The 111,652-nt window shown below is 28.0% G+C and overlaps 6 protein-coding genes across 15 annotated transcripts in view; 2 read left to right on the forward strand and 4 right to left on the reverse strand.

The window, feature by feature from the left end:
* Positions 1 to 3,815, forward strand: part of LOC134831403 (uncharacterized) — a 7,885-nt gene extending 4,070 nt beyond the window's left edge. For all 4 annotated transcript variants that reach the window (XM_063845125.1, XM_063845127.1, XM_063845124.1 and 1 more), the window contains exons 3-7: positions 1,312 to 1,974; positions 2,029 to 2,106; positions 2,843 to 2,980; positions 3,044 to 3,140; positions 3,214 to 3,815. In XM_063845125.1, the coding sequence (XP_063701195.1) occupies positions 1,312 to 1,974; positions 2,029 to 2,106; positions 2,843 to 2,980; positions 3,044 to 3,140; positions 3,214 to 3,367 (1,130 nt within the window). In that variant the 3' untranslated portion in view covers positions 3,368 to 3,815. The remainder of the gene's footprint in view (positions 1 to 1,311; positions 1,975 to 2,028; positions 2,107 to 2,842; positions 2,981 to 3,043; positions 3,141 to 3,213) is intronic.
* Positions 3,816 to 6,359: 2,544 nt separating this feature from the next.
* LOC134831060 (synaptophysin-like) lies at positions 6,360 to 8,622 on the reverse strand. 2 transcript variants are annotated; one of them, XM_063844701.1, is made up of 3 exons: positions 8,270 to 8,622; positions 7,623 to 7,986; positions 6,360 to 7,120 (listed from the first exon to the last, which is right to left on the reverse strand). In XM_063844701.1, the coding sequence occupies exons 2-3, from the start codon at positions 7,983 to 7,985 to the stop codon at positions 6,839 to 6,841; spliced, it is 645 nt and encodes a 214-aa protein (XP_063700771.1). In that variant the 5' UTR covers position 7,986; positions 8,270 to 8,622; the 3' UTR covers positions 6,360 to 6,838. The 2 variants fall into 2 exon arrangements, with proteins under 2 accessions (XP_063700771.1, XP_063700770.1); XM_063844700.1 differs by having other exon boundaries at positions 8,084 to 8,622.
* Positions 8,623 to 20,585: 11,963 nt separating this feature from the next.
* Positions 20,586 to 44,654, forward strand: LOC134830558 (uncharacterized). 3 transcript variants are annotated; one of them, XM_063844079.1, is made up of 3 exons: positions 20,586 to 20,861; positions 38,399 to 39,829; positions 43,450 to 44,654. In XM_063844079.1, the coding sequence occupies exons 2-3, from the start codon at positions 38,405 to 38,407 to the stop codon at positions 44,113 to 44,115; spliced, it is 2,091 nt and encodes a 696-aa protein (XP_063700149.1). In that variant the 5' UTR covers positions 20,586 to 20,861; positions 38,399 to 38,404; the 3' UTR covers positions 44,116 to 44,654. The 3 variants fall into 3 exon arrangements, with proteins under 3 accessions (XP_063700149.1, XP_063700148.1, XP_063700147.1); XM_063844078.1 differs by lacking the exon at positions 20,586 to 20,861 and adding an exon at positions 35,112 to 35,206; XM_063844077.1 differs by lacking the exon at positions 20,586 to 20,861 and adding an exon at positions 36,924 to 37,205.
* LOC134830840 (uncharacterized) lies at positions 23,467 to 28,732 on the reverse strand. The gene is given in 8 exon segments (XM_063844431.1): positions 23,467 to 23,838; positions 23,893 to 24,046; positions 24,107 to 24,265; positions 24,327 to 24,790; positions 24,847 to 24,933; positions 25,534 to 26,187; positions 26,189 to 26,626; positions 28,512 to 28,732. Coding segments are annotated over 7 exon segments (1,977 nt in total). The 5' UTR covers positions 26,393 to 26,626; positions 28,512 to 28,732; the 3' UTR covers positions 23,467 to 23,583.
* Positions 44,655 to 47,133: 2,479 nt separating the features above from the next.
* LOC134829316 (protein qui-1) lies at positions 47,134 to 84,751 on the reverse strand. Of its 4 annotated transcripts, none has more exons than XM_063842349.1 (17): positions 84,647 to 84,751; positions 84,039 to 84,587; positions 79,829 to 80,006; positions 78,217 to 78,376; positions 74,805 to 75,720; positions 73,539 to 73,990; positions 70,295 to 70,441; positions 64,762 to 65,059; positions 59,005 to 59,128; positions 57,043 to 57,154; positions 56,468 to 56,650; positions 55,654 to 55,749; positions 55,401 to 55,527; positions 55,098 to 55,343; positions 52,790 to 54,069; positions 51,633 to 51,711; positions 47,134 to 47,223 (listed from the first exon to the last, which is right to left on the reverse strand). In XM_063842349.1, the coding sequence occupies exons 1-17, from the start codon at positions 84,747 to 84,749 to the stop codon at positions 47,207 to 47,209; spliced, it is 5,067 nt and encodes a 1,688-aa protein (XP_063698419.1). In that variant the 5' UTR covers positions 84,750 to 84,751; the 3' UTR covers positions 47,134 to 47,206. The 4 variants fall into 4 exon arrangements, with proteins under 4 accessions (XP_063698419.1, XP_063698418.1, XP_063698417.1 ...); XM_063842348.1 differs by lacking the exon at positions 47,134 to 47,223 and adding an exon at positions 49,413 to 49,651; XM_063842347.1 differs by lacking the exon at positions 47,134 to 47,223 and having other exon boundaries at positions 51,012 to 51,711; positions 73,539 to 73,708; positions 73,787 to 73,990.
* Positions 84,752 to 100,138: 15,387 nt separating this feature from the next.
* On the reverse strand, positions 100,139 to 101,192 carry LOC134828809 (uncharacterized). Its single transcript, XM_063841796.1, has 2 exons — positions 100,917 to 101,192; positions 100,139 to 100,849 (listed from the first exon to the last, which is right to left on the reverse strand). Exons 1-2 carry the CDS (start codon positions 101,190 to 101,192, stop codon positions 100,139 to 100,141), a joined length of 987 nt encoding a protein of 328 aa, XP_063697866.1.
* Between the last annotated feature and the right edge of the window lie 10,460 nt (positions 101,193 to 111,652).

The raw sequence follows: 111,652 nt of genomic DNA on the forward strand, positions 1-111,652 counted from the left end.
TTTACGGACAGACAGGTATTTTTCATCGTTCTTAATCCGTAAATGCGCTTCAAAACACATGACAATAAAAATCTTTTTAAATCTTTTTATGATGCCAAAAATACACCGTAAGAAATTTCTCATGTAATTTCATTTTGTCGAAATCGAGTAGAAGAAATTATCCAAGCGGCAGAAATGAACAACAAGAGACAAATAAATTTGATACCAAAATTAATAGATATTGCTGCCGCATTGCCTTAAAGCAGTCATTTTCTTGTCGCTCATCTTGTCGTTTTCTTGATTAAAGATTCCAAAACCGATTTGACAAAAAATGGGTATTTGATTTTTATAAATAGCTAAACAAACTAACTTTTCTTTAAATACCAACCCGTTTAATTTATAAAACGAAATTTTTAGTTTGGGTTCGGAAAATTTTTAAATTTTTTTATTCAGAAAATAAATTTAAAAAAAAAAAATAAAATTTAATTAATTTTTAAGAAATTACATTTTGAAAATTATTTTTATCCTAAATAATTTATTAAAAAATTATTTTAGTCCAGATTTTAATTGAAAATAATTATTTTTGATATTTTTCTTATTTCTTTCATTAAACTTTAAACAGGAAAATTTGAGTGAAAAATTCTTTTGAACATTTTTATAATTTTTAAAAAATTCCAAAAGTTTAATTAAATTTGATTAAATATTCCTGAGTAAGAAACTTGTTTTAAAATAAATTCTTAATACGATACAAAAAAAATCTAAGGTACTTCAAAAAAATTTTTTTTTAAATTTTTTCTCATCAAAAATGCACAAATTAAAATTTTAAAATTAAAAAAAATCGAAAAATTAAACAAAAAATTTAAAAAATTATCTGCTGATAACAGAATTATTTTTTTTTAAATTAAAAGAAAATTTTCTTCCGGTACCAGAAAAAAATTTTTTACAAATTATTTAACCGAAAACCATTTGCAAAAATCGTCGGTACCTTCATTCTCGGCACAAAAAAAATAAAAGCTGTGTGACGGAATGTGAGATGGAAATTAATATAAATGATTATTATTGGGATCCTTGAAAGTTTTCTCCTTCTCGTATTTGCTGATACGCCTAAACTTTGTTATAATTTATGCTTATCTTTAGCGCTCTCAGATCAAAATTAATACTTGTTCGCAAAGTATTGCAGAAGACGAAAAGTTTATCTTCTTAAGAGGTTACGGCTAAAGTGGTTCTCAAAAGTGTTAAATGACAAAATGATTTGTGTGCTTTTGATTTAATCCGGGCTTGTCGTTAATGAGGATGAAAAATCGCTAATAATATTTTTTTTCTTGTTTGCAGGAATTTTCATCCCACAAACGCGTCGATTTTTCCTGTCGTCGCACTCGGGCATCTGGAAAGTTTGTCGTTACGCCATGACGCCGGTGGCCCTCAACGCGTCTGCCGTCGCCCGCAATTTTACGCATGTCTCTGCCACAAATGCCGCCCGCATCGAGGCACTCAAACAGAACGTCAGCCAATCGGCGTACATTCAGGAGTTTATACAAATGGACACGGAGGAATTGCAAAACTCAACGGAGATTAATGAGACACTTCGCAAAGTACTTTTTGCCACTTGGGTGACAAATGACGATGATTTTGTCAAGTACCGCGAAACGTTCGAGGAACAAAGTGCCGATTTGCCGGAGATAACGCGCGACGACGAAATCTTCGTTAATCCCACCGACCTGAAAGCCGTCGACGACATTCCCGGCAGCACATTAGTCACCATTGTTCTCAATAGCACAAATGTGCACATCTTGTTGCCGGATAAACTAAATAACGCATTGTTCGAGGGATGGATGGAAAAACCGAATCTCATTTATTTGCTCGGCCCGTATGCCAAAGCTCTTGGCATTAGTGCGCGAATTGTGAATTCTCAAGGTCAAGAAATCCTCATTCAGCCACCGAGACCGCCGAAAAAGAGCAAATGTGTCGCCAACGGTTACGAATATCGGCCATTTAGTAAGCTTTTATCGCGTAATGCCGGAAAGAAATTTTGATTTTTAATTTTTTTAGAGCGTTGCAAATGGTGCCAGATGTTCCCGACAGACCAAGAAATCGACGCTGACCCATCTATCGATGATGTAATTATAGGTAAGCATGCCGCATTTATTTTTTCTGAGATAAAAATAAGTCTCGCTGAAAAAAAGCGTTAATAAATGTCAAAGATACGACACTTAATTTTGAGAAATGATATATGTTTGAGTGATAATTTCGAACATAGGTCTGTGGTGGGTTGAAAAGTTGTTTTTTTTTTCAAAAACTGACCAAACATTAATGAAAAGTATCTTTAGAATGAATTTTTATTTAATTTTAGCTTTGAAATCCATCAAAAGTTTGTTGAAACTTGACTTGAGAAATCTCATGACCGTTTTTCTTTTTTTTTCGAAAAAACGGTCATGAAAATTTTTTTTTTTATTTCTTCAAAAATCAAGGAAATTTTGATGGAAATCATCTTTAGAATGAATATTTATTCAATTTTTGCTTCGAAATCCATTAAAAGTTGATTAAAACTTGACTTGAAAAATCTCATGACCGTTTTTCTTCTTTTTCGAAAAAACGGTCTTGAAAAAAAATTTTTTTTATTTCTTCAAAAATCAAGGAAATTTTGATGGAAATCATCTTTAGAATGAATTTTTATTCAATTTGAGTTTTGAAATAATTCGAAAATTGATTTGAAAAATTTATCACCATTCGTGGGTCAAAACGGTGATAAACTTATTTCATAAAAAATCGATCAGATATCAATTAATATTATCATAAAAAATTCTTGAAATTCGACAAAAAAAAATATAAATTCAAAATACTCACAATTTTTTTCTCATCACAGATTACAACCGATCTGAGGCATCTTTCGCCATCATCACCGTCATGGTCATGATAATGGGCTTCTTCTTCTCCATTTACACGTTCCGCAACCCGAGATACATGTTCAAGCGACTCGCCGGAGGAATTCACTTCATTTCAGGTGAGAAAGTTTTTAAAATAAATATTTCCATCAAATTCTAATCCATCATCACCTCTTTTGCAGCGGCAACGGGTTTCGTAGTGGTTACAGTCATGGCAGCTGCCGTAGAGTACGAGGAAGAATATTTATCATTCAATTTTCCCGAAGGATCAAATAACAGGTAATGTTTTGTGATAATTTCCTCTTTCAATTACCCAAAAAATATTTTGATGAATTTTGTGATTTTGCTTTAGTTTTGGATACGGATATTACCTTGCTTACTTGGTTGTCATCACAAACTTTACGTCGTTCATTCTCTTTATGTGGTACTCGAAGAAGAAAAAGGGCGACAAAGCTGCCACCGAGGAACTTGGCATGGCTGACGAGGCAGTTAACATTGGAAGATAAGAAAGCGGAGCATATCAGACGGAACTAAAACCTGATATTGTGATAAAGTTTTCTTAGATACCGAAAAGAATTTTTATGAACTCTTTCTCTCTGTTTCACACATTTTTAGATAGATAAATTTATTCTTCTCTTTAAATATTTTATATTTGTTCACCCCAAGATAGAAAAAAAAACTAAAAATATCGAAAGAAGTGTTTTAACACACAACCCTCCAACAATTTTTATTTGATATCCATTTGCATTTATATTACCTTTGAATCTTTTCTTCCATCGATATAGGAAAAAGAAATAAATATCCTCACTATCGCTTTAAAGTAAATTAAGTTTAAATATGAAAATGATTGATTGTCCTCGAGAAAATAGAAAAAACGCTCAAAATTCGTTCAAGACATTTATCGCTCAAAAATTATAATTTTTCTTACATCTACAGAAATATTAAAATTACAATCAAAATGAACCAAAAAAGATAGTTGTAATAATTAAACATTTTAGTTTTTACCAAAAATAACGAATTAATATTAAGATTTTATTAATATTTAAAAATAATAATGAAAAATTATCCTTTATTATTTTTATTCTTACTTTGGCAATATTTAATTATTTATTATATTAATCTAAGCGTTGTTACAATGATTTTGTTATTTAATTCCATATACTTACTTTATAAAAACATATTTGACGAAGATAATGAATAAAGACATAAGTTTTGCTTTTTGTTTTGAAAAAAAAAAATATTTGTTTTATTTCAAAAACTTTTTAACTTCCAAAATAATTAATTCAAAAAAAAAAAAGTTTCGATAAAATCTGTTTTTCAATTATTTAAAAAAATTAAAAAAAAATACCAAAAAAAAAAAATAATTTTTCTAAAAAAATGTATTTTAATTTAAAAAATATTTTAATAATTTTTACGAGGGGGGGGGGGAAATAAAAAAAAAAATATTTTTGAATTTTTTGTTTGTAATTTTTTAATTTAAAAATTTTTTTACAATTTTAGTTTATAATTTTATTTAAACTGAAAAGTAAAGAAAAATCAACAAAATCTCCCAAAAATAAAAATTTTTGAAAAAAAAAAAATTTTGGTCACGTGACTTTCAAAAAAATGTTTTTCAAAAAATGGATATATTAAATTTATTCGCCTTAATTATTTAAAAAATTCTTTTTTAATAAGATTAAAAAATTTAATTAAAATGACGAGATTTTTTAGAATTTTTTGAAAAAAAAAAATTCACTTTGCTTTTGTTTCTAATTTTTTAATTTAATATATTTCAATTAATAAAATTTAAAATATTTTTAATTTATAGATGATAATTTTTTTTATTTTCAAATTTTTTTTAGCGGAAATGAAAAAAAAATTAATTTTAAATAATTTTAATTTTAATTTAAACTTAATTTTCTAGTCAAATATTTTGGACAAAAATTATTTTTTACTTAAGGTAAGTTCAAATAAAACACTTTTTTTAAGATGTTTTAATTTTATTTATTGGCTTATTAATTATAATATAATTTTCTTACATTTTTTTATAATTATTATTATTGTTTCAATATTAAAACAATTAAAAACTGATACAAAATAAACACTATTTTAAACAAAACTTTAACAAAATATAATTAACATCAAATAAATGGACGAAAAAATGCATCAAGTTATTAAATTACAATTATATAATATTCATTATTTTAAACTAAATAAACAAACATTTATTTGAATGATTAGATTGTTTTTATCAATTTTTTATACTATTAACACATTTTTTTTTATAAACAAGAATAAAGTGACTAAAAAATGACAAGAAACGTTTAATTTTTTTTGCTTGAAAATTCAGATGTTTTCAAAATTATTAATAATAAGGTGACAAAAAATTTATTTTATTTATAAATTTGGAAATACACGAGAAAATATTTGTTTGAGCACGCTTAAATTTTTTATGAAGAAACAAATTATCGAATACTTTTTTTTTTGAAACTTTTTAATGATCAATTAAATCGTGTTTAATATTAATTTTGAATACTTTTCTTGTTCCATTTTAATTATTATTTCTTTTCGTAAATATATAATTGCTATTTTGTTCTTGTTAGACACATTCAATATTTTTTTTTATTTTGGTTCTATACATCACTAAATATATCTTTCATATAACTTTATTTAATATTTTTTTTTATAATTTTTGTTTTGAAGGTACAGAGACAATTAATTTGTATATTTTTTTTAGTACGATAAGACAGATGTAGACATTAAATTTTTCTTCTTGTTTATTTAACATTTTTTTTCTCTAGATTTTTAAATATTAATCACGTTTTACACAAACATTAATATTTTTTTTTGTTGTAGCGATATTTTCGTGTTTCGTGTAATGTTTAAATGTGTCAAGTGTTTTGGCGGCGTTGTGATATGAGTTTCTAAAATCTATTGTTTACACAGAAAAATATGTTCGTTTGTTTATTCTTGTGGTTTGATCTCGATCTCTGATTGAAGTACGATTTGTCAGAGACGGGAAAATTGTATTTTTATAATTGATTGTTTTCGACATTATGTGGTGGTTGTTATTACTTTAATATATTTTATCCATAAGATATATTTTTTTAATAATTTTTATTAACAATATGGTCTTTTCTATATTTTGAGGCGATTAAATTTAATTATTTTAAATTTTTGTTACATTAGGATTTTGATGAAAAAAAATATTGGAAAATAAATAAATTAAAAATTATTTAATTAATTAAAATTTAAAAATTATTTTTCAATTGAAGTTTCTTGCATTTTTGAACGTTAAACTGCAATTTTTGAATTATTATATTAATATTATTTCTTTATATTTTTAATTTTTTTATTTTTAAATTTCTGACATTTTTAAATTAAGAAATAATAAAAAAAAATTAAATTTAATCGCCAAACTTTCTATTATTTTATTTATTTTAAATATAATTTTATGTTTTATTCCTTTTTGTGTCAATATATAAGCATGTATGCAGTTTTTGTTATGTGTAGGTAGTAATAGAATATATTTTATTTTTTAAATTTATTAATTATATTATTTTATTATTATTTGTAAGATTTTTCAATTTAATTCCCTAAACGAATTCTTGTAGATCACGAAGTTGAGTATGAATTTGAGAATTTGTAAAAATAATAATAACAAAAAATAATAAAGTTGCTCAGGTATAAAGAGGTACAACCGTTAAAAAGAGATTTAAAAAATGAGTTTCATCGATTCGTTTCACATGTAAACAGTGTTCGGTGGATTAGATTAGAGAAAGGTGAGAAATTTGTGCAATATTCAAATTATTGGTCGAACATATATTGGCACAGACTTAAGAGAAACAGAGTCTTGAGAGTATTTTCAAAGCTTGGTAAGTACAAACAGGTTAGCCAATTAATCAACAAAAGCTGATGTTCAAATTTTGTGCTTTTTCAAAAGTGCTTTGCGCGTAATTAACGAATTTTCGAGCTTTGTAGGAAATGAGGGAGGAAATTTAGGAAATTGGAGTTTGAGAAGGACCTTGACGCGTTTGGAACCAATAGGTCTCCTTGTAGACGAACCACAGATCAGATGCCCACAGGAAAAAGTTGAGAAAGCCGATGAGGAGGGACGAGTGTAACCCGTTAAAGCCGGAATTGGAGACCACTGGGCAATGTCGGCACATTTCGCGTGCATATTCGGGATCGAGGACATTTTTGAGGGCGGTGGTGCTGTTAGCCATGGCAGCGCTGCTCGACAACCAGAGAACGGCGAAAATTGTCGTCAACATGAAATCCTAGAAGAAAAAAGATTTTTATTAAAAAATTATTTTTAAAGAAATTACAAAAAATTGTCGTAAAATGTGAATTTTTTTTTTGCAAGAAATTTTAAAAATAATTTTTTTTTACCAAATAAATTAGGTATTTTTCAAAAATTATTGATTGAAAAAATTGATGAAAATTTAATGAACTAATTTAAAAATATCATTTACAGAATTAAATTATTTTTTTTATCAGCTTAGAGCTTACAAAAATTTTTCATGAAATTTATGATTTTTTGTTTATTTTTTTAATAAATTTCAACGTAAAAAAAAATTAAATTATTTTATAAAATTTAAATTAATAATTTTATTTAAATAAAAATTTGCAAGAAATCTTAGAAAACTATTTTTCTTCGATTTTATTATAAAATAATGAAAACGAAAAAAATATATTAAATTGGCTGAATTGCTGCTGGTACTCAATTATTTCTTAATAATTTCATAAATCAATTTTAATTTAATAATTTTTTTCACTCACCGCTAATGGAATCTCATTCTTGGACTTGTACAACTCATCCAAGAAAGCGTAGACGAAAATGATGAAAAGCCCGTAGAGCATCGAAAGAACTCCGGTTGCTACGTAGAACTGGGCGTCCGTGGAGACGTCAGCTGTGATGGCGAGACTTTCATTGTTGGACATGCGACGACAAACGTTCTCGTAGAACCTAAACGGATAGTCGATCGTGTACACTTTCGCCTTTTGTGGCACAAAATCCTGACAGTCGATCGTGTAATCGACCGAAAAATTGGCCACTGTCGTGAATGCACAGACTGCAAACACCAGTTGCAGCACTCGCATCACGCCGCGTGGCTCTTGGAACGGAGTCAAGTTGAGGTTCATTCTGAAAAAAAGAAAAAAAAATTATTAAAATTTGCGTAAATTTGAATTTTTTTTAAAGAATTAAAAAAAAATGTAAAAAAATAAAAAAAAAAACTTACTTAAGATCCATCGTAACAAAACAAAACTTAATAAATCAATAAAAAACTGAAATAATGACTTAATACTTTTCAAGCGCAACAGCTCTTGTGTACAAGAGATAAACACAACAATAACAAAATTTATATGTATAACAAAAAAAAATTGAAATGAAAAAACTCTTATTTGATTTTTCAAGTAAATCTCACTTCAGAACCCCAACATGTTCCAAAATTGCTCCTACAACGCTTGCCAGTTTGATAGCTTTCGACCCGTCTCTCGAAAAGTAACAAAAATTCAAGGCTTATCAATTAGCTTGTTTGGCCTGGGCGTGTTAAAATATTATATCACTACACTCCAGCAAGAAGAAGTTTGTTGTTGTCAAAATTTTTTTTCTCTTCTTCACTTGAAAATTATTGAATTTTTCCTAAATTACGATGATTTTAAATGCTTTTCCAGTAAATTTAAATGCTTTTGAGGTTTTTATCTAATTTTTCAGCAATTTAGTGCGAAATTTTGAATGTTTTGCGGTAAGAACTTGATTTTTTAGTGATTTCACTTTCAATTTTTACCCAGAATTGTCAAAATTATCAGTTTTGAAAGATATACAAAATTACCCTAAGAAAATATTTTTGTGCGGATTTGTATATGAAATGTCATGTAGTGTATAGAAAGAAGCAGTTGAAGCGGGAATTCAATAAGATTTAAAATTCTAAAAAAAATTAACGTTGTCATTAATGATAAAATTTTTTAAAATAATTGTTTTTTGAGTTAATTATGAATTTAAAAGATTTTTTTGAATTTTATTTAATAAAAATCAGTGAACGACGTAATATTTCTTCATATACACTTTTATTTTTATGTATCGTAATTTTTGTTACGGTACCTCTTCATATATCCAACACACATACATTTATAAAATGCCAGTGGCGTAGTGTATGATTTATGATAAAAAGGGGTCAATTTTGAATTTTTCATGAAATTTTAATTAAAAATTAAAGTTAAAAAAATGAATAAATAAAACAAAAAATTATTTTTTTACTTTTAACCTAAAATCCCCCAAAAATCTCCGTCCCTGGCCCCACAATTTGACATTTGTCAGATCGCGGTACGGCAATCTTATAAGAATTACTGTGTAGTAGAAAATAAAAATAAATCAATGAAAGGTTTTTCAAATGCGAAAATTGTGTGTAGATAAAGAAAAGTTTTGCCCAAAAATATTCGCAAAATATCAATAAAGTGGTAAGTGACAAAAATCCGCTAAAAATCCAGTGTTTCGTGCAAAATCTGTGTCTAAAATCGTGAAAAACGTAAATTTTTCGCTTGCAAAAAGTGTTTCACACAGAAAAAAAATACATTTTACACACATAAGATATTAAAAGTGCATAAATTTGTACACATACGCGAATACCTTGTGAACAACGCAGCGCGAGATGCATTTTTCAAACGGGGAAAGTTGTCAAAGAAGAGTCTCCAGTGTCGTTGATTCATAGAAAAAAGTGCAAACTTAATTGGAAATCTGATTTTTTTTCTGTGCAAGTGAGAAAAAAAATTGCACACATTCCTGACCATACTTCGATGAAAAAAACTTGTATACGCCGCTTTCGGTACGATACGGGACGACCGTATATTATGTAATAAAATTAAGACTATTCTCATCGCCGAAAATTAAAAACTCATGCTAAGCACGTCGATACGATGCCCAAAAAAAATGCGAATATTACATAAAAGGCACACAAATTTCTGTCAAGCATTTACCGGGGATCGAGTTATTGTTTACGTGTTTTTTCTACATGGGCGTGAAATGTATGTGGTTGCGAAAAGAATGAAAAAGGAATCGAAGAAATGCGCATTAATAATAAAAAAAAGTTATAAATAAAACAAAGTTACGTGTGTATGTGTGCGAATTATTTAAAAGGAATATCCCGCCTACGTTTATTATAAACAACAAAAAAAAATTGAATGGATCAAAGTGACTGTTTCTTGTTTATTATTGTAAGACAACAAAAAATTTTTTCGTGTTGTTTATTTTATTTTTTTCGTTGTGAGATTTGTCACGTAGTCGATCTTGATTGCAACCGGCTTAAAAGTTTTTGTTTCTTTTTATTTTTTACACTGAACGAGAAATATTCATCGATCGTGAATGGAACGTTCTGTAAGAACAAAAAAATACTAATAAACATTTACCGGAAGAATTTTTGCAAATAAAATCGTTTCGCAAGTCATCACATTTTCTGTAGGTACAGAATTTCATGAAATTCGCAAATATTTTGTCGTTAATGTAAATAAATAAAGTAATTATTATTGTGTTAAATGGAGAGTGTTCGTTGCATACACGTGACGACAATCTATAGAACGTTTTGTTATTTAATTAATTTTTAGTATCGGACGATTTTTTTGCTGTTGTTGAATTTTGTACAATCAGCAGAAATTAAATGAAGAAAAATGTTTTTTTTAAGAAACATTGGGTCTGTCCGTTTAGAATTATTTTTTTCACATTAAATTAAAGGTAATTTTTTTTTTCAAAAAACCATAAAAAATAAAAACATGAAAATTTATAAAAAAAATATTTTAAGTTAAATTTTTTTTTCAAATTAATTTTGGTGATTAAAAATTTTAATTAATTTTTTAAGGATAACATATTTTTGTTCATGATTTTCTTAAAGTATCTACCTATTTTTTTTTTTTAATAAAAATAAAAAAAAAATATTTAAGGAATAAAAAAAATATTGAAAAAAATAAAATAAATTAAAAGATTACAGAATAAAAATCCTTTTTTCATTAAAAAAAAATCAAAAATTCTGAGAAAATTGATTTGTTAAATTTTTAAAAGTGCATCCAGAAAATAAAAGCAAAAATTCTTTAAATTTGTATGAAATGGCTTCTAAAACCTATAAATAACTAAAAAAAAAATAAAAACGTAAATTATAGAGAAAATTTAACATTTTTTTTTATTGAAATTAAAATCTGTCAAAAGTTTCCAATAAATTTAATTTCCAACGAAAAAAATAATTAATTTTTTTTTAAATTTTTCGAAAAAATGGACCAAGAATTTAAAAAGTGAAAAATTATATTTTTTATTATTTTACAAAGTTTTTTTTTTAATTTTTAATCTGTACCTATCCGGAAGTCTGATTTAAAAAAAAACTTCAGAGACAAAATGTGATATCGTGCTTTGTCAAGTTAACGAGCTCTGTCTACATATCTAAATAAATTGAAGTTTTTTATTATATCTTTTGTTTGTTATTAATATAAAATTCTTTTGTCTTTATGTTTGTGTATGAATCGACACTCTATATCGTTTTAATTAAATAAATTAAACAATGGAATGTTGAAGATTTATAAGTCATGGCAGGTCAAGTATCGGACTAAATTAAATCACATTAGCGCACGTTTTTGTGACAATCGTTAAAATTACAAAAAAAAAACTGTTTGTTCGATACAGAACTTTTCACTTTTAAGTCATGGAAATTTTTCAAGGTTGTTGCATCATCATAACATTCCTGTGATGCAAACGATTTCTCAGAACTTAACTTTCATTCATTATTGCTGTAAGTGTACTGTTAATTACTCCCCTTCGCTTTAATATGCATTCACATTATTTTGCATTTTGTAAAAGCAGCAGTAAAACTGTTTTTACGATTACGCCATATTGCACTTTTCACTTCAGCATATCGCCACAATGCAGTGCGATGATAAAAAAAAACGTGTTTATACAAGAATATTGTGATAGTTTGTATGCATAAAATGTTCAAACAAATGCAGAAAAGCAAACAGACTAACATTGTGAAATACCGTTCTTTCTTTCTAATTGTGATGCAACGAACGCGAAAGGGGAACGTTTTGCTATTTTTGACCTTCAATGGTTTTCCAGTGATATTTTATTTTTAATGTGATGACAGCGAGTCGTCGTAAAATATTTTGGAAAGTTACTCTACGGACGAAAAACGGGTGAGATTGATCCCCTAAAGGAGTCAAACGACCCCTAAAGGATTCAAATGACCCCTAAAGGATTCAAATGACCCCTAAAGGATTCAAATGACCCCTAAAGGATTCAAATGACCCCTAAAGGACTCAAATGACCCCTTAAGGACTCAAATGACCCCTAAAGACAACCTCAGGACAATTCTCAGTGTGACGATCTAACCTTCTTTAAAGGCCTTGGGGCTTTAAAAATAAGGTCCTCCGATTTTTCTAAGAAAACTTAGAGGGCCTTATTTTCAAGACCCCAAGGCCTTAAAAAAGGTCGCATCGTTTCACTGGATTAAGAGACTACATAACTCTTTAAATTGTGAGAAATAAATCTGATCTAAGGAACTTAAGGGATCAACTTAATTCCCTTTGGAGTTGGTCATTTAACCCCAAAAAATTTGACCCCTTAAGATTAATTCTTTGGGTCTGCGGATGACAAACTTCAAAGAGGATTAAGTTGATCTCTTAAGATGAGGGATCAGATTTATTTCCCTACATTTGAGGAGGTTTAAAGCTTTTTAACCCAGTAAAACGATGTGACCTTTTTAAGGCCTTGGGGTCTTAAAAATAAGGCCCTCTAAATTTTTTTGAAAAACTAGAGGACCTTATTTTTAAGACTTCGAGGCCTTAAAAAAGGTCAGATCGTAACACTGAGAAAAAATCATTAGGGGTCATAAGACTCAATTTGACTCTTAAGGGGTCAATCTGACTTCTTAATTCGCCAATCTCATCCGTTTTTCATCCTTAGGGTAAATAGACATAATATTTTCGCGTAATGGCGAATTTCTAGCATTTTGTGAAATGTTTTTCAAACAAGTCATTAAAAGTTATTTCCTCATACAACAAAATAGTGAAAAGCAGAAAAACAAATTCAATAAAAAGTATTTATAGATCCACTTTAATTACAGAACAAAAAAGACGTCTGAAAATAGAAAATTGTAAGACGTCACAAAATTCAACTATTTACGGTACAAAGAAAATTAGAGAGGCAAAAGTTGATTTACGCACGAAAGCCAAGCCATTCATAATTGATTAAATCAAGTCTTCCAAAGGTACAATTAGGCGCGCTAAATATTTCACGGTTATTTCATTATGCTATTCTCGGAAAGAAAAAGTGGTGTCCAAACATTTCACTCGAACATAAACAAACGTGCTGCATGGCTGACGTTATTCTTTCGCATCAAATTGGTGGTGTCAAAAACACGAAACAGGTGCCGGTAACAAAAATAACACTATTAGCTGAATTATTTCTTGGAGGTGGACATGCATGCTAAAAATACATAAAACTTTGTGAAAAATTTAAAAAGTTTTTTTTCTTGGAAAATTGAAAAAATCGTGCAATGAATATCAACATCAAATTGAAAATTGTAATGAAAATTGTTTTAGTTTTCCCAAAAAGGTGGTTTTTACAGTCGATTTGCCGCTTTTGATATTTTCTTTTCCATGAAGGCTCTTGAGGATTCGTTTGAAATTTCAATGAACTCTGACATAGTTAAATGTTAAAATTTGCTTTGTTTGCAGAAATTCTTTACAAAATATTTTGTGCAAAGCAGACTTTTTGGAAGAGGTTATTGAACTTAAAAGTTATTCATGCCTTTAGCTAGATGATTCCAAGAATTTTTAAAGTTTTGTGCGATATAAATTTTCATTTCTTTAACTAATTATTTGAAAAGATGAGCCAAAGTACAACTGGGAAAATAATATTTTTATTTCTTAGCTGAAAAACGTATTCAACAAGTTTGCCCATAATTTTTTAAATATAAATTTTGATGTAATATAAATAAAAGTTTTATGTAATTTTGAAAAGGAAATTAAGCCAAATTTCAACTCGAATTTTGATAAAAGTTGAATAAATTTTGTTTGATATAAATGTTTATTGCATATTTAATTTTAATTTAATTATTTAGTAATTTAAATTCAAATAATTAATATAATTTTTGTGAAAAATTTTAAATAAAAAAATTATTAAATAATTTTTCTTGAAAAATTGCTTTCTAATGAAACTAAGTTTAACAATAATTAAAAATATTTATTAAAAGATCATCAAAAAAAAAGTAATAATAAATAAATATATTAAAACATCATTAAAAAAATTAAAAATATTTATTTAATTTAAATAAAAAAATAAAAAAAAATAATTTTTGGCCGTATATTAACCTTTTTAATGTTTAACATTGATTTAATATTTTAAAAAATAAATATTATTTTTTAATTTTTTTTTAAATTAAATTATTTTTTTTAAATGTCAATGACAAAATTAAAAAAAAAATAATTTTATAAAAAATTTTGATTTTGATAAAAAAAAATATAGCAAACATACATTAACGGTAATTTTCCAGAAATTAAAAAAAAAATCTTTAATTTTGTTCCATCAATTTTTAATTAGACCAAGAGACAAATAAAAAAAAATAAAAAGACTTTAGGTACCTAACTTGAAAAATACTAATAAAAAACGTGTCAATAAATTTTTAATAAAAATTCAAAGAAAAAAAATATTGATTTATAATTTTAAATTTGTTTGTCATTTATCATTAATGATTAATTATTGTTTTTTTTCGTATCCATGGCTCCATGTTTTTCAAAATTAACATAATTTTTGACAGAATTGGCGAAATTCCAACACGAGGACCACCAAAACTAATTCAAAATGACGTCAAAAAATTGCACTTCAAATCAAATTCTAAGTCAAATCACGTCAAAACCACTCGCAAAAACTTTCTCTTCTAAGACATAATCGCACGAAAGGTCAAGGTAACCGAAGTGATAAATTCAACATGTAACATTCACACAACAAATCCCAAACTAAAATTAATAAAACATTGTTCAGCGACGAATGAGTGTTGCATGCGTTCATTAAATCTATAATAAAATTGCATCAAATCAATGTCATGTCAGGAACATTGTTGTGGTGATGTTATTATCGGTGATATCAACCTCTCTCTACTACCCCTCGAGACAGATTGCGAATGTGTAATTCTGACGACGCAAATAATTGATGCTATCCACTTGAGCAAATTTCGTAATAAAAAAAAATTCTTCTGGGTTTATTTTCTTTACTTCGTCGGTCGTTGCAAAAATATCGTGCTTTTGTTTATTTTTCGCACACACACACACCGAGTTCTTTTCCCTTTTTCTGCCATTCATCGTCGGAACCGTTTTTTTCGTCGTCGTCGTCGGTTTGTATGGGAAAAATTGGGAAACGAAGCGCATGCCTTTCGATATTGATTTTTTTCCGCATATGCAACTTCGTGCCATGTTGTGCCGTCTTGTGTATCGGCAGACCTAGCCGACATGTGTTTATACGGCGCGCGCGAAGGAATATCAACAACACAACATGTTCTCGCCTCAATGAAAGTGTTCTTCGTCTCGCGCGCGTTCGAGTCCCGAGAATGTTACGTTTCGGCTTTCTATTGTTGTTGTGGACTGTTTATTACTGAATCTTCTCCCGCAAAGTAAAGTTCTGTGTCGGATGGCATTCGTGTAAATATTACACTTTTTTTCTGGTGTGTCTTGGAACAAGTGTGTCGTAGGTCGTCGGTAGTGCGGTGTGTGCGATAAAATACACAAAAAAAAAATTAAAACAACAGAGGAAAAAACTCACATCACTGATGTTGTAAGTGGCTCGTACCGTAAATCACTTTCGCTTCTTCTTGTACTGTCTGCGTTCTAAAAGGTGCGTAATTTTTTTTCTTACTTTGTGTAATAACAGGAAAAATGCTTTTAAGCGTAAAATAAATAAAATTATACCGACCTTGAATAATATTAATAATAAATTGAACAAAAAAAAAGTGACATCAACAAACATCTAGGAAGAGAGGAAAAAAAAATAATGCGCATAAAAGTGTTTAAAAGAACGTTAAAAGAACATTACCATAAAAATGTGCGATGAATTATTTTATAGACAAGCCATTTTTACCACAAAATGAGGCGCAAAACATTTGTTGTTCAAAAAAAACTATCATCCAGTCAACGGCCTTGAACGTTACATTCACATCTCCTCCCTAGCTGTGTCCTTGATCCCGTTTTTTTCTGTAGCTACTAAATTTTTGGGGAAAAACTCGTAAATGGAGTTTGTTTCTCCATTCAAATTGCGAGCTTAAATCCGTTCTTTGTTCAAGGAGATGCGGAAAAATTCGATTTTTTTACGTTGAAATATCAGAAAGTTTTTTTTATATAAATTTTTAAAAGCTTTTGATAAATTTTAATATTTAATAGATATTTAATAAAAAAATTAAATTAACAAGCTATTAAGGGACAAATTAGTTTTTAAATACCAAAAAATTAAAATTAGTAAAAATTATTTTTTTTACAACTTTGGATCCACTCAAAATAATTTTTTATGAATAAGAAGCACAGGAAAAATATTTGGAAAAAATTTAAAAAAAATTAGGTAAAAAACAAAATTTAAAAAAATTCCCAACCTTAAAATATTTTTGAGCATTTTTGGTGCATTTTAATAAATTAAAAAATTAATAAATTAAAAATTTTTCAAATTTTAAAAAAAAATTTATTAAAAAAATGTTTGATGATGTGAATTAAAATAAATAATTTTAATAAATTATTTCGTCTGGTTTTCATAATTTTAGAAAATCTAAAAATCGTAAATTAATTATGAATAATTATCAGAAAATTTCTCAAAAGTTTTTGTTATTTTTCAATGTTTTTTTTTTTGAAAAATATATTTTTAATGGATTAAAATTGGATGGATAAAAATTTAATGATGAATTTAAATTTAAAATGGATAAAAATTTTTATTAAAATTTAAATAATTTATTAAAGTTTTTATTAAAATTTTATAAAAAATTTTTAATTTATTAATTTATTAAAATTTTATTTATTTAAGCTTTAATATTTTGACGTGGTTGGGGATTTTATATTTTTTTTGTACAAATATTTTTTTTTTTCAAATATTTTTTTTTTAATTTTTTTTAAATATTTTTTTATGGTTCTTAAAATGTTCTAATTTTTTTTCAATTTAAAAAATTTTATAAAAATAAATATTTTTCAATTGATTGTTTTTATTATTAAATTTTTTATAATATTTATGATGTTGAATTAAAAAATCTTTTTTTTAATTTATTTTTTTATTTATTTTTTCTTTTTTTTATATAATTCAAAATCTAATAAAATTCATAAAAAAACATTTTTGAAATTTCAACAAAAATCAAATTTTCCCGCATTTTTCAATACTCGCAATCATCATCGCATAAATTTTCATTTATTTACACAAAAAAATGTAAAAATTTTCCTCTTTATTTACACTTCCACTCTGTTTGGTGGCAATATAATTCCATCACATAACACTGCTGGCAGCAGCGATTAAAGCAGCAGCTTCATTCATTATTTTTTCAACACTTTACCGTACCTCGTGTTCACGTATTCACATATCAGTTTCACATGAAATCAATAACCCATTTTTGGGTCAGGGTTTTCTTCAGTAAAAAGAGGAAAAATAAATAGAAAGAGAAAAATTGAAAACACTTGAGGAACAACAATTTCCTCAATGTTGCTTTTTTTAGAGTGAAAGACTTGAAAAAATAACTCGGTCGTCGTCGACGTATTGATCGCCCCGTCGCCATAAAAAAAAATCACATAAAAATATGTAAAATATTGCAACTTACAAGTCTACGACGCATTTTACTCGTATGTAACTGCAATATTTTTAGTTTATATTTTCAAAGTTCATTCACACCAGAAAAAATTGGACTGTCGAGTTACTTGTGTTACGGAATGCTGTTGTGAGTGTCGTCGTCGTTGTCGATTCATTGTAGTTACATTATTTGTAAGAAAAAGTGAATGATAGGTGAGTTATGTTTGGATAAATAAATAGAGGTTATGTAAACATTTAACGTGAAGCTGTTTTGTGTCGAACTGTTACAAGTCGATTTTTATTGAGTTAGGAACGACGATGAAGATTTTTTTTTGATGTGAGGAGGAAGGAAAGAAATTTCTGCGTAGTTAAGAGATAGCAAAAATATCTTCGAAATGTTGTCATAGAGAAGTTTTTTAGAATGAGACATTTCTTTTGAAGCGCCTGAAGATTTTATTTTTTTCAAAACAATTCTAGAAGAAATTTCTAAGACAAAAAAATAAATTCTAAGAAAGTAGTTCGCTTACTTTTTCTTGCCAAAGGATGTTGTTGACTTGATAAATGATACTTTTTATATTGTCTTGATGAATTTGTTTGTCAGTCAAACAGAAAATGATATTTGAATGTTGACAAAATGATTTTTTTAATATAAAAATTTTGAGAAAAAATATATTTTTCAATGTTTCTTTGGAATTGAAACGCTAAAAAATTTCCAGAATTCAAGTAAACGTTTCTTTCATAATTTTTTTCTATGAAATATTTTTGACAAAAAAATTATTTTGAATATTTTTTCATGTAAAAAATTTTTGAATGGGACAAAATAAGCTAATTTTAGGTGAAAAAGTACAAAAAATAAAAAAAAATAATATTTATTTAATATTTAATTAAATTTAATATTTAATAAAATAAATTTAATTTTACAAAATAATTTAATTAAATATTTAATATTTTATTATTAGCGATTGTCAAAATTTATTAAAAAATTTAAGATAACTTTATTTTTTTTTAAATTCAAGCAAGGGTAATTTTTAAAAATGTTTAAAATTTTAATCTATTTTTTTAGATTTTTTTTTACATTTTTTTTAAATCACTTGGGAATAAATTAAATAATAAAAGTTAATTAAATTAAAAAATGTTTAACTTTAACATTAATTAAATTGATGATTTATAAAATTAAAAATTAATTTAAAATCAGAATATTTAAAATAAAAATTAAATTTTTCTAATGAAAAAAAATTCAAAAAGCGACTAAAAATAAGCTTAAGATTTATTCATCTTTGTTAAAAAAAAAATTGACCAATTTTGACAAGAAAATTATAAATTTTTTATCGTCTAGAAAACGTTTAGAAATTTCTCAAATTTTTTTCTAAGATTTTATTTAGCTAATTTTTGGGATTTTTTTTTTGTTTTTATTTAAAAATTTACAGATTAAAAAAATTATAAATAAATGAAATCTTAATATTTTTGCATTACAAACTTTCTGAAAATTTTATTTGTTTAATTTAAAAATACTCAAAAAATTTAAAACGTGAAATTAAAAAAAAAATCATGAATTTTTTCATTTCATGAAATTTAAAAAAATTCACCAAGTCCAGTCAAAACATCGAAAAAAAAAACAAATTAAACACGAATTTACGAGACAAATATTGATCTCAAACAACACTTTTTTCGTTCTTTCTCTTACATTTTTTTTTGTATCGTTGCAAAGACAAAGAACCAATTCAACTCTGCCAAATTACATCATCATCCGCGATGCAAAAGCAGACAAAAACAAAATTCTCAGCTCATCAAGTCAAGTCGTGTCTCGAATTGAAAACAAACCTTACAAGAACATATAATTCATTTGTCTTCAATAACAAACTGCGGATGAAAACAAACGGAAGCCTTATTCCAATCACCAAGCAGCGCATTTCTCTGACGAAGACGAATAATTCAATTAGAAAAAAACGGCGATTTTCTACCACTTCGCTAATTAAATTAGTATCTTGTTTATTAATTTTATTTATCGTCACACATACTTTCGCGGCGATTAAATTCTCTAAGTCTCATCGAGTGTGTGACCTTGAAATTGTATCGTGTTTACATTCAATTTCGCACAACGACGACGACTTTTCAATCTCGCGCGCTGCAAAAATTAATTTTAATTGTTCTTTTGTCTAATTTCTCTTCTTTTTCTCTTTTTTTTCTGTAATAGGTGACGAATCAACATACCGCATATACAGCACTTGTCATCGCAAATTATTCCGATAAACACATGCAGTTGTAATTTTTGCTCGCGCGCGCCGCTCTCCACAACAGAGCGCGTCGTAATTTTATTTATAAATCAAAAAATCAAGCACAACAACAACAAAGACTCGACATATACAGCCAAGTACGGGCTGTTAGTGTGTCAGTTGTTCTATTCTCAGTCGCTTTGCGCAAATTTATCGGCAACGTTCAATACAGTCACAGAGCATCATCGAGTGTGACGCGTCGTCGTTGCTCGTCGCCCCACACGAAAAAAAATTATTAAACAAGTAAATAGAAACTACTTTCAACTAGTTTCTGCCTGTCAGAGTCGAAAAAATTAGCAAGTAAATTTTTGTTCGTCGCCGTGGTCGAAAAAATTCGCTAAACACAAAAAAGCAGGAAGTTCACATGCTAAATTACCGACTTGTGTCAACGCATTTCTTGAAACAGCCGTAAATTAGTTGCCCGACGAGCGTCAAGATGTGCAGAGATCGAGATATGTCGAAATAAAAAAAAACGCGCGTAAACATCCCCCGTGTAATTTTTCTGTGAAGAGACTTTAAAGCTCCCCCCACAACACTCGAGAGACTCACAAAGAGAGCAAAAAGGTGTAAATTGAAGAAAAAAAAAATAAATTTCACACAAAAAAGTGTTACTCTAGCAGATTTTTATAAAAAAAAATTATAAATAAAAAGATCTTTGCTACTGAAACCATTTCTCGAAATTGACTCGGTTTTGGTAGTTGTGTCGTGCAAAAAAAGTCATTAAAGCTGGCTTGGAAAGTTAATATTGGTGGATCAAGTAAACACCACAAACCTCAACAAGAGCAGCAGCAGCAGCAAGTAGCTGTCACTCAAACCTCGGAAATTCTCATACTAGACGCGGATTCGTCGTCAGCCGTCAAGGAGAAGCTTGAAGAAAAGGAACGTCAACAGCAGCAACAGCTACGGTCCCCGCCAAAGTTACAAGTTTACGCGAGAAACGTTTGGGAGTCGTTCAAAGCTTGTGTGGTAAGTGACTGATTTTTTTTACATGGGGCAAGTGTGGTTTTGAAAAATGTTTCACATTATGTAATTTTTTTTTACAAAAAATTCAAAAAAGTTTTTTTTATTCAAGGGTTTTTTATTCAAAAATTAGTCAAAAATGTTTTTTAAAAAAATTAATTTTTTATTTTTCAGAATTTTTTTGATAAAATTTTACTCAAAAATTAAAAAAAAACTTTAAATTTTATAAAAATCATTAGAATTTTATGAGAAAAGCCTTTTAGGCAATTTATTTAATTTTTAAAAATAAGTCAAAAAACAGTTTAAAATTCTAAAATTGTCTAAATTTATTTTTTAAAAAATATATTTTAAATATTTGTACTAATTTTTACTCAAAAAGTTAAAAAAATCTTTAAATTAAAAAAAAAAAAAAAAAATACAAAAAAAAAATGTTGGAAGTTTTTTTTTAATATTCTTTTAAATCTTTCGGGGTTTTTAATTTTGTGAATATAGCTTTAAAAAAATTGAAGTTGATTTAAAATTTAATTTTTTTTAGCATTTTTAACAAAATCTGAATTATAAAATAAATAAATCAATAAAAAAAAATAACTAAAATAAAAAATTGTTGAAAGATTAGGAAATAACTTTTTTTATTGTTAAAAACTGCCTTAAAGTTCGACCAAAAATTTGAAAATTTATTTCAATTACTATAAGACCATTAAATTAAATTAAAATTAATTAATAAAAGCAAGAAAAATTGATAAAAATTTCTTCAAAATTATTCATGAAGAGGAATGGAGAGTTTTAATATTTAAAACAATGTGAAACATTTTTCCAAATTACACTTACCTAAAACATTTTTCTACTATTAAACATTTTCGATTTCGTGATTTACAAATATTAGGACCGAAATTTGTTAGATCGATAATTATGATTTTTTTGTAGCAAGAAACAATCGAGTTCTGTACTTATTTTTACATAAAAAATATTTAAGTGTCGCGATGACAATTTTCGTCGTGATTTAATTTTTTTTCCAAAAAAGATCCTTGAAAAGACCTTTGGAATTAAAAAGCAAATCAAGAATACTTTATCAAGGATTCAACCAAAATTGAAGTGTTTCAATTTTTCATTTTCATGGAGAGTTGAAAGGTCACGTTCTTTGATTTTTTTCTTGTTTTTGTTTTAAATAATAAATTTTCAATGGATCCCGTGTGTTATAAAAACATGACGTGACATAAGCAATCAGACGAGTGTACGTAAAAATATTTTTTATTACAAATATTTTTTTTTTGCTCTTTTTTGGCACAAAGAACGATATTTACACTCATAAAATATGCTTGTGAGTATTTTTGTGTTTGTGCAAAAATTATTTTTCTTTAAATTTATGGAATTAGGCCAAGTGTAGGGTATTAAAAAAAAAGTGAAATGAAGAGCCTTATAGTGGGAAGGCATGTGATGTGAGTGTATTTTTTGACAACAGGATTCTTGACGAAAATTTCTAGTATTTTATCTATATTTAAAACAAAATATAAAAAAAATATTAAAAATTTAAGTCTAAGAGACGAATTATTAATTTTTTAAAAGATTTAAAATTTCATGTACAGAAAAAGGTTTTTTTTAATTTTTATTATTATTTTTAGCTGAATATTGATTATGAGCGAATATATTTTTTTGCATTATCCGACAATTTTTTTTATAAAAATAATAAATTGCCATGAAACGAAAAAAATATTTGCATTGAAGTAAAAATTTTAAAAAATAAAAAATAACATTTTTTGAAAAACACCTGAAGTGACAGTGTGTTCAAAGTATGTCAAGATTGAAACCAACGCACGTGCCTAAATTTTTCTATGTAATCGGCTTAATATTTTTAAAATAAAAAATAAAGTTTATTCAATAGAAATTATTCTATTAAAAAAAAATAGGTTTAAAGACTTTAGTAAAAAAATATTTTTTGCACCTGCCAATATTTTTTTATTATCTAAAATTGGATTAATTTTCCAGCTTTACGAAAATTCTATTTTGACTCAATTTTACCGTTTTTTATAAAAATTGTAAAATAATAAAATAAAAAAAAAACTATTTTAAATTTAAAAAAAAATAAAAAAAATTATAAGAATAAAATCCGATTTTTAACGGAATTTTCAAAATTTTTGTTGTATGTTGTAATTTTTCGCAAATTATTTAAAAATATTTAAATTTATAATTACGTCTCTTTTAATGTTAATTTTTAAATAAATTAATTTTTGACTTAAAAATATTTTTAAAAAAAAAATTAACAAAAAATAAATATTTCACAGAATGACTTTTTTGAAAAACCACTCAAAAGCGACTTTCGTTTTCCACAACGCCAAAAATTTCTATAAATGGAAAATTACAATTTCTTCAGTTATTTATTATTACGTAGATATTTAAATACAAAGTAGTATCTTTCATCATTTTCGTTCGGAATGTAAAAAGGATTCATTTTAGTGGCATTAAATTTTTCGCTGAGGTGCCAACTAATTTTCAGAAATTCTCAGAAAAAACAACAAAGAAAAAGCTTTCTTGATATCTTATGAATATTTTATTATCATTCCTTCCTTCCTTTCATCGGAACTTGTTTATTCTTTCTTTCCTTTTTTTGCTCATTTTTTTTTTGATTATCTTTTATTTATTATCTAATGTCTCATTACTAGTAAAATTTTTTTAAAGAAGTTTATTTAGTATTTTTTTAGCATTTTTCTACAATTTTTTTTATGTTTTTAATTCAAGTTGCTCTGCTATTTTTCACCATCTCCTGGATTGACGTTCCGTTATTACTAGTAGTACGTATTTTTAATACTTTCTTTCTTGGCGGTTGTGGTTTCGTTGGCGGTGGCGGAATATCCGGCAAATTACACTTATCTTTGAGATAATCATAAACGGTGCCAATGCTGTCGATGGCGCGTTTGGCGTACTTGTGTGCGGTTCGGTCGAGCACGGAAGGTGATTTTATGCAGTCATCGCCTCCGAATTCGCAGACCTACGAGTTTAAAAATTAGAAATTATCGCAAAATGACGAAATGGGTTAACGTACTCTGTAATGATGTAAGATAGCAGCATCCGCAGGAACATTCAAAGAACCCTTGCCAGGACAAAACTCCCATACAAAATGATTTCCGGCCTCGACAACGGCTTCCGGCTTGCAAATGTATTTTGAGCGTTGCTTCTGTGGATGAAGTTTGGCGCGTCTATGAAGAAAAAAATTATTTTAGATAAGATTTTAGGCAATTTCCGGGTTAAAAACGCACCTCCTAGTTTTCCGTTGTGTGATCAAAGCCGCTCTCAAAGACGGACTCGATGACTTTTCCTCGTACATTAGACTATCATCGGCAAATTGTAGATAAAAAAAGGCATTTTGAAAGGAGTAGGCCCCTGTATTGCGATTATTGACTCGTTTAGAGAGCCAGCTGTAAAGGAAAAAAAATAGTTAGATGATAATTTTGATGTGAAACACGTGCATTTGCTCACCTAATTAGCTCAGTTAGCGTATCGTTGTGATGCGGAATAATAAACTCATCTAAATCAACAAGTGCAACGTGTGAATATCGATACATGCTGCGGTACAAGCAATCATTTAGCGACGCGAACAATCCCTCGGTCCGGATTTCCTTCTGCGATCGCATCCGTAAATTCCATGGCAGAAGGTCTATCGTCACTTTAGGCCTTAAACTACTCTTATTATGTATAAAGTTATTATTAATATTATTATCACTGTTAGGATTAGTAGTTCCATTACTGCCACTACCACCACCACCGCTAGACGACGAAGAGGAAAAAGAAGCGTTGTTGATTAAATTTGTTATTGTTGCACTATCATTCATGTAATGTTCTAGAATACAAGCAGCTTTTGGTCCTAATGTATGATTATAGAGTGTAAAATGTGAGACGCCCAGGATGGCGTTTAGTTCGATGAACTCTAACAAATGCAGAGCCTACGAAAAAAATCTCGTTAAATTTTATTTAAAAGAAAAAATTGGGAAAATCTCACCTGATCATAGTCAAAATGTAAAGGTTTCACACAAATTCCTATTTTATTTGGGATCTCGTGGGCGGTTCTATTGGCAAAGTCCGGATCCTAGAAAGAAAAAAATTAAAAAAATATTAATTTTTTTGTTGCAAAAAAAAAAATAAATAAAGGGAATAAATTTTTTTGTCAACAGATTTTGCAAAAAATATTCAAAAATAAATTAAAATTTATTTAAAATTAAATTAAATTAATAAAAAAATTAAAAATAAAATAATTTTTAATTTTTAAACCTAAAAAAATTAATTTAAAAAATTATTTTTTATTCAAATTTTTAAAAAATCTTTAATTTTAAAAATAAATTTATTAAAATTTAAATTAAATTAAAAAAATAAATTATTTTGATTGAATTTTAATTAATTAAATCAATTTTTTAATTAAATTAATTTTATTTTATTTTGAATTGGAAAAATTTAATTTATTAATTTAAGTTAATTATATTTAAAATTAAATTCATTTTTAAAATTTAAAAAAAAATTAAAAATAAAATAAATTAATTTATTTTTTAAATTTTAAAAATAAAATATTAATTTAAAAAAAAAATTTAAATTAAATTTAACGTTCAAAATCGTAGAAAATATCTTCAAAAAATTAAATAAAGTTGACGAAAAATGGAAAATATTAAAATTTAGTCTCCCAAAAGCAACTTACCCAATCGGTGTTCCGCACTAGCAGTACATTGCCCGGCGGCGACCTCAATTTGCTAACAATACTAACAGCATATGGCACTTCTAGATAAGCAATTCGCAGCGGGCACAACACAAAAACTGCGCTATACTTCAAATTCCAGTTCTCCCGTATCACCTTGACGCGCGCCATAATTGTGGCTGACGTAAATTTCGTGTGATTCGCATCCATGGGGTACCACAAGCGACACCACACCTTTTCCGGCCCGCGTGTCTTCGTGGCGCCAATTACGCGCACCATGCGTCCATCGCGCCCATCATAAAACGCCGAAAATACAAAAAACTTATATCTAGTTCCGTTGACGAACTGCCACGAGCCATCTGTGGGTCGCGTATCCGGAAATCCCGGCAGACTTTTTTCGATTTTCGTTGGAAGCATTTGTCCCCACGGAATCATCGCCATATTCACACCGCCACTGCCGCCGCCGGCAGCTGAATTTTGCTGATCGTTTCCCGCTGGCACGTTGTTCGTGTGGATGATGTTGTTGCGATGTTGCTGGTCTTTGGCATCTTTGAGAAGGTCTTTGACGCCGATTTTGTTGCCTTCGCGCACAAAAATGCCCGTTTCGTCGAAATAATCGTCCTTGATCTCCTCGTAGTCGGGCACGGATTCGGCGAAAGCGATTGTTGACGTTGATGTGACGCACATTGGCAGCCGGATTGCGACTCCGTTCGTCCATCATGAGCACCTCCGTCAGGATGATGAGCCCGAAAACGGCGAAAAAGGCAATGACAATGAGGAAACTCATGCCGGCACGCTCGCGGGCACCCCATTGACTCTTTTTGCCCTTTTTGGAACGGATGTACGAGCCACCACGCACCATTTTGCTGAACACACTAGACGTCGCCGTCGTTGCTTCGGGTAGATTATCAAGCCGCAAGACACCTCCGCATGCTGGTTGCGTTGTTTTGTCGTTTAAATCTGCAGATCCACTAAAAATATCGATTTTTTTGTGCTTCCTACAATGCGAAATCCGGATTATTTTGCATAATTTTCCACATCGGCTCGAACAACGACACGAATTTCATGCAAAATTGATGATGCTAGTCTTGTCAACCTGCAAATTAATAAACAGGGAGTGAATTTAGTGGTGCAAAATATTTATTGTAGTGGTAGGAAAGCGGCACACAGGTGAATGCCTCCTTCACACACAAAAACACTCACACACACGATAATAATAAAGTTTTTAATAATGATGAGTGATATCGATTACATTTCGGATGTCGGTCTGACTTGGCACGACATGAGTGGGAGGCATATGTGGAAAACTATGATTAATGAGAATTTTTTTGAACGAGCACCGTTCGAGACGTGATGTTGGATTGCTGGATGGAATTGAACGGATTGACACTAATTGCGATAACATTTCGTGCTAATGAACAATTTCTCGTCAGACTGAACGGGATGATCCATTTATAATTTTGACCAAGTCTGAAAATTTTTTAAGTTTGAAGTCAAAAATAATTTTAAAAAATTAAATTAAATTTTAAAAATCTTTTAAGTGAAAAACTAGTCAGAAATTAAGAATTTTTTTTATTTTTTAAAAATAAAAAAAAAATTATTTTAATTTTTTTTAATAAACTCAAATTAAATTTCAAACTTAAGTTTAGGTAAAACAAAATCATTTTAAAATCATTATAAAAAATATTTTTTATAATTAAAAAAATTGACTTAAATTAGACCGCCAAAAATTTTTGTCTTAAACCACTAAAAAAATTTTTTGAAAAATTCATTGAAATTTTTTTAAAATATTTTTTTTCCAAAAATTGCTTCAAAAGCAAAAACATATTATTTTTTTTTTAAATAAAAATTATATTTTTAACAAAATTTGTTCGAAAAGTCAAAATCTAATAAATTTTTTACTAAATTTAAAGCAAGAGTTGCAGAATTTATAGTGTTCGGCACATGCTGCATGTTGCATGCATTTGTCGACATGCAATGCATTACTAATAGTCCAAATTTCAAAAAATCTACAATAAATTAAAAATTAATAATTTTCAAATTAAAAAAAACTTACCGATTTTCAAAAAAAATTTAAAAAAAATTTTTTACCATTATGTAGCTTAACCAATGTGAAAAATATCTATTTTCGTTTTCATTTTTTTAAAATTTGAAAAAATTTTAAAAAATAAAATCTCAAAATTTTCAAAAATATGAAAAATCTTAAAAAAATGTTTTTAAAAATTTAACCCAAAACAAAATATTTTTAAGTCAAAAACTAACGAATATTTGACTTATTTCATGTATATAGGGAGAACACTAAGAAAAAAAAAATTATTAAAAAAAATTTTAAAATTTAACTAAAAACTTCTACAAAAATAATTTTCAAAATTTTAAAAATTCATAAAAAAAAGTCAAAAACCAACGAATATTTGACTTATTTCGAAAAAAAAAATTATTCAAAATATTTTAGATTAGTTTTTCGATTTAAATTTAAGTTTCTTAAAATCATAAAATTATGTTTTAATTAGTCCCAATTTTTAACAAATTTCACGGAAAATCTCAAATTTCACGCAATTTCATGAATATTTGTGTCACCTTGAAGCAATAAATTCTTCAGAAACAACTGAAAACGACACAGCGACACAATTCGCGAACACACATTACAAACACAACAAAAGCTTGTTGCACATTATTTTACAAGAAAAATCAATCCTTTTGTTCACTTTCATTGTTCCTTTCTCCCCGTTTTCCTCTTTTGTTGGAATAATAATAATTAAGGCAAGTGACATGCACAGAAGAGCAAAGATGTCCCCAGATAGCTCGTGCGGTGTGGTGTGGTATGAGACCGAGTGTGTGTGTGTGCTAACAACAACATTAAAAGTGAAGTCACAGCTCACTAATCGATCATTACTGATGAACTCTCGGCGATATGATGAGTTAAACACCACAAAAATAATAATTACATAATACGGAAAACGAAAAACCTCACATTTAATTACCTTTGTGCTGCGATGCGAACGGGGCCTGGCTGGAGTTTTCGTTGAAATGTGTACTAAAAAAATTTTTTAAGCGTTTTTCACAACTTTTTGTAACATGTTATTGCACTCGTTTCTACTTTCTTGCGGGATTTCTAACTAAATGTGGCGCTTTAGAATTTTTCGCACATTGATTTTGTGCTATTTTTGAGTGTTGAGCGAATGAAAAACACTTTTTTTCCTTTATTTTGTTTGGAAAAAGACTTTTAATCGGCACCACTTTATGCAACTTCTTTCTCGCTGACAGCCATTTTCACAATGAAAATTTTTTCCAAAGCGCCAGTACAGCTTGTTTGCTCTCCTCGCACACACAATGATACGCGGCTGTCGTGTTTTTATGACAGAAATCCGTATGAGGAGGAAAAAGGATCAAGGATATTGCTCATAAATGTGACGCAGGCGCACCGGCACTCGGCTCGTGTTCGGCTTTGTCGTCGGTCCCCCCTTCGAAATGAAATGAAAATCGAAAACAAGTCTGGATGTGTGCGCTTTGTTGTTGTTGTTGTCAATTATTTATTGCACAACACGCACGTTTGTGTTGCATTGTTGTCGTTTCGGCAGCAGCACCGGGAGTGTAACACGACGAGAGAATGCAACGTCGTTCGGCACAAAATGAAAATGAGATAATAATAAAAATGAAATTTTATTTTTCTCCCGTTTGCGAAAATTTTCCAGCATTTTTTTTTTTGTTGTGTGTGGGGAACTATTGTTGCTTCATGCTTTTGAATAGTGAATGAACAAGAATACAAATGAGATGAAATGAGTTTTCTCCACAAAGGAAGACGCGGATGCTTTCGCATGGTATAATGGACTATTTATGAGTGCTAATAAATGTTGCAGGAGATAAAGAGGCGTTGAAGTAGTTTTGGAGCATTTGAGGATTTTTATTACCGCTAAAGCGGTACTTGACATTAAAATGTTGGAAATTATTAACTAGAGGATGAAAGTTAGGATTTTTAAATTTTTTTTCAATCTTCCAATAATTTTTTTCAGAATTATTTTGTTTTTTGCTGTTAATAAAATTATTTTTTTTTTATTTTTTTTTATTAAAAAAAAAAAATCGTGTCACAATTTTTTAATGTTTGACGATTTTGAAGTAAATTTTTCATGTTTTTAAAAAAAATAAATATGTTAATTAAATTTAATTGTTTTATTTAATTTAATAAAAAAAAATAATTTAAAAAATAAATTCAACATTATTTATTCCTATATAGTATTTAATTTTTTTTTCTATGTTTTTATCAATTTTTTACTATTTTTTCACAATTTGGAAGAATTTATAGAAAAAGATTCAAAAATTAAAAAAAAAATGTTTTACAAATTTTAGAAAAATAAGCAAACAAAATTTTATTTTAAAAGTCTATCTGAAAAGTTCTATTTTTTTTTTCAAGTTAAATTTCGAAAATATTATAAGTAAGAATTAATTTAAAAAAAATTGATTAAATTAATAAAAAAAAAAAAAAAATAATTATCTCTTCTATTAAAATTAAAATATGACAAATCGAATCAATTTTGTTAAATAAAATTTAATTATTTTTTCAAAAACTTAAAATTTCTACAAGTTCAATTTGTGTAATAATTTGTGATAATTTATAGAAAAAAAATTCACAAATTTTCGAAAAAAACATCAAAATTTTAAATATTTATCTCAAAATTTAATGAGTTTCAATTTGACAAAAAAAAAAAAAAATAATAATAAAATTAATTAATCTTTTAAAAAATCTAATTATTGAGGCGCCTTTTTTTCTGGTGAAGATGTTCGTGAGGGGGATATAAAAAAAATTTTTTTTTTTCATTTTTAAAAATTAACGAGGAATTTTCTTTTAAAAATTTCTTTCAAAATAAAAAAAAATTATTTTGAAATTTCAATTTTTTTTTAAATGACCATGATTTTCAAACAATTATCCAAATTTGGACATAAAATGAAAATATTAAATTTATTTACATAAGTCCCACAAAAAAAACAACAAGTCCCTAAATGGCTAAAATCTATTAAAATAAAATAAAATTTTCAATATTTATAGGATTGTTGCATTTTTTCCATTATGAAAATATAAATGCAACCATGACCTTCCACCTTTAAACCTATATTGTGAAACATTTGCGAACGACCGAATCGATCTCGAGAGAATTGAACGTGCAAATTGTAATTTTCCTTTGTTACACCAACGCGATGACTCAAATCCCATGCAAAATGCCAGTAGTAAATGCATACTCACCGCCGCCGGAACATTCCGCACCCGAACAAACGAACGAAATAGGTCAAGGACGTCACACATTACATTATCATTGAAACACAAACAGTAACGTCGACCGGCCATCAACTCATCAGGTGACGATGTAACCGAGCAGATGATTTCACTTGAATTGATTCTCCGAATATCTTAATTGCCTCTTGTTAAAATATTATCTCACAAATTATTTTATAGCTGGGATGATTTTCGAGAATTACAAATCCGTCAAAATTTTCCAGAGAAAATTTCTGTTTACGCAATTTAGTTGCTGTTGTCAATGATGGAACAAAGAAATTCAAAACGCTGAGGTGAAAATTCTTCGCACTGGGCGCCAAAGTGCCGCATCGCACAACGAAACGAACAATTAAACTGCGATTTCGATGAAACTTACAAATATTGATAAAGAAGAGCTAAAAATAATTTTGTTTCGTGTTCGCTCTCGCAGTGTAATGCAATAAATATAGCGAAATATTTACTTTGTTGATGATTTTATGAACATTTTTCATGTTCATTGGTAATGAAATGTAGGCGAAAATCAACAGATGCTTATTTTTGTTATTACAATTAGAGGCAAGGACGATCGACAAACGTTTTTCGACGTTTCTCAAGAAATAATTGAGTAATGCGATTGAGAATTTTGAGAGTAAATATTTATAAAATGAACGGAGATAGGAAATAAGTATCAATGGAAATTTTTTTGATTATTTTATTTTATTATTTGATTCCGACATTTAATGTCGGTCGGTTTCTAGAAATGTTTTTGCAAATTATCGCTGTATGAGGCAAATTGTCAGAATTAAGTAATAAACGTCTCTACAGGGTAGTAAATGACACCATAACTTTTTGATTTTCTTTTTTTCTGCTATTTTATTTCAGTAAGTAAGAAAATTTTTCCTTTTTGGAAAAAAAATTTGTTCTTTTCAAAAAAAAATTTAACTTTAACAAATTATTATTTATTTTTTTTCTTGATTTATAAAAAAAATATGTATTAATTAATTTTCGTGTATTAAAAAACACAAGTTTTTAACAATTCTTATCAATTCTAATAAAAATTTAATTTTTAACAAATAATTTTTTAACAACATTTTCTCTTAATTATATTACAAAACGTAAAATATTTATTTTTTTCTAAAAAAAATTTCAGATTTAAACCAGAATTTTTAAAATTTAAAAAATATAATTTTAAAATTCGAAGCCAAGAAAATTCAGTTCAATTGTTTTTAAAATTATTTTATTATTTGTAAAAAAAAAATATAGAAGAAAAAAATTAGAAAAAAAAATATTTTTTTTTTATTCTAGATATTTTAAATAAAAATTATTTTTTTTTTTTTTAAACTTTCAAAAATCTATATTACGAAAAATAATTAAACATTAAAATTTCTATAAATATTAAATAGTCATCGAAAATTTTTTGAAATAATTTAAAATTTATTTAATTTTTTTTTAAATAATTGAAGTCGAAATTAAATAAAACATCTCAATATTTTTCCTCAAAGAAAATGGTTAAAAAATTTGTTTTTTCAAAGAAAAGTAAAAATTATTAATTTTAATTATTCATTTTGAAATGATTTATTTTTTTTAATTTTATCTGAACAAAAAATTTTAAAAAATAAAAATTAATTTAAATCTTTAGTTTATTTTTTTTAATTATCTAATTAAAAAACAATTTTTTTTATTTTGAATTCTAATTTGGTATGAAACTTTAGACGATTTTAATTTTTTTTTTATTGAAAATAATTAAAAATTTACTCAAAATATTAATTGACTAAAATTACATATAAAAGTAAAGATTTCAACTAAAAATATGACCAACTTCCACTAAAATTCAACAAAACTTTCTTAACAAAAATTTAATAAAAGGAAAAATATCATAAGCCATAATTCATTGAAAACGAATTAATCCTCATAACGACACTTAATCAAAAAATCACCGTCTTGATTCGAAGCCATTGAACGCAATTACTGCTTCAGAAAAACGTCGAAATCCACTTCAAATCCACTCTCAACCCGTAATTGCCTTGAAATCTCGCAAATTCCTTTCCTTTGTTCGCCGGAAATTACTTGGATTTACTTTCAAAGTCTCCTTAAATCGATAATCTCAATTTTTTATCTTCAAGTATCGTCATCATAAAAAAGCAGTAGTCATCCAGCAAATAAATATCAATCAGAGTTTTATCGTCATTCTGCGGAATAAAATAAGCTTATTATCGATTATCTATTTTTAACCACCTTGAAAAATATCAAGAAGATATGATAATGGTGATAACGATAACAATTCATTGACTTATGCATGTCCGGTCCGAATTGGATCCGAACGAAAACCGACTGAATGACGTACGAATTTTGTGTGGCGACACCACGAGACACGTGAAACACGTGCCCTAAAGTGAGATGAGGAAAAAAAACAATTTAGCGAGTAAATTGTTTTTTTTTCTTTTGACGAAGAACAATGCGTTCGTTTAGTCGAACGGAACAAAAACCGTTAATTTTTATGACAATCTTTTTTATTATTATCTCTTCTAAAGTAAATATTTTGCACATTAGGCAAGTGCAATTTTGTAAAATTTTTCACATTATTTTTTAACGCAAAGGAATCAAAAATGTGAATTAATTTTTGAGTAAATTTTTGAAAGATTTTACGTCATTTTCTATATTTTTAAAGTTCTAAAAATTATTATTTAAAAAAAAAACATTTCTGTAAATTATATTTTTTTAATAAAAAAAATTAAATTAAAACATATTTACTTTTTCACCAACTTTAAAAAAAAAATAATTTATGTCGTTTATGTTTCTTAATGATTTTTTTAAAATTTCAATGAAATATATTTATTTAAAATTTTTATGCTAATAAAATAATTTGAAAACAAACAATTCGATATAATAAAAAAAATATAAATGGGCAGCTTTTTTGAATAAATTCCATCGAAAATTTTTTTTTATTTTATGATGGATTCTTGTTGGGAATAAAATTCTGAGCAAAATGATATACATCATGTTGGGCTCATGACTCATTTTGGCCCAGTTAGGGCGCAAAAACGCATTTTAGGCTCTAAATGGGCTCAAAACTTATAAATAGCTTTATCTCTGTAACGTTTTAACCGATTTTGATGATTGAGGTGTCGTTGGGAAGGTATTGATTTAGTTAGAGATTTTAGTATTGTTAGGGGAAAAATAGCGAAAATCAGTCGTTACTCTTTTGCTTATAGCTCAAAAACCTTTGGAGTGCAGAAATTTTATTTTTAATATGTTATTCCTTGAAGGATTACCTTTAATTTGAATGTACTCCGAGCCCAATTAAAAGTGCGCTGTAGAAATGCAGCAGGCTCAAAGATGGGCTCTTTTTCGCGGTTTTTCCTTAATAACTTTTCAATTTTTCAAGTTAGCTAATTTTTTAGACAATTTTGTTCGTCTTTTCAATACCTTTCCAACGACACCTCAATCATCAAAATCGGTTAAAACGTTACAGAGATAAAGCTATTTATAGGTTTTGAGCCCGTTTAGAGCCTAAAACGCGTTTTTGCGCCCTAACTGGGTCAAAATGAGTCATGAGCCCAACAAGATGTATATCATTTTGCTCAGAATTTTATCCCCGATAAGAATCCATCATAAAATTAAAAAAATTTTTTCGATGGAATTTTTTCAAAAAAGCTACCCAAATAATTTAATAAAAATTTCTTATTTTAATTAATACCTAATAAAAAAAAAATAATTTTAAAATTTCTCTTACGTCTAAAACGTAAAAATTTAATTAAAGACGTAAAAATTATTTATTTAATATTTTTTATTTTAAATATTAATTTTTGTTAAAAAAAAATTAATCCAGTTTTAAATATTTTAACTTAATTTCTTTCAATTATTGATCAAAAACTAAAAAACAATCTTAATTGCTAAAATATTTTTAAAAGTTGAATTTGCCTTATCATCGTTTACTAGGTATCGTAGATACCGTAAGTACACCTGCGAGGCAGCGAATTTATCAAAAGTAGTAATTTTCCAAATGTCTTGTATACGTGCACGATCGGCACATGCGATAAAAGTTCGCCATCTAATCTATGAAGAAGTTTTCTCATTTTTTATTTTATATTTTCAATAGATTACGAAAACAATTGATTCGCAGCGTCGTTTGTGGTCGGATTGATTTTTTCTTACAACGCCGAGAAATTAATTAATTTTGTAAAAGTTGCCAACAACAAAAAAAAGCATTTTATTACCGGTGTCTGCATATTTTCCGTCGTATTTTTCGTGTCACTTGATGGCCAATGCCAAGGACACAAAAAAAGATTTTCGAGCATGTGTATGAAAAAAACATATTTCATCATTTTGGCAACGACAGACGAAAGCGGAAGTCGCGTGTGAAGTGCATGAACTCTTTTTCTATTACACGGTTTCTTAATGGGATGTAATCAATCAACAATGTGCCGAAAAGTAAGAAAAAAATTTTAATTGAAAAAAAATGTTGTGTTTTCAAGCAGAAATACCTTTGCGATGCGGCATCGGAAAAAATGTGAAAAATATTGAAACAAGTGCAGAGCAAGGCGCGACTTTTTGTTTAAACAGCAAAAAGATGTTCTATAAATAAAGAAAAAAACAAGTGTAAACAAAAAATGTTTGTTAAAGTATTAAAAAGCAAAATAGGGAAAATATGAGAGAATTTTACAAAAAAAAATCTCAGTTGTGCAAAAAAAGCAAATTATATCATTTTGACGTATAAAATAGTGCAAATGTGAGTCACGGACTCTTAAAAAAGACGAAAAAGAGAGGCAGACATCACAGACGCCAGTCGCGATAAGTAGAATGAAAAATTGCAGATAAAGTACGGTGTAGGATGAAAATGCGAGTTTTTCGATATTTTTAAAGAAATTAAAGTGATTTTTTGATCTCTTCGTTATTTATTGACCTTGACAAGTAGTAATTTTTTGGATTTTCATGTGATTAAAATTAATTTTCTTTGTTAACACTCCATAAATTTTCTTTGGTTAAATTATTTCTGTAAGAATTTGGACTTAAATGTAAATTTTATTTAAAAATTTTAAAAGTGATATAAAAATTTAGTATAAAATTCAAAATTTTTCTGAAAATAAAAATTATTATAATTTTTATTTAAAACCAGAATTGTAATCAAGAAATTTTAAATAAAAAATTAAAATAGAGCAAAAATAAATTCAAAAACTGCAAAATTTGACCAAAACGATCAAAAACTTATTACTTTTTTCATAAAAAATCATTGAAAAATATAAAAAATAAAAATTTGCAATTAAAAGAAAATTTAAAAAATTAAAAGTAGGTACCTAAATAAAAAAATTATTTTTTAAAGTTAAAAAAATTTGGAAAAATGTATAAATTTTATTTTTAAAATTTATTTTATGTATTTTGATATTTTTATTTTTTAAAGAAAATTTTAAATTAAATTTTAAAAATTTATTATTTCCATTTTTAGTAAGAATCAACGTTAAAAAATTAATTAATTAAAAAAATATTTAGATTTTTATTTCGCCCTTGTTGGGACAAAAAAAAAATGAAAATTAAATTTATTTATTAAATAAATTAATTTTTAAATTTTATTTAAAAAAAAAAAGTAATTTAATTAATAAAAAAATTAATTCAATATTTTTTTAATTTTTTCTATGCTTCAGAAATCATTTGAAGTCGCTTGAAATAATCCACTAAAAATCCTTGTATTGGTCACTTGTCATTTTTTTTACAAACAAAATACTATGCGAAATTAACTACCCACACTTAAAATCTTTTATTTGCATCTTGTTCCGCTCTTTTTATGCTCGTTTTTTTTGGCTCAAAATAACTTTTTTTGATAATTTTTTTTATTATCGTCTCAATGTTTATTTTTTATGTCTTTTTTGTAAATAAAAATAAAAAAAGCTGATACTGAGTGCTCGCGAGAGAGAAAAATGGAGAGCGAAAAATTAATCTGCTGCGCATTTATGTGTTGACGGCGTGATTAATTTCTGTTTGTTTTTGTCGTAAAAATTTGTCGTGTGTATATTTATGTTTTAAAATAGCATTTCGATCGCTTTCGTCACGTATTTAGGTGAAAACCGGTCGTCTCCACACACGTGATCTTCGCCCTGCGGCCCACCAGGAAGCGCCTGCAAGTTTGTAAATTTTCATCTAAAATCGGTTTGATTTAGTTTTCTTATCATCGACACGAATTTACTTAAAACTTACTAGAGTAGCGAAAGATTGCGCACGTCGTCGATGTCTTAGTAGCTAGTAGATAAGAAAAAGTTGTAAACACTAGAGAGCCGCGTTATATAAGGACCTGAAGCTGAAGCAGCATGTCAGTTTATCGTAAAACGTTGACGCGATGCCACTCGTTTTATCAGTCGTTTACGGTGCGATGCTTCATCGGCCGAAAGAACGGGCTTGCCAGAGCAAAAAACGACGATTTTCCATGTTGAACTGGAAAGTAAGAGAGAAAAAAATATAAAAATTAGTTGAGCGAAATTGGCACCCTTCTGTGGGAATAAAATATCTGCGGGAACGTGCAATTCTATTAAATTCCTTCTATTTTTGTAGCGTTTTATTGGGTTTTTATTAATACAAACATATGATAATTTCATTCGATTAGAGACGACGCTCTTCTGTGTGTGGTGATTCGCGTTTATGTAACACACGATTGACGCTCTTCTCTTCTTATAATCTGATGGACAGGGACTGAAAAAATATTTGCTTAAAAAAGTTTTTAAAATATTAGTTAATTTATGAAATATTTAATAAATTTAAATTATTTTTTCAACATTAAATATTTAAAAGATTTAAAATTTAAATAAATTTTTTCGTTTAAAAAAAATTTTTTTTCATGAAAATAAATCGACTTAATTTATACAGCTTTTCACAGTTAATCAATATTTTTTGTGGATTTAAGTTCATTCATATTAATATTTTTTTTAAAACGTTTCAAAAAATAAAAAAAAGTTAAAATTAATAATTTTCCGAAAATATTTTAATATTTAGAAAAAAATAATTTAGAGAAGAATTTCATGTTAAAAAAAAAAATAATTTTTGACAAAAATATTTAAAAAAATTTAATTTATCAAGAAAATTTAATTTATTTCTTTTATTTTTGAAAAAGTAATAAAATTTGTTCTCATTTTTAAAAAAATTAATACTTTTTTAAAAAATCAAAATTTACTTGGTTAAAAAATTTTTTAAAAAAAAAAAAAACAAATTTTGTTATAAAACTTTAATCCAATTTTAAATTTTTATCAAAAATTTGAAAAATTTTAAATTTTGACAATTTTTGAGAGATAAAATTTAAAATCTTTTAAAAATGTCTAAGATTTGCCAAAAATTATTAATTTTATTTTAAAATTATTTTAAAAATATTTATTTTCGACTCAAATATTTACTTATAAAGTCAATATTTGACTCAAAAAAATTCCATATCTGTAAAAAAAAATTATTTAAATATTTTTTGCACCCTGGTGATGATGATGAGTATATTGCGAGACAGTCGACGGCGTGAGTTAGTTCATGAAATGCCGTTGATAAGTACGGAACTCGATCATTTTCTTGCCAAAAAATTAAAAAAAAAATTATCGCGCGCTACAAAAAAAAATAAATAAAAAAATTAATAAAATGATTGTGGTTTCTTTTCAGTGCGGCATGCGTCGCCCTTCCCTGGGATACACAGGAGACGACTTGAGTCGTCTTACAAATAATTCCTCATCCGGAGCCGACTCCACAAACAATTCCCTCAAAGTGACCACGCAACAAACGTTCACGCAAACGACAAATGGCCAAAAAATCTCGTCGTATCTCACGAACATCATAAGCAGCAGTGCCGCCGCCGCCGCCGGTGCAGCCACAGCCAGCGAAACAACGTGCAATGGTCGCAAACGCAAGGAACGTCAAGACAGCACGTCGTCCACGGTGCAAGACCGCAAACTGGTGCGTTCGAACAGCGAAGAACAGTTGCCAAATTTAAGCGAGACCACGGATAATTTTCGTCGTGTTTCGTCGCACGAGGACTTCAACAAGCATAAACCGCCGCCACTGCACTTGCACAACAATGAGACCACAATTTGCGAGGAAACGATCCAGAACAAAGTGAACGAGGTCAAAAATGAGCTGAACAAGGAAAATGGCGTCATTCTAATTCCGTCGCCAAAGACAAAGACCGAAGCGTTTCGTTTGTCGCCGCATCGCGACACAAAAGCGCACGCCAAGCGTCACGATCATCACGACGAAGAGGAACACGAACGACGTCGCAGCAACGAGCGTTTTTGTCGCGCTCGCGTTTCCGGCACCCGCAAATCTTCCAGTCCGCGAAAATCCGCCAAAAGCTACAGTCCCGTCATGCCGACGCGTTACACTCACAACAACACCCAAAACGACTTGCAACAGAAAATGTTGTTCGGCGGACGCGGATTTGGCGAAGACGACGACAAAATTATCGAGAAAAAGTGCAGCGGCGAGAAATCCGTCGACGACGGGGTTCAACGTGATCCCTCCTCCACACCAATGGACGAAAATCCGACAACGCCACGCACGCCACTCGATTTAAATTTGCCGCCAAAACCGTGGCAATCCAGCGAAGATGACACCGATATGCCGGTAGTGTGCCAACGTTTTGCCAACAACACTTTTGCGCACGTCAACAACGACTCGATGAAGACTTTTGTCAAATTTCATCAGGCGGCGCCCGTTAGCGACATGGATTTGGGTCTTAGTGTCGCGACAAAATACAAAAATGCCAAGGAACTCGAGCCAGAAGTGATGCCAAATATTTTCCTCACGCCCGACGAGCGCATCAAGCAGATCAACAAGCGACTCGTGTCACTCAAGAAGAAAATTACGTCGTTCGAGGAGAACTTTGAGCGCGAAAATGGGTACAGACCGTCGCAGGGCGACAAGCAAAATGATCGGATTGTCAAGCATGCAACGGCGGAAATTACAAAGTTGCGAAAGGAAAAGGCGCAAATCAAGTCGGATCCGATGGCGGCCATGGGATACCGGACCACCTCGGATGCCGGAGTGTCGCGTGAAAAGTTGGAAAAGATGAAGGAAACTCTCAAGGAAATTCAAAAGGTAAGAAATTTATTTTATTGTATTTTTTAAAGGACCCGTTTTCTTCGTTCTACCCATGGAATGATTTGTTGCTCCCATAAAGTATGCAATGAATTTTACACACCATATTTGAGAAGTTTTCTTAAATTCTCCACAAATATATTTTTTTAATGTTTTCTCTAAAATTTTCTTTTATCTGAGCTTGTAGAACAAAATTAAAAATTTAGAAATCAAATATAGATCAGATTCTTTTAATTTTGATGCTCAATATCTCTAAAGATTTTATTAAAAGATCCATTTAAAAAAATCTAGATTATCAAAAAATTAAAAATTTTAAAATACAAAAAAATTAAAAATTTTAAAATATAAAAAATTTAAAATTTAAAAAAAAACAAAAAATTAAAAATTTTAAAATATAAAAAAATAAAAATTTAAAAAAAACAAAAAATTAAAAATTTTAAAATATAAAAAATTCAAAATTTTAAAATATAAAAATTTTAAAATTTTAAAATATAAAAAAAAATAAAATTTAAATTTAAAAATAAATAAATTTTTAAAAATCAAAAATTTTTTAACGTTGATTTCTTAAACTTTTTTTATTTAGAATTAAATCAGGTAAAAAATAAAAAAAATATTAAATTCTAAAGATTTTATTAAAAGATCCATTTAAAAAAATCTAGATTATCAAAAAATTAAAAATTTTAAAATACAAAAAAAATAAAAATTTTAAAATTTAAAAAAAAAAAACAAAAAATTAAAAATTTTAAAATATAAATAAAAAATTAAAAATTTAAAAAAAACAAAAAATTAAAAATTTTAAAATATAAAAAATTCAAAATTTTAAAATATAAAAATTTTAAAATATAAAAAAAATTAAAATATAAATTTAAAAAACAATAAATTTTTAAAAACCAAAAATTTTTAACTCAAAAAATTTTTTAACGTTGATTTCTTAAACTAAAATTAAAGAATTAAATCAGGTAAAAAATAAAAAAAAATATTAAATTCTAAGAAATTTTGGGTAAAAATCTCAATTTTTTGAAATTTATTTTGATAAATTTTTATACAAGTTCAAAATTAAAATTTTTTATTGATTATCATCGTCAAATTAAATTGATTAAAATTAAAATTTAATATTACTTTGATAAAAAATCAATGATTTTTCATTCAAAATTTTCTTTTCTGATTTGTGATTCTGATCTAAATTTAAAAAAATCAAATATAGGGACAAAAATCTATTTTTCTATGTTTTGAAATACAAAAAAAAAACTTTCAACGGATAGAACGAAATCTACGGGTCCACTATTATTATTTAATTTCGCGTTAGTCACTGAACTCGTTAAGAATATTCAATACTGGGCACCTCCACACCAGAACTCATGTTTATTTTTTTGTGAATTTTATCACTGAACAAACAGCAGATTATTACAGAACAAACAAATTCTGCTCTCACAGACTCGCAGTCCCCGATTTTTTGTTGGTTTAAACCAGTTATCATTAATCAAAATGAAATCTGCTACAATCCGGAGATAAGGAGAACGAAAAACATTCTAAAATCTTGATAAGTTGACGTTTCATGCTTGCGTCGAGTGAAACGAGATGAAAATGATAATAAAAGTTTAGAAAAAATGCTTTTAAATTGGATGTAAATCATTTTCAAGGACAAAGAATATTTATTCAAAACGTATTATTCCATTATGCGAGGTGTAATGTGACACAATACGTCAAGCGGGTAGACATGAAGTCTCTCTCACTCTCTTTTTTCGTAGATATTGTTATAATTTTAAATTAAAGATAATTTTCCATGATCATCATCATAACAATGATGTTTAATAACACCATAACGGAGGATTTATGAAGGTCAAAGATTTTTTTTTGCACACGATGCCGGCCGGTCTACGTAATGCTCTTGTTTAATATACGACCACTAACCGGTTTTTGGCAGTCTTTTGAAGCCAAATTGATTTTTTATCGTCATGCAATTTAGATTATTGAACTCGTTTTTATGGGCTATTGTTTTAATTTGACGCGCTTTTCGAGAAGTTTCGTGCTCGAATAGCAGAACTTTCGCTAGAATATTTTCCCTTTTACGTTTATTTACTTTGCTGTTCGTCAAATATTTGACGTTGCAATAAACAGACATGACTAGAGCAGCAAAAGTGAGTCACGAGACGCAACAAGTTCATTCAGAAAGTAACGAGTTGTAGCAAAAAATAAACAATTTTGATTGAATTTTTTTCTCTACGTACTGCAAATATTTGAAGCCGGTGGCGTAAACTTGAAAAATGTACGCGGTATAGTACAACTCATTTGCTTAGTATTACTAGTAAATAAATAGAAAACAAAAACAAACAAAGTTGAATGTCCATGTTCGTCCCTGGCATACTTTGCGCGCGTCTCACATCTGTCTATCTATTTTGCTATGCAGTCAATGTCTTCTTTCTAAATAAGTGATTTTTTTTTCTAATGAAAAAATAATGAAATTTTTAATTAATTTTTGAATAATTTGGGAAATTTAATGAAATAATCACTATAATTTTGATATTTGGTGATGAATTTAAAATTAGAAAATTAACTTTTTAAAAAAGTGTATTCTCTAAAGATTATTTTTTTTTAATTTAAAAATTTTATGACTTAAATAATAATATTAATTTTAAGAAACTTCAAAAAAATCTTATAAATGGAGGAAAATTAATTTTTTCACGAAATTGTAAAAAATTCATAGAATATATTTTGTCCGTTATTGTCGCCTATAATTCAAATAAGTCGCCAATCAAGGCATCTGGTGGCGAACACTCGCACTAAATTATCACTTTCATTCGTCTCAATGCAATTTCGTTTTTGAATTAACATAACGGCGATTTTCATGGAGGTGGCGACTGGTAGTTTTTAAATATTTGAATTATTTTTTTATTTAAATTAAATTTTTCGTAATTTTATTAATTTTTGATCACAAGAATATCGAAAAAGGCTTGAATTTTACATTTTTAGTATTTTCAATAAATTTTATTTAATTTTTATTAATTAGTTAAATTATAATAATCAAATCATTATCATCAAGCATCAGTATGCCACTTCAGAGATGGGAAAAGTTTATTTATTTTTTTAATTTTTAGGTATTTATTTCATAAAATTAGTTCAATAAATTTTCTGATCAAAAAATTTTAAAATACCTAATATTTTTTTTTCTATTTTAAATTTAAATTATGGAAATAAGAATTTTACAATTTTTTCAAATGTTCAAAATATTTTCATGAATTTCTGAAATTTATTTTTTCGAGAACGAGATTCTCATAAGAATAGGTTGAACAAAATTTTTTAAAAAGTTCCGAATAATGTTTAATAATCTTAGGTTTCAATTTGCAAAATAACTACAAATCATCAATTTTCCAATAATATTTAAAATAGACTTCAAATTTGAATGTAAAAAAATGGATAAGAAAAATTAAAAATTAATTCAAACTAATTAATTAATTCAGTGAAAATTCACACTAAAAAAATATTTCTATAAAATATTTTCTGAAATTAAAAAAAAAATATTTCATGATAATTTTTAAAAACTAGATAACAAAATTAAATTAAATTTTTAAATAAAAATTTAACTTAAATTTAATTCTAATTTTTACTTTTTTTACTTTCAGCGCCTCCACGAAAAACGTTGCGAGGAAAATCGCGAAGAAAACATCGATAAACTCTCGTTGCCGCAACTTATCGAAGAAAAAACGGTCATTCAACGTGGCTTACTGTACTTGGAATCGCTATATGGTCGCCCCATTTTGCCCGAAGAACGTGACGCCGCACGTCCCTTGTACGATCGCTACCGTGCCATAAAACGTCTCGTAAATCGTTGCTCCCTCGCAGGCGGTGGTGCCGGTGAACTTCCCACCATTCTGGAGAACGAGGCACTTGCACTTACGACAGGCATCTTGTCGCCCTCCAACGAAGACGACTCGCCGCCAACCGATATGCAAAGTCCGCCATCCGAGTCTTCCACGAGCATGTCGGGTCCCGATTTGTCCGAACCGAATTCGAATGACACGAACGAAGATGCCATCGGGACAATTAACGAGACCATCAAACTCATGTCGATCGACAAGTTGCGGATCCAGTTGGACATTGTGCGCGAGGAGAAGAAACAGTTGCGACGCAGCCTCAAGGAGTTCGAGTACAAGTTCGAGGAAACGAATGGCCGGAAAATGCTCAAATCCGATCGGAAAGCAATGGAAGACACGTACACGTTGTACAAGCAGAAGAAGGCAAAACTCAGATTGCTCGATGCGCTTGTCAAGAAACAACAAAATAATTGATGATCGTGCAGCGGCATCATTAATTCAAGTATTTTCAGTAAATTTAGTGCATGCAAATCTTATTATTATACATATATTTATTACCTTTATTTCCTTCGAACATGATTGTTGTTACGTGAAAAAAAAAACATATTTGTGACAAAAAAATAACGGAAAATATTTTATATTATGATACAAAAGTAAAAAATTTACTTTCTGATGAAAAACTGTGATAATTTCGTGAATTCGATGATTTTTTAAAAATCTCGTTCAGAAATTTGATTTAATTTTTATAAAATAAATTAAAAAAGAAAAAAGTTATTATTACATAAATAAAGTGAACCTAAGAACTTCCTATTCGTCACTCCGTTTCCTTATCATTAATTATCATTGGCAATCAATTAAATCCTAGATTTAATTCAAAACACTCCTCCTCCCTCTCCTCCCTTCTATACAGATCTAAATATTCTAAATAAAAAAAAAACAAAATAAATGTTGAACGAACAAATTATTTAAGAATACAAAAAATATATAATAAACTTACATTTTTATTGATAATAATATTAATAATAACAAAAAAATAATAAATGTAATGAATAAATCTTAAACGTTATAAAAGCAGAGTTATAATAATGAAAAAAATACATGAAAAAACAATAAAATTACAATAGAACATAATAATATACACAATATATTATGCTTTTTATTATATAATTATATATCATTAAAAATTACGTTTTGTCATAAATGTCGTATAAATTTTAATTATACAAGTAGCGTAAGTTACACAATGTAACGTTAAATGAAATAAAATTACAAAAAAGGTAAAAATTACATTTTAATAATTATTAATAATAAAAATATTATTGTTATTATAAATGATTTAAGTAATAATAATTAATAAATAATAAAATAAAAAAAGTCAGATAAAGGTTTTACAAATTTTTATAAAAAGTTTCCACGTTCATCGAATCGATTTTAAACACAAATTGAGAGATTCACGGGAATAAATAATTATATTGATTAACTTGGATTTGTTTACTTATTAATTATTATTATAATTATTCAATTTAAATAAACATCAAAAGAGTTTAAAACATATATGAAATATGTAGAAAAATAATTAAAATTATGATTTTTAAGTAAATGTGTTAAATGAAAAGCAGAAAAAATAAAATATAATTTTAAAAATTGTTTCAACATTTAGTTTGTATAAATAAATATATATAATAATATAATAAAAAAAGAAAGTTTAAAAAATAAGAATTACTGATAAATAAAAAGGAAAAATAAATGATGTTAATATTGTAAAAGTTTTTTTTTTGTTTAATATATTATAAGAATAAAGAGGTAAGTTAAACACAAACAAATTTAGAGACTAAAACATTTATTTTTTATTTCATCTTAAATTTTAAACCCATTCATATATATTTTTTTGTGTTTTATAAATATTATTACTTTTAATATAAATTAATTTTAATATATTTTAATAAAAATATTAAAATTTAAATAAATTGACATTTTATTTTAATTTTTAAAAGTTACTAAAGATTAAGGTTTAAATTTAAAAATCGTTTTTTTTTATAAAATTGATTCATCATTATTTAAAACTTGTTGCATAATAGTATAATAAAAGTTGAGGTTGTGATACAAGGACACTGTAGGAATTTTTCATAGATTATTTTTAACATTTATAACAATCGGGATCTATTTCTACACATCGGTTTCTTATTTTTATTAATGATTATCATGTATTATTATTATTTTTTTATGGTTATAATTATTATTTAGAATCTGAAGTATGTTAACAGTAATAAAAATTTTAATCGTAAGAAAAGAAAATTTAATTTTTTAAAAATAAATCACAGTTGATGGAGTTGGTGGTGGAAATGCAACTTATTATTTTATTGATTAAAACATTTTTTTTATCAATGATTATCATGTTATTTTTTTAATAAATATTTTTTTTAGAATAATCTTATTTTTTATGTTTATAATATACATTTAAAACATCTATAACAATTTCTTACCCGCTTTCTAGTTTCTAATTTTTGAAAATTTTCCGTTCCGAATTTAAATATTTAAAATTAAAAAAAAAATAAAATTTTCAAAATAAATTATTTTTTTTAAATGAGTTCCTATCTTGCCTATTTCGGCTAAAAATTTTAAAATAATAATTTTTCTTTAATATTAATTGATGAATGATTATTAATTTTCTTAATATCTATATTTTTTAAGTACGATAAAACTTGTGACTAAAAACATTCCTATAGAGATAAACAACAGACACATTAATATTACTTTTTTGGATATTAATTGTTGAACTCTTGATTTATCTGTCTTTTTCTTTTGTTTTAATGTCTACTACTAGAAAACACTACGTACACTGTGTGATTGTCATGAATAAAATTTTTCATAGAAAGGTGTAGGTAGGTTGAAAGTGTTCTCTATTAATTATAATTGTTATCTTTCTAATAATCTTTTCTCGTAAAATTAATGAACATTAATAATAATTATATTTTATGATTATAATTTTAATTTTTTTTTCGCAAACAGGGAATTATTTCTTTCATCATCATGAAAAAGGTAAGAAAATTCTATCACGATCCTACATAAAATGTTTAAATATTTGCTGTGAGGTGTGTTGGGTTTTTTATTTAGTCAGTCATCAATTCCGTCATCATCATTATTATTACAGGGTACAATATTTGTTTTACTGCTTATTTATTTATTCCTCATTTTCAACTACGGAATGTATATATTGAGAGCTAATAATAAAAGAGGGAGGTTTTTACATTTATACATAACAATATTTAGCTGCTTAATGAGTTGAATCCCTCTAATCTAATTCCTAGTGTGTTATTTTTAAAATTTCATTATATATTTATTTATTTTCCAACCATCGACACCAAACAAATTACTTCATGAATAAATAATTAATTTCAATCAGCGTTTTTTGTTTGTGTCGCGGTTACATGCAAAAAACCGAGGCAGAGCCACTACGGTATGAGAGAAAATATTTTCTATTTTTCAATTATTCGGGATTGTTATATATTTATTTTTTAGAATAGCAGAAAAACCTTTGTTGTGGCTGGCTTGTATTGATGCTTGCTTACTCCGCATAGACGTCTGGTATGGTAAGGAAATAGAATAGAAAAAAATGTAGAAAATTTTTCATCATGATTAAATTTGCTTTATACATTTTAATTTTTAATAGTATAATTTTGTACAGAATTTTATCACAAAAAATACAAGAGGGAGAAAAATAGAGAGATTGAGAAAACATATAATTTTTAGGGAAGTAATTACAAGAGAAAATTTATTTTAATTACTTTTTTCGCATGCTTTAATGGTCTACTACAGTTTTGTTATAGAAAATACGGAAAATTAAAATACCTGTTGCTTGTGATTTTTTTTATGAACATTTTTTTTCTTTTTTTTTTATACGAAACCGAGACATGAAACACTCATCATGCACATTTATTAAAGTATACACATTAATGGTGGTGTTAATTTTGTTTTTTTTTTTTGTAAGTAAAGAGATTGTCCAAAAGGGTGTGGATGTGAATGAAGGCACAGATTTATTTATAACATTTAATTGAATTATCGATAGCTGCCTGCTGGAAAAAGAGATTTTTTGTTTAATATTTTACACAGAATTTTTTTTTTTGAAATTCAATCCAAAACATGCAACTAATTTTAATTTTAAAACATTTTGCATTTCAAAGCAGAACTACATTCATCAGAGTATATTAAAATACAGGCGGAAATAAATTACAGTGCAAATTATAATTAGACTAGAATTAAAAATTAAGTAGGGTTAAAATTAAAAAGCAACAGTATATAGTAGTACAGGGTGTTCTATTTTTTAGATATATAGTTTGTGTGATGTAACTTATTGATTGATATCTGTCAATATCGGTTAGTTTCTAATCATTTATTGTTATCTCCAAAAGAACATTTTGATTTGTTCAAGAGCGACGACAATTGGGAGAGGAGGCCCACTTCAGTGTCTAAGACTTTGAAGAAGAACCCGTCCCCTTGGTTAAAGAATTGACAAAAAAGAAAGTAAAAGTAATGTGTAAAAAAAATCAATCAAGGTAACTTAGATTAAAATATTTAAGTTTGTGGAGAGTGTAAGAGAATTAAAGTGACGCGGTGACCAGCCCGTCTGCATCTGTAGTAGATACGAGGTCTTCGTTCCGTTTAAGATAATGGATGATGACTGGGAGCTTGGTGTCCGGTTTCGATGCGAAGGCATCTAAATCTTTAGACTTCGTCACGCAAATTCGATGTCGCCAATTTCTATTTAGTATTAGTATTTCTCTTGCGTTTGTCTAAATCACCAGCAGTAGCAGCTGGACTAGCCTGAATTGGTCCGCCTCCAAAAACTACAAGACCGCGTTGAAGCTCAATTTAAAATTTTTTGTTTCAAACGTGGTTTTAAATTAAATTTGTGGTTGTGGTAAACGGTATGTGCGGGAATTTAATTTCTGAAATTTTCGATCCTCCTTAAGCTTCTAAATGCAATTGAATAACAAACTTCCTGAAGCTTCTACATCACATATACCCAGTATCTCATCAATGTATTAGCAAAAATTTATCTCGCTCATAATATATTCGTTACCTCTGTTTATTTACATTCACTTATTGAACAATACCACATTGGTCATTGGATTTTGGCAGAAATAAATGCATTTGACGATTTAGTTTGGTTCGCCAAATTCAGTACTTGTGAATATGTGAAAACGTTAATGCTAGAACGTTTTCTTGATCAGCAGACCTCGAAAAATATAATATTAAAGTTTTGGTCAGAATTTTTGTTTTCAATATTCTTGAACATTCTTTAAATCAAATTAATTAAGGTATATTTACTAATAAAAATTTGATTTACATTAAATTATATTGTTGCAATTTAATAGAACGCCCTGTACAATGGGGTTTTTACTGTATTAAAAAATACACATACAATACAATACAAAATTAAAAGATAAAACTATGAGGCTTTTCTTCCGTGGTTTTTCGTTACATTTCCTGTCTTCTTCTTTTTTTGTTTTAAGATGTAACACAGTCACAATGCATGAAAATGAAAATGGTGATAGGAAATGATGAATTTATATACAGCGGAACTCACCTTTCCTTTTACATTTTTGCAAAAAGGCAAATATTTACAAGAAGGGTGTTGCGAACGAACAATGAAACATTTTTACGGCCAAAAATTCTGACGCGATCCCATAAAATTTTATTAATTTTCAGTTTTTATGATTTTTTTTTCACTTTTAAATTTTACTGAAGTAAAACATAAATTTTGTACCGGTTAACAATTAACATAAAATTTAATTTAATTTTACTTTATACTTTTTTTTCCATGATGAAACACAAAAAGAACCAATTATAAGAAATAAATGTTTGCTAACTTAAAGTAAATGCTGAGTTGAAGCTGAACGCCAACGCATCGAGTTTCGCTTGTTGCGAATATGATCGGCAACCTCACGACATATAAACCTAAGACTCTCAGTGGAACAGGAGAAATTTTGCACGGCCTCTTGATCTAATTCTAAATTATGTTTAAAATTAATCAAAAATCAAATAAATTACACAAATATTTTAAAATTAAGTGCTTCCAACTACATTGAATTATTTACAAAAATAATAATAATTAAAATTTGACCAGTGTGTAATTTAATCTTATTAGAAAGAACCTGTTATTCAATATTAAAAAAAACAATCTAATTGGATTTTTTTTATCCTTCTTAACTCTGTGTTCCTCATACGTTGTTTATATTTGGATTTTGGATAACAAAAGGCACTCTTTGTTCAAACACTTGACTTTGTGGTTTTCTTTGTATTTCTTAATAGTCCAGCTATTGTTGTATTTTTCAAAAATATTTACATTTAAATTTTAAAAATAGAAGAATTCCTTAAGATTTTGTTATCCTGGTACTAAATTGCACCATAATTGCTGACTGTTCTCACGATATTTTTGGGACTCTTGCAGGTAAAGATTTTTTTCTTCATTTTTTATGGATTTCTTTTTTGTTGTGATTCTGTTTTTCTTTAATTTCATAAAAAACACAAAGATTTTTTGTGTTTTTTTAGTTCATTTTCTTAGAAAGGATAAAAAGGAATGTAATTTATCATGAGATTTATCATTATCTTGTCTTATGATATAGGATGCACCTTTAAATTCTTTTCTTCGATCATATGACTTAAAGTCAATAAACTCTGTGATTGTAAAAAAAAAAGAAAATTAAGTTTACCAGATTTATATTAAAAATTAATTGTACTAAAATGTATAAAAAATTAATTTTATGAATGACCAATATTTTTTTTATTTAACAAAATTTAATTATTTAAATAAAAAAATTAAAATTTAATTTAAAAAAAAAATTAATTTAAAAAAAATATATATAAAAAAAAAAATTATAAAATATAAATAATTATTTTAAAATTTTATAAAAAATTAAATAATAAAATTTTAATTTAAAAATAATTTATTTATAAATTAAATTAATAAATTAAAAATTATTTATTTAAATAAATTAAAAATCGTATTTTTTTATTAAAATTTAAAAAAAAATAATTTATAAATAAATATTAAATTAAATTAAATTAAATTAAATTATGATCCGGAAATTTTGGTTTCTCAATAACTTTTAGTAGATTTTAATGGCATCCTCGAAGTTTAAAACTGGACAGTGGATTTTACATTATTTTCCATTAATATTTATTGTTGTGTTAGTTTTATGTGCGATAAACAACAATAAATGTTACGGCCATATCGTTTGTTTACGCTTGCGAAATGGTACAACGATGCAAATAAAATAAAACAAAGGCTCTAATAAATGGTAGAGATGTGAAATGTGTGCGCATATGAATATATTTTTCTCTAAAATAAATACTAAAACTAAGCTACATGTGTATTTCTACTCAATAAATATTCTAATAAATGGAAAATATAATAAAATAAAATATGTTGGTTGCTATCTAGAAACTCTGATGACTACTTTACTATTTTTTTTATTGCATCTAGAAAAGTGCACTACTTAAACTTGAACGTGTGCGGAGCAAGAAAAGTGCAGGAAGAGTAAGTGCGGTGTAATAAATATAAAATATAATAAGACGTAGAGCAGAGAATGGTAATAAAAAAAAGTAAAATATCTATGAGAAAAAAATCTCTATTTACTATTGTGCCACACAAGATTTACTTAATCGATCCCGTTCTCGTCTCTTATTGCTCTTCGATTTATTTACATGACATTTCAAGAGGGTGCCCAAGCCAGTACTGCGTCTTCCCTCGTTTACCGCAGACAATGTACCGACCGACGACGTCGATAGTCGTCGATTTTTATTATTTGCGTCACAGCACGTCGGAGTACCGGTCCGTTCGTTGTTCAGACTGCAGCTACTGGGAAACAACGACGACGACGTCGGGTGTGCCGCGTCAATGAGAGACGAGAAATGGGATTGACAGGTGGAAAGTTGCGGTAGTTGAAGGTAGTCGTGTGTTGGTAGGTGACACGCATGAAACCACGTACCTTGGCGTTCCTCCATGTATTCGTCTTCGTCGGATGAGTCGATGCGGTCTTCGGCAACGGATCCTTGGCGGGATAAATTCTGTTGGAAAAGAATTTGGTAAGAAAATTTTTACGAAAATGAATTTTCCTTAGATGTTTTTTTTTGCTTCAGAAAAAAAAATTGATTCACTAAAACATCATTTTGAGGATTTTGTTTTTTGAGGAAAAAAACTAAATTTCTTAAATTTATTTTAAAGGTTAACTTTTTTTGTCAAAATAAAAAAAAAATAAAACATTCATTTTCGAAGAATAGAAACAAAAGCTTTTAAATTACAAATTAGCTTTATAAAATTTTTTAATTAACTTTTAAAAAAAAATTTAATGTCTCGGAAAAATATTTACATATTTTATAAAGAAATTTTTCAGCTCAATATTTTTTTTTAAATTTAATTTTTAATTTTACATTGAAAATTTTGTTTAATTTTGAAAAGAATGAAAAATGGTATTATTTAAAATACTTTTTTGAATAAAAATCCTCAAAAGTATGTTCCAAAATTATGTTCTTATTTTATCAAAAAGTTTTTAAAGTTTTAAACTTTTTTTAAACGATTTTTCGTTTAAATTCGGAATAATTTTTCTTGACTAAAGAATGCACTCAGATTTTATAAATTTTACGAATTTCGAAAATTTACAGAAATGATTATATTTTTTTTTAAAGGTGAATATTTTTACTTAAATATAAAAATTGAGAAAATTTTTCAAAAATTCAAAACCTGATTTGAACACAAATTTTATGTTTTAATTGAAAAAATTTCTCCTGAAATATTTAACGAAAAAAAACATCCATTAAATGTAAAGATTTTTTCAAAAAAAAAAAGAAAAAATATTTTTCACCATCAGAATTTTCATTCAAAAAAAAAAAAATATTTTGCTAATTTTTACAAAAAAAATATTTTTTTTTCTTAAAATTTATCAAAAAAATCTTTAAAACAATGATGAAAAATTATTTTTTAAAATTTTGAACAAAAAAAAAATCTGCAGAAATTTCATAATAATATGGTAAAAATTACCAAAACATTTGAGAAAAAGGGAAAGAAATATTTTTATTAAATTTTCTTAAAAAAATTCTTGAGAAATTTCATAAAAATTAAGTGAAATTTTTTTTGAAAAAAACTTACTGGGTTAACTCGTCTTCTTGGCGGCGATCGTTTATTCCACAGCGCCTCCAGCTGGTCAAAGTGCTGCGATTGCGCGAGTGCCGCTTGTTCCGGTCCCACAGTTTGTTGCGACTCGATCGTCTTCATTTCCGCAATTTTGGAAATCTCCTCCATACTAGCCGACACAGAAAATCTTCGTTTCAGTCTCTCGTCCACTTGCGCCATCATGACGGACGACGTCAAATGAGCGTATTTCTTCTGCCACGTATACGTGTCGAGCGACACTTCCTTCTTCAGGAGTCGCCGATTCGGGCGTTTTGGACCCGTTGGACGCAAATCCTCGACATCGCGAGCCGGAGCCGAATAGGTGGGTAATTTGATGAAATTGGCGGGCGTATTGAGTAAACAAATCACGGGCAAACTCAAGCTATCGACAAGTTGCACGATAATCCGGGATGCCTCCAAACTAATATCGAAAGTGGTAAATGGCACGTGAAGTTGCAACGAAGTTAATGCAAGTCCGCGTTTCAATTCCCACACAATTAGGGTTTTATCGTCACTGCCACTGACAGCGGTGGTGCCATCTGCGGAGACTTTGACGCAAGAAACGGGTCCCAAGTGCCCGGCAAGTGTGTGGATCTCCTCTCCGGTATGCAAATCCCACAGAATTAAATTGTAATCTTTGGATCCCGAAAGAACTTGGGACTTTTGTGTGATGGAAACGGCAACGCATGTCACGGCATCCGTATGGCCAACGAGAACTTGCGTCAATTTGCCGCCCGTTGCTTGCCACACTTTCAACGACATGTCTTTGGAGCCGGTAATGACGTACAAGGAATCCGCTGTGATGACAAAACACGTGATTTCGTCCGAATGCGAAACGATATATTTCTCGTCTTCGCGTGTGAGAGACCAAATCTTCGCTTGATTGTCTCCGTTTGAGCAAACGACGTATTTCATGTTATTTGTAACGGCGAGATGTTTCGACAAACTTTGCACCGTTTGAAGAATTGTGCCGGTGTCGGCCATCCAAACGTGCGAAATGCCTTCACGGTCGCACGAAACGATGCGACGCGAATCCATCATTGTTACGGCGCACACGACACCGGTGAAGTGACCCTTGAACAGCAACTGCATGACACCCATCTGCACATTCCACACCGCCGCCGATTTATCTTCCGACCCAGATACGATGAACTCCGAGTTGGGGGAGAAATTGATGCACGTAATTATGCCGGTGTGTCCCTCCAGTGTGGATGTGATTTGCGGTGAATTTATTTGCCACAATTGAATTGTTTTACCTGTGGATGAATAAACATGCATGATGGGGGTAATTTATTGACAGCAATTGTATCGATATATTTTAAAACGTTTTCCTTGTCACATAAATAATAATATTTTACGCATTCGTGTTCGGAAACAGGGATGACATTTTCAGATTTTACATTTTCAAGTAAGGATGCTCAAAAATTTCAATAGAAAAAAAATTAATATAAAAAAAATAAATTTAAATTAAATAAATTAATTAACTTAAATAAAAATTATTATTTTATTTTAATTTAATTTAAATTTTAATTAATTTATTTAAATTAAATTAAATTTAAAAGATTTTTTTATTTGATTTTATTGATTTTGAATTAAAATTAATTTTTTCATTAATTTTTTTTTTATTTTGGTCAAATACAATTTTTCATTCTAATTTTTAAAAATAATTTTTCCATGCAAAATATTAATCGAATTAATTTATTTAATTTTTTTTGTTTTACTAAAATCGAACTATTATTCAAATAGGTTTTGAAATACTTTATCTGAATTTTAATATTTTTTTAACATTCATTCAAATTTAAATTTTTTGTTTTTTTTAAATTTATTTCTATTATTCCAAATTAAAAAAATCTGATTTTTCAAAAAGAATAACTTAAAATATTGGTTAAATTTTAAATGAAATTTCTTTAATATGTAATTTTTAACCATATTTTTTACTTTAAAAATTTTTGCTTTCCATTATAATTTCAAAAACTTTGACAATTATTAAATTTATTCTGAGTTGCCTGGATTTTAAACAAAAAAAATAATAATAAAAATAAATAAAATTCAAAACCTAGTCGAAAAAATTAAATTAATTATTTAAAAAAGTTTTAAATTAAATTAATATTTAAAAGAATTTTTTTTTTTTTTGAAAAACTATGAAATTCTTTCCCAATTATTTCAACATTTTAAATATTCAAGAGATAAAAAGTTTCGACAATCTAAATTTCCTTTCAAGCTTGAGAAGCGTAGTAAATCAAGAGCTTGCCATTCCTGTTTCAAACGCAAAAATAAAAATTACCTGCAGCAACGGCAACCATTTGAGCGCATCGTGATATGTCAAAACAAGCCACTGGACTCGTATTAAAATTCTGCGTTGCCTTGGCCAGCGCTGTACTGTGAACATTATGCGATGACTTAATTGATTTACGTTTCTTCGGGTAGAAATTCGTGATGGCATCCTCATTGCGGAACGAGTAAAATGTGATTTTGTTGCCGCCAGCCGTTATCAGGTAATCGTCCTTTTCCATTACATAAACGGCCGTCACTAAATCGAATGTAATTTTTATTTCAACGAGAAAAAAAAACGAAATAATTGACAGACCTGGTCCTGGATTCGGTGGCAGCGATCGAATCAATTTTCCGGAATGCATGTCAAAGATCAACGCACGAGTGTCGTCACAACCGGCAATTGCCCTTTGTCCGTCCATGGCAAGGCAGAGGGCACGCACCTATAAATAACACGTTGATGGTCAGTGAGATAAGAGAAGACAATAAATGACACGAACAATGGAAAAATACACAACAAAATCTAATCTCGAGATTGAAAAGTGAAACACAAAGGAAATACAGCGTACCTTTGACTTGTGCCCTTTCAATGCATGTAGCTCTGTGCCAGTCGTTAATGCCCTCAAATACAATCCATTATCCTCACACAGCACGAGCAGAAAGACCTGCAAGCGATTTGTTGATGTAAAATGTGTCAATAGTTAAAATAAACGTAAATTTAATTAAAATCACTTTTAGGCCATTTCAAAAGAAATTTAATATTTTGCCTAAAACTTGCAATTAAAATTAAAATTAAAATTAAAATTAAAATTAAAATTAAAATTAAAATTAAAATTAAAATTAAAATTAAAATTAAAATTAAAATTAAAATTAAAATTAAAATTAAAATTAAAATTAAAATTAAAATTAAAATTAAAATTAAAATTAAAATTAAAATTAAAATTAAAATTAAAATTAAAATTAAAATTAAAATTAAAATTAAAATTAAAATTAAAATTAAAATTAAAATTAAAATTAAAATTAAAATTAAAAATTAAAATTAAAATTAAAATTAAAATTAAAATTAAAATTAAAATTAAAATTAAAATTAAAATTAAAATTAAAATTAAAATTAAAATTAAAATTAAAATTAAAATTAAAATTAAAATTAAAATTAAAATTAAAATTAAAATTAAAATTAAAATTAAAATTAAAATTAAAATTAAAATTAAAATTAAAATTAAAATTAAAATTAAAATTAAAATTAAAATTAAAATTAAAATTAAAATTAAAATTAAAATTAAAATTAAAATTAAAATTAAAATTAAAATTTTCTGGGGGCATCGGACAAAAATATCAAATTTCATCCGGAACGGCCTTATAGCTCTTAAATCTAACACATACCGAATCAATGGAAATTTGTATGTCAATAACTGGACTAACAAGCTGAATTAAATTCAATAATGTGAAATTTTCCAACGACCACAGACATACGGTGGCATCGTGACTCGCCGATACCAGGACATCGCTAGGCTGGCTCACTTTGACTTGCACCACTGGACCTCTGTGGTGATCGATTTTGTGAATCTGAAAAAAAAACAACGACACTCCATCAACTTTATAATTAATTCGTGCAGGCAGCATTGTTTGCCGATAATTTTATGTAGTATGCACGCCTTGCATCAAATAACGTTGTTAATTATTTTAAATGCTGTTTTTAATATATTAATAATTGTAATTGGGTTCATTGTGAGTCTGACAAACAGCGACAGAGGCGTTTAAGCTGATTTAATTATAGATAATTTGGAGTTGTTTGGCAGTCCATTAGCAGATTATTTCGGAATCACGACGAGATTTTACAAAAAAAGCAAAGTAAAGGATTGCAAAGTGGAATCCAATCAAGTTTTGAGAATGATAAATCGGTCAAATGCTCTCTCGTGTCAAGCACAGACTTTTAAGAGGGCTGGCAGGATACTTACACATTTTGTTGCCTCAACTGATGATATAATGATACTTGAATCGTCACTGCCACTTATAATGTATGAATTATTCATGCCGTATGTGACACAACTAACGGAGGCAATGTGATCCCTGTAATGAAACGTTGCGTCAGATTAGAGATATTTTAGTTGTTGGAGTTAATTTGTGAGAAAAATTTACATATTTCATGAAAAATCATGAAACTTTGGTTTCTGAATCGAAAGTTGGTCGAATTTTTTATAAAAATTTTAATTTTAATTATAAAAAGAAGGGATTTTGTTATAAAAATTGTAAAATTTAAAAAAATCATTTAATTTTTTATTTTATTGAAAATGTTTTTTAAGACTATTTACTGATTTTTGACATTAAAAGTTACATTTTTTTTTTATTGAAATAAAATTTCGCAAAATAAAAATTTAAGAAAAAATAATAAATTTAGTCACGTGACTCAAAAATTTTTTTCATTTAAATTTCGATAGAAAATATGTTATTTAAACAAAATAAGTTCATGTTTAATATATTTTTAATGTAAATTTGCAATTTTTATCGTTTTTTCTTAATCAAAAAATACCAAAAAATGTAAAAAGTTTCCTTTTTTTCTAATTATTTTTATTTTTTCGAGAACATTGAAAGGGGGTTGACATAAAGTAAAATAATTAAATTTAATGGCCTAAGCTTTAAAAAGATTTTAAATAATATGGAAATTTTACAGTTTTTTTTTCTTTTTGAGATAATTTATATTATATTTGGTTTTAAAGTTTTGAAAATTTTTCTATGAAATTTAAGAGGGATCTATTTTTTATTTTAAGCTTTACAAAAGGACTAAAAATAGTTATCCGTATAAAAAAATCTTTTTTGTGTCATCTTAAGCTTTTTGAAAATTAAAATAGTTAAATTTATTTTTTTCGACTTTCTCCCTCTTTTTTTAAGAAATATTCCAATATTGAGCAAAAACAAAATTAAAATGTGCAATTTTTTTTGGATCTTTCACGAAAATTCAGTTTTAAATTTAATATATTCAAAAAATTTTTAATTTAAATTTAGGCCGTTCCAAATTTTTTCCGATGTTTTTGTCCCAAAACATTTTTTTCAAAATGGGGGGGAGGGCAAAATAAAAAAAAAAAATTCGAAAATTTATAATCCGAATGTACGTTGCGTATATTTAAGAGATATAATACAGTAAATTGAAATACTATTTCATACAAAATGACAAAATTTTAACAAATTTGGGCCCTTTATGAATATTTTAGAAGTTTTTGTTGTATTTACGTTGAGATTTGATGATCTAAAATTGATTTGAAAGTATTTTTAACAAAAATTTCAAAAAAAAAAAATTTTAACAAAAAAATTTCATAAAAATAACCGTCAAAAATTTTTGAAAAATAATTTTTAGGAAATATTTTTATAGAAGAAAATTCATGTAAAATTTCGATTTTCAACACAAAAAATTTTAAAAATTAACAATATTTTAAAAAAATTTTTGAAAATTCCTTGAAAAAGTAAGGAAAATGACCAAAAAATTGTCAATTTTGATGAAATTTTTAACTTTTTTTTCTATTTTGTCCCATTGGATTTTCGGCTTTTGAAATGGGGCAGGGGACAAAAACATAGAAAAATATTTGGGGCGGCCTTATCAATTTAAAAAATAATAAATATTAATAATTTTCAAAATTATTATTCAAAAACATGTAAATTTATTTTAAAATTCTTAAGAAAATTGTACTTTTTCATTCATATAAATCTCATATTAATTTTTAGATTTTTGAAAAAACAAAATATTTAAAAATCGGTAAATTTTCTCACAAAATCACAGTAAGAACTACAGAGCTATGATGAATTGTGGTTAAAACAAAAAGGGAAGAAACCAAAATTTTTCGGTTTCCATCACATCTGCTTCATTAATCTCTATTCAAAAGCAAGACATTTCAAACACACACACAAATAATAAATATTTTACTTACCAAATTCGGTGTTTCATCTGCAACTTTTTCAAATCCCAAATAATTACGGATGTGTCTTCCGATCCCGTCAGCAAATACGGCGTTCCTTTTATCACGGTCATGCAAGTGATGGGTGCACTGTGACCTGAAAACGATTTTTATAGAAAAAAATTTTGTCGTCAGTAATTAAATAATAAAAAGCACATTTCATATTGATTGCTCTTTAAGCCATCAACCATAAAATTTTTAACACGCAAAAGTCATGTTTCAATTTTTTTTCTTTTTATTTATTTTTTTATATTTATTTTTTTTTTATTTCATAAAGTTACGGCCGGCTTTCGCATACAAAAATAATTGAATTATGGAAACGTGTTGAGTGGCAATAAATAATAATCGTAGACGATTATCAGCGTAAAATTATGTTCAGCTAGGTGGAGACGAGTTGCTCGGGGATGAAAATTTATATTTTTCTCAAGGAAAAGTTGTTGTCATTTTTTAATCTGAGCGCATTTGAAGCGATTCTAAACCAATAAAAACTGTGGTTAAAGTAGCAATTTTCACCTGCACCAAAAACGTGTTCAAATAAAACAAAAAAAAAAACAGCAAACAAATGATTTATCTCTGTCTCTAAGTTTTATCGGAACGTCAATTAGTGCTAATTGAATTCAATATTTATTGGCGCTTGTGTTCTTATCCTGTCTCACCAATATTAATTATTAAAGTGTCTCCACCATAACGAGCTTAAACCGTGTTACTATAGCAATTTCTTAGCGTAGAACAAGCAAAAAATGAGTGAAAAAGGTATTACAAGTCCAATCTACTTAAAACTTTTTTTTTTCTTAAATATTCAATTTCCTTCTTCGAAGTAAAAAAATATGCTTTACATTCCACTTCAAGAATAAAAAAAAACTTGAACAATGTAGCACCACGTTTTAAAGTGAGAGAGAAGAGTGGAGACAGAAAAATGAAGCTCAATTACATCGGTCACGTCCCAAGCCATTAAATAAAAAATAACATTTTTCGAGGAAATTTCCTTCATCTTCATCTCGTAGTAGTGTCTGGTAAGCTATGAGGATCATTACACTTTTCTTAAAATGTCTAGTAAATGTGATATTTTAGTGTAGTTTATATTGGGACATTATTAATATTAAAGTGACAGTGGCTTAAGTTTTTTTTTCGGGGAATCACAGGGCCAGTTATTTTCTGAAATTTTAAATTTAAAAAAAGTTTGAATGTCTTTGAAGGATTTTTTCTATTAATTATTATTTTTTATTTAATATTTTTTTTTAATATTTTTTTTTTCAAATATTTTTTACGAATTTAAATACAACAATTTTCTTTAACTTTTGAAAAATTCTAATTTACTTTAGGTATGTATTATAAATATTTAACTATTTTATATTGAAAAAGAATTTTTTAAAAAATAAAAAAATTAATTAAATAAAAAAATTAAAATTTTTAAGCGATTAAATTTTATATTTCCATTTTTGTCGCTCCCCTCCGATTTTGTCGAAAAAAATCAGGGGAAAAAATAAAAATAATTAAAAATTGGAATATTTTTGACATTTTTGGGAATTTTTTGAATAAAAAATCTTATAATGTAATTGAATATACCAAAGAATAGGTAAATTTGCTTAAACAAGACGTTTTCTATAAAATAGATTTGAAAAAAAATTTTAAAGTCACGTGACCCAAAAATATCGTAACCATCCAAAAAGGTTAAAAAATTAAAAACAAAAAATGAACAAATTAAATTTATTCGCATTGAAAAATATTTTTTACAAATAAATTTTATTGTTGCTAATTTTATTTTATTTATACTTTTTTTAATTTCATTACCATTCCCGAACTTTTTTGAGAATTTTTTTTAATCATTAAATTTTTTTTTGCTCTATCAAACCTTGTTTTTTTATGATTTTTATTAATTTTTAAATTTTTTTTTCTAATTTTTTTTTCTGAACTAAATTAATTTATGATTTTTTCAATTTGTACTTGAAATTAACTAAAATCAATTTAAAAATAAAAAAAATAACGTAAAAAATTGTATAAAATTTTGTCATTTTATGTGAATAAGATTTCATCACAAAACTTTTTTTTTTCATTTCCATATTTTTTTAATTATTTATTTTTTTTTTTAGTTTTCGAAAAAAAAATCGAAACAATAATTTGGAATTTCGCAGAAATCTGTGAGCTTTGATTAATTTTAACATATTTTTTTGAAATACAAAACGATTACAAATGAAAAGGATTCTCAATGCTCAAAACTAAGTCTTTAGGAAAATTCCATAAAATTTCGATTCGAAATAATCGATTCTCAAAATTTCTTGATGTTAAAATTTTCCACGAATTGAATGAATTTTATTTCATTGTCTCCTTTATTTACCTAATTAGCAGTATTTTAAGGAATTTTATATTATTTTTCTTTATAAAGAAAATAAAAGGCTTAATTTTCCGTATTTCACAAAAATTACAACAAAGTTAAATTTAAATTGGAAATCAATATCTTTACATAATTTAAATGCTATAAATTTGGTTCACCATCAAAGCTCATGAGAGAATGTAAAACAAACATTCGTGGTTTGATATTATATCAAATGATCAAACAAAATGTTACAAAATGATGAAAATTACTTTTTGGTTATGTCAAATTTGACATGAAAATTCTCAATTTTCACCACAAAAAAACCAAACTGTCCATCACTGCAAATTACCAAGAAATACTTCATAAAAGTCAATATGGAACTGTTTATATTGAGAAAAGTCCGTGTCTACGAGGGATACTTTGATGGGCATCATAATGTCATAAAATGAATTTAAAAAGAATAAAAACACAAACAATTGTCACTAACGGCAAGAGACGAAGAATAAGAGAAAAAAAAAGTTTGAACGTGCAGAAAGACGATGGCGAGAGTCCAAGTGGAATTTTGATATAAAATAGAAAATATTTATCTTCTTTTTTTGTTGTTGTTTGTCGTATCTTGAGGAAAAAAAACTCGTACTTTGTTACAAGGAGAGAGTAAGTAAGTGACAAAACGATAAGGAGAAGAAGATAAAATTAAATTCAGAGCACGAAGATTTCTCGAGTAGACACTTATATCATCAACGTTTCGCCTCGCTGCTAGCTTGCCAGCTTCGCACTTGCCTTCGAAGACATGGAAGAAAAGATTATGCAAATTAAAAGTATTTACGATGATGAAACGGATCATTTTAACGCAGAAAAGACAAAAAAAAGCTGAAAGTTGTTTGTGTTGGAAAACATGAGACTCATCGACGAAAATTACGATCAAACTTTGTCAAATAAATGAAATAACCTTCGTTCGTTTCGCGGAAAAATGTTAACTCTCTTTTCGCTCGTTGACTCAAGGCTAGAATCTTAATTGAAGCAATCATGAAACGACACGCATTTTATTTTGAATGAGAGACGGAAAAAAGGTTAGAAAAGTTTTTATTTTAATTTTGAGGAAAAAAAATTCGCAGGAACACTTTATTTTGTACGCGAATAATGAGAAGATTTATTGTTTTTTCGCTTGTTTTCATTTAATTTAATATCCTAAAAGATTTTTTTTTCGCTTGTCTTTTTAAAAACTTCCGTTTTTTGATGGTTTTTTTTTTTAAATATAAAAGAAACTGGAAATTGAAGCATTTTAGACATCCTTCGGTGAAAAATATTTTCTTAGTTTATACTGTGCAATAATTTTTTATTTTACAAATTTTTAAAAATATATTTCAACCACGTGGTCGAATTTTATAATTTAATTTATTTGATGTTTTTATTTAAAAATAAAAATTTAAAATTAAATTTAATTATAATTTTAATTTATCAAAAGCTTTATTTAAATATTTTTCAGTTTTTAAATTTTATTTTTTTAAATTAATTTTTAATCAATAAGACGAAAAAATATTTTAAATTATTTTTTTTTTTCATTAAAATTTTAAAGAGACATTTTGCCATTAAAAAGACAATTTATTTAAAAAAAAATAATTTTTTTATTTAATTTTTTTTTTGTCTTCATAAATAATAAATTTTATAAAAGAATCATAATAAAATAAATTAAAATTGATTTTTTTCAAAAAGTTATCAAAATAAAAATTAAATTTTTTCGAAGCCGTAAAAATTTTATTATTAGAATAAAAATATTTTTTTAAATTTGTTTTATTTTAAATCTGAAATGATCCGACTCCATTAATCATCTGTAATTCATTAAAAATTTTAAAAAATTCAATCATCTTTAAAAGGAAAGCACTCTCGTAAATCCTCTTGATGAGTTTAATTTTTTTCACGTTTTGTGCGTGTTTATAAGGCAAACACGGAAAACTTTGAAGCTGGCTTTTGTTCGTCACTTTATGGAAAAAGGTAGCAAGCGTACCGTGTTTTTTTAGAACAAAAAAGTCCTTTGAATTTTTCTCTTTTTATTTTTTGGCATGCGATGAAAAGATCCGTGCTCCTCAATCAAAGAAAATTGTGTTTTCACTAACAAAAGCGGCACGTAAATTAAAATAATCATTTTTGTAGTTGTTTTTTCGTCTTTTAGAACGCACGAGAGAATCAGGGGGAAACAAGAGTGCCATAAATGGTAAATTTCTACAGATAAACAACAAATCTTGTAGTCTTTCCATCATCTTGTCAAACATGACGAACATTTCTTGTTCATGAGAAATGATTAGGATGCTGCAAAGTTTAGCAAGAAGCTACGATGGGGGATGACAAAGTTAAATCACAGTTTGAAACTAATAATTAACACATGTAGCATAGGAGGAAAGGAGTTTCATGTCTATGTTCATGGCAGGTAACACACGGTAAGACTTTCCATGATAAATATTGTTACAGGTTTTATCTTGTCACCACTCACTGAATATCAATTAGAGCATGTGAAACAAGATTTTTGGTGAAAATAATGACATTTAGGAAAAGATTGATGATAATTTGAAGAAAATAACCGAAAAGTTATTTTTAGACCAGAAAAGTGCGGAAAATCAAAGGAAAGTAATTTATTTTTTAAAAGAAAAAATATATTTTGATTTTTTTTTTAATTGATGAAAAATTTTAAACCACAATAAAAAAATATAAAAAAATAAAACATTAAATTGAAAAAAAAAACATTCTAAAATATTCAGAATATTTGCAATATTTTTTAAATTTAAACATTTTTTTTAAATCAAAAAAGTTTTCAAAAAATTTAAAAAGTTTTTCCAAATTTCTAAAAATTCAAAATATTATTTTTTTAATTTAATTTTTAATATAAAAATAAATTTGAAAAATCATTTAATTTTATTTCACATTTTCCGCACTTTCTAAGACGTTCATTGATTTTTTTGGTCATTTCATAACTTTTGATAGTTCAAAAGTTGTGACAAGACAAAAACTTCTGGACCACAAAAAGTAAAATACAAAAAGTTAATTGAAAATTTGGTCTAAAAAAAAAGTCGAATAACCGGAATTACTTTCTCCCTTCTGTGAATTCAAAGAATTTTGAAAGTTTTCCATCTTTTCTCCTCTTTATTTACCGAACAAAAGTGTTTGAAACAAACAATATGAGAATTTCTCGTGAACTTATAAATATTTTATTTTTCATTTTGTGTTTATTTACCGACAACAAACGTCATAAGTCAGTCGGGTTAAGCAAGAAAACAAGAAAATCGTCTTTCGCTTATTTATTTTTCACTGTTCCAAATGCGAAATTTATTATTTTTATTACGTCTTTTTTTATTTCCTTCCAGGTATTCATCAATATATTTGACTTTTAAACAAAGAAATTTAAAAATTCCAAGTTCACTCACCTTTGAACGTGTACACCAGACTGTTCTTCATGATGTTCCACAATTGCGGATCTCCGATTTTTGGCGCCACTATCAAGTGTTGCTTATCGAACGACACTTCCAAGCTGCTAATGACACCGGTTCCCGTTACCGTCATACAACGAATTTGCGATGGAAGAGGCACGGGAAGCCATCCCGTGAGCGGAACCAGCAAAGGGACCGTGTAGCCGTCACAACAAGCAATGGCCGATTTTACGGTGCAGCCAAGTAACGAATTTTCTCCTTCGTGATCCGAAACGGTGCGTAACCACAAAATAATCTGAAACAAAAAAAAATATTAAAATACGCAAGAAATAGTATTTGTGGTTAGTTGCTCATTAAAGCAGAAACGGGAAATCTGTTTGATTATTTGTTTTGTTTATTTCGATGTCAGGAACACCCACACGGCGCACAAACCGCAAGACGAAAAAAAAAAAACAAGAATCACCACTGCCGCAACAACAACGGAGAAAACTAATTGTGGTGACTGCGAGAAAATTTCATATTGCGTCGTGTGTCGGAGGATGTTGTGCTAAATTAATGGAAAAATTAATGAAAAACGATTTCTATTTATGAGCGAGAGACGAAGATGATGCAGGAAAAAGTGATACAACCAGAAAAACCATTATCATTTTTATGGTTGGCAAGGATTGTTTTCGTTTTTCTGCCATGACACGTCCAGACTGAAACATATTGTTATTATTGATAATGGTTTGATTAGACGAGGGAAAGGCGATGATCCTGGTCGACGTTGTTTATTTATTTATTTTTTGAAAAATATTCTGTTAAAAATTATTTTGGGTGAAAATCCATAAAATCCAAAATTGCAAATGAAATTGAATAAAATCATTTAAAGAGTGGTGCAAACAAAAAAATGTTTACTAAATTGTTAAAATTAAATTAAGAAAATTTAATATTTAAAACCAATTTTAAAAAAATTAATTATATTAAGAAAATTTAATATTTAAAACCAATTAAAAAAAAATAAATTAAAAATTAATGGATTAATAAACAAAATAAATTAAATAATTTTAAAACTTTGTTATTTCAATTTTTTATATGAATTTTGCTAATTGAGCAAGAAAAAAATTAACGAAAAAATAATTTTATTTTTTTTATTAAAATCAAGATTAAAAATTAATAAAAATGTTATTTTTGCTCCTTTTTTTAATTTTATAAAATTTTTCAAGTTGAATTAAATTTATTTTAACTTTAGATCCTAATATAAATTTTTAAATAATATTTAATAACTATTATAGAGTCCCAATTATTCCATTTTCTTTAACTTCTTTGGCGATAATTTATCAAATTTCTAGCCATTTATTTTGTTTAAAAATTAAAAAAAAATATTTATGTTTTTGTCAATTTAATATTTTTTGTGTAAAATAGGAAATTAGGAAACATAGTCAGGAAAAAATATTTCACAATTGTCATCAATCATTTTTTTTTCTACTCCTACTTAAAATTTTTAAATTATTTTGTAACGCAAAAAATAACTTGTTGCTTTTTAGTTTAAAAAATAAAAATTTTCCCTATTTTCTAATTTAAACATCAATTCAGCTTTCGATTAAAATCTTCCACCACCCAATTATCACTAAATACCATAATTGACCTACAACCTTAACCGTCCACCAATATTCGATTCATTATTATCCGATACTTTTTTCACGCTTTTCCACCCCGTGAAGGACAAAGGAGAGAGAAGAAAAAAGACAATAATAATTATTACTTCATCATTACTTATTAATCTACACGTTCGCACCATTTTCCATTAGCCTTATCTAATTTTTTCCCAACTTTTATTTTTTTTTTGCTATCTGTTCACCGTAATCGATTGATATCGTGTCATTTTGTCGATTATTATCGTCATCATCATCATCATCGTTGATAACAATGCGATTGATAACAAACTTGATGAAAAATTTTTCTAATATAAAAAAATTTTGAAAGAAAAACTTCGTCTTTTGTTGTCATTTTCATCACAAATTTTTCTTTCCCTCTCCTCTCAATTATCTTTTGTTTCGTCGCAGCAAATAGGTAGCTCGACAAGAAATCTCGCTCCAAACAAACTCATAACTTGCAATGTCAATTTTTTTTTGCCGTTACAGTCTGAAAGATCCACAGGCGGTGACACATTTCATTTATATTTATTTTTATATAATAATAATAGACAGACATGGAACAGATAAAAAATTGTCGTAGCGCGGTGGTTATTCTTTTCTCGTTCGAACAAGGCTCGAAAAAATGATGCCAAACATAAATTGTAAGTTTTTTTTGGTGAAATATGACATCTTTTATTGTTTTGTGATGATAATAATTTTTTTTTTGGGTCGCAATGATGAAAAAGTGATCAATGTTTTGACTGGAAGAGTTGTTTTTTGACCTAAATCTTTATAATTATTTTCTTTAGCATAATACAAAAATTCCACAGTATTATTTTTTTAAAATTGGAACGAACATAACATTTTTTCAATAAATTAATTTTATTTTTCGTTTTTTGTCTTATTTATTAAAAAAAATTAATTCGTTTAAATTTTTTTTAAAAATAATAATTTTAAAATATTTTTTTACAATTTTAAAAAAATTATTTTTTTTTTAAAGAGAAGCAAAAATTACACTTTTATTAATTTAATAAAAATATTCACTTTAAATTTATTTTTTTTTTTGATAATTGTTTATTTTCCATCATTTTTTTTATAGTTTTGTCCGATACCCCATTTTAATTCGAAAATCCAATGGGGCAAAATAAAAAAAAAGTTAAAAATTTCATCAAAAATTACCAATTTTTGGTGTATTTTCATAATTTTTCAAGAAATTTTAATGACAATTTTTCATTTTTTAGGAGTTTTTTTATTCAAAATCATATTTCGACATAAAATTTTCCTTAAAAAATAATTTTCATGAAAATTATTGAATTTTTTTTTTCAAAAAAAATTTTGACGGTTATTTTTATAATATTAATTTTTTTCAATTTTAATTAAAATATTTTTAAATCAATTTTTAATACACAAATATCAATGTAAAGAACTCAAAACAACAAAAATATTGATAAAAGATCAAAATTTTTTAAAAAATTTGGTATTTTGTATGAAAAAACTTTTATTTTTTTTGCCCCCATCCCCCATTTTTATTTCAAAAATTTTGGACAAAACTATTGAGTTTCATTTGGAGCGGCCTTAAATAAATTTAAAAAATACCATTTTTACAAAAACAAAATATGTTTGGCAAATAAAGGTTGCTTATGGGCATACAACAAAAAACAAGAGAAAGTTGTAAATTATGGAAAAACATATTAAAAAAAAAAAAAATGAAAAATTCTTTAATTAAAATGAGAAAAATATATGTTCAAAAATGTTTTATTACCTTATTTATTATTTTTTTTGATACAAAAATTAAAAAAATAAAATTATAAAAAAATAATTGGTAAATTTAATAAAAGTCACAAAAAGTAACATTTTTTATTATATGAATTTTTTCATCTCAAATTACATGAAAAACCCTCAAATTACCATTTGTAACATGTTACATTTTTCCAATTAATTTTATGAACATAACAATCCGACACCACAATTGATTTATTTCGCACATCTATCTTCATTAAAACATTAATCGACGTCAAAAACTGAAAGCGCAACGAAACAACATTTAATTAATGCACCTAAATTATGCATTGGACAGCCTGCATCACTTCACAATCTCTCTACTTTGCATTTCATTTCATCTCTCTCGTTTGCAACACAAACAAAAGTTCACTAATTAACAATAGTAAACATTTTCCACAAACTCAACACTTTTTTTTGCTCCTCTTCTCAGTCATAAACTGCAAGTGCATTTCAGCTCGTCAAACAAACAAACGAAAAAAAACATCCCACTTGAATACCGAAAATCCCATAAAACTGTTTTAATTGCAAAAATAAACAACATTTTTTCTCCATCATGCACTAACGAGACAATTAGGCAAATTGAGTGAACAACAAATAGAAGGCCATATTTTTGTGTGACACCATCATTTTTCACTAAAAAATTTTAAATTTACTCGAATGTCAAAATGTTGAATGGTTCACTCGTCTCTCGCTCTCTCTCTGTGGCACATAAATCGCTTAAGCTTAGCACTTTTTGCATGAAAAATTTTATTCATTACTGTAACGAAAAAAAAAAAATATTTTCCATGTCAGTCTCGTCTCGTAATCAGCTCAGCTGGCTTTGTTGGTGCGGCTGTAGCGTCAAACTTCCAAAACACCAACGAAAAATAAATAAAAAGTAGAAAAACAAACAGAAAAGCCACATTTACACACACACACATCACTTTTCCTGCATAATTTATGGTGATTGTCTCTCTGTTTGCTGCGTCATGGTCTATAACTAGGCGAAAGCACGGCAAAGTTTCGTCTTCTTTGAATATTTCATACGGCGAGAGTCGTAAGCTCTTTCTTTTTACACTTTACAGTCTTTTACACTTTGTTTGTGGCCAGAACGGCAACATGCCGTCATACTTTTTGACATGAATATAAATTTTCACGTGCTTCATCATTTTTCGCAGAATATGTGCTTCGCAAGATAAAATGAATAGCGCAGGACGACGTTTGCTAGTAGCTCGTAAGTGTCAAACAAAGGAAATTGCAATGTAATCTTAAGCTTGCACTTTTTTTTCCTTTTATTTTTATGTTCCCTTAATACTTTATATCTTTTTTTATTGTTCTTGTTCTTGCATGTACGTAACACGGTGCAACAAATTTCTCGTGTTGCGTCAAAAATTCTGAAATTTTTTTAAAAAAATTATAAAGGACTAAAAAATATTTCAAACGTATTTTTTTGACAAATTTTTAATTTTAAAATATTTTTTATTAATTTTTTTTTTGTTAGTTTAAAATTAATTTTGATTTTAAATTGTAAAGACGTTTCCATAAAAAAAATAAATTTAAATAATTATTTATGAATTTAATTTTTTCAAATAATTATAAATTTAATTTAAATTATTATTTTATTATCAAAAGTAATTGTTTTACTAAAAAAATAAGTAAAATTAATTTCAAAAAATTAAATTAGGCTGCACTAATTTTGTCTTTTTTTAATTTTTATCAAAAGTCTTTTAACTTAAAAATTTTTAAAAAATTAAAGAATACTCTTTTTCATTTTTCTCCTTTTTTCAACCTTTTTTTAAATTTTTCAAAAAAAATTTATTTTTTTTGAACAATTTTTTAAATTAAATAGGTACATATTTTTTTCAATTTTTTTTTCTTTTTTTCATTTGAAAAATTTTTCTCAATTTTTTATAATTTATCAAAAAAATCAGATATTTCAAACCTAAAAAATGTCGAATATTTTTAATTTTTTTTCATTTCCATTGGATCAAAAAAAAATTTTAAAGCAAATCAGAAAATTTGTTGCACCGTGTTATCTTTCCTGCTACAAGTACATATCCTCAACAACAAAAAAAAAACATCAAGGAAACTCGAGAAAAATATGGTAAACATAAATTTTTGGAATAAATTGTTATTTTTTTTTCTTTGCTTACCTGCGCTCCAAGTTGCATCGGGTCCCGCGTCAAGACATCGCTGGATTTTCTGATGGTGTAGTAAACGAGCTCGATATCACGATCGAGAATGTAGCAGCGGACGTGCTCAATCAAGCATCTCAGATAACTAATTGAAACGGTTTGCACCTGCCAGTGTGTGTGTGTGTGAGCGAGTGGAAGAAAAAAAAATAATGAAAAGGAAACTTTTAGTGAGAAAGTTTTATTTATAGATAATCCTGGCAGAGTTTTGCTTGATTGAATTTGTTTGATTGATTGAATTGTGTAAAAAACGAAAAGGTAGCGCGAGATGGAGGAGGGATGTTCATGAACTTGGTAGGTAGTTTTGCGTGCGTTCGAAGAAAATTTGCAACATGTAAAAGTTTCTGCCGCAATGTAAATATATTCAAATCAGAGGTATTTCTTGATGAGAAGTTGTTTTCATTTTAGTTAAATTATTCTTCACTGCGCCTAAATTGCAAAAATAAATTGAAAAAGTGCTAAGTTTTTAATATTTTCTTTATCAAAATTGAAAAAAAAAGTTAATTAAAAAAATCAAAAATTAAAAAAAAAATATTTAAAAATTTTAATCAATTAATTTTTTACCAGTATTTTTTGAATTTTATTTTTTTTTTAATTTTTTGAAATTTTTTTTTTTTTTTAATTTTGTGAATTTTTTTTTTGATTTTTTAAAAAAATAAAAAAAAAATTATAGAACTTTTAAATAAATACATAATATTATTTCAAATTTTTATTTTTTTTTATATTTTAAGAAGTATTGTAATTTAATTATTTTTTTTTAAAAATTTCGTACTTTTGTAGAATTAATTATTAAACAAGTTATTATTATTATTAAAAAAAATTAAATTAATCAATTTAATAAAATAATTTTTTTTTTATAATTTTTAATATTTTTGTTAGAAATATTTAATTTAATTTTCTATGATTTTTATTTAGCGATTAAAAATATTTCACTACCTAAATTTATTTTTTATTTTTTTTTTTATTTTATTTATTTAAAGCTTTTTTGAAAATCTTTAAAAAAGTCCAATAAAGCAATTTTTAAGTTCACTGCACCGATCATATAAATATTGATTTATCTCATATTTAACAAAGATCATTAACCTCGTGCGTCGTTTCCACCCCGAAAAAAAAATCAAATTGTATTAAAAAAGTAGTACGAACATTTTATTGCACTAAATTCCATCTGTTTCATTAAACTTTGCTTTTTTCTGTTTTCCATTATTTCGCAAGTACCGTAAATGACTAAGTAAATCGATGAATTGGCATTTTGCGAAAGTCATTTAAGTTTTTTTTAGCAAAGAAAATAAAATTTATTAAGCCTCGACCGACGGTAATAAATTGTTCGAAACTCATAAAAAAAATGCTTTGACGTACGTCATCATAACTGTCGATGGGAACATTAAAACACCCTGAAAATAATTTTTTTTTCAAATCACATTTAAAAGGGTATCAATTATGTAGGACAGGGAGTTTATAGAATTGAAAAAAAATACTTGAGAAAATATTTACTTTTTATGAAAGTTCTGAATGAAACTCTTGCTAGAGCGATTGTCACCGAGTGTTTGTTGAGGAGAATGATGAGCAAGTATATCGCCTCTTGCATGGTTTGCATACAAATTTCTGCTAAAATATTCAAGTACAGGAGTGGCAGTGTTACTGTGGGATTGTTCATAAAAAATTGAAAGACTCGTAAATGGCGACAGAGGACGTGCCTTTGTATTTATCTTAACGCTGCCAGTAGACCTAACTCAATCGTTTTATATTTGCTCAAGCTATTTGCTCGGCGAAAATTATGTTAAGCGGCTGTGCTGAATGCGTTAGACAGCTGTCATCGCAAGAGGAGGAGAAGAAGAGACAACAGATTTTTCTCGTTCCACTGAGCAAATGGAGGAAGGGAGCTTCTGTTGTTTGCTGTGGTTTTTCTTGAACAAAAGACGTCTAATGATTGCAATAATGCCGCTCCGATACGTTCATTAAAGGCAATCAAAAAGCATTTAACGATGCAATAATCCTTCGGCTTGGTATGCAATCGATCGATATGACATTCTTCATCAACATCATCTCTGCTCTAGTACTTATTATTGTTATTATTATCGTTGCCGTACAAAATGAAGAATGGAAATTTGTTTTTCTTTAGTCTTATTGTTCGAAAAGTTTTTCTATTCATCTGGAAATTAAACAAAAGGCGGTTCTTCATTGATCGAACCAGAACAGTGGAGTTGCGTAATTGGAATTTTTTTCAGAAACAAAAAAAAATTGAGCCCTTGGTAAAAAATTACATGTGCAAATTTTTCGAATAAATTTTTAGAAGAAAAATCTAAAGTAATTTATAACTAATATTTTTATTACAAAAAATGATATATTTGAAAATTTATTTTTATATTAATTTAAGTTTTCCAGGTTTTTCAAAAAAAATAAAATAAAATAAAATAAAATAAAAAAAAAATTAAAAAATTTTTATTATTAAAATAAAAATTTTGATAGACAATTCAAGATTTTTTTTTTTCTAAAGTTTTTCAAATGATATTCTAACAAAAATAACGTTAATTATACCTTATTATATCATATTTTAATTTTTCATATTAATTTTTTTTTCAGTTAATAAATTAATTGATAGAATAAATAAATTGAGAAAAGTAATTTTTATGTGCCAAAATTTTCTATGTACTAAATTAATTTTTCATTAAAGATTTTTGATTTTTTTTTTGATTTTCTTAAATTATTTTAACCTTTCTTTTATTTTAGTTAAAAATTTTTTTCCGATGTCAATTTTTATATGTTTAAATCCTTTCATATTTTTTTTCAGTGAAATTTATTTTTGTAACAGAAATTTCATTTGAAAACATTATTTCTATTGAAAAACTTCAAAGTTCGTTTAAAAAATATTTATAAAATTTAATAAACACTTTTTTGCCATTTTCAGGAGAAAAATTTTTAAAAATAAATTTGGCGCACTACCTCATCACGCATTCCTGAAACTAAAATTTACGGATGAGTTGATCCAGACATCGCTCGGTTGGCGATGAATGCACGCAAAACCCATTTTGCTAATCAAATGCGAGAAAGAATTCATGAACTTCCGCCGGAAATTTATTTTGTAAAAGGAAAAGTTTCCTCTTTGATTATCCCAAACAATGAAAATTCCTCCTTTTCGTAATTTTTGTCACACACACAAAAAAACAAATATCAAGACGTTCAAACTTTTCTATAGTTTTATACTTACAGCAGCGAGCAGAAAATCAAAGTTGCATACAGCAATTTCCTTTAATTTTTGTGTGTCATCCGACTGTATTAAATGATGCCATGCTTCCTCGACGTGCCGGATATTGTAAGAGATATCCATCCCGAATGACGTTTGTTGTGCCGTATTCGTCGAAACGCCATCGTGTTGTGCTGAAATATTTTTTTTTGTGCGACATTTAATTGACAGGAAACAAAAATAATGCATTTTTTGTTTGGAAAATAAATTACCAGATTTATCACTTTTCTCCTCCGTACGACTTTCGTCACTCTCTTCGCTTTCCTCCTGTGGAAAAAATAAATTTACAATTTCCTTGTGCGCTTGCCGGGCCATCTCCTGATCCATGTATCGTTTGCGCGTCGTTTCGGCACACAAACTGTGACGCCATTGAATAAACAACTTGCCCGACATCAATTTCTCTCGGATCAAGGGTCCTTTTTTGTTTGATTGTCATTGAATGTAGCGAACAAAAAGAATGAAAAAAGAATTGGAAAAGTGTCATTGAGTGAACTGTTTTGTTTAAAAACAAATATATTTAAAAAAATATTTTAAAAATATGCTTTTTTTGTGGGCCCTACAAAGATAAAAGTAAATAAAAAATCTAAAAAAAATTAACAAATGAAAAAAGCCCAGAATATTAGTTACCCAATGCACATTTTTAAAATGTCGCCCCAATGCTCATTTTAAAAAATTTCCCAATAAACATTCTAAAATTTCTTCCCAATGCATATTTTAAAACTTTGCCCCAATGCATATTTATTTTTAAACTTCACCCCAATGAAAATTCTGAGCCCAATGAGCTCCAATGAAAATTATAAAAAAGATGCCCCAATGCACATTTTCAAATTTTGTTTAATTTTAAAAGTATCTCCAATACTCCAAATTCACAGTTTGGAATTTCTTGACTAATGCACATTTAGAAATTTTGCCCCATTGCACAATTTGAAAAATTTTTCCAATAAACATTTTAAAATATTGCATCAATGCATATTTTGAAATTTTTCCCAAAAAAATTCAAAAATTTTGTCCCAATACACATTCTAAAAATTTGCCTCAATGCAGTTTCGTACTTAAGCTTCACCCCGATGCAAATTCGTACCCTAATAAGCCCCAATGAACATTATGAAATTTTTCTCCAATGCAAAATCATAAATTTTTGTCCAATGCACATTTAAGCGGACATGACAGACAGACAATATTGCAATTTCAATAAAAAAGCATACAAAAAATTGTTAAAAAAGGACTTACTCATGCGATTCCTCAGTGTACGGAAGGTGGAAAAGTTAAAATCTCCCGCACGCGTGTCCAGGAACGCGTCACTATTGTTGATTGGCATCAAGAGTTCCAAGAATTCCGTCTCACTCAACCCGTATTCGGCACACGTGAGGTACGTCGTAAAACGCGAAAATCCCACTTTGCCAAACTCCACTTCCATCGCGTCAAAAAATCGATTGACAAATTGCTCAAACGTTTCATTCTCTTGAGCTTTTCGTACAACGGTCTTGCATGCGGTATCGTCCGTTGTCGCCGAAAGGTCGAACAAGTAGTCCGGTGCCTTGAAGCGTTCCTTTTGCATTGGCGTGAGTTTGAGCGTATCAATGGGACTGCCCGTCGAACAGATAATATGCACGTTATATGGCAAACTAATTGGAAGCCATGACAATGCCGCAACAACATCGCAATCTAGCGGATTGATTTTGTGCAAGTCATCGATAAATATGAAGATAATCTCATTGTTGTGCGTATCTTCGCACCGCTTGATGATATTCTGGAACCAGGTGTTGATGTAGAGCGGATCGAAGGACGCGTCTTTCGGCAAATAGCCCTCGGGAATGTTTAGAATGATGGACATTTGTTGGCAGATCACACGCAGCAGCTCGAGGTTGTAGGCGCTACGTGGTGTTGCCGAGGCAAATCGTATGATGCGATGGACTTTTACGTGATCGAACCACGACGTGACCTGCGAGTAGATGTGCGATATGATGGAACTTTTGCCACTACCGTGACCGCCATAAATCAAATACGGCGAATGTTTGGCGTTTGCACGGAAATTTTGCGTTACATGGAGCTTGAGTTTCTCCGGAATTGATGAATAAATTAAGTCCTTGGATGCGAGATGCTCGTTCAGGAACAAGAGATGTGTGGAATGTTCATTAAAAATTTCCTGTACGAAATACACAAAATTTAATTGCACGGTAAAAACTTTTACCTTTACTCAGGTCGGAATCAATTTATGCTTTCTCTCTCTCTTTCTGTTTTTTTAGGTCGTGAATATGTGTGGGTGAAGTGGTATGTGCGCTGAAAAATATTTTAATAACTAAGAAACACGGTAGATTGCCCAAATTTATAATCAATTTTCATTTTATTTCAATTAACGCCGCACAAAACTTTTCTCATGATAATCGAGATTCTTGGTCTTACTAGTTTTCACAATTATGACATTTTTGTCATTAATTCCTCGATTATCTCAAATAACCGTTAATTAACGTCAACAATTATCCCTAACCATCGAAAAAAATGAAACTCTTGAGAATTCTCGGTAATAATTATTGGAATAATTACGGCTCGGATTACAATTCTCTTTAATTCCCGTATAAATAAGACTCTTAACGGTAAATAAAGCAAAAAAAAAATCGCACGCGTCTTAAAGGGAAAAAAGGCAACTTTTTGTTATTATTCCAGTCAGTAAGCAACCTGTAAACACCCACTTTCCCAAGAGTCGACAACTGTCGAAAATAAATAACCCCCATTGAAAAAAAGGATGAAACTGTTTTTTTTTCGCTTATGTATCAGAAAATAAAAGAGAAGAAAAAAAATGATACATACAGGAAGAAGATTGTGATAAGAAGATGGAGAAAATAACACGCACAAAAACAAACAAAGTATAACCCTCGAAAAATTTCATCTATCTTGTAAATATATCGATTTATCCTCCTTCCAGTCAGGCAGGCAGCAAGGCACAGACAAACATCAGAGGTTACACAAGTAACGCTAAAAGTCCATTAAATTAATAAATAAATACAGGTTTCCATGCAGTGTAAGAAAACCCACACACACTTGTACACGTCCGATACGCGGCGATTATTATTACATTATTTATCCAAACAAACAAACAAATTCTTATAATCGAAAGTTTCGTCGAGAACGAGAAAATAGAGAAAGAGGAAAAATATAATAATTAACATTTTATATTCATTTTCATATTATAATAATAGAAGCAAAAATTAAAAGATTTGTCGTGATGTGAAACACTTGAGCGCATTTTATTATAAACAACCAAAAATTATTATAAACGTCAATATTTAAAGAAAGGATGAAAAATTAAAATGTGAAACAAATTGTTTTATTTTATTAATGAAAAAGCAAAATAATTAAAAATCTACAAGTTGCAAAAAGATTTATAAGAATTTAGATTTCTTTTGTTTTTTAATTTGCGTCCGCATTTGAGTGCTACTACCTTAATTCGTTTTGTACAGTAAATCACTCATTAAAGTTATTAAAGTTATTTAAAGAGATAAATTTTCTTTGGATTTAATTGATAGACAACTTTTGACGACGTCCTCATATTATTATTAATAAGAAAATAAATTCTAGCATCCTTTTGGCATTTTTTATGGAGCTTCAGGGATTTCTGGTTCTTGAATGTCTTTGAGTTGGTTTCGTAAATCTTTCTTTCATGTGCCTCACGGCCATGGATTCTTAAGCGACTCAAGGTAGTCGGTAACAAAATCACAAAATTGACATTAAATGTCAAAACTGTCTTTAGAATAGAATGGGACAAAAGTACCTAGTTTTTAACAAGACGAATGCCTGGAATTTTTATATATAATAAATTAAAACATTATCGTCTATAATAGTTCTAATGTTAATGCTAATAAATAGTTCTAATTCAGTATCACTATCGGATTCACTTTCACTTTGTACGTCCTGATTTATTTTAATTGTTTTGTTTAAAATTGAAACAAAAGCATCCATAAAAATGTGCTTTTTTTATTTCACGTGTAACGCTCTTCAATAGGTGCACGCGTTTGTTTTTTTTGGTTCGATATTCGTCGCCAGATGTTCCAATTAAAGAAAACTGTCTTTTTTATTAGGATTCAACCTGACTCAAGTCTTATGATGCTTTTTTTGAACTGGTTTTAATATCGTTTGTGTTAATAAGATATTACGCGATATCTTTCGAGACTTCATAACTCATTTTCTTATGACTTTATATTTAGTGTTGACTCATTGATGTTGTAAGCAGTGATATTAACGACTTTCTATCATCTTTTCATATGTAATTTTTGTTATAAAAATCCATTCCATGAAACGGACAGACGTCAATAAATGATATCATTTTTTTCTCCGAAATGTGTAAAAAACTGTCTGGCTCAGAAACGCCAAGCAGTCCGCCTCGTATATTTTCATACGAATAATGAGACAAGTAAAGCGGGACCAACAAAATCTCTCAAATATTCATTCAACCAACAACAACGAGGTGACTTCGATTTTTTTTTCGTCGGTTATACATTTTTGATGCCGCAATATAATTACAATATTGATTTTCTGGTTAAGTTTCCGCATCCGTCGCCACAGACAAAGCACGACAAAAACGGAGAAAGAGAGAAAGAGATAAATTTCGGGTCACTGATATTTTTGTGGTTTTTTATTAACTTACCTGAACCGTTTTCTTGCGTTGTTTACCGCCATCCGGGTCACTGGACAACGATGAATCAATTGCATTTTGAAGCATTACAAAAACCGTTCGTCTAAACTCGTTCAAATACTGCTCATGTTTTTCGTTATCGACATCGATACCATTTTCATTCCACTCCACTCTGTAAAAATTTTTGTTGCAAAATTAAATTTATGAAATACGGATCAATCAAAATATCATTTTCATCCGAAATTACACCGCAAATTGCAGATGGCAATCATAAAATACTAAATCATCGTTTTCGGGAAAATTTTAAGGCACATCGTTTATTTTGTTGCATAGGCAACAAAAATTGAATTAAATTGAACTCCGAGTTAAACGAGGAGGAGATAGTAAAACAGCAAATTATCGCCAAATCGTATCACGTTTCTAGTAGACTTTTTTTGTGCCGCTTAGTGTTTTTCGATAGGTTGAAACTACACCAAAAATAAGTGTGTGTTGTTGTAAATATTAGGCATTATTTATTTATTCGTTCGAACGGAATAAACATACGAGCTGTATAACCAAATTAGGGAAATAAATAACTAGCAGTTGTTGAAGTAGTTGTTTACAGGTGTAGAAATGGCAAAAAGCGAGGATGATGATGATGATGACGTTGTAATTTATGCTTGGCGGTGAGTGTGGCAGGAGGAAATAGTGTGTCGAGATTAATCAGTAGGTGGATAAGATTAGCGGAAAGTGTGGAAATTATGGTGAATTTTTCATTAAATTTTGTTTTTAGGTGAAATATTATATTTTAGATTCAATTTTCTTAGATTTTTTTTAATGACAAAAGGATTTTTTTTTAATTTTTTTCAATGACATATTTCACTAAAAAAATTATTAAGAAATTTTTGAAAAAAAAATTATCTAGTTGTCATTTTTGAACTGAAAAAAGTAGAAATAAAATCAAAGGTCAATAGGAAAAATCTTAAACATGCATTCAGTTAAATATAAAAAAGTACCTATAAAATTTTGAAATTTTTATTTTTCTCTTAGTTACATATTTACATATTTATTTTCGGATTAAATTCTACAAGATGTTAAAAAAATTGTTCAAAAATGTATCTTTGTTGAATTTTGGGTACTAGAAAAATATTTTAAAAAATTTTTTAATAGGAATAATTATTTTTTTTCGTTTTTAGGATATAGAAAATCAAGAATAAAGAATCAAAATCCAAGAATTCCAAGTGCCAAATTTTTTCCTCTAAGCCCTTCAAATATTCACATCTCCCGGGACAATAATTTACTTTTTTTTTTTACATAACTTTTAGCCTACGCACATCGATTTCCCGGTTCGACATGAAAAAAAGACAACGCTTCAAGACACGATTTTAGTCCCAAAAATGTTTTTTCCCAAGCGTTTTGTGTCTTCATCATCACCATCCTCAATGCAAAAAAATTTATCTATCATAAATTTCTGCGAAAAATGTTCCACTAAACGTTATACGGCAATATTTTCCCGTATTTTATTTATTTATTATATGCCGAGTCATAGGTCGCGTCGTTATTTTATTACGTGCACTTGTACGACATTTTGCGGTGTGTAATAAAATAAAAGAAAATGCCGTTTTTTTATAAACATCATACTTACGAGAGTGTGGTATGATTGCTCGCTGGCAGCTTTTTACACAATATTGACTTTAGATGTGCTATTTTTGTCTCGTCACGCATATTTTGCTGTTTGTGAGTCGGCAAAATGTCATTATTATCACCATCATTGCCATTTGTCCATTCACGGAATATTGCTACGATGTCTTCCGCTGATAGTTCTGATGTTTTTTTTGGTTGATGTCGTTTGCGTGTTTTGATGTTGTTAATTATTTCACAACACATTCCGAGAGACGGAGAGATAACATAATTAACGAAAGAAAGATTTTATTAGTCATGATTTTAATAGGTTTCGTTCTTTTTGATGGTTCGAAACAACAAATGGAGTTGTCTGGTACTTTGTAGATTTCATAAATGACACGACAAAAACGGAAAACGGAGCGATATCTTCTTTACAAAAGCAAAAGCGATAAGGGACCGTTTAATTTGATCACGTGTTAAAAAAAGGTATACGTGAATGACATTGATTAGACAAGAGACTGATCTTTTTTCTACGCTTTCGCAAAATGAGCAAAACGGCAATAAAAAGCACAACTTGACTGATTATTCAGCATGAAATGGTACAAAAAACGTGAAATAATTCAATTCGTGACATGCATCATCATGAAAAGCAATAATAATTCAGAGAAAAAAACGCAATCTAACTTTAATTTTCCACAAAATAAAACGTGTTCAAACAATAAAATTATTATTATAGAAATTGAAAACTCGTTTCATACTTTCTGCATTTCCCTGAATGTTTGCCAAAACAAACATGAAACAAATCAAAACATCATTTTAGCATAAAATATAACTTTGTTTCCATCGACGACGAATAACAACAAGAAAAAAAATCGAAGAAAACGAAGATTTGTGTTTTCTTTATAAACTAGAAGAAGAAGAAGATACCGTAGTATTAATAGAAAATTGAAAAATTGCATTCCGTTGGGCATAATAGAATCAGAATGTTTATGAATTGAATAATATCGAATATTATACCGATGTGCCCGTATAATATTGAATGTTTATCTCTGGCGAATTGCTACAGTCTTGGCTAGTTACGATGTTGTGCCAAGGCATTGGCGGGGATATATTGGAAAATAGTAATATTGCTGTAAATGGAATTTTGACATGAATACATGATATCTTGCTATTGCAATGTCAGATGGGAGGCTTGGAGGTAAATATTTGTTGAATTACTTAAATTAAAGTTGCTGATTTGATTGGTTTTTCAATTTTGTAAAATAACGAGTGGACCTGTAGTCTTCGTTCTACCGATTTCACCATTTCATCGAAAAAAAATTTCATGAGATGTTTTAATGGATTCGTGTTAGTTAGGCTAAAAGAAGTCAAAAAAGCCTAGATTTAAAATTTTAGAATAAGCTTTATTGTTTTTAGCCAATTTTAGTGTGGTTGGGTATGCCAAAAAGGTATGTAAATACCCTCAAATCCACTAAAAATGTCTAAAATCTCAAAAGTTCGTTCTAGAGTTTTCAATTAAGGTTTTTCGACTTCTTTACCCTATAGGCAATCTGACCCCTCAGGAGCCAAATTGATCCCTTAAGGGAAGTTTTTCATCCCATAAGGGATCAATTTGTTCCATTAAGAGGTCAATGTGATCCCTAAAAGGATCAACCTGATCCTCTTTCGTGTTGCTCATTCGTAGACTCAAAAATTGAACTCTTCAAGAGATCATTTTGATCCCTTGAGTGGTCAATTTGATCCCTTGAGAGGTCAATTTCATCTCTTCAATAGGTCAACTAAACCTCTCCAATCTCTTAAGGGATCATATTGACCTTTTTGAGGATCAAAATGACCTCTTGAAAGATTTAATTTTTTGGGTCTACGGATGACCAACTCGAAAGGGGATCAAAAAATTCCCTTAAGAGATCAATTTGAATCATTCTTAACTAATACAAAACCATCAAAAAATCTCATGCCATTTATTTTTCGATGAAATGCTGAAATCGGGTCATGTTTAGTGAGTTCACTAGCAAATAAAATTTGTTTAAAAAAATTTTGTAAAATTTGATAAAAATAAAAAACTAGAAAAAAATAAATTTTAGATTTAAATTTTTTTTTTGTTATTTTTTTAAAATATTGAACTTCGCCCTATTTTATTTTATTTTAACAAGAGAGAAAAAAGTTTAAATTTAATAAAAAAAACGAGGAAACGTTTAAAATAATTTGATCAATTGATTGCACAAACGACTGAATGAATATAAAAGATCAAAATCACTTTTGCAAATAAATAATTGAATCAAAACTGTCAAATGCCGGTCCTGGAAAAAGTGCGGGAACCTGGGAACCTCGTTCCCGGGAAATTTACAAAAATCTTAAAGAAATATTGAATTTTTAAGAGTAAAATGGGAAAATTTTTTAATTTGAAAATTAAAATGTGTAGAATTACTTAAAAAATGTATAAAATTGACTAAATTTATGATTTTTTTCAATATCTTGGGGTAAATATAATTTTGGGAAATGAGTTTGGTTCCCGGGAAAAAATAAACTTTTTTCATGTCTGTCAAATGCCAAATCCATTAAAAAAATAGAGCAGAAAAAGAAACAATAAACTACACCACTGCCTCGTAAAATTCGTAATGTAATCATTGAAAAATCCATCATTTTTTCCCCATTCATGCAATATATTTTTTTTTTGTTTCTCTTTTCATTCAATTTTGTTCTTTTCCATTCTTTACGAATTTATTTTTCGTAAACATAACGAGCAAAAAAGAAAAAACAGCATCATAAAACCCATTGAATAATTTTCCTGTCTACACAGATTTTTGCCATCGTGACGATGAAAAGTAAGCAAAAACTAAAATAAAAATGGATCTAACACACAAACATATACCTCGAATATTGGATGAATCTTGTTTAAAAATTGAAAAATATTGGAAAAATATTTTGTGTGCGAAAAATTCTAACCACCCTTTGACGTGTGCACGAACATCGTATCTCTTTCTCGCAATTTCGTGTCTGTTTCCATTAGCAGTCCCATTATTGAATTTAATGCATTTCAAAGTGGAGCATTTTAAAATTGAATTTTTTATGTGAGTGTGTGCATCACATCGTTGTCGAAAGAGACGAGAAAGTGGCAGTCACAAGAGAGTAAAAAGAAAGTTTTTCTTGATAATTTTTTGATTGAAGTACTAAAATTAGAAAGTAAATGTGTGTGATCATGATGTTCTTAGTAGTTTTTTTTTTGTTGAACAAATTTAAGGCACAAAAAAAGGAAAAAGAGAGAAAAGTAAATGTTTGAATATTTTCCTAGTTGTTGCTCGTGTACCATTCAACAGAACTGACAATAAAGTATTATTTTTCGAACCATCAAAATGGAAACCTTTGAAATTCAATTGTAATAAATTAATTTTGCGTTTCTCTTTGCCTTAAAAAGTGATGTCTTTGATGTTTGAAAAGCTTTTACCTTTTTTTTATTGTCTTTAAAACAACTTTCAAGGCATCAAAATGCGTAATAAGGCAAAGAAAATATTTGTCTTATGTCAAAAATAGGGCTGCAAAAACTTTTCAGTCAAAAAACATTTTTTTTTTACATTTAAGCCTAACTACAACTTCGTATTAAGTAAAATAAACTTAAGTTAAAATAAAAAAAAAACTTAATTTATGCAAAGTTCTTAATCCCTTTTTGTTCACAACATCATAAAAAAAAAAATGGAGAAAAATAACAAAAAATTACAATTTTTGATAATTTCAAGAAATTTGAGAAAAAAATTACTTTAAACTGTTTTTACTAAAGAAATATTTTTCTTCAAATTGGTTTTGAATTTTTTTTTAATTTTTTTTTGTAAATATTTTTTAATGGATTAAAAAATAAAAAAAGACATTTTTAAATATTTGTTTCTAAATTTTTTATCTCTAAGAACTTTTCTAATCATATTAGAAATTTAAATTATATTATAATTATAATAATAAATTATATTATTATATAAAAATAAATTAAAATAAGTAAAAAATATGTATCCAAGTTAATTTTTTTTTATTTAAATTTAAGAAATTTAAATAAATTTTAAATTTAATTTGATTTATTTTTAATTATTTTATTTAATTTTAATTTAATTTATTTTTATTTTTTTAAATTAATTTTAATGTAAATTTATTTCAAAATTAATTAATTTATTTTTATTTTAATATAATTTTACTTAAAAATTTTTGCAGCCCTGTTAAAAAATATTCGTAAAAATCTTAATACTCACCTAGAGCTTTGTTAATTTCATGCTCCAATGCTTTAACTTGAAATTGCTTAATTTTATCACATATTTGTTCATTAACGTGCGCATCTTGATTCGCGATAATTTCCTGGAATTTACTTTCCAACAACTTTTGCAGTTTTCCACACTCAACCGAGATTTCTTTAAAATCTCTTGTACTGTACTTTTCGGTTACTAAACTATAACTTCCATTGGAGCACTTGTACCACGAATTGAGCTTTTCTATTTCCTCCGGACTCGACACTTTTGTAAGTATTCCAAAGACATCGCCATCAATGTGCATCGGAACATTAAAATTACCCAAATTTTGTCCGAGTAACGCGATAAAAAACACACTTTTCGAATCTCGTTTACAAATTTCGATTTCACTCAGGTGATCTTCCAAATATTGTGGATTGAGTTCGGCAAGAGCACCATTCAGACCGGTACCAAAATGCATATCGACAAATTCAATTTCGATCTGGCGATCATCGTAGAGTCGTTGGAGTTCGGGTCCCACTACTTCGAGTAACATGCGACGTTCCTCCTTGAAGTCTGTATGGATTTTAAGGATTAAAGGTAAATTGTATACAAAAAAAAATGAAAATTCTTACCGTGCTTATGACTTGCAATGTAAGTTTTAACAATACGTGGCACCGGAAGCTTACAATTTTCCGTTAAATTCCCCCGTAGTGCATTCACCGCTTCCTCTGCCATGATGATGAATTTTTGCTTTATAACTTACAACAATATTTTTTTCGTTCTTTTTTTATTTTATTTTTTTTTACTGACTGTTGCTTTTCCTTTCACATGGATCTGATATGGAATTTTTACAAGTTACTTTATACGGACAAACATTGCTGCTGCTGCTCGTGTTGCTACTACTGCAGATGATGATGATGATAATAAATTGCTGAAAAAAGAGAAAGAAAAATAATAAATTGCAGTGACTGTACATTTACGAAGGACGTAACGGTAGTGTTAACTTTTTTTCTTCTCGAGAAATAATCTAAAAGCTTCGAAGAAGAAACGTTCATCCGATGACACAACCGGCTTCATTTATCAAATTCAATTTAAGTTTTCTTTTCTGCGATGATTTAAGGAACAAAAGCCGTCGTCGTCGTCTCTTATTTCAACCAGAGGTGAAAAAAGTTTTTTTTCCCGGGATCCAAACTCATTTCCCAAGACTTACAATTTTTTACCCCAAAATAATGAAAAAAATTCTAAATTAATTCAATTTCATACATTTTTTTAAGAAATTTAATTTTCAAGTTTTCCCAATTTTTTTTTCTTAAAAATTTGAAATTTTTCTTTGATTTTTTTAAATTTTCTGGGAACGAGATCTCCAGGTTGCCGCACTTTTTCCACGACCAATTTCAACTGTATCCAATATAATATATAATTGAAAACATGCTCTTTCTCTCGCTCTTGTACTGACATTTAAATGAATAAACCTTTTACCTTGTTTCGACTTTTTTTTTTTGAAAAGACTCAAAAGCAAATAAATTTAAAAACTTTATTCCGTAGTAAAAGCTGGTTATGCAGCACACAAACAAACGACACGCCGCCAGACTCGACGAAGAATATTCGAAAGTAAGAGCATTAATTAAAATATTTTTCGACGCAAATGTGTATGAAGTGGTGTTTTTTGTTTTATTTACTTCGCTTTGTTGGTAAAATGGTTGAAATTTGTTCAGTGGAAATATTTATGTACCAACTTGGATAATTGAGATCCCTTTTGCAATAAATTTTGCTGGAAAATGGCATTTTAACTTTTCTGTTCTTAATTATTTTTCGGGAAAGCGTTGGACGTGCGAAATAAAACGACGACGTTTCGACAACTGGATTATTGGGAAATTGTAGAGAACTTTTGTGACATCACAAATTTATGGGATAGTCCAAAGTTCAAGTTTTGTTTTTTAAAGTAAGGTAAGTACAATTTTATTAATTTTTTTCTTTTTTTGTTCCTTTTTTTAATAAATTACTTTGAAATACTTGATTAAGTAAGGTTCTATTTTTTTTATTTAGTCAAAAAATGGACAAAGTTCAACCAAAAAATTGAAATATCTATAATTTGAATTTTTCCAAAAATATCAAAATTAAAGAAAATAAAAATGATTCTTTTTCGTTTTTTATATTATACAAAAAAAATATAAAAAATAGTAATTATTTTTTTTTTAAATTTATTATGGCAAGTTTTGAAACAAAAAACATTTATTTAAAAAAATGAATAAAAAAATATTTTTTAATGTAGGTAAATTTGAAAAATTTTGTTTTCCTTTTAATTTCATAATTTATATATTTTTTTATACTTTTTTTTTTGTAAAAAAAAGTGAGTAAAATCTTTTAAAAAAAGTCTGTTAAATATTTATCCAGATATTTATGTTTAAAAAAAAAAAATACTCATTTTGAAATCAAAAATATTGTGAAACATTTTTTTAAATTGAATTTACCTTATCAATAAAAAGCGAATTTGACGAAAAATATTTTACAAATTCCTTAGAAACTTTTCATGAATTTTAATTATGTTGTCAAAAAAAAAAGATTTATAAAAATATTTTATTTATTTTTTCAGTCACCATACCAACAAATTCCCCATAAAATTCTTTAAAAAGTGGCCATCAAGTATTTTACCTCAAAAAAATGACTACTCAAGATATTCAAATCCGATTAATGCAAAAAGTATTATCGTAATCGTTCGTGGAATAAAATTTATCATCTTCCTTTATCGTACCTTTATTTAAGACGAATAGACAACTTTAGATAATCGATAAGCCAAACAAAAACAAAAAACTTTGGTAAAATTCGATATTAATCTTTTCCCACAGGGCATTACGATCTATTTATCTTCGTATCAATTTTCTTTTACCTACTTTTTATTTCAGAAAATAATTTTCTTCTTCTATTTAATTTTCTATGGTTTTTCACGAAAAAATTGAAGTGAATCGAATATTGCCGATATTGAGTGGCCAATTGAAATTTTTCTCGAGTGTATTTCAAGTGACTAACGCATAAAATTAAGTTTTGCGGTATATGGCGCGCCAAGGAACGGAACAACGACCGGAAATCTATATTTAGTGGTCCATTATCAGCTAAAAGCAATATCTTGTTGTAATATCCTGTGTGCTTCATACAGAAATTGTTTGATTGACGACACGATGACTTGGTTGGATTTTTTTCCATGAATTTAAATTGTTTACTTTTGTATTCATTGGGAACTTAATGTGTCGTTGGTCTTGGCATTGTCACATCTTCCATGTTGTAGACTCACTTGACATCACCAGGACTGACATGAAAACTTATTTGCACAGTCAATTTGCACACAAATAACTTTCTCGATCATTCTCGATGTTTTCGTCAACATATAATAATAAATAGGCAGCACGAACACCACTTTAACAAAACTAACAAATTGTGTATTTTGCTATTATATTTTCCATTGAATTATTTTTATTTTTTTTTTGCTCTCTCATCGTTTGAAAAGTTCTGCAATTCATTCGAGTGATATCGCGTGAATAACACCCGGAGTTGATGATATTTTTTACCACATTTCGAGAAAAAAATTGCGATATTATCCTCGAACTGGCGGTACTTAGTGATGTGTCAGGTCACGTGGTTTGAAATTTTTTCAGGTCACGTGGTTCACAAATATTTTAAGTCACGGACTTGAAAACTTCTCAGATCACGTGGTTTAAAAAAAATCTCAGGCCACGTGGTTTGAAAACTTTTTCAGGTCACGTGGTTTATAAATTTCTCAGGTCACGTGGTTTAAAAAATTTTCAGGTCACGTGGTTTGAAAATTTCTCAAGTCACTTGGCTTGAATATTTATTAGGTCAGAGTTTTAAAAATTAATCATTTTTTTAAACCACGTGGTTAACATGATCAAATAGTTAACCAATTCAAAATGCGATTTCATTGTTGGTTGTTTTCTGAGCAAAAACTTTATATATTTTTTTGTGTATAAGAGAAGAGAAAGAGTGAAGTACCTAAGCGGATTTATCAAATAAAATAATTTCCTGCAATTGTGTACATTTATATCAATACACTTTTTCACATCATTCAAGTATCAAAAGATATTTCGATATTTTATTTATTTTGTTATTGTTGTACAAAAAGGTGATACCAGTTGTTCAGCCATGAAAAATAAAAAAAAGATGGATCGAGATGTTTACACTTCATATCACATATTATTATCTTCATTGTTATAATTGAAACATAAATAAACTTTTTCGAGAAGTGAAACTACTGGGAAAATATATCTATGAAATTTTATGTGAAATAAATCCAGATCAAATGTTTATACAATTGCATAACAAGTCAAATATAAAAGTAAATACAAAAAGTTTCAATGGATTCCAAACATAAGTTTTAATATTTTATCTCTCGACTTTCGAAACACAATAGAAGAAAATAAAAAGTATAACGATCCTGTTGTAACAATGTTGCGCTGCTGCTTATTCTCTCACGTATGTGATAAAAATAGAATAAACTGAATTGGAACAGTAATTTAAGGAATTTTCCAGTAGAAGGAAAATAATAGACAAAAAATATCGTGGGGAAATATTTTCTTCAAAAAGCTGATAAATTTATAAAAGTCGAGCAAAGTATTGGAATTCACATTTTTGGTGCACGGTTTTCTGGAAAGTGTATTGATAAAAAAAAATTTTTTTATCAATTTATAATGAACAAAACATTCCAGACAAAATTCCAAAATTGACACTCATTTCTCAGCAGTAAATTGGAATTCTATACTAGATGGTTTCATTTTACCAAAAAAAGGATTTCGGTTTTACTAAAAGATCTCATTAAAAACTGTTTTAATCCTGGTTTTAATGAAAAATATATTAATGATTTTTATTTTCTTTTTAAATTCATAGCTGACGTCGACAACCTGCCATATTTTCGTCATCGTATATTCTTTGCCAGTAGGTAAGTTTTCCTTCTTCACCATACACTAATTTTCATTTGCAGCAATTTGAGATGAAATGACTCTAACTGACGAAGATTTAGAAAATAATATATATTTACTGAATTTACGTGCTCTGAAGGAAAGCAATTTGAAGCGATGTCAAGTGTTTTGAATAACCGGAAATTACATAAGATTATTCACAAAGTCGTGAATCATACTAAATTACATACTTTTTTTCGAATTTCACAAAAAACTATATAAGTGAAAGCCTACAAAAGCGAGCTAGCCCGTGTTAAATCCATTTAAAAACAATTCTTAATTTTTTGCCTACGAAATTTGGGTTGACAAGGATATACTCTACCACGCTACCAACATCGACTGAACTTGTTAAAAATGCACATAATCCGTGACAGACAAGAGCCAGCAAACAACTTCTGCACATTTGTGCATGACGTAATCAACGGCAAGATTGATTCCCCATAAATAAAAAGGCAATTCATCCCTTCATCAAGTGAATATCAACTACGTCACCCAAGAGTCTTCCAAGCACAAAAAATTAAAATTAACGACATCGACGAACTATAAAAGACTTTTTCTATAATTTCATCAATTTCTCCTTTAATTTATATTGATAGACTTTTAATCTTTAAAACTCACCAAAAATAATTTCTATTGATTGACTTGAATTCAGGGAACAAAACGTCCTACTGTTGTCCCTTGAAACCAATTCGCATTTTTACAATTCCAATCAACCGTGCGCAATACATCATTATTTCCATAAACGAACAACGAAATCTTTTCGTTTCGACATAAATCTACTAGTCGAAAAAATATTTTTTTTTACATTGTCTTCGTTATCTACGTCATTTTATCGTTCTTTTTTTATTTTTGCAAATACAATACATGACAAAACACAGCAAAAAAAAGTACAATAAAGAAAAAAAGCCTAAATATAACAAATCAATATTAATGTCTTGTCTCCACACCAGCAGCACGCGCAGATACTAACAAATGCGACACGCGGGAAAGCTACAGGTGTGTGCGGTCTTATATTTTTTTTGTGTATTTTATTTAACGTTTTACTGCTTTCTGTGAGGCATATCCATAAAGTACATAATGGACGAGGACTTTATTTTTGTTTCGTATCGCAAGGTTGATAGTACACCAAAATTGATATTACGACCATCATGACGACGAAATCGACGACGATGTGGGAATATTTTTCTTTCCGTTAATTTTTTTTTGTGTATGTGTTATTCTCCATCCGCTTTCCAAAGCGAGTAACATGCGAGTGAAAACGTAACGTGTAACAGGGACTCAATATGCGTGCCTAGAATTTTTCCAGCTCCACGCAAATGTAAAAGCTAAATAATAAATATAGAGAGCAATTTTTCTTTCTTTTTTTTTTGCTTGTTACTACTGTGGAAATACATTCTAAACACATTAAACGTGACCTTTTTTCGTCGTGGGAGCACACGGTTGTTTTTTATGGATTCGCGGAAGATTGGCAAAATGATATTTAATAACTTGTGTATATTTATATTTTTTTTCTGCGTTACATAAAAACGTAATTAGTGGAGAGGAAGGTCGCCTTTCTCATTTGGGGGATGAAAATGTATTTTGTAAATCCCATTATGAGCTTGTGTAAGCTGATTTGTTAAATCCATAGGAGAAATTGTTTATTTTGGTGGTCTGCAATATCAATTTGCAAATACTTCCGATATTATTAGTTCACCTTTTCCGTTTCTCACAAACATTTACCTGTATGTGGAGAAATTCAAATTTTATGATAATTAAATACTACTAGGAAGGGTTTCCGTTTATTTGCTCTCGTTCTGTCTTTGAATCATAATAGAGGAAATGGTACAAAGATGAATACAAGTAGAGTGTAAGGTTGGTGAATTGGAATAACGTTAATTGGGGAGACTTTATAAATGTTTTTCATTTTTGAAAAATGTTTACGATAAATTTTTAATTTTATAAACGTAGATTTATTAATTAAACTGTATGAAATGTTTTTTAAATTTTTATTTTTTTTTACTTTAGACAGCCAAGTGAAAAAATCCAAAAAGTCTTTTCTATGGATTTTAGTGTAAAGAGCTTTAAAAAGTTTTTTGAAAATTTTGGACCAAATTTTCACAAAAATGTACAATTTTAATAAATTGATTTTTTTAATACAAAAACTTTTGAATTGAAAATTTCAAGAATTGGCTGCATAATAAGCATAATAAGAGGAAATTTCAAATAATTCAAGAACTTTGCGATAAGTCAACTATAAAACCTGAGATTCTCCGAGCTTTAATGCCATTTGAAAAAGTTTCAAGTGTCTCCAAAATTCCAACAAGAAAGAAAAGAGGGAAAAATTATACATATGATCGATTTGGAATCGGCTTCCCGATTTTTTCTCGTAAAGGATCAACTAACAAGGATCAAACGATAAGAAAAGGTCAAGTTTCTGCAAATTAGAAACGAATTACTAAACTGAGTGGGGGTGAAGAAGTAGGCTATGCATTAGCTATATATCACAAATATAGAATGATTCATAATCTTTAAATATAATGAACTTTAAGTTATCTGTAATCTTATAAACATCAGTAATACAACTACAACACCAACATTACGAATTTTTCAATTTTTCAAAAATAGTCACCATTTCACCCCACTTCACTGTTCACCTTGCCTTACATTTTGCCATCTGTAGTTACTAATGAATATGAAGCACAATTACTGCAAAACGGGACTTTTTTGTTTTGCATAACAAAACGAATGAATAAATACAATTCGCTCCGTTTGGGTACACTGCGATATGCATAAATATTTATACAAGTCCCTTATGTTCGCATAAGCGCACACACACTTTCATGCAACATTTTATAAACTATAATCTGGTGGATGTTGCGTGGCTTTATTTTAATATTCTTCCCGATATCGTGTGCACATACACACCTGCATCGAAAAATGCATAACAAAGTGTTGCGCTTCTGTATATTCCCATTGCACTAATAACTTACACGTTTTACGCTAGATATATTTTCATTTTTTGTATTTTCTCGTTTTTCTTTCGCGTTCGTTTTTTAAGTGTATTAAAAATGGGAATCATTCGCGAGCGAGTTCATTCGTGAATAAAAACATTTTAATTTTTTTCGTATTCGAACAAAGAAATTTAATGAGATACCTTTCAACAAGATCGTTTCGTTCTCTCGTTTTTTCAACGGGTAACGTTAATTACATTTTTTTACTTTGATTTTGGCAGAATCATCCACTTAACCTCTGAACTTTATCACTTATGAGAAGCGGTTCTATATTGATTTTTTTCTCTGTTGTTATTATTTTTGCGAATGTTATTTTCCACTTCATTCCTTTGTTGTTTACATTTATTCACATTTTTCACACTTTTTCCCATCCATCGGTCGTTAGTCAGTCACTTCACTACATTAACATCGTCAGTTACGTGTATAATCTTAAATTTTTATACACACAGTTTTCCTTCCTCCGACTGATTGTCTGTTTTTTTTTATTCTGTGCTACTTATCTGTACCGATTTTCTGTGTATGAGAAGATTAAAGGTACGGCAGATTTTTTTTCCTCTTTGAGGCACCGAAAATGTACAATCGTCTCAACAGCTCGGTTAGAACTGAACACAAACGGTAGCAATTTTGGGCTGTAGAACGGTGGAAATGATAAGAAAATGTACATACGAGAGTAAAACTTGACGAAACTTTTCCATTCCAGTAAATTCTCTCTCTCTGTTTCTCTCTCTCGTGCCTCTCATTTCTCGTCGTTGAACAAGTTTACTTTATTGTTAATTCTATTATGAATAATATATCAGACAAAACCAGGATACGGGTCACAAATATGTTGAACATCGTCTCACACAAACACACAGAGAGACATGTAAAAGACACAAAAGAGACACAAACACACACACATAATTTATCATCAGTTCAGTCAGTGATAAATAAGTTCCAAGAGGATTCAATTTATCTTTAAAAATCAACTGAGTGTATCTTTATTTAATCGTACCGAACATACGTCTCGGCGTGTATACATGTTAAGATTATGTTGGCTTACGTGAATGTCTAAAAAAAGTAACAAAAAAGCAGATTTGTTATTGTTATATCCTGTCGTGTCATACAGTAGCTAAAAGCATCTTTTCTTGTACTCGTATTGACAGCTGGTCTTTTTATCGCATATCCGGCTCGTTGATAAGTTTCTTTCTTTCTTCGTCAAACACTTTTAACGTTATGTATGATGTGTTATTATTTTTCGTTTACTTTTATTTCGGGTTAGGTTAAATATCGACAGTTCGAGTAGTTTTTTTTTTCAATAAAAAATGGGATTTAAAAAGCGTTTGTTGAAACGAATAGATTAGCTGTATTTCAATGAATTCTGTTTACGTGATTTTTTAAAAATTATTTTGTATTTTTTTTCATTTAATCAATTAACGTTTTTGCGTTTTTCCGATTTTCATCGAATTTTCCGGATTTCCGTTGAATTTTCCATTGATAGGGGGACAGAGTATGGACAAATATTTTCAAATTTTAAATTTTTTCAATTTTTAACGACTTTGTCCCAAATTTTCCAAATTTTTTTAATTTTTTGCGAAATTTGAAAATAATGAAAATTTTAAAATTTTTCAGCTGTTCAAAAAAATTTTTGGGCCTACAGCACAATGTAAACTTTTCGGTATCAATTTTAAAACGCACAAAAAAATTAAATACAAAAGCGGTAAAAAGTTAATTTTCCCGTCTGGTGTTTCATGTTATGTATTTTCATTCAAACACAAAAAGTACCGATAAAAAGTTTAAAAATAATTTTTTTTTCGTGACCATTTTAAATTATTTGATTAAAAATCGATATTCATTGTGGTTTGAGGTTTGACAGGAAATTAAATTAAATGTTTTTTTCGGCGAAAAAAAACTGTTTTGCATTGAATGACAGTAAATGTCGATAAGCTGGAAATTTACACTTGACAAAGCACATTGGACACGAAGTTTGTCTTGTTTTGTTTTTGCATAATCTTTTTGTTTTCCATCAAAATTCGTTTTCTTTTATAACTCGCTAGTGTCATGGAAATAACACGAAAAATGTGTGCAAAACTAAGTCTAATGAATAAATTTAAGTAACATGTCATGTAAATCTCGTCACAAGGACATGCAACAAAACTTGAGAGCTACAAAAAAAAAGAAGACCCAAAAAAATGTGTGCGTTAGAAACAAAACCCTTTTTTTCACTAAGCAACAGCAGAAGCATAATCAAATGTAAATTGATATTGAAATGTAACTCGCATATACCATTTTCTCTCGTTTTTTTTTATTTCGTTGTCCTGATTGCTCGGCTTTGTCGTGAACAAGAACAGAGCATGTTTCCCTAAATGAAAATAGATTTCACTAAAAATTTATAGAAGGATCGACACAAATTTACATGTCATATTTGGAAATGACAAAAAAAAATGATGAAACTCGACTTTCGAGTGTAAGTAAAGGATGAGAGCGTATTTTTATAGTTATAGTTTGTATTTGAGCAGTCATTGCTTTGTTACTTCACAAATTATCCGTAAGTCAAGTACTTATTTTATGTATAAAAAAGTGAAAAAATAAAAATTTGGTAAGTTTTTTTTTTAATTTTAGAAACTTTTAAATTATTTCCAAAAATATTTGTTAATCTCTTTAAAGCTTGATCCAGTCGCTGGTTTACTTTTAAATTTCTTTTATTACTATCTGTATAATTTTTCACTTGTTCTGACTTTTTTTTTTTGTCGAGCCTGCGGTCAAAATTGTTCATCTGTTGCTCCATTCCTTCCCACGGAACAAATATGCTTTTGTAAAATAATTTTGTTTGTTTTTTTTAGGATCTTCAGAGGGAAAGCGGTATCTTTGCTGATTTCTTTAACTTCTTTTTTAGATTATTTTACGTGTAAATATTTGAAATCGATTGTTAAGATAACTTCAAGACAAAAACCACATTCCACAAAGACAATACAAACTCTTAAGCAACAATGAAAGCGCAGAAGACAAAGCAAGTTTGATAATCGAGGATAGACAAATTAAGTGTTTTTAAAAAGTTAACTTTAAATCAACAATAGTTTTAGAAAGATACAAAATCAACAGTCTCTATGATCAAAGGTGTTACTGCAAAAATCACAAACTATTCCTCCTAATAATTACAAACTCATAAGGTGGAAGATGTTTCAAGTGTCTCCACAATTCCAACAAGAAAGAAAAGTAGGACAAATTATACATATATGATCGATTTGGAAACAGCTTCCCATTTTTTTTCTCGTGAAGGATCGACTGGCAAGGATCAAACGATTGGAAAATGTCAAGTTTCTACAATTCAGAAACGAATTACTAAATTGAGTGGGGATGAAGTAGGCTATATCTCACAAAGATCAAATGATCCTTGTTTCATAAATGCATTCAACTTTATATTTTATCTTGTCTAATAAACTTTAAATATCCTTATTAAATGATAGATTTAAGTAGAATTTACAGACACTGAAGTTTTAAAGAAATTTTCCTAAAACGTGAAAATTAGAACTTTTTCTGAAACATTAAAATTAAATGAAATTTGTTGCACTTTATACAACTCCTTATCAAACGGACAGACACGTCTAATCCACCTAATCGCGCTTTTCAATTTATAAAACATCCGAATCCTTCATTCATCCAAACATCTTCCCAAAAATTTATTTTACTCTTCCTTAACTACCAACAACATTTTCATTTCCCAAATAAAGAAAAAAAGAGGTACCTACTTTACGTCAGCCGAATACAAAAGAAAATTTTCTTTTTCAACTGAAAGGCTAAAGGAAAAAAGAAGAAAAGAAATATTGGTCCGGATGACATCAAAGAATCATAAAATGAAAATGTTATCAGTCGCTTTCTCGTTATGCGATCAAAATTGATTCATGCATAGAGAAAAAACGACGAAGAAAAAAAAACGGAAGAAAATATTATGTGGATAGAATTTTATTTTCTTTCAATCAAATCAAGAAAACACTCGAATTCAAATGTTTGTCTTATACCCAAGTTCAAGTGAAGCAGGAGGACGATGACACGTGAAATTTATTAGAGTTCATTACTGGGAATTTTGTAAAGTTTATTTGCAAATCGCTCTTTGATGTTTGTCCTTAACGTTGATTGAGCAGAAAAAAATGCTCCAAAGTTTAGAGACGACCTCTTAAAAGATTAACTAGAAAAAAATTTGCCCGAAGGACAAAAATTGAGAAATAGTCTAGCAACATAATGATCAAATGTAATAATGTCATCCCTAAAGACGCACGTTTTTCATAAGAAAAATGTCGTAATTTTTTTAGAAAGGGACATTTTCTTATAGGAAAGCCATAAATATCATCAAAAATGTTTACAAACCGACGAAGAAGAGTTTTATGGAACTCAAAGGAGACATTTATTAGTGAGAGTTTATTAAGATGTTTATATTTATATTTTTTCTATATTTTTATGATGGCAATAGGTACCTTGTGCTCCTTTCCTTTTGAGCCAAACTTTTTTTTACAAACATAGAAAAACTTTTAACGCAAAAAACATTCAGTTGACATTTTATTGCGAGAAACTTTTCTAAAATTTTCATCATAAATCATCAACTCTAAGCAGCATAAAGTAACAAGTAAACAATAATTTTATTTTTAAATCTGTCTTTTTTTTTCTATAACGACATCACCCACACCACACCTCATAATTGAATTAGACAAAATTGATATTGCAAACGAAAATTTCCTCAAAGCTCTTTGTTTATTCATCGTTTTTGTTGCGTTGTCGCGTGGCATCGACACTAAGCTCTCATAATAAAAAAATAACACGAAATTTGATGGAAACGCACAACTACAGAACAAGGAAATTTATTCGCCGTATATTCAAATGAGATGCAAAATAAATTTGTAAGATTTTTTCCGTGATACTTTTTTGAGGACGCTCGACGACGATGGAGCGGAAAAGGATCCGTAACGAGTTGTTTTTCGATGTTTATGTAATTTGTATTCAAAATATATACAAAAAAGAAACAAAACAATTTACTACAGATCTGAATAAATTTCCTGTTAGCCGGTGTTTACAAGGTTATTCCATTATTTTAAGGGTTTTATCGTTATTAGTGCTGTTAAATTGATTATTTTTTTTATGGGTGGAAGATATAAAAAAACATGTCCAATTATTATTTTTTTGTTCATCGCTTGCAATGGATGATAACGTTATTGATTTGTTCGGGTTTTTACTGAAAAATGTTGACTATGGATAAATATTTGGAATAGCTTACATTTTTAAAGCAGCTAGCTGAATAGTAGATATTTTTTCAACGTTATTGAATTTATCAATTTTATTATGAAATTATAAATTTAAGCTTTGACAAATTTCTTGGAAAATTAAATTTAATTTTTAAAAAATTTCTTCGAATTTAATTTTTCGAAAATGAAATAAAATATTTAAAATATTATTTTTTTTCTGGGAAAATTGTTAATATTCAGATTTTTCAATTTTATGCAATTCAAGACACTTTGTTATTTTTTTTATTTTCCCGATTAAATTTTTTTTTTGTAATCTTCTCTCATCTGATTTTTTTTTATTTTTTTTTAGATTTTTTTCAAATTTTTTTTAAAGAAATCAAAATTTCTTTGTCCTTCTTTTTAATTAAAAAATTTCTAATTTTCATTTGATCGTTTCATCGAATTAATTCTTTAATTTTAAATATTTTTTTATCATCTTCTCTTTTAAAATTTTCCCTAAAAATATTCTGTGAAGACACAGAAGGTTCAAAGTTCAACATTTAAATGAAACCAAAAGAAATGCGACAGCAAACTAATCAAAAAAAAACCGTCAAAGTCACAAGCGAAAATGTCTATTATTTCTGCAAATTAAACGTTCACATGAACCAAAACGTAATTTCAGAAGTTCAATCTTTAACCTTTTAATAAGTCTCTCGATTGTGGTGCTAATCGATTTTTTTCTTTCCTAGAATGGCACAAGAACAACTTTCGCCTTTGTGCCTTTTAATTTGATTACTTGCTTGACATCGCCCGACCAACATCTACCTCAACAACTCTTGTTACGTTCTCTCTCTTTTCTTTTCTCGTATTTTTTCTTCGTCTTCTGTTTGCACAAAAGTTTAAATTACAATAAAACTCCTATTATTAAATTTCACAGAAAATTTAATATCTCAAATATCTCTCCGTCGCATTCGTTATTCCAGATGCAGCAATTGCAATCATTTGTCTCACATTTTACAATTAAATCTATTCTTTTTGCCATTGTTTGCCAGTGAATTGTTTTCCCAGTGCAAATGAATGAATATCCATCCCCCTTCGAGGCACAAATTACAAAATAAAGAAAATGCAAACTTCCAATTTGAATTTCAGAAGAAACAAAAAGAGCTTTTAGCTGCAAAAGCAATATTGGATGAGGCAATTTACATTTGAATGCACCTTGCGCCACGTCAAGCCAGACCATTTGTGCTTAGTTTGCAAGTTTTAATCTTTATGGAGGCAGCTGCATGTCGTTAGTGGAGTTGTGACGATGTAGGTATTTATTATTATTATTGTTTTATTTGATAAAAGAGAAGTAAAAACAAAGGATTATTGTCTGTTTGATGTGTTGTTGTTTTTTTGTAGCATGAGCTTAATACAAAAAAATCAGGGTTGGAAAAACTTTTGAGTCGAAATTAGTTGACTTTCAACTTAAACTGAAGACCAAATCAAAAAATTTACTTTTTTCATTAATTCTTTTAAATATTAATTACTTCAAATTAGCTTGTAAACTTTGGTCGGAATGGTAAAAACTAATAATAGATTTTTGACTTAAGATTACACTTAAAATTTTAAGTCAATATATTCTATTAAAATCTCTTACACTTTAATTTAAGTTATAAGTGCTAAGACTTAAGTTAGAACTTAAGAGTTTTTAAGAAATAAAATACTGACTCGATCCTGGCCGACATTTATTTTACTTTTTTTTCTAGCGTTTTGCCATTCCAGTGACACAAAGTCGTTGAAGGAATTGACAAAGATAAAATAATGAAAATTTAATTTTAAAAAGAAAAAAAGAGATTATGTATTAAATTAATTTTAGAATCTATTCATTGAAGGCAAGCATTTCTCCATTACTACATATTTACATTGAAAACGTCGAGCTATCACGAATTTTCCTGTAATCAACATATTTCGAATGCTTAAAGACAGCAAACCACACACATGCTGCATTTAGATACCTCGAAGAGCAAAGGACTTTATGCTCACTATAGCAAGCGATTTTATGCTGGCGAGCATTTACTTAAACTTAAGCTTATGTCAAAGAATCTTAAGTTTTTTACTTAAGCTTAAGTTCTTAAGTTTTTTTTCCCATGGACTCAATCTTATGTGAAAGCCATTATTAAGTATATTTTTAGTTTTAGTTTTGACTTAAGAAAAATTCAATGAGCTTAATCAACTTTTATTTTTAACTTTTAAGTCAAAGGTCGATTTTATTTTAATTTTTACTTAAGCCAACTTAAGCAAAAGCTTTAAGTTTTTGTTTTGACTTAAAGTATTTTGGATCCTTAATTTAAGTAAAAGAAAAAAAAATCAATTAGTTTTTGACTAAAAAGCTTTTGAAGCTCTTGAAGAATTTACAAATTGAAGTTTTTTCATTGGACTTAAATTTTAACTTAAAAATAAATTTACTTTTTTCTTTTGACTTTATACAAAAAGTCAACTACTTTTGACAAATTCTTAATTTTTCTCAGTTTTCAATTTAGACTTAAAAAAAACTTAATGAAGACCCAAATTCTTCAAAAACTAATTAAACTTTGACTTACACTCAAACTTAAGCTTATGTCAGGAGCTTTTTACTTCAAAAAGTTTTCTGTTTTCTCTGTTAAACCTCAAAAGTCTTTCAAAAATTAAGTAAAAAAAATTTCCAGCCCTGCAGAAAGCAAAAATCCTCAGTTTGTGTTTCGTTTAATATTGGATGTAGAATAATTGCTTTCTGGATTAAAATGTTATCCTAGTATGTTGTAATGATAGCTTTTCTTCTCCTTTTTTCTTGTATTTTCCTCTTTTTCTGTATTCTATTTATCTACCTAACACACGACGACTGAACTATTAAGCGTGTTACGTAAGAAGCTTTAGAAAGTTAGTTAACTACTTTCGTATGAAAAAAAATCAGAATGTGAGGTAAATGTGTTTAATTGGTGGAAAATAACATGGATTTAGATAAGTTGTTCTTCTTCTTCTTCTTCAGGCTCAACTACGTTTTCCGGAATGGTTTCTTCAATTTCTGGACGGAAAGAGACTTTGCTCGGAGCTTTGTTTATTTCATCTATTTCGGGTTTTGGTTCAGATTTTTCTTCAATTTCTTCTTTTTCTTCATTTGGTGGAGGACCAGGCGTCTCCATTTGTTCTTCAACTTCTTGGTGTTCCTCACAAATTTCTTCAGTTTTGGTTTCTTCTTCAACCAATTTCTTTTCTGGCTCGATTTCAGTGACAATTGCCTCTTTTTCGTCCAATTTCATTGATTTGAGTTCCTCTTCTGCTTCAGTGTCCGTTATTGGACTTACTGGTCTCGCAATTGGTTCTTCTTGTTTCGATAACTTCGGCAGCTTTGGGACTCTTTTTGTTGGTTTTTTGATGTCCTGAATCGACTTGAACAATCGATATTCCGCTGGTTTTTCTTCCTCCGGATATAAGCGGTCCGAGAAGAAAATTCGTCGCAGTAAGACATTCGCATGCATCTGAATCCGCACCGTTTCGATGTAATTCGTGCCGTAAGCGCGTCTCACAAAATCCGCCAAGTTAAATTGAATTTGGTTCCATCCCGGTGACAGGCATAACGGCATTGACGTCAAAAAAGGCTTAACGCGAGTAGTCGACTGATAATTTGACACACGAAAACGACGCAGTTGATTTCTGTCGTCGAGAATCTAGCAAGAGTGAATTACAAACATGGGACACATTGTCGTACAAGATAAGATTAGATTTGAGATGTACCTGAATCTCGAATGTGAAATACTTTCTTAAATTTTTCACAATCAACGTGAGAAAGGGTAGTTTTATCGCGAGCGAGCAAAATCCCGGGCACGGCGTACAAATGAAGGTCGTTGCGACATTCACGCCAATCAGTTCGAGCACGAGCGAGTTGAGGTCGGTGTCGGTTTTGCGTTTGATGTGACCATTTTTTACGTGCATGGACCAGTTGGCGAGTGGCTTGCTGCCTGTACTCGAAAAAACCGATAGAAATCCCTTTTGATAGGTGTTGCGAAACATTTTTTGTTCTCTTGATGGCAGGCGATAAAAGAAATTTTCAACCTTTTGAAGTGTCAACCAAGGCATGCTGTGCGAAAAATTAAATAAAAACGGAGAAACTTTGGCAAAATGTATAAAAAGTTGTCTTTCCGAGAACAACCAACGATAATATCGCATTTTCATAAACTATGTTATTGTTTTGATCATATAAATTTTTGACCACGTGACCTAAGAAATTTTCAATTCACGTGGAATGAGAAGTTTTAAAACCTGAAATTTTTTTAAACCACGTGACTTGAAATGTTTTTCTAACCACGTGATCTAAGATATTTTTCAAATCACGTGACCTGAAATATTTTTAAATCACGTGACTTGAAAGTTTTTTAAACCACGTGACTTGAATTTTTTTTTAAACCACGTGATCTGAAAAATTTTTAAACCACGTGACTTGAAAGTTTTTTAAACCTCGTGACCTAAAAAATCTTTAAACCACGTGATCTGAAATACTTTCAAACCACGTGACCTGAAACATTTTTCAAACCACGTGATTTGTTAAACTACCACCATCAATACCAGACCAAATGTACCGTATTTTTTCCTCGAAATGCGGTAAAAAAGTTTTCCAATTGCCATAATGTTGATAACACTTTTTTTTTGTTTTTGTCTCCAAAGTTTTCGTCGTCTCTCGTTCACCTTAATTCTCTCGCAAATAAAATCATTTCGAATATAATTAAATTAATGAGACGAGCAAAAAAAGACAGAAGAAGAGAAAAAGCAACGATAAAATGATCATTTTGTGTTCCATTCTAAGGTTTTAGTTAATAGCAAAGTCATTATTAGGGTGGACCAAAAAAAAGGGTTAACAGCCACTTAAAAAAATTAAAACTTTTTGCAACAAAAAAAAATCCTTAAAATAAACTTTTGTTTCGACAAACAATGACAATCAAATAAAAAAAAAACAAAAAAAAATATAAAATAAGAAATCACCACAAAGCTTTAAGACAAATCCCTGTTGATTTATTGCCAGCACACAAACACACACAGAATTCACATAAGAAAAGACAAAAGTAGCAAAACAGAGAAAATCGAGACACCGTAAATTGATTTTTATCTTTCTTTTCATTTCTTTTCGCAATTTTTATGTATCCCACTATATGACAAGCAGCAAAAATTTTTTATTGCACCCTAGAAACATCAACTTCACAACTCGTGGCAGCCAAACACCAAGCAAAAAAAAATGAACGAACAAGTTATGTGTGTGTGTGCGACTACTCTCGACTCGTCGTCGGTCGTGTCATGTCGTCTGTAAAGTGAAAGTTGATGAAAAAACGGAGAGAGAAGAGCTCAAATGATACAGTTTAATATGATGATAAGGATAATTAAAATCTAGATAATGAGAAAATGTTTGAGCTGACACATGAACAAGATGGAATTACGGTGCTCGAATGTGCTTTACATTTGCGGAATGCGGAGAAAAGTATCGTAAAATAATGAGAAAAAAGAATGGAATTTTATTAGAGTAATGTTTGTTGCTCATATAAAAAAAAAATATGGCATAAAATGACGAGTGAAGCTTATCGGGTTTGGGAGATTTTGTTCATAAAATGGGATTAAAGGGGTCTGTCTGTTGAAATTTATGAATCTTTTGATAAGGAAATTAATTTGTTTAATTTTTGAAGATTCAAAATTAATTTATATAATTAATATAGTATAGTAAATTAAGTACAAAAATTGAGGTGAATAAATTAAGTTTAGTTGAAAATGACTAAAAAATTATTAAAAAATTTTTAAAAATCTTTTGATGATTTAATATTTTTTTTAACTTAATTTTTTTTGTAACTCATGATTGAATGAAAATTGAAAACTGTTTTTTTTTTCAATTTATTTAGGCTTTTGGCTGAACTCTGGAGATTTCTCATTTAAAAATTTTCAAATTTCATTAAAATAATTATTTAAAAAAAAATCTTAAAGCTCAAATTTTTAATATACTATTTTAGTTTTAGTAGTAAAAAAATTCTAAAATTTTAATTATTCTTACTATTTTTAAGATTTTTTTCCCTCAACTGATTTTTCTCATAATTTTAAAAACGTTAAAAAATTTCTTGCAGATGTGCAGATTAGTTCTAGGCAAAATTTACGTAATTTTATAAAAGAACAATTAATTAAGGCCGAATTTTTAATATTTTTTGACTTTTAAATTTTTGCAATAAACTTTTAATATATGTATCATTCAATGTAATTTTTATTTAATTAAAATCAAATTTTTTCCCTAAAATAAGATAAAATGAAACAAAAACAAAAAAAAAATGCATGAAATTCTTTTAAAAGCAATTTGTCCATTTTTGTCTTATTTTATTTAACAAAATAAGATTTAGAATATTTTCTTAAAAAATCTTTTTTGATGATTCAAAAAATTTTTTTAAGATTTTTTCTAACTTAATTGAGATTTCTCATGATTTGATGAAAATTGAAAACTATTTCTGAAATTACCTTGAAAATGAGACCGAATTGTAAAGTTAAAAAAAACATTTGCGAATAAAAAATTTTTAAAAATATTTTTTTAAATAATACCTAATTTTAGTAATTTTCGAGATGATATATCAAGGGCTCATGAAGCTTGGAAAAAAATTAAAAATTTCTAGAGAAAAAATCCAAAAACGAAAAAATAATCTCATCATAGAGATCTCATATCATTCCTCTTTGCCACTAATTTGCCTTTGTTAACCACCGTTATTCCTTTCACAATGACAGTCAAGTCCGCTAATATCAATCATCCTAAAATCCTTTTAACTCCACTCACTGGCAAAGAATAACACAAATGAGTTTAAGCCATTATTACTGCGAGCGCACGTTTCCATATACTTCTTTCTACATATTTTATGATGTCGTTATTTATGTGCCTTATGTTATTTTCTCTTTTGTACAAACTGTTTATTTTATAAAAGCTCTTCTCTTTTTCTTTTTTTGCTTTCTCGGAATACAAATAACAACGACGACGTTGTCGACCACAAACCGCTTCACTCAAAATACAACAGAATTTTATCAATGAAAAGGTGAATAAGTTGGAAAATGTTTGCATTGAAAATTGACACACAAAACAACGCAACGGAGCGAAAATGTGAAGATTTTTTTTTTATTTATTCTGTACGACACATAATAAAATTACGGTTTCGTCTCAAATAACCGCCGGACATAAAAGAAAATAACAACTTTTGTACCTTGAGATAATTACGAGTTTAAGTGACATCGTGACGTCGCATAAATACACACGAACGTCGTCGTCGTCGTCATCGACAAATTAAAGTAGTTGAAGGCAGGAAAATTTATTGCAGTTAATGTATCACACCCTTGTTGTTGTTCAAGGCGGCGGCAGCGGCGGAGAAACTTTTCAAAGCACTTTTCTTCTAATGGGACTCAATTAATGGGTAATTGTCTCTTTGTCATGCACTTACAGACGAATGCACCACGATCGGAAAACTTTTAATTACTCTTGCGATTTTCAATAATGACTGTTGCTAATGGAGACGTCTGGTACTCGTTTCAAAGGCAAATTCCACGAATCTCTTGATAGAGTAAAATTTCTCTATTACCATGATGGAATTTGCATTCCTACTCAGAGGTGGACCATTTTTGTTCAAAAAAAATATTTCAAGCGCAAAATCCACATCTGTCAGAAATATTTCTCGGGGTTAATGGAGAAAAAAATATTTTTTATAAAATTTTCAGTAAATTTAACTTTAATTCGGTCTCTGTTACTGACTAGCTCGAAAGTTTTTCCCCTGTGTAACACTTGTTAATTCCCTTGAATGTTTCGCCGTCACTCCATCATCACATTCCAACACAAAAACTTTCGCATGGATAGCATCAACTATTCTAGATATTTGTGAATTAATCGCATTATATCACATGTCATGACTAATTTTCATCCCTCGCTGCGATGAAAGGCGATAAAATACCCAGAAAAAGTATCTGTTCGCCACCTAAATGTGAGATAGAAGTTAATATTTGTCAAGCTGTTAGTTTTTTACCGCATTTTGAGAATAAAAATATGATAAGTTAAAAAAATTAAAAAATAAAACCACGTGGTTTTTTAACACAAAATAATTAACGTAGTTTTAATAAAAAAAAATTAAAGAAACCACGTGGATAAAAAAAAATAATAAAATTACGTAAAATTATTTGCTAAATAAAAATAAAAATTATTTAATATTTTTTTACTACTTTTTTCAACGTTATTATAATTTTTGTTTTTATTATTTCAAAATTTTACGTCAAAATTGAAATAAAAATTCACAAAATTAAAATTTAAGAAAAAATAATAATTTTGTTCACGTGACTCAATAAAATTTTCATCTAAATTTTGATAGAAAATGTGTTATTTAAACAAAATAAGTTCATAATAAATTTATTTTTAATGTAAATTTGCATTTTTATCGTTTTTTGATCAAAAAGCACAAAAAAATGTCAAAAAATTTCCTTTTTTATAAATATTTTTCGCCTCCATGAATTTTTTGGACAAAAATGGAAGGAGGAAGTGAAATAATAAGATTTAATGGCATAAAAAAGTTAACAAATTAAATTTAAAAAAAATAAGCACGTGTTTAAAAATATTAAAGAAATCAAGAGGTTTGGAAAAAAATTAAAAAACAAATAAAAATGAAAAAAATAAAATATTCTTTTATTGAAAAATTTAATAAAAAATTGAAAAATTTAATAAAAAATTAAAAAAAATAAATTTAAAAATTAATTAAAAAAAAATAATTAAAAAAATTTCAAATTTAATAAAATGACCAATTTTGACCTACATTAAAAAACATATTCGAAACAACAACTTTTTACACATTTTCTGTTATAATCATCAAAATTCACAGGAGTCTGTCGGTTAATTAGCTTGGCACTCCAGTTTCGTTTGCGTGTGTGTAGTCGAAAAATAATCCTGTAATATCCTCTGTTTTTGGCGTCGCTACAAAATTTTAGACATTTGACACGTTGTTGTTGTCGTGTCGCGCGCGACGAAAACTCTCCTCTCACTCTCAAATTTACTTGTCGAGTCACCCTCTCAAGCACACCCTGTTGGCTCTAATTTCTCGTTAGAGATGCGAATCAAAGGGAAATTACAATAATTATTATTTTGTTAATTAAATCATTTACATATGTTAATTTTCGGTACATCGTTGATGATTTTATTAAGGCATTTAAAGGGAGATCAGAAGACGGCAATTTACATATTTGATTTCTGCTTATTTTCTGGGAAAACTGTTGCGTGTTCGCTACCGCTTTTTGTCGTTCATTAGGATGTCGGATAGAGAGAGATTTTAAGCAAATTATACAGCAAAATGGCTTAGTTTATAAATCAAACAAGGCACGAAATGGCAATAAAAGCGAAGAGGTGAGGTAAGATGGATTTTAGTTAATTTACCATACAGCGGTGGCACTACTACCAACTTTATGTCGCGCATTTTGTTTTACTTTTGCTGCTGCAAAAAGCTTTTAAAATAACACCTGAGACGTAGTTTGCGATAAAATTAATAATGAAAAGTGGCGCGGTGAGTGTGAAGTTTAAACCAAACTATAAATAGCTGCAAGTTTATGACAAAAGTTTCAGATTACGCAGAAGAAGGAGTGTTAAATGAGAAAGTTTTCTCACAATTTTCTCTCTTAAAATAGAAGATAAGAAAATTTTATTACGTGAGGCGAGACATGTTATTATTTTTTGATAGAAAATAGAGGTAGACTGAGAATTATTTCATTGACGTGGAAAAATCAAAATAAACCTTGGAGCTAAATATTAAAAACTTTGATTGGAATTTCAAAGGTTTTAAAGTGAAGTCAAGAAAAACAAGAAACTAAGAGTTTTAATTGAGAAAAAATTAAAACAAACATTTGAACCGCCATTTCTTGAATTTCATTTCGAGAATGGTTCAAGAAATAGAAGCTCTAGTAATGCACGATGCAATCTAGAATATTCCAAGCGCAGAGAAAAATATTCTCACAAAAGAAATTAATAAAAATTTACAATTTTCTCACTAAAATTTCAAAATGCATTAAAAATAATAAAAAATGTATTAAAAAAGTTTGTTTTTGAATAAAGTTCAAAAAATTTATTGAAAATTCGATTAAGTTCTTAAAAATTAAAAAAATCGTAAAAGTTAGAAAAATGTAATTTAATTTAAAAGTCGATTTACTTAAAACAACATAAGGCGAAAAAATTTACGAAATAAAAAAATTATTTAATACTACTTTTTTGACGTTTTTAAGCGTTAATCGTTGATTGAACACATTAAAATAATTTTTACTTTTATTATTTTAAGTTTTTAAGTCAAAACTTTAATAAAATTTCACAAAATAAAAATTTAAGAAAAAATAAAAAATTTGGTCACGTGATTTTAAAATTTTTTCATCAAATTTTCGAAAGATAATGTGTTTTTAAAGCAAGTTAAGTTCATATCTAATATAATTTTAATGTTTATTGGACATTATTATCGTTTTTCAATCAAAAAGTACCAAAAAATGACAAAAATTTTCCTTTTTTTTTAATTTTTGTTTTACTTTTCCCCCTGAATTTTTTCGGCAAAAACGGAGGACGACGACATAAAGTTAAATAATTAAATTTAATGACCTTATTTGGTTTTCAAACTTGAATTCTGTGAATTTGAACGAATTCTTTGAACACTTCTTAAAAGTATTTGAAACTGAAGTGGACCTCCTTACCCATGTCTTCGTCACACCTAGCTTAATCTATTGTAACTATGTCATCAAACATTTTTGGCGAGAAAAAATAAACGAAAATAAATAAATAAAATTTAAAAAAAAAATTAATAATATAAAAATCGAAAATTCAAAAAGGTCATCACTTCACATCACTTAAAACCTCATTTTTTGTTGCAACTTTCAATTTTTTTTTTTTAATTTCATGAACAGAAAAAACCATGTCAGGAAGCAGCTGTCGTTCTTTAATTAAAATTATAATGATCATTAAGGATGTCGCTCCGTTCTTGTTTCATCTTAAAACACACAAGTGCCTTACATGTTCAGAAAATCTTCATCGCAGCAAAAAAATTAATGCAGAAAAAATATTTAAATTTTATTTCAAAGAATTTTTTTTCTTCCTTCATTTTTTTTATTTTTGTTCGTGATGCTTTCTCTTCCTTTTATTTTTATTTCTTCAGTAATTTAAAATCCGAGAACATATTTTCTTCCCATCATCATTCATTTACATAGGTACATGTGAACTTTTCGAGTGTCGTATATGCAATAAAAATTATTCTACACACCTTTCCCAGCCGACGGGTTTTTTGTGGGGTATAAAACTGAGGGAAAAAGGCGTGTATGAGAAAAAGGGAGAAATAAAAACTTTTTTAAGCAACATTATAAATTAAAACATCACACACACTCGCTTTCGGCTTGCCTCACACATGAATTTGTACAACATCTGTCTGCCGAAGCCTTTTTCTACCTGAAGAGTCGGTTGAGTTCCATTTTAATATTTTAATGGATAAAGACGTAATACAAGCAAAAAAGTTATTAAATTATTTCTGCAAAAGCAAAAAAAAACGTGAATATGGGAAATTTTTAAGGCAGATTTATTAAAAATATTATTTTACAAGGATAAAGTTTGAAAATAGACTGTCAAGTAAACGGATATGGAAAAAAAAAATTTTTTTAGTTATTCCAAACCAAATGATTTTTATCTGTCTTTCGTTCTTATTTCGCTCCATCTCCGTGCAACGCGACGTCAGTTTATCTAATATCTTCATTTTAATATTTTTAAATGTCTTTCATTGTTTACATTTATTTAAAGTGAGTATATTTTTGGAGCAACGACAAGACGTTCGTTCGTTAAAAAGTAAATAATGCGGATTTTTAGATAAATACCGTCTTGCGCGCACTCAAAACACACGAATGAACACAGAAAAAAAACTTTTTTAGGTCTTTCTCGTTACATTCTCAAGATAAAGTTGTCTGTCGTCTTATTTTTCTGTATTATTCGTTGTCGTTTTCTCTGAATGACTTTTAAAGTTCCCTAATTTATTTAATTAAATTCACTGACTTTATGAAATTATTAATGCATTGTTGATTTTTTCAGTTTAACAAGATGTAAAATTATGATTACATTAAAAGCAGCTACCAGGCGTCGTCGCACATCCCCATTTTCTGCTAAATTTAGATTCCGAGTTTTCGTTTATTTAGAAAATTATGGAAAATTATTATTCATAGAAATTTTGGAAATTTGCTTGCATAAAAAGGTTTGTTTTCTCGGTCTTTTCATGAGTTATTAACCTATTTTTGGACAACGACAGTACCAGGAAAAGGTGAGGGAAGTATTTTTCATAAAGGTGATACAAAAAAAAAATATATAAAAAAAGAGTTTTTAGGTCACTTTTTTCAATTACGACTTTTTGTTTATGTTAAAAGTTGGGTTGAAAGTCATAAAATGTGGGCATTTTATGAGTTTGCCAATCATCAAAGTTGTCACCTGAGACTTTTTTAGGGGTTGAGTGTTTTATTTAACTTGTCAATTAATTTTTGGAAGTTTTTTTTTATTTTTTTTTAATTCTTTTTATTTAAAAAAGAATTTGAAAAAAAATAATTTTAAAATAATAAAATTTTCCGAATATTTATTTTTTTAAAAAATTTCAAAATATTTTGAACAAGACAAAAACTTTTTTAAATTTTATTTAAAAATATTTTAAAGTAAATAAATTTTCTTTTATAAAAATAAATTTAAAAAATTTAAAAATTTAAAAAAAAAATAAATTTTATTTTTTTTTATAAAATTTTATTTAGTTAATAAAGAATTAAAAAAATAAAAATTAATTTTAAAATAAATTTATAAGTTTGTAATTATTTTAAAAATATTTTGAAATTAAAATTTTAAATACTAAATTTTATTTAATTTTTTTTTGTATTGCAAATTAGTTTTATTCTTGCAATTTTAATGTTAAGAAAATATTTTTAATTTTATTTCTATTTTTCCGAAAGTTACAGATGGAAATATTTTTATTTTAGAATCTTTTTTGATAAAACTTCATTAAATTGTCGTAAACCAACGTTAAATGTTTAAATTATTTTTTTTTTATAATTTTTTTTTTTTGATAAAAAAAATAATTATTTATATTTTTTAAACAAATAATTTTTTTCTCAAATATATATATTTTTAAATTAAACATAAAATTCTTAAAATAACGTATAAATTTAATTCTGTATTTTTTTTAAATTTCCTAAAACTTTGTGATCTAAATTAATTTAATTTTTTTTTTGTTCAAAAATTTAAATTAGGTGAACCATAAAAAATATTCAAATTAAAATCCAATTAAAATTTTTATTTTTTTGTCATTTAATAAATTGATTTTTTTATTAATGCTTCATAACACACACAAAACGCCTTCGAACCAAAAAAAAAGGAAAATTTCTGACAAATTACCATTAATCTTCCTCACTACACTCCCGAGACCAGTCGTCTCCATTTTGCCATAAAATTAGCTATCTTAATTCTGGTAAACTGGCAGTAATGCCTGTCAACTTTTTGTTTTGCGTTGTTTTTTTTTCTGCTAGCTTCCCCACTTCATTTACATTCTAATTTGACCTCATCCTAATTATGCGTGATTATCTTCGTCTTTCGTCGTCGTTCGTCTTCACGTGCAATTTTTTTTCGATATATACACAAACGATAAAACGTGAGGAGAGCTCGACTTGTAAAATTAAACATACAAAAAAGTTTCACACTGTTTCCAGTCATTATCGTTAGTTTTCATGATTTCATTAGATTATTGTGTTGTCTCACTCTCGCTTACCTTTTTTTTTCCTGGTGTGCACTACTGCTGAGGTTTATTCTGCATTCTAATCCATAAAATTTTATTATAAACACTTTGCTTTTTTTGTGTTGTTGAACATTTATCACCTTTAGGATAAACAACAAAATTTTGCTTTATTTCACTTTAATTTTATTCTCTCGTCTTTTTTTTATGACAACACCATTAAAAATACAGAGATTTCGGTGCCTTTTGTACTTTTGATAATTTAAACGAGATTTTTTTTATCTCTTTTATTCTTCCCTTTTGCCTATTTTTTTTGTTAATGGGGAGCTGAGTAAATCCCCAAATTTCTATTATTATTATTTTTATTTTATTAACAACGAATAATACACCTTTTTTTGTTCACATCTTTTTTATTATCATCATTATTATTATGCTTTTCGTATTTTTTATTTTATTTTATTTTTTGCTCAAATAATTTCTGCACAAATATTTTTATATGCGATTATGCTACTCGTCGTCTCCGTTGTGTATGCGTAGTAATCCGGCAGCATACCTCGTCGCTCTCTCTCGTCTAACACAATATCGCACTTTAATATTTATTCAACTGTATAATACCTTTCTCCTTTATTTTTGCTCGCTTTGCCCCAAATATTCTCAGCTCGTCGTATTTATTATCTACAAGCGAACATCTATTTTATCTCCATAAATCGCATTTATTATGTA

This window comes from Culicoides brevitarsis, chromosome 2 (assembly GCF_036172545.1).
Source record: "Culicoides brevitarsis isolate CSIRO-B50_1 chromosome 2, AGI_CSIRO_Cbre_v1, whole genome shotgun sequence".
Classification (NCBI taxonomy): domain Eukaryota; kingdom Metazoa; phylum Arthropoda; class Insecta; order Diptera; family Ceratopogonidae; genus Culicoides; species Culicoides brevitarsis.

Coding starts and splice junctions, on each gene's coding strand:
- LOC134831060 (XM_063844700.1), bottom strand. Junction 7,121..7,622: donor AGAATGAGATTCCATTAGCG/GTGAGTGAAAAA, acceptor TTTTTCTTCTAG/GATTTCATGTTGACGACAAT.
- LOC134830558 (XM_063844077.1), top strand. CDS start 37,104: ATGCCACTCGTTTTATCAGTCGTTTACGGTGCGATGCTTCATCGGCCG. Junction 37,206..38,398: donor TTTCCATGTTGAACTGGAAA/GTAAGAGAGAAA, acceptor GTTTCTTTTCAG/TGCGGCATGCGTCGCCCTTC. Junction 39,830..43,449: donor CTCTCAAGGAAATTCAAAAG/GTAAGAAATTTA, acceptor TTTTACTTTCAG/CGCCTCCACGAAAAACGTTG.
- LOC134829316 (XM_063842346.1), bottom strand. CDS start 84,749: ATGGCAGAGGAAGCGGTGAATGCACTACGGGGGAATTTAACGGAAAAT. Junction 59,129..64,761: donor TCTGGTGTACACGTTCAAAG/GTGAGTGAACTT, acceptor AATCGTTTTCAG/GTCACAGTGCACCCATCACT. Junction 54,070..55,097: donor AATGGTTGCCGTTGCTGCAG/GTAATTTTTATT, acceptor ATTCATCCACAG/GTAAAACAATTCAATTGTGG.
- LOC134828809 (XM_063841796.1), bottom strand. CDS start 101,192: ATGTTTCGCAACACCTATCAAAAGGGATTTCTATCGGTTTTTTCGAGT. Junction 100,850..100,916: donor ATTTCACATTCGAGATTCAG/GTACATCTCAAA, acceptor CACTCTTGCTAG/ATTCTCGACGACAGAAATCA.